The sequence below is a fragment of the Lucilia sericata genome, unplaced genomic scaffold, assembly GCF_015586225.1.
Source record: "Lucilia sericata isolate MDLA Ls3-8-SP2 unplaced genomic scaffold, ASM1558622v1 Contig000929F_arrow, whole genome shotgun sequence".
Classification (NCBI taxonomy): Eukaryota; Metazoa; Arthropoda; class Insecta; order Diptera; family Calliphoridae; genus Lucilia; species Lucilia sericata.
In genome coordinates, this window is record NW_023994916.1 from 560 (window position 1) to 140,988 (window position 140,429).

General features: G+C 31.8%; 5 protein-coding genes across 6 annotated transcripts; 3 read left to right on the forward strand and 2 right to left on the reverse strand.

Moving 5' to 3' along the window:
* The first annotated feature begins 4,760 nt into the window (after window positions 1-4,760).
* LOC119609109 (transient receptor potential cation channel subfamily A member 1) lies at window positions 4,761-25,047 on the forward strand. Its single transcript, XM_037963804.1, has 11 exons — window positions 4,761-4,932; window positions 12,001-12,810; window positions 12,919-13,233; window positions 17,182-17,289; window positions 21,934-22,154; window positions 22,222-22,582; window positions 22,648-22,764; window positions 22,829-22,991; window positions 23,060-23,172; window positions 23,538-23,697; window positions 24,659-25,047. Exons 1-11 carry the CDS (start codon window positions 4,777-4,779, stop codon window positions 24,955-24,957), a joined length of 2,823 nt encoding a protein of 940 aa, XP_037819732.1. The 5' UTR covers window positions 4,761-4,776; the 3' UTR covers window positions 24,958-25,047.
* Window positions 25,048-31,524: 6,477 nt separating this feature from the next.
* On the forward strand, window positions 31,525-45,225 carry LOC119609114 (zinc finger protein on ecdysone puffs-like). Of its 2 annotated transcripts, none has more exons than XM_037963811.1 (4): window positions 31,525-31,832; window positions 35,245-35,608; window positions 39,900-40,114; window positions 43,092-45,225. In XM_037963811.1, exons 2-4 carry the CDS (start codon window positions 35,285-35,287, stop codon window positions 44,596-44,598), a joined length of 2,046 nt encoding a protein of 681 aa, XP_037819739.1. In that variant the 5' UTR covers window positions 31,525-31,832; window positions 35,245-35,284; the 3' UTR covers window positions 44,599-45,225. The 2 variants fall into 2 exon arrangements, with proteins under 2 accessions (XP_037819739.1, XP_037819738.1); XM_037963810.1 differs by lacking the exon at window positions 31,525-31,832 and adding an exon at window positions 35,034-35,140.
* A 7,079-nt stretch (window positions 45,226-52,304) lies between these two features.
* LOC119609112 (prostaglandin E2 receptor EP2 subtype-like) lies at window positions 52,305-78,511 on the reverse strand. The gene is made up of 5 exons (XM_037963808.1): window positions 77,842-78,511; window positions 58,778-58,994; window positions 58,434-58,626; window positions 54,965-55,293; window positions 52,305-54,839 (listed from the first exon to the last, which is right to left on the reverse strand). The coding sequence occupies exons 1-5, from the start codon at window positions 78,126-78,128 to the stop codon at window positions 54,591-54,593; spliced, it is 1,275 nt and encodes a 424-aa protein (XP_037819736.1). The 5' UTR covers window positions 78,129-78,511; the 3' UTR covers window positions 52,305-54,590.
* Window positions 78,512-105,808: 27,297 nt separating this feature from the next.
* LOC119609108 (integral membrane protein GPR155) lies at window positions 105,809-135,255 on the reverse strand. The gene is made up of 14 exons (XM_037963803.1): window positions 134,293-135,255; window positions 109,856-110,145; window positions 109,650-109,789; window positions 109,199-109,530; window positions 108,966-109,131; window positions 108,655-108,894; window positions 108,399-108,590; window positions 108,187-108,340; window positions 107,748-107,840; window positions 107,350-107,686; window positions 107,022-107,226; window positions 106,787-106,962; window positions 106,591-106,716; window positions 105,809-106,529 (listed from the first exon to the last, which is right to left on the reverse strand). Exons 1-14 carry the CDS (start codon window positions 134,556-134,558, stop codon window positions 106,328-106,330), a joined length of 2,919 nt encoding a protein of 972 aa, XP_037819731.1. The 5' UTR covers window positions 134,559-135,255; the 3' UTR covers window positions 105,809-106,327.
* A 1,393-nt stretch (window positions 135,256-136,648) lies between these two features.
* LOC119609113 (charged multivesicular body protein 5) lies at window positions 136,649-137,803 on the forward strand. The gene is made up of 5 exons (XM_037963809.1): window positions 136,649-136,883; window positions 136,959-137,110; window positions 137,169-137,334; window positions 137,401-137,634; window positions 137,739-137,803. The coding sequence occupies exons 1-5, from the start codon at window positions 136,815-136,817 to the stop codon at window positions 137,799-137,801; spliced, it is 684 nt and encodes a 227-aa protein (XP_037819737.1). The 5' UTR covers window positions 136,649-136,814; the 3' UTR covers window positions 137,802-137,803.
* The last annotated feature ends 2,626 nt before the right edge of the window (window positions 137,804-140,429 follow it).

Below are 140,429 nucleotides of genomic sequence, written 5' to 3' on the forward strand. Positions count from 1 at the left end.
TATGAATCGTTCTAAATGAACATTCGATAGATCAGATAGATTGTTGAAGTCGATTCTAGAGTTTCAGAGCAGGACAGTTGCAGAGAATATTGACTACCGTCTCATCTCTATAATCATTCTGACAACTTCTGCGAATGACATTATATGAAATACCAATGCGTCTAGCATGGTTACCAAAATTGCAGGGACAAGTAATAACCGATATCAGATTATGCAGTTGCAGTCTATGTAGATGAAGAAAATAGGTAGTTCTATGTGGGTCCATATAAGACTACAAAGCTTTAGCGATCGTGCAAGTGTAACCACTCGACTAAGCGTCCTGAACATTGGAATTACAGATGTCTATTGCAGGTAGTGGAACTTAACAGAATGGATCAGTTCAAGTTCACTTCGCATGGTTCCAACTATTGTCAATGTCCTTTGAACAATCTTATGTCTTGCCATCTCATTGAGAGACGTCCGGCATTCATGGACAAGTCTAGATGTGGAGAACACACCAATATAGGATTTAATAGCAGCTTGGCTATCGGTATAAATTCTGATATTTATGCTAGAAATCGATTCGGTATATAAATATAAATATAAAGTTTCTATAGGGAATGTTATAGTCGGTCTAAACCAAATATTCATCCAAACATATTTTGTATAAGCTAATCTTTGATGATTTGTTTAAAACTTAAGGAATATGAAAAAATGTCAAAATATTAAGTCTTACAAAATCCAATATTTATATAAGAAAACCACAAGAGATTTTTTAAGAAATGTTATTGAAATATTGTTTCTTGAAAAAAGTCCTTGTAGTGTTTTATTATATTTTATATTTGGGTTACTTAACTTGACATTATTGAAACTGTTTCATAGCATGAGAGGAAAAAAACAAAATGAAAAAGTAAATTTTACAAATTTAACACATTTTTATTAAACCATGTAGAAGTTATTAAAAAAGTAGAACTAGTGCCGTGACTGGTTCCTGGGGTATAGAGATTTGCTTTGCGTTTATAACTTTAATAAGCCGGCGTCTCATTTTTGGACATTATATAAAAATTAAATCTTTGTTTTAACATTTCAAGTAAATTGTATAGATTTTGATTTAAAATATTTATAACAATCTATTGGAATTTACTTTTTCCTTTTTTAATAAATAAAAATATTAATAAATTATGTTATTTTGTTGCCAATATATTTTCTCTTGTCAATTCTTTATTATACTCGTTATACATTAACTTGAAGTACATGTTAAAACATGTACAAATCAACATCCAAAAAAAAAATTCTCAGAAAATTAAATCATACAAGAAATCTTTATACGAAAAGCATGTTCTTTTAGCTAAGAATACAAAAAGAAAATGAAAACCTAATGTAAAGGAAAAGCGTAAAATTTTCCTACATTTGCTCGTTTCAAAACTATTCAAAAAAAGAAAGAAATAGTAAAAAATTCCACCACTGTTAGTAGTGTAAAGCGGAACCAAAAAAGAGACAAATATTTATGTGTTAGCTGCTTTTTAATTTAGCAATCCAATATGTAAAACGCATTTTAATTGTCAACAATTGCAGCACTCAGAGGAAACAATTTCAATAATGTCAAGTTGAGAAACCCAAATATAAAATACAATAAAACAATATGACAAGGACTTTTTCAAGAATCAATATTTAAATAACATTCCTAAAAATCGTTTAGCTTAGTATAGGGACCCTCCACTGAATGCCTGAAAGGTTACTATTTACCACCTCCTAGGACATCACCATGCTCTATCTTTATATAGTGATAGATTCAGTCCCCTTTCCTCCCATAGAACCAATTACAATAGTAGTTTTGCAACAGTTGCCTTCCCAAAATTGCTAGTACTAAGATCCACCAACTTCCCAAACGCTTAAGGAACCATAAAGTTTCACAACCCGAGATCTCATGGTTTTCAGAACTTTATGTCATTTGAAGTCATTAACCCCTTTGGAATATTTGCGATTGATATTTAGTGAGTCGATGTCTAATAGGATGGATACCTGGATGTAGTCGTGAAAGCTTCCGAAGTTTATTATGATATTTTGAACAAGAACATACAGCATTAGAATCTTGAAATTGGGTTTTGACTGTCTGCTAGGATTGTTGGTTTCTTTCATCCACAGGGTAAACTTAAAACGGCTAATCGCCACCGCTAAGTTCTACAATTCAGGTGACATTTTATATAAGCAAATAACTAATCGGACCAAGTACAATGAAGGAAGGAAAATTCAATGGTATCACTTGTATAAGATACCTTTCATCCATCACCATTCAACTCTGCACACGTCTCATTTATCCGACACACTCATAAGAGAACAACATACGACAGACTCACTCTAGGTATACGGGAGAATGAGTTCCGTACAAGATGAATGTAGCATCTTGTATCATATACAACTAACACCAACACTTGGTCCCACAGACACTCCTATGTGGTGTATCTGTTGTCATTCGGCAACAGCACAGAACTTATCCCGATTTCAGCGTACATCAGTCTTTTAACCGCAACTTTGGGTTTAAACCTTAACCAATACGACGATCCCGAAGAAACCTCAACCAACTGATCACCTAGGACAAGTCCTGCGGGCAACTGACCACCAGTAGTACCATATTATGTAGTTCTCTGGTTCGACCCCATGTCAAATCATTCCAAGGAAAGTCCGAGGAATGAATTGACATCACCAGTTTATAGTCCCGGCAGACTAGAGGTACTGGTAGCACCTCTTTACCCCGGGATTGCAATACACCAAGATGAGGGTCTTTCATCAAGGAAACAAGCCCTGGGGGGGAGCTGTCTGACTGACAGTAAGCTGGTAGTCTCATAAAAATTTCCCGCGTCCGAGGTCTTTCATCAAGGGTCTTTCATCGAGGAAACATGCCCTGGGGGGAGCTGTCTGACTGACAGTAAGCTGGTATTCTCATAAAAATTTCCCGCGTTCGAGGACTTGCCAGATTCCGATGCAATATTCTCGCCATTTAGTCGAGATCGCTAAGGATATTGGAGCCGATAAATTGCGAATAGGACGATCAATATCCTAACATGTCGTTAAAATCGTCTCATTATTCATGACTCGGAAAGATCTTTAAGAACCCTGTAGCATATGTTGTAATAATCGTCTCTTTATAAGGAAGATCATACTGGGGAAGGGCCAGGGGCCTGTTTCTGAACTTTTTATGAAGATAATTCGGCCGAAATCTTAAACATCATCCCTGGTACAGAAAAAAGGGAAACCAAAGATTGTGAAGCAGATAACCTTTTGGAAGAAACCTTTAAGGACCTTGTTACTATTTTGAACCAGTTGGTTAATTTTCAGGCTCCTTATTTTCCTGTTCCAAGAGGTGACAAAGATTTTGAAACAGATAACTTGAATAAAGTTCCTAGAGGAGAGTCTGTTATGATAGCCAGATATAGGTAGATTTTGGCAATTATGTTATGTTTTGAATGATAAGTATGAAAGAGTATTGGATAAAGTAAGTTCTTCGCTTATATTTTAGGACATTGTGCCTCTTTTTGATAATTTTTTGGACACAACTCGACCGATAATTAAATTAAAAGCATTCGTTACTTCTTAGTATAAGAAGGAAAACGAAAGGATTTTGAAGCAGATCACTTTCTCGGAAGCAGATTATTTCTTTATAGCCCTTTTAATATTTATGACTTTTTGGTGAATATAGATCGCGTAAAGAAGAAAGTAAAGGAGATTGTCAAATACTATCAACAAAAGCAGATAACTCAAATAAGTGGTATGGAAAAGGAAGAAGGTATGTTATGACATTGATATATATGCCAGATTGAGATATTGAGACCTGTGTGGAGGATGCAGGAAGTTTGGCATGATAAGTATTAAAGAGTTCAGATTACTGGACTCTCAACTCAACAAAAACATATGGGTGATATCGTTACTGTAGTTAATTATCTACTGTAGTAGATAATTGTAGTTACTGATGTCATTGAGCTAAAATAATGAGCTGTGTCCAACGACTTCATTAAATCCTGGGCAGCAACAATGTGGCGTCGACACCCTAACAACTCTCTCGTCATCAGATATTTATCTGTTTAAACACTGATATTATGCAATGACATTCCCTGAAGTCATGTGGCTAATGGTAAGTGCTACTTCAGGGATGGTAGGAGTTGGTGATAAAAAGGATTCAAAGAGATAATCTGGGTAACTTTCTATGCGACTTTAATCACCAATTGGTCAACCAAAACATCCAGCAGTTGACAATAACTTTGTCAACTAAAGTTTAATTTTTTGCTGGGATAACTTAAAATGAACTTAAAGAAAAACTAAATTATTGCCAAAAAAACCAAAGGATATATGTATGAGCATGTGATAAAATTTAAAAATACAAGGACATCAAACATGAACAAACTTAAAGTAAACACTAGAAAAGCTTCTTTTAAAAATAAAACTCTAAAATTTCTAATTTTAAATTTCTTTATATATATAATATGTATTTTTCCCTTGAAAATGTTAAATGTTTAAAAAATATATATATATTTTCTAATAGTATTTCATAATGCCTGTTATATATGTGTGTGTATGTATCTGTATCCCTTTTAAAACTGTTTATGTATTTGACAGGATATTGTTAAAAAAAATGTTTCCCTCTTTTTCAAATATAAAAGCAAAAATTATTTTGACTAGAAATAATATTATTTGTTAAAAAATGTGCTCCTATTATAAAAAAAGTATTTTTTTATGTTTTTTTTTTTCCTCTAACCAACTCTTCATTAGTGGGGTGAACAGCGCAATTGTACACGTGAAGAAATGATCTCATTTTATGATTCAGAGGGTAATGTACCCTTACATTCAGCTGTTCATGGTGGCGATATTAAAGCTGTGGAATTGTGTCTTAAATCTGGAGCAAAAATCTCAAAGCAACAGCATGATTTGTCAACACCCGTACATCTGGCATGTGCACAGGTGAGTGATGTGTGTCTTTACTGGTATTTTTATTTGTTATTTTATCATTATTGTCATTTTATTTAGCTTTAAATTGTTTAACTATTTATATAATAAAATTTTGGAAAAAAAAAAACATCAAGAACCCATATTAAATTCAGGGAAATAAATACAAAGATATGTATTTGTAAGAGTGTATAGGTGTTTTTATGTAAATTATAACATGTATTATCCTGGAGAAAGACATTCTTTTGTTTTCTTTACTTATTTTGTTGAAAATTTACATAAGGGTATGGTTACAATGAAATTTAATATTTACTTAATCAAATTCTTAGAATTTACATACATAAATACATATGTATGTATGTATGTGTATTAACCGATTGTTAACAAGGATATACATAAATTTAAATTTAGGACAAATATTAGGCTGTTACACCTACCACTTAAAGATGTTAAGTGTTAGAAAATTATATCGGAACAATGATTTTCAATTTGATATTATAAATATTGTTACAACATTTTCAACCTTTAAGGACCCTTTGTTTATGCCCAGTTTAGCTGGTTACATACCGATTTCAGATAATCATAGAATATTTAGGAATAATTACCTCACTGGTCCCTACTTGGAAAGGCTATGATTGTTTCGCTCAGCAGTTTGATGGGGACAGTTGTTGAGATAGGAGTGATCGGGAGTTTTGTATTATAACTACTGGAAAGTGTTAGGAAATTGGGTTTCACAGGGCTTCGCTCTAAGACAATCGTCCTGAAGTTATTGGTTTTTGCCTTTTCTGTAATTGTCTCGGTTCTGTTGCTGTCAGTGTTAGGGTAATGCGATAGCTATTAGTCTTTTGACTAATCTATGGAATAATCTATGGAATAGCCTATTGACTAGTCGATGGACTTGTCTATGGAATTGTCGATAGACTAATCTATAGTCTGTTGACCTGTCGATGGACTAGTCTATTGAGTAAGCTATGGACTAGTCTAATGATTAGTCTATTGACTAGTCTATGAAGTAGTCTGTAGAGTAGTCTATGGACTTGTCTATTGACTAGTCTAGTCTATTGTCTTGTCGATGGACTAGTCTATTGAGTAAGCTATGGACAAATTTATAGACTAGTCTATGGAATAGTCTATCGACTAGTCTATGGAGTAGCCTGCCGAGTAGTCTATGGTCTAGCCTATTGACTAGTCTATAAAGTACTTTATGGACCAGTCTATAGACTAATCTATAGACTAGTATATTGAAAAGTCGATGGAATAATCTTTGGAATTGTCGATAGACTAACCTATAGTCTATTGACTTGTCGATGGACTAGTCTATTGAGTAAGTTATGGACAAGTCTAATGATTATTCTATTGACTAGTCTGTGGAGTAGTCTATGGACTTGCCTATTGACTAGTCTATAGTCTATTGACTTGTTGATGGACTAGCCTAGACTAGACTAGACTAGAATAAGCTATGGACTAGTCTAATGATTAGTCTATGGAGTAGTCTTTGGACTTGCCTATTGACTAGTCTATAGTCTATTGACTTGTCGATGGACTAGTCTATTGAGTAAACTATGGACTAATTTATAGACAAGTCTATGGAATAGTCTATTGACTAGTCTATGGAATAGTCTATTGACTAGTCTATGGAGTAGCCTGCGGAGTAGTCTATGGACTAGCCTATTGACTAGTATATAAAGTATATTAAAAAGTCGATGGACTAGACTATTGACTAGTCTATAGACTATTTTATGGACTAGTCTATTGACAAGTCTATGGAATTGTCTATTGCTAAGTCTATTTACTAGTCTATGGACTCGGCTTTTGTCTACTCTATGGACTACTTTATGGAATAGCCTATATATATAGGCTGGGGACTATTTTATACATTATTGCGCTGAAAATGCACTTCACTGTTGGCACACTTGTGCTGAATGTAAGGGTAGTCCAATAGTATCAAGAAGAGAATCTTGAATCGCTGATTTCTTTTAAAATAGAAATCAGCAACTTATTAGGCCAATATAGTAGCCATTGGATTGGCTACTATAACATTTGGTAAATGTCTGTTAATGATCGAAAAGGTCTGTGAAACTATTTTCCACGAAGAACTTTAACACCCATTCGAACATTTGGGGAACAAATAGGCGGACTTCCATTAGAGTTGCTTTGAACCTCCCTTGTGAATCAAATACAAAAATTCGTATATCTAAGAACTATTAGAGCTAGAGCCATCAAATTTTGCACAAAGAACTTTAACATCCATTTAAACATTTTGGGAAAACATCCATTTGAGAACATCCAATTAAACATTTGGGGGAACAAATAGGCGGACTTCCATTAGGGGTTGGACCTTTGAACCTCCCTTGTGAATCAAATACAAAAATTCGTATATCTAAGAAACTATTAGAGCTAGAGCCATCAAATTTTGCACAAAGGACTTTAACATCCATCTGAACATTTTCATTAGGGGGGATTGAAACCTCTCTTATGAATTGTATACAAAAATTCGTATATCTGAGAAACCTTTAGACCTAAAATCAAATTTTGCACGAAAACTCTGACATCTATGGATAATAAATGCTCACATAGATTAATTTAATACAAAAATTCGTAAATCTAGGAAACTGTCACAGCTAGAATCCTCAAATTTCGCATGAAGAACTATGACATTCATGTGAACATTTGAGAGAAAATGGGCGGGCTTTACTTTTTCATATATCTGGAAAACTATTAGATTATTCAAATTATTCATAGGTTACAAATTAGCGTTTGGAAAAATTGTCAAATTTATAATAGTTGGCGTGGAATCTCCCACGTAAATACAAAAAATCGTATATTGTTTTTTGGATAGTAAAGCCCACTGGGTATAGCTAATATTTTTATAAAAAATACAAATATTTTAACATACTTTATTTGACCTTTGACCCTAAAAAATCTTCTAAACATATTACTTGGTTATATGGCAGATTCTGATAGCAACCTCGTCAAAAACAAAACCATGTTGTAAGTATTTCTTTCTGCATGGGTATCTAGACTCTAGATTCTCCTAATTTGTATGTATGTATATTCTAACACTCATAAACAAACGAATACAGACATTTGTCTTTCGTTTTTATTAAGAATCAATATGCATGAGTGATTCTGTACAGGAAGACATGAATGTTTGTAAATAATTTATAGGATGTTTAAGGATAATGTAAACATTAACATGCTATAAACTAAATTCAGCAGTTTTAAAGGAGTCTTAGCATACTTTTTCGATAATATTTATATTGACCACTAGTACGGGAACTACTCCCGGAACTATAGAGTGCCAAATTCCAAGTTGGCTACGATGCAACCATGACCATAGCTAAATAGAACTCCTTTAAAGGGAATCCAAAATTCAACATACACCAAATTTAGGAGCAATTCTTTCCTGGAAAAGAGCATCTCTCATTTCTGAATTAACAGTTTCACAGTGCTCATACTAGAAAAGATCACAAGTACAGCAACTACTCCCCGAATTGCAGAGTACTTTATATACTAGCAAAAACACATAGTTACTCTATATAAACTAATCAGTTTTATTGTCAAGGAAAATGGATGACATTTTTGTTGAATGACTGCACAGTTGAATTTAAACACAATCGTAAATATGCAGACGTCTTGCGATAACTTACACCTACACATACGATACACGCAGCCATAAACAAATATATGCTTGAACATGCACATGAATTCTTTATAGCAGTGATGGGCAACACAAATTTAAGATTAAGTGTATTGAAGACCTTACAATTGTAAAATTTCTTTCGTTTTGCCTTAATTCTCAAGATGTAGCTTTGGGAGTAAGTGTGTAAATGACTTGCAAGAAGTTTTTTGCTTTCCCTTCCCATGTCTGCTTTCTAGAGAGACAAATATTTATCACTCTTGTTAACATCTTTTTGCATACATGCATTTTCCTTTCTGGTTTATTAAGCATGAATATTTCAAAATATATGTAATTGCAATTAAGAAATAACCGACAAAGTTTACGTAGTCCATTTACCACATTGTTGGCTTTCATAATCCAATCTCTATGGCAAAGTAATTAAGCACATTTTTTAGGTTAAAGTTCAGAATTATTTTACAATCGTTTAAAACACACACACTTTAATTCCTTTAGGGTTTTTATTGAGATCAAAAAATAGTTGTTAAAAACTAACTTGTCCAACAGATGGCAAACTGAAAAGTACTTTCAAAATCCTGCAACAAATTCAAGCAGTGGTTCCCATAGTATTTAGCTTTATATATATGTATATGTTTTGATAGAAGAATCTATATTACATCAGATCTGAAGAAGTACTCCTAGGCCACTATCCGGCCTATTGTGTGCTTCTTTACCAAAGACTGACAGAATAGAACACTACGAACTAGTATACAGGAGACACCCTAGGCAATTAGCATGGAGTTGTCTCGCTTGATTCGAGAATTAGTTCCATTAAGGTATCTATGTTTCCATGGCAGGTTACGTAACAAACCAGAAATGAAGAAGACTATCTTTCAAAACAGGGTACCAAGTTAGTACCCTAAACAGTAAAGAGGAGAGAGAAAATCTTTGTTCCCCTATAAATCCCAGTCAAGGAAGTGACTTATTCCCTTGACAAAACCTAGTAGACTGCAAGGGTCAAGACCCGCAATATCCCCATTTCGTCATGGAACCTGTTAGATAACCATTTTAGCCTGGTATATTTCTGTCCCACTTTCTGACAAAGGCCCTAACAGCAATTCGCCGTTAGCATCCCTATCAGAATCGTTAACTACGTTTATCCAGTCCTATGAATACTTTTGTAGCCCCCATTTCAATGCCAATGCCTTTTCAATCCAATCTACTATTCCAGGACTGAATTATTATGTCACATATTCTTTCGAATGTCAGCCTATAATAGTAGCAAACACGTAGTTTTACCATCCTTCCTCTGTCATCTATATCAAGGATCGAACCTAATTTAGACAATTCGTCTGCAACCTCATTACCATTCACATTGCAGTGAATGCCCTTAGGGCAGAAATGCCCTAAGGGCATTTCTACAATCTACAACCAGGCGCGAATGTACATTGTGACAAGCCAATGCTGTAAGAGCAGCTTGACTATCAACATAAATTGTCACAACTGAGCCCGAATCGATATGATTTCGTATCAGTTCCGTCGCTTTTTAGATAGGACTGCATTCGTCACGTAGTGTGAAAGAACGTTTCATTTTGATATCAGAGATACAGACACTGGCACCAGTGCCGGTATCCATCTTGGACCCATCAATGAAAACTGCACAACCACCAAACAGTCTATCGGAACCAGACAATGCAACCATAAGTTAGAATAGGCCTGACATCCGATGTGTAAATACAATTTCTCCAATGCCGGTATCCATATTGGACCCATCAATGAAAACTGCACAACCTCCAAACAGTCTATCGGAACCAGACAATGCAACCATATGTTAGAATATCTGGTTGCAGACCCCAATTCTTTCCTTTAGAATTCTTGCATGTGTAGTAGGCATTGAGTCCCTTTCTAATTCTTTCCTGAGTATTTTCCTTCCATGACAGCTTGCTATCAAGGAAAGTCCCTAAATACTTAGCTCCTCTAGATAAACTTAGTTCGACGCTACTGTCTACCTTTTACATTCTGGTAAATAGTACCAGCTCCGTTTTCCCAGGATTTACGCCTAGTCCAGGACACAGATAAAGAAAGTTTTCAAATGTTCACTAGTGCAACTTCTGCAGAAGCCATCAAATAGAAGATGATCATGCGCTCACACAAACCAGTGACCTGTCATTACTTCTGTCAGTAGTCTTAGTCGCACACGTTAAATTTCCTATCAGTAACAATGACCTAGGGTTATTTTAAAGTAGCCATGTAAGCCTAGCTATCGAACAGTTGGACATTGTTGGATATATGATCTGAGCAGTAACCCGGTACCCAGAAAAGCTCCAGGTTCAAATGTTGCGCAATCTCGTTCAGAGACATACGACATTCACCAAGCAATATAAATGACGTGGACAAAAATCCGATCGCTAGTTTACTGTCAGTACAAATTCGGATATTTCCTTCGTATATCCTATAGTACCTCATCCAATTTACCGCCCGTTTAACGGCTGATATACGAGCCTGGACGACGCAACATTGATTAGACAGCTTTAAGCTGGGGTAAATTCAATTTTTTTTACAAATGGCGACAGTTCTGAGGAACTTGTTGAAATGAACGAATTATTTAACTTTTCACCATCAATCTGGACTTATTTTTTCGGATCTCTTCAATATCCCATGGGATGTTACAGATATCCAGTGCGACTCCGCAGCCTTCATTTGGAAATTGATTATAGTTTCTTTGTAAGTCAATCGTTCAATTTAATCTCATTAAATCAGCTCAACTCAGGTGGTTTAAAGAAATCACACGACAGATCAAAGTTATTTATAAGTTTCCAAAGAGTTGCTCCCTGTTACTGTTACTATCAAGACACTGTTTCATAGGCAACCATATCAGAAAATTAGGTCTCATTATCAATAACTATTACAGAAGTTGACACAATGAAGAGAAGAATGAGAAAGTCTACTGTTGTTCGACAGTTACCGACAATAGATAGCATAACCTTTTTTAAGAACTTTTGCGATTACTCTAATAATCTATATTGCATGCATTCTATATATAAAAAATGTGTATATACTAATGTGCTGGAATTTACACAATTGGCCAGTGTTTATTCTATCACTACTCAGAAGATTAATGGTCGTATTGTTGCCTGGAAGAATAGACAATCAAGATTACAACAGCACAACAAGCAATATGTAGTTGAGAGTAGGTGGTATTGACCGCCTTTCTAAATGTCTGAATGCAATGTCAAATTGTGTTTAAATCCAGAAGTTACAAAACTAAAAATCAAATGCATTTTCTATAAAAAGCATGTCCAATTTAAAGGATGCCCTTTTCCCTTTGTTTGCATATTGGTTGCAAAACTGATGACTTTAGGAATTCAGTAAATGTTCGAAAATTGCAATCAAAATTACAGTCCATGCAAAAATAAAAAACTAAAAATTGTTTCTACTATTTTTCCCCCAAATTTCTTTTGCAGGGTGCCATAGAAATTGTCAAACTTATGTTTGCCATGCAACCTCAGGAGAAGAAAATCTGCTTAAGCTGTACGGATGTTCAAAAAATGACTCCTCTACATTGTGCCTCCATGTTTGATCATCCGGATATTGTTGAGTTTCTAGTGAAAGAGGGAGCCGACATTAATGCCTTAGATAAAGAACATCGCTCACCCCTTCTGTTGGCGGCCTCTCGTTCCGGCTGGAAAACCGTACATTTACTTATACGTTTGGGCGCTAATATTAGCATTAAAGATGGCTGTTCACGCAATGTCTTACATTTGGTCATAATGAATGGTGGTCGTTTGCAGGAATTTGCCGAAGAAGTTAGTAAGACTCAGTCAAAGGAACAATTGGAACAATTACTCAATGAAAAAGACAATAGCGGTTGCTCACCTCTGCACTATGCCAGCAGAGATGGTCATATACGCTCTCTAGAGAATCTTATACAGTTGGGCGCCTGTATAAATTTGAAAAATAACAATAATGAAAGTCCTTTACATTTTGCTGCTCGCTATGGACGTTATAATACTGTTAAACAATTATTGGACTCGGAGAAGGGTTCTTTTATTATCAATGAAAGTGATGGTGAAGGTTTGACGCCATTACACATAGCCTCACAACAGGGTCATACTAGAGTAGTGCAGTTATTGTTGAATCGTGGTGCCCTTTTGCATCGCGATCATAATGGTAGAAATCCTTTACAATTGGCGGCCATGTCAGGCTATACGGAGACCATAGAATTATTGCATTCCGTGCATTCACATTTATTGGATCAAGTCGATAAGGATGGGGTAAGTTCAATTCTTAACTAAGTTTGGAGTCTTTCTTGAGATAATTCCCAAATTAAGGGTATTTCAGTTACACTCCACTACTTAACTTAATGCTCTCTGTCCTTACAGAATACCGCCCTACATTTAGCCACAATGGATAATAAACCACATGCGATTTCCGTCTTACTATCAATGGGCTGTAAATTACTATATAATCACTTGGATCTTAGTGCAATTGATTATGCCATTTACTATAAATATCCTGAAGCTGCTTTAGCCATGGTTACACACGAGGAAAGAGCCAATGAAGTTATGGCCTTAAAATCTGACAAACATCCTTGTGTGACCTTGGCTCTGATTGCCGCCATGCCAAAGGTTTTTGAAGCTGTTCAGGATAAATGTATTACAAAGGCGAATTGTAAAAAAGATTCAAAAAGTTTTTATGTATGTATATACATTACGTATAAGTATGTGTGTGTGTGAGTGTGTGTTAAGAATAGAAAACAAAAACAAAATACATTATGACACACAACAAGGACCAGCTAATACAAAACACACATTCTGGTTGCAAAACATTTACTTGTACAACATACACATGACAAACCTTTAATTGGTTTTAGCAAAACCAACAAAAAAAATAAATAAAAATTGACAGTTATATTTAAACTTTCTTTTATATATTTATATATCTTCAACAACAGTGAAAGCTATTAAGATCATTTTAACAAATTTTGACAGCAACTTGATTTAAAGCCTCCTAAAAGTATGCTTAAAATTTGCAGTTAAGCTGTTGTTAAAATGTATGCTTTAGTTACTATAAGTTAAAACTTATAAAACTTATGTTATAAAGCTTTTATTGTATTTATTTTTTTTATTACTTTTAAAAATATTTTATCTTTAGCTAATAATTTTCCACTTTTTTTCCAACCACCACAACTCAATGCAAAAGTTCCAACTCTAAATTAAAATGTATTTCTAATATTCTTAAAACTTCCTTTAGATTCACTATTCATTCTCATTTCTACAATGTCCTTTTATGTTTGCCAAATTGGATGAGAAAACTGGCGAACCCATACAGCAACAACATAATATTCCCTTACCGGCCTTAAACGTAAGAATACGAAACGTCATTTGCGCGTTTACATTTTTTCCTAAAATTTCTATTTATTTCTTATTTTTTTGTTTTCATTTTATGATTCCTTTAAGTTAATTAGCTTTTTATGTTTATTGCTCGTTTAAGTTTCATTTAAGCAATTTTAATCATGGTCAAGGAAAAAGTAATTAAAATTGTTGGATATACTTATATCGGATTTTTCAGTAGGTGCATTTTGTTTTTGACATTTCTCAAATAGGTTTCTCCATTATTTCACTGCTTGAAATGTCATTAGAAGTGAGCGCTTCAAGGACGTTATCATATAATGATTTTTTCCAAAAATTTCATTTTATAGCTTTTACGTTGCGTACTCTTACGTCAGTTTCTTGGTCGACGAAATCGGATGAAAGCTTCAAATTGCGATGACTATTCGGAAAATGGAAGACACTAATGGATGATGAAACTGGACCCTTTACATCATACTTAAGTATCTGAATATAAATTTGTTACTGAATTGAACTTTACTCCTCTTGGTTTTCCAAATTATAACGCATATTACTGGCATGAGAATTATGTTGTGATGTGGAATCATATCTTCCAATACAGACAACTTACGATTGAACACAATTAGCAAACACGAAAGTCATAAAAATTCACTTTCATTTCACTATCCAATCCCAAAAGTTGGAGAGCATTTTAACTTTTAATTTCTCAGTTGCGCTATCGAAAGTTATGGAAAATATCCCAACTGAAGCAGATCAATTCGCCGCATGAAGAAGACTATATAGCTTTTAGGAGGATTGCGATATACTGAACTGATACATTCAATTGGTATCATGAAGAAGACTATAGAAGCCGATTTCATTTAAGGAAACTCGAAAGCCCTTAGAATTCTTATCGAAAGACACGGGAATTGTTGAAAAAACGACAATCTTTAGATATTTGATACATTTTCTCTGTGGAACCATTAGTTCTGCAATTTCGGATAACAGTATCTTTCACGTCCGCTGTAGAAATTTTCATATCATCCCACACACTATCCGATCTAAAAAATAGGAGAACATTCCATCTTTTAATTTCTCAGTTGCGCTATCGAAACTTGTGGAAAATATCCCAAATGGCGTAAGTCAATTCATCACACGAAGAAGACTATAAAGACTTTAATCCACTAATTTAGAAGCCGATTTCATTTTAGGAAACTCTAACGTTATAATTCTCATCGGAGAACATTCCCGTACATTCACTATGTGGAATCTTTCATATTAGTTCTGCAATTTCGAAAGTTATTCTGTTCAGATAACATCATCTTTCACGTCCGATGTGGAAATTTTCATATCATTCCACACACTTTCATATCACCATCCGATATCAAAAGTTGGAGAACATTTAAATTTTTAATTTCTCAGTTGTGCTATCGAAAGTTGTGGAAAATATCCTAAATGACGTAAATCAATTCAACGTACGAAGAAGACTATAAAGCCTTTAATCCACTAATTTAGAAGCCGATTTCATTTCAGCAAGAATTTTCTCAGAAGACCTGATTAAAAAAGGAATATTTGTGGAATCTTTCATATTAGCTCTGCAATTTCAACAGTTATTCTGTTCGGATGCTTTTAATACATGGATTTGGATGCCGATTTCATTTGAAATATAGTAAAAAACTTTTGATCCATTAATTTGACTAACAATGTTAGGATACATTGCCTTTCCAGCCGATTTTATTTGTGTCGTAGGATAAATGTCCATATTTTAGTTGTTACAATGAACGTTGTTGCGTCTGAGGGTTTACTGAAGCCGATTAAAATATAAAGCTTTTAATTCACTAATTTAGAGATATTTTAATCCGAACTCTTCAGTGAAAATAAGTAACCTTACCACCGGATATTTTCTCTAAACAGACACGGTTACTTCTCATCACCTTTCAACCGATATTTCAATTTGTTTCCCGTTATTGCTAGTTTCTTCCGGAAACGTTCTAGTGTGTAGAACTTAATTGAAAGGAATCTGATAGATCTCTTAGGTAATGCAATTACTCGGGATCTTCAGATTGTCAGAAGCATCGGTAGCAAGCATTGAAGTTGATCTGTTGAAACTTTTATTTCATTTGGACCAGAAGTTCCTGATTGCAGTTCAAAACCATGATTTGTTAAACCACATTACTTTAACAGTACATAAGAATGGATCGTATGTTAAGTCGTTATCTTGTGTTCCATGTTGACCGCAATTCAGTAAATCTTGAGCTGCGGATTGTTTTATAATACAACTGCTCTCGATCTGTAAATTTTCTAAAACAGCAAGCACTACATCAGCGAAATGCAGTCATCGAAATTCACTGAAATTATTTAGTCATATTAGTGAATTTTTGGATCGTGTAAGGTTTCTTCGTGTAAACTATAATACTTTCCAGTGATATCGGAAACATAAGCAAGTATCGTATGTTATATCGGCCATTGATTCCAACACACTTCCACCTACATTAACCGAATTAATGTGGACTTCCTACTAATTTCATTCGAAGTCTTTTAATGTTTTTAACTTGCTCGAGTTTTCCAAAAAATGGAAGTAGCTCCAGGTTTTTCAGGTAACCAAAACTACCTTTCAAGGACGATATTAGTAAAGCCAAAATTCAAAAACTGGTCAACAAATTTTTAAACCAGAGACCAAAGTATACTTTTTCATAGCATTGAGCCAAATTTCACCATCACAATCAGGTTTTCAAGATATGGTGTTCTAAACATTGAAAGAACCCCGTTTTTTACCATACACGATATCTGGAAATCCCAATGTAATAGAGAAATCGTTAATCTATACTTAACTTATACTTTGGTCTCTGAATTTGAACTATTGTCTGCATTTTTTGGTCTTTATAACGGGAATACCCAGGATGATTATAAAAAAAATCAAAATTATATTTGAATTGTGATCACGGAGAGGTTTTCATATCGAAAGAATTAACAATTTCCTTAAGCAATAATAATCCCTTTAGAAACCTAATTTTTAAACCAAACAACTTTACAAACCAATTTTCAATCTAAGGAAATAGATACTTCAAAGGAATTCTCAATAAAGTTGTCATAGTTTTATACAAACAGACACATATACATATAGGAATACATAACACACACACAGATATACTAAAAAATGTACACACACATATACTTTTACTATACATATAACTCACACAAGTAGCATATGATATTTTTAACATAAAATACATGACAACAACTTAGTACAACATGATGATAATATTTAAAAAAAAATCTAAAATCCTTAACTACATCATTCTACTTTATACTTAGATAAAATATTCATTTTATCCACTACAACTATCGCCCGAACAACTTGAAGCAAAACGCATACAAAACAATGATCCAACATGGCGGGAACCACCATTGGCTGTGGTTAATGTGAGTTCAAAAAATAAAATTTAAAACCAAAGAAAAGTGTTGTTTTATAAGAAGATAAACGTTAAATATTTTAATGTATTAAAATTGAAATAAAAAACAAGTGTCTCATTGCTACTGTCTGTCCCTCCATTATCCCATCATAATTTAATTTTTTTTTTTTTTTTTTGTTACGTAATGAAAATTCCTTCAGTGATGTCTTGACCCTCGTTTGTAATTTTGTTATGTTTCCTTCTAGCTTTTGTCATTTTAGTTGTGTATGTAAATATGTATGTATGTGTGAGTTTTTTTTAATTCTGTTTGTATGTGTGTATTTGAATGTTGAAGTGTCAGTTTGATATCCTCTTTTAATTGTCAAGAAGAGTTTATCATTTGTTTTTATTTTATCATTTTAATGTTTTTTTCTCTTGTTCTTTCGTTTGTATGATGTCCGCATTAAATTTATTTATGTATTTTAGTTTTTGTTTAAATTATAGTTCTTTTTAGTTGTGTTTATAATTAAAAATGTTAATTTTTATTTGTAAAATATTATAGAAATAACTCTAGTTTAAATTGGGATCTGAAACAGTGGACTTAATTTGGTTAAATTAAACATGCCAATCTTTCTGTAGATTCGAAAGATTACTTCTCTCTTTTATTCAGGAGAAGAGGACGAATAGCTCCTCTTGTTATGTTTATTCAATTGCTCTTAAGAAAGAAGATTAAATGCCGATTCACACGAGGAAACTTTTCTTGAGAAACTGTTTCTTAATTCCCCTTTAAAGTTTCCCTAATGTCTACATAGAGAAATTTTTGTTTCAACAACTACGTATTAATTGCACTGATTTGTTTTTGTACGAATGTATTTTAAGTACAAGAAACTACGCACCGCTAGAGAGATGATTGATATTTCTTTCTCTCACATACAAAATCAAAAGTTTCCCTGTGTAAACCGACACTAATGAACCATTAGCAAAGGAGGATGAATGTTCCATCAAATCCGAAGTGCACTCCCAATGGCAATGGTAATTGCCTAAGGTGGTAATTGAGCCCACAACCTCCGGTCTATACTACTAGAAAACTAACCACTAACCTACTGGAAGACAAATGTCTTTTAAAATGTTATCATTAAAAAAAAAGATCGCCAGCTAATTTGTAGTGATCTGACACTATCTGGACAACTATTGATTCACCTGAGTTAATGTTCTCAGTACGTTTACTAGACAAAGCAGGTGTTTTGTAATGGGTTGTAAGTCGATCACATGATATTCACTTCAATTAAACACATGGATTGTGCAAGATCGGTGAGTTTATCACGAATCAAAGGTTTCCAATTAGATAGTGGTATGCCGGCAAAAGTATCGGTATCTTCTCATGCTACTCCAGTTCTTTCCACAAAGGAGTCTACAATAGATCTCTAGCTAAGTCACTATCTGTACAACTATTGATTTAACTTTTTTCTCCGGAATTGGACTATGCGATTGACAATGATTCGGTCATTAAATGAATTGTTGATTCTGAAATTAGTTACGACACTGGATCTAGTAGGACCTCAATATTTTTTTCAGATAAAGCAGGTGTTTTATGATCGTAGTGTGTTGTAAATTGGTCACATGATCTTCGCTTCAATTGACCGTCTAGGCAAAATTGTCGGTATCTTTTCTTGCTGCTCCAGTTCTTTCCACAAAAGAGACTATAATTGCACTGCAAGGTCTCTTTTGATGACCTGGTAGAACCTAAGCTGACCGTTTAATGGCTGATAATTCGGCCTGCAGAATGCCACACTGATTAATATAAAAGCTTCATTATCTTAAATTGGAGAAAGAACACACTCTCTCAACATCGTTCGCAAAGGAATTCAGTCCAAAGAATTATTTCTATCCATAGGATGGACCAGAATTCACCAACTCCATGGTTGCAGCATTTATGAGAGGCCCGAAACTTTTCGTTGGCTTATCCAATGATCATCAGAAAGGTGATTTACTTACTACGTATGAGTTTGCCAACCAACTCCACGGTTGCAGCATTTATGAAAGGCCTCGTTGCCTCATCCAATGATCAGCAGAAAGGTAATTCTACTCACTAAGTAGGAGTTTGCCAAATGGCGTCCCTCTGGCTCACTGCTGCCAATGATAGCCACTTATAGTTCAGCTGTAGGCATGTCAAGGTCGAGTGGCAAGAACTTTAGCAATTATCGATGTTCTTCCGGTGACGGAAATCTCAGGCTATACTTGTTAGCAAAGCTTTTATTAATACCCCTCTTTGATCTTGAGATGTCCCCCTTAGATGATGATGACAGGAATCTTGGTGTTAGTGATCTTATCAAATCTGGTAGGCATTAGTAGATTGTTTCAAGCAACTAATCAGAAACAACGCTTTTAATTGTTACCCCTCTCAGATCTTGACGTGTCTTCCTTAGATGAGGATGACAGGAATCTTGATGTTAGTGATCTTAATCAATCTAGTAAACAGTAGTTGATGGTTATTATCGCTTATCCTCAGACGCCTGCGTCTACAAGGTCAGGTTGCAGTATCTTTAGCAACCGTCGATGATTCTCGAGTGGAGGAAATCTCAGGAGAATTGCTACCAAGAATACATAGCAATTCTTTTATTATTATCGCTCTTTGATCATGAAGTAGCCTCCTTAGAAGAGGATCACAGGAATCTTGGTGTTAGTGATCTAAATCAATCTAGAAGACATTAGTTTTAAACGCTTTGTATCTGACACCAGCGTCTACAAGGTCAGGTTGCAGGACCTCCAGCAATCAGCGATGATCCTCAAGTGAGGGAAATCTCATCCTTTATTCTTTCTGTTATATATTGATTCTACTTGATTGCAAGTGATTGGCGAGTAAACATTAGTTGATGGATTTAATCACTTACTTTCAGACATCTGCGTCTACAAGGTGGGGTTTCATGACCTCCAGCAGCCTCTGATGATCCTCGAGTGGTTTGATCTGGTTTCGGTGTTTTAAATTTAGTTGTAAAAAACTGACAAATCCGACACACTTTAACTGACACACAGTGGTATAGGAAAAAAAAGAGGGAAATAATTCGGAAACTTCTAAACTGTTAATCCGATTTTAATGAAATTTGGTATGCACGAGTTTAGGTTTTGAATTTGGACCTTATAGGCCAACCAGGGGCCCGGCGGGGGGTCCTCAAATTAGGACACCTCGGCTATGTTAAATTTTTAAAACGATCCTATTTCTTCATTTGAGTTCCGATTTAAAAATAATTTCGTATATAGAATCTCCTCATCGAGCACTATAAAAAATGTCGTCGTAGCAGTAAATTATCTCTTATAGTTTAGGAGATATTCGCATTTGAAAATTAAAATTTTAAAATTTTTACCGTCCTTACTTTTGTTTTTTTGATAATAGCGGGTCCAAATATTCCCGATTTTCGCCATTTTTTTTATTCGCTTAACAACAAGTTTATATATCAAGCAGTGAAAGAATTATGTAAAAATCATTACTGAGTCCAAAGTTATAGGCATTTTAATTTAAAAAATAAAAAAAGGCGATTTTTTGTCATTTTTTTGGGAAAAAAGTAAATTTTTCTTTTTAAGTTATCTAAAAAGTTTCTAAGAAGATGTATATAGAATTTATACTTTTTGGAAAGCTGACTTTACATAAAGTACGATAAATGAAACAAAACCTAAAAATTTTTGATACCGAGGGGACCAGGTCCATCCAAAAAAACCCTATTTTTTATGGAAAATTCAATTTTGAGCAAAAATTCTCAAATCGCATAGTCGATATCAAATTATAGTGACCTGTTTTATATGACCCAATATGTTCTTAATCATTTTGTAACGGGTTTCGATAACCCTGCCCCTGGTATGGATATAATAGGCAAAAAACCAAAAAATCCCATTTTTGGGATTTTTTAAAACTTTTTGGGAATTCCGGGATTTCTAATAAGAAAATTCGAAATTTTTATTTAATTTTGGATTTTAAGTAAAAAAATCTACCTAACTGTAAAATTTCATCAAAAAATATTCATAAAAAAAATTTTATTGCAATTTGAAAAATTTGTATCTTCGCAAAAACTGAATAAAAAGCATTTTTTAATTTTTTTAAAAAAAGTATTCCGCGAAATTTTTAATTTTCAAAAATTATATATATATATATATCGTTTTAAAAATTTAACATAGCCGAGGTATCCTAATTTGAGGACCCCCCGCCGGGCCCCTGGTTGGCCTATAAAACCTAAACTCGACAACACCTCCTCTTTGTGCATACCAAATTTCATTAAAATCGGATTAACCGTTTAGAAGTTACCGAATTATTTCCCTCTTTTTTTTTTTCCTATACCACTGTGTGACATTGCATTTCTAAAACCATAATTTGACACTTTACCAGTGCGAGATATCTTCGATACTTGGCAATGTATAAGTATTTTGTATTCCTATTGCCAATTTTTCAAATCTTCCTTAATCTTTTTCTATACACTGTTTCAGTTTTTCTTACAAACCACATTTATAATTAACAACTGTTATTGTGGTCAATTTAAACTAGAGTCTTTTATTAGTTCAACTAAACCCCCCTCCGAGATAATTTATACACAATTTAATATATTCTTCTTTATATATTATTCGCATTTCCTTTTTTTCCTTCTCCTCTACATTCCGCCGCGCTGTGGTTGCCACTTTAACAATACAGACAATGGTTAATCATGGTCGTGTTGAATTATTGGCTCATCCTTTAAGTCAGAAATATTTACAAATGAAATGGAATTCTTATGGAAAATATTTTCACCTGGCAAATCTTTTAATCTATTCAATATTCCTGTTATTTGTCACCATTTATTCGTCGCTCATGATGAATGGCATCAAGGTACAGAATCGTTGGCTGACCGCTAATTTAAGTAATATAAGAAATGGGTAAGTAGTGAGAAAGGTCATAAGAAAGTGATCGATTTGTATTTAGAAATTTCCTTTATAATTTTAGCTCCGATTTTATTGATTGCACTTTAAGCTCGAATCTGCGTTTGTTAAACTACACCTCTAGTTTAGAATGTTACGAGAGTATTGAACAGTCTAGGGCCATTATAGTTTGTGCAGTGGCTATTATTATTTATATCACTACGCTTTCACTGCGTGAGCTTATTCAAATGTATCAGCAACGTTTACATTATATTTTGGAAATTGATAATTTCATTTCGTGGGTTCTATACATATCAACATTAATAATGGTTATACCGGTTTTCAAAGCGGACGGTGGTATTACGAATGTTCATTATTCGGCCGCATCCATATCAGTGTTTCTATCATGGTTTCGTTTGTTGTTATTCTTACAGAGATTTGATCAGGTAAGATCTGCTAAAGCTTTAAAATTTTATTAGTATTTTCTATATCTTTCCGTATTCCCTTAAAGGTTGGCATTTATGTGGTCATGTTTTTGGAAATTTTACAAACATTGATCAAAGTCCTGTTGGTATTCTCAATATTAATAATTGCCTTTGGTTTGGCATTTTATATACTCCTTTCAAAGGTATTCTTTTCTTCAAACAACAATTGTAAAGTAAGACTGTTTCTAAATTATTTTTATTAAACAGATCATAGATCCTCAACCAAACCATTTGAGCTTTTCGAATATACCCATGTCTTTGTTGAGAACCTTCTCAATGATGTTGGGTGAATTGGATTTTGTGGGTACTTATGTCAATACCTATTATCGTGATCAATTAAAGGTTCCTATAACATCGTTTTTAATATTAAGTGAGTTTAATTTTTCCTTTGATCCTTTTTGCTGTAGATAATATAATTAATGATTTATTATATTTAAGGTGTATTTATGATTTTCATGCCGATTTTGCTCATGAATCTACTTATCGGTTTGGCGGTTGGTGATATTGAATCGGTGCGTCGTAACGCCCAATTAAAAAGATTGGCAATGCAGGTAAGTTGAAAGGAATCTTTCTCAATATCGTTATTTTATCCAGCAAAAACTTGAATATGCAAAACTACTGCTTACAGACTTTATGACAAAGAAGTAGTACAGTAATGATATAGAATGGAGTTATTTATTAGTCAGCTCTCTCAAAGCTAAGAAATCATATATTTTTCCTACTATTTCTATTTTCTTTTGAGGCGCTTACATGTAAGCGCTTGTTATAAGAACTTACCTCCAATAAAATCATTATATTTTAATAATTTGTTAAATCAAACCACTTAAACCTTGTTATTAATAAGTTTTTGCTGGGTTTAAAATAGTGGAACATTTAAAATTTGATCATTAATATTTACATATTCTTTCCGTTCTAGGTGGTTTTGCATACCGAACTGGAGAGAAAATTACCCCAAATGTGGTTGCAAAAAATTGATAAAATGGAATGGATTGAGTATCCGAATGAAACCAAATCAAAATTGGGCTTTTTCGATTTTATCTTAAGAAAATGGTTTTCAAATCCCTTTAGTGAGGATAGTAAGTTTTGCTCGAATAAATTTATATAAATTATACAAAAAAAACAACTAAGAAATTATAGTCGGGCGAGGCCGACCATATAATACCCTACACCTGTTACAAAATTAAAATGTGATTTAGTTTTCATAATAAAGCATTTAAGTTGAATTGTACCCTGTCTCAGATGTACTTAAGCCATTTATTGTTGAATAAAATTGTGAATATTTAAGTCAAATTTTGAAGGGGGCTTTGTATAGGGGATATGGTCAAATGAGACCCTATAATTATAAAATTCATGAGAATTATTAAGGCTAGCATAGAACTTTGTTTTGCAGCTTTTTGTCGAGATACCAGTATATTAAACATAATTATGAACTTAAGAGCCCTATTCGGGGATTCAGTTGTATGGGGGCTAGGTGAAATAATGGACCGATGTAGACCATTTTCAATAGGCTTCGTCTCCGATACTATAGAAGATCGTGTGCCAAATTTCATTGAATTATCTTAAAAATTGCGACCTGTAGTTTGATTACAAGGTTTACATGGACGGACAGACGGACGGACGGACATAGCTAAATCGACTCAGAAAATTATTCTAAGCCGATTGGTATACTTTAAGGTGGGTATTGGGCCAACGTTATTGTGCGTTATAAACATCAGCACAAACCCAATATACCCTCCCAACTAAAGTGGTGTAGAGTATAACAAGACAAAGGTTTTAGATAAAGCTAATTAAAAGGCTAAGAGTGAACATTAATTTCGAGATATTGAAGGTCAAAGATCACTAAGAACACATAAGAGATTTTTTTGAACTTCGACCTCCACTTTATACTTTATACTTTATATTTTATACTTTATACTTTATATTTTATACTTTATACTTTATTCTTTATATTTTATACTTTATATCTACCAATAATCTTAATCATTCATGTTCTGTAATTCACACTAAAATCAAATTTTTCTTAACCTTTTCTTCCAGCATCCATGGACGTTTTGCAATTCGAAAACAACGATGATTTCATCAACAGCGAGTTGGAGAAACAAAAACGTAAATTACGCGACATTAGTCGCATTCTAGAGCAACAACACCAACTACTGCGCTTAATAGTGCAAAAAATGGAAATTAAAACCGAAGCCGATGACGTAGATGAGGGTGTTTCACCCAATGACCTGCGTAGCACGGGCAGCGGTGGCGGTACTACAAGCGGTTCACGCTGGACCTCACCACGCATACGCAACAAATTGCGAGCGGCCTTAAGTTTTAATAAGGGCATTTAGGAGATAAGAAAGCGGCGGCTAAATACTGCTATTATTATTTAGTTTAGATAGAAAGTTTAAAACTTGATATCTGCTGCAAATACGTGTCGATACGAAGAATGGTATAATAATAAAATACTATTTTTATTAGAAATTTATTAAAAAAACTATGAGTTAGTATTTTAGAAGAAATATTATTAAATATTTTATACATTATATTTGTTTACTACTATTAGGCATATGTATATTATATTAGTATAAAATTGAGGAAGTGACTGAAATAAAACAAAAAAAAATTTGGAAAAGATTTAGAAACGCTAGAAGCAAAACACCAGTTTAGGGTATGTGGCAGATTAGAGTTATTATAGGAATATTAATTATTATTATATGGAACATATTGAATATATAAATTTGAAATTGAAATTGTTTTAAATGGTTCATTAGGTCTGTTAGAGGGAAATTAAGTTTAGTTAGTAATTTAATTAAAATTTTGGAATTATATTAATGTTTAAAAAAAATATTTTTTTTATTAAAAAAAATTTTAACTAAAACGAATTTACAAACATGGATAGGATTTTGGTTTGAAAACATTTTATATGATTTCAGTGAGGAAAGGCTAGTAGTTAAGAAAAATTTATGTAAAATAAATTTAAGGAAGTATTAAGAAGTAAGGTTAAGGCAAGGTCTCTGCTCAGATTTTGTTAGAGTTTGAAAAAGCCTACTAGAAGTTGCTAAAATACATATTTGTGTATTTAGAGAATTAGTTTAGATTTTAGTTAGTTTTAATTAGTTATTTAAAAAAAAGATTTCTTCTAAAAATCTACAACTACATATATGTATGTGTAAACTGTACTTTCTGTGTTAAAATGTGTTAAGAATTTCTTATTTAGTCCCAATATAATTAAGAATTTTGGTATTTTAGTTATTTTCTTTGAACAAAATCATTAAAAGGCATACATACATAACTAACTAAAACACCTTTAAAATGTTATGTTTTAGGTTTTTAAAAGTACTTAGTTAGTTGTTAGGTAGTCAAAAAAGAATCTTAAATCTCAACCCTCTTTAAAAATGTGTGTGACTCTCCCTACAATTGTTTCTTAACTTTTAACAAAACATTTAAAGAATAAACACAGGGATCTAAGTAGTATTAAGACATATTTAAAGCAGCATGTGTGCACAAAAACTGCAAAAACAAAAGCGTATGTAATTATGAAATTGAGAAAAAAAATGTTGTAGGTACCTGAAATTTTATAGAAAATGTTGCAACAACAATTGCAGGACAAGGAATTCGTCTCTTTTTTACCTAAAAACTAAATTGTAACAGAACGCAAGGGATTTTTTTCGTGAAGGTCGTCGTCTGTTTTAAAAATAATAATGTAAAATTTTAAGAAAAAAATAAACAAAGGAAAACATATTTTTTATATTATTGCTGTAGCGAATTTATAAGTAAATAAGAAAAAATTTTAAATTAAAAAAAAAAAACTATAAAAACAACAACTTAAATGTTTATAAGTTTTTGTTAATGTTAAACAGACTATTATACATTTAAAAATAAATAAATAAATTATTTTTAATAAAAAATACTTAAAAGTCTGATTTGGTAAAATGTAATCTCGATTAAAATTCTATTTCGAACCCTAGATGGTCTAGCAAAAGACAATTGTTTTAAAACCCTTTCTTTAAGAATTAAGTAAATGTTAGTTTTTTTTCCTTAAATTTTCCATCCCAAAAACTTTCATTTTATCAAATCCGACTTTTAAATTTTAAATTTCATAACCATATTATTATTATTATTATTATTATATGTTATTGTTGTTGTAATATTGTTATATTTATACACTTTATAAAAGCAAATGTGCATAATTATTTGTATTACAAGAACGGAACCAAAAAAAAACAAACAGAAATTATAAATAAAACTCAATTTTATGATGTGTCAAGAAAAAGGTAAAAAAATTGTTTTATTTGAAAGACTGAGAATAGGTAAAGTATAGTATTACCCAGCAGTTCGACAAAGAGTCAATGCATCCAAAAAAGGCAGCGATTTCCCCTAATATCTAACCACACGCTTGGCTCAAATTCGTCTTTCATCACGGAAGTACTCTTTGTAAAAGACATTGAAGTGTCCCCTTTGTAAGCCAGAGATAGGGAGGATACTTAAAGAACAAACTGTCTGTCTCTAAGTAATCTATGGGATGATGATTGACATCCTCATAGGACAAGTACATGTTGAAATAGCTTAAAACCTGGACAGTCACTGGCTAGGGGTAACCCTAAGTGGTAGTTTAAATAGGCAGTTCGCAGCTGTCCGATCGAACAGATGGGTAATCGCATCGTATTCACGAAATTTAAAACACTGCTCCGAAACAATCCGATTTCAAATTATAAAAGCTCAACTTAGCAACAGCTGTATTCAGTATTTTTAACATTTTGATACCCTACACCATTATATTTAGATGGTATTATAGGTTTGTACTGTTGTAGGTAGCGTATAGAAATATTTGTCATACTTAATACATATAAATCGGCTCAGAATCATTTTCCAAATTAATTCATCTCTTTGTCAATATAAACATTTTAACTATAGATCTCTATTTTAAAGATAATTTGGTAAAATTTGGCACATGCGCCTGGACAATGGACCAGCCTAATAAAAATGCTTGAACTATAAAACAAATACATACATAAATTATGGGTTGTCACTAGATACTAAAACGATGTAGTCATATCCGTCCGTCTGCCGATAGGATAGAATGAGGATATATCCATAAATGACCCTTACCCCCCATATAAGGACGCCATCAGAAAATCACTTTAACGTAAAGTTTGACAAAAATCAGAATTCTCTTTAATAATTATTATGAGGATTGGAGCCTTTCGACAGAAACCAGTTTAATAGAAACAGATATCCCAGATATTGTATAAGGGTCCGTTCATAATTGTCCTTATCAAACATATAAGAAACACTTCCCTCCCTAAATTGTATAATTGATCTTATAAGGACAACTTCAGAAAATCACTTTAACGCTCATAATTAATTCAAAAATATCCGTAAGTTATGAATTTAAACATAAACAAGTTTTATAAAAATTTCATAAAGATCGGTCTCCCGATATAAAGCCCCCTTCAGAGCATTACTTTAAAGCCCATAACTGTCTTTATACCAGTTTAGCGACGCAATTCAACATAAACAAGTTTTGTAGGAATAAAAATCTAGCTTACAAGATATTTTAATCTAATTTCGACCAAAGCCTGATAGGTTCTACACTTATCTGAATCCGTTTTTTAATTCAACCCTCGTTGCATCGAATACTTTTGCATTCATCACTTTAACTTTCCCAAGTTCCCTTCCCCTTCATAGCATGTACGAAAGTATGCAAATACATTCGATCTTTTATTGACGATCTGTTGCCCATATGGGCTCACTTACAGTCCTATTTAATCCAATTCATTTTACACTTTACGTTATAGCACAGACTTTCGCTATCTCGGATTCAGGGTTTTCAATGTAGATACCCAGCCCTGTTTTGTTTGTCCTGTTTAATATCCTGTAACTGACAATTCAATTCGCTTAAATGTAGAAAGCTGCCTCGTATACTACATATGTATGTACGTTTCGATATGAGGCTCAATTAGCAAAAAACTTATAGCCCATTTACGCCCAAGCAACAGGTAGGTACACCGAGGTGGTAAATAAACAACACTTTTTTGTCCACCACATTAAAGAAACGTTAGTAAGAATTAGTCTAATTAGCAGGCTTTTATTAAGCCAATGTGTCACAACTGGTTTAACAAAAGCAGTCAGTGAATTCGTCCTGTTTAGAGACAAATATCAAAATTCCTTTAACAAAAGTAGATTTAAGTTGACAGTGAACGAATTGTTCCGGCGACATTCATCTACACGCTATCTGACTATCATGAAAGTCCTCAAGATAAAAGTTATTCAAATTTGTAGATGCATTTGTTTAAGACCCTATTGCAATGGCAAGACTCCTCTTATCACCTAACTAACACACACACAAACATGTAAATAATTACTTTTTATCTTTTTGTATAAGACCGTCTAACTGCTACCTGCCGAAGCAAGAAATTTTTTGTGCCAGAATATAACAAAAGCTTTTTAAAACAATTACCATTTAAGATATGGTATTATTAATACATTTTAGTTAAGTATTCATAAACTTTATGTCTCCTACTACAAATACAAATTCTTAGCTTTTTTAACAATCATACCTGTTGGATCTTGAGTTGCATATTGTTGTAAATTTCATATTTTTTTAGGTTTACAGCATTTAAGCTTTAACACTAACTTATTTTCACCAATAGCACCGTTTCTAATTGTAATATTTTACACTTTGTATTAATTTTTATCAAATTTTATAAAAGTTCCCGCAATTTTCATTATTTAGCACTAATTTTTGTTTATTTACACCTGGCAATGCCCTATTCGCGTTACCAACTAGTTGCTTACAAAAATTAACTATTTATTAATTCTCCACCTCCAACAATGTGGCCAATATAAAAGTTTTCGTGTGAAATATAACGAATTGCTAGAATTCTAGCGATTTTTTGTAGAGAAAAAGTAAAAAACTCATAATTGAAACTTAAAGTTTTTTTAATATTACATATACAAACATGCAATGTCTTAATTGTGGAACAAATTTACAAACGAAATTTAATCTGTTTAAACCAAATCATCCCTACAAACATTTGGGATTTATCTTGTATAGAAGATAAAAAAGCAATATCTTAATTTAATTATTTAGAAGAAGATCACCAAAACACATGTACATATTCAAGAAGATAAGATAAAAGCTATCCTGTGAACTGAAACATGAGCATTATTTTGAAAAAACTTAGTTAGTTAGTAGTAGTTAGTTAGGTAGTTAGTAGTAGTTAGTTAGTTAGTTAGGTAGTTAGTTAGTTAGTTAGTTAGTTAGTTAGTTAGTTAGTTAGTTAGTAGTTAGTTAGTTAGTTAGTTAGTAGAGTTAGTTAGTTAGTTAGTTAGTTAGTTAGTTAGTTAGTTAGTTAGTTAGTTAGTTAGTTAGTTAGTTAGTTAGTTAGTTAGTTAGTTAGTTAGTTAGTAGTAGTTAGTTAGTTAGTTAGTTAGTAGTAGTTAGTTAGTTAGTTAGTTAGTTAGTTAGTTAGTTAGTAGTAGTTAGTAGTTAGTTAGTTAGTTAGTTAGTTAGTAGTTAGTAGTTAGTAGTTAGTAGTTAGTTAGTTAGTTAGTTAGTAGTTAGTTAGTTAGTTAGTTAGTTAGTTAGTTAGTTAGTTAGTTAGTTAGTTAGTTAGTTAGTTAGTTAGTAGTTAGTTAGTAGTAGTTAGTTAGTTAGTTAGTTAGTTAGTTAGTTAGTTAGTTAGTTAGAGTTAGTCGTTAGTTAGTTAGTTAGTTAGTTAGTAGTTAGTTAGTTAGTAGTAGTTAGTTAGTTAGTAGTTAGTTAGTTAGTTAGAGTTAGTTAGTTAGTTAGTTAGTTAGTTCGTTAGTTAGTTAGTTAGTAGTTGTTAGTTAGTGTTAGTTAGTTAGTTAGTAGTTAGTTAGTTAGGTAGTTAGTTGTTAGTTATTAGTTAGTTAGTTAGTTAGTTATTTAGTAGTAGTTAGTTAGTTAGTTAGTTAGTTAGTTAGTTTAGTTAGTTAGTTAGTTAGTTAAGTTAGTTAGTTAGTTAGTTAGTTAGTTAGTTAGTTAGTTAGGTTAGTTAGTTAGTTAGTTAGTTAGTTAGTTAGTTAGTTAGTTTTAGTTAGTTAGTTAGCTAAGTTAGTTAGTAGTTAGTTAGTTAGTTAGTTAGTTAGTTAGTTTAGTTCGTTAGTTAGTTAGTTAGTTAGTTAGTTAGTTAGGTAGTTAGTAGTTAGTAGTTAGTTAGTTAGTTAGTTAGTTAGGTTAGTTAGTAGTAGTTAGTTAGTAGTTAGTTAGTTAGTTAGTTAGTTAGTTAGTTCGTAGTTTAGTTAGTTAGTTAGTTAGTTAGTTAGTTAGTTAGTTAGTTAGTTAGTTAGTAGTTAGTTAGTAGTTAGTTCGTTAGTTAGTTAGTTAGTTAGTTAGGTTAGTTAGTTAGTTAGTTAGTTATTAGTTAGTTAGTTAGTTAGTTAGTTAGTAGTTAGTTAGTTAGTTAGTTAGTTAGTTAGTTAGTTAGTTAGTTAGTAGTTAGTTAGTTAGTTAGTTAGTTAGCGGAATGGATAGGACCGATTTGAAATTTTCAAAAATTGTATAAAAATTAAAACCCTTTTCCACAGATCGACAGTATTATTGAACAAAATATTTTAAGCGCTTTCCGGACACTTCTTGATATAAAATTTCGAATTTTAATTCCTATACTAAAATATCGCCAAATTTTTTAAACAATTTTATTATTTTTTATGGCTAACACTATTTCTTCCTTATATATATATTTACTTTTTACTACCATCTTTATCGTCTTACTACTTTTTTCCCCTTAAATCTATTGAATTTAGAACAAATTAGAAATATGTATATTTTTTTTGTTTTTAAATTGGAAAATATTTTTTTAGTGATTTTTGCGTGAAATACGCGTTTTTTTTTTCAATTTGGTGTTTTTTGTTTTTTTAAAGTTGACAACGCTGTACTTTTTCTCTACACAAAAGTCGATATACGCAGCGAGCGCCATTCACAGTGCACGAGTAATTGTTTGTCGTTCGTCAAGTGAAGTTGTGTTTTTCTATATCGGCTGCTTCACAAAACTGAATTTTTTCTTTTTCTCAAGTGATACATACAAAAAGTGAGGTGTAGAACAGAAAAGCAGCCATTTTGGTTTTTTTTTACTACACAACCAAGAAAAAAAGTATTTTTACAAATTAATTAATTAAGTGAATTTGTTATAAGAAAAATAAACTGTATTTTAAAGAAACAGTTTATTAGTGGCTGTAAATTTTTAATTAAATAAAGGTAAGTTTGATTTTTAATATATTTTTCTAAAAATTCTTGTCCTTTGTCTATGGGTGAAAAAATGAGTCATGTTTTCTTTTTATATTTAGAAAAAGTGGGGATTTTTTGTGATTTCTGGTGTTTTATTTAGTTAAATTTAAGTAATTTTGTTAAATTATTAGTTAACTTTAGTTATATAATCCTAATTTACTAACTTTTTTTGTTTTATATATAAATTTTCTTTTCACTCGTGTGTCTGGGGTTGTAGTCACATTTTTTTTTCATTGCTTCGTTTTTTGTAGTTGAAAAAAGATCTAGAAATGTGTACCCCTTCATATTTGTTGGTTTGTTAGAAAGAATAAGAAAAAAAAACATGTTCAAGGGGGTACAGTTAGCTAGCGTTTTGTTTATGAATTAAATGTTTTTTTATTTTCTATTTATTTTAAGAATAACTTGTTTTAAAAAGAAAGTTTTTTTGTATTAAAGAAATTGGCTTTTATTTTTTCGAACCGGCCGGCTTTTTTCTGTAGAAAATCTTTAAAATATTTGCACGTCATCGTTTTAAGTTTTTTTTCTATTTCTCCATTCATTATTAAAAATCTATACTCTAGCGCGCCATTTTGTTTGCTTTTGCTTGCTTGTTTTTTTTTGTGTAATTTCTCGCTCTTTAGTTTTGTAGATATTTTTCTCTTTTATTTTGATAGTTCTCTTTTGGTGTATTTGTCAAGTACATGAATTATTCATGGAAAAATGCCGGTGTTAATGATCTTTTGATTGTTGAAATAGGGGGGGATTGAGAAAAAACGTGAATTACATTTATTAAAAAACCTGTTTTTTTATAAAGTTAAAAAGTGGTAGAAGTGTTGTGTTAAGTTTTTAAATTAAAAGAACAAAGAAATTTGGAAAATTTTGCAAAATTTTAATTGTTATTTTGGCTTTTTAGCAACTCGCAATTTATTTTAAAAATATTTAAATTTTAGAAATTTTAAATTTGCTTTTGTAATATTTGATCTTTTTATTTAACTACGTGAGCAAACTTTTTTCAAAAGTATTTGAAATTTATGCGTTTTTTAACCCTGAAACTGACAATTTGGTTATTAAGTTAATATAGTTTTGAAATTATACCTATAAAGTTGTCAAAATTAGCGGAGATTTGTTTACTATTAGTCAAACGAATTTACTTAGCTAGGGTTATCCTAAGTAGGCCGATGAACTAGCCAGAAAGGGGTTGCGTTGGGTTCTATTCAAAAGTAGTATCGTCTGGTTCTTTCTTCAAAATCCTGCAATTAAATGGTTTAATTTGGTCACATGTAGAGGGGCCAAGTTAAGGTCGTTTTTTCAATGAGAAAAACTCCTAAGCCAGAATAGATGGGATATTTTGATCTTGTAGGCAGTAATAACTGGGCGCTAACCTGGCATGCGGGCTGTTCAATGAATACTGTCGCAGTTGCAAAGAAAGGAAAAAAGGAAGATACGGTCTTCCAACTTCTTTGTAAATGCCTTGCTCTAACCGCTAACAGTAGCAGATTATTTGGTAACTACTTCAGTATCCAATATTGATGCATTATTGGATTAAAACTAAATTACCTCCGGAGATTTCTCACAGCAACAGGAAACTAGAAAACAAAACAATTTTTAAAGTTTTGTTAAAATAAACTAACATTCAGTAAAGTAAATGAATACTGTTGCAGTTGCAAGATAAGGAAAAAGAAAGTAACAGCCTTCTTCCATCTTTACAAATGCTCCTCTCTAACCGTTAGATTCTTTGGCAACTATGTGATATCTAATCTTGGTAAGCTATTTGGTTCAAGACTTAATCACCTCCGAAGATTTCTCACTGCTAAAGGAAACTAGAAAACAAAACAATTTTTAAAATTTTGTTAAAATAACTTTTGTATTTTTAGTATTTCAAAGAATCTTTTGGAATAGGTATCTTCTAAAATTCCAAAATTATGTGGAGATTTGTTTAAAATCAGAAAAAGAAAAACAATTTTGTTCAAAGGGTTTAAAGAAAAACTAGGTTTTAAGTACTTTTTTAATGTTTTGCGAAAGACTCTTTAAGAAAGTGTTGTAAAATTGCAAAATTATTTAGAATTTTATTTGGTTTAAGTATTTTTTAAACGTATTTCAAAGAATCTTTTAGAATAACTTCCCAAACAAAACAAATTTGCTAATTTAGTTCAAAAACAATAGGTTTTTCAATGTTTTACCAAAAAGTATTTAAGAAAATTTCGAAAAATTGCAAAAATATTTAGAGAGTTATTCAGAAACTAAAAAAGGAAAACAATGTTTTATATTTTGTTATAGAATCTCTTTGTTTTAAGTAGGTATTTAAACAATACAGTATGTTCTGTAAACTGAAAATCTTAAGTAAATCTTGTAAAAGAGTTTGTTCAAGAATTATGCACCTTGCTTGCTTATTTTGTATTGAAAATAACAAAAAATTTGGGATTTATTTCTTAATTTCAATATAAATATAAAAAAGGCCCTAAATTTGATCTACCTACTTTCTAACTAAGTTTATAAAACTACAAAATTATTTAGAATTTTATTTATATTTCCTGAGATTTAAAAACTAAAAATAGAACTAGAAAACCTTTAGCTATTAACTCAAAACATATGTATATTAGATTAAACCCAGTTCTTAACACAAAACCGGTTTTATTTGTAATATAACTTAACAAACAACAAAAATAACATAAAATTGTGTATCTATCAGTTAAAACATTCTATCTACCTATTATATTTTTCTATACCTGACTACCTAACTACAATTACTTACTTCCCTTTTTTTCATAGACAGCTTCCTTTAGCAATTAAACCACCCCTATATGTATACAAAAACTAACCCTCTTCTTTTTTACTCTTATGGCGCTTCTCTCTCTTTATAAAAACCATTATATTTTCTTCTAATTTCTGTTCACACTCTACTCTTTACATCAGTTTAATTTTAACTCTGCTTTAGTAAACAACTCGTTGTGATTTCTTTTTAATTTCTTCTAATTGCCATTTAATTTAGTGCAATATTTAAAAAAAGTAAAGAAAACCCTAAGTGTACATACTAAATTTTTTAAAAAAAAGTAAGCTGGAGTTGTGTTTAACAAATTTGTATATTTTAGATTAAAATTTTTTGCTTTAAATGATCAGTTTTTTTAATTTATTTCTTTTAAAAATTGTGTGCTTTGTTTTGTGCGCTGTTTTTTGTTTTTTATTTATTTTCAGCTTAAATTTAGTTAAATTGTCCCCTTGTCTTGTCCTCCCTTAATTAGTTAAATTTAGTTTTATTTATTTAAACAAAAAAAAACCTTTTTAACAACCATGTGTCCAAGGTATGCTTTCGTGTTTTTTGTGTTAAATTTATATTAAAATTTAGATTTCCTTAGAAAAAATTAAAATTTTAATCAATTATTTCTTTTATATCTTTTAACTCCAGCGTTAAACAAGTCACCCAAAACAACTCAAATAACAAAACAATGGCTTTCCGCAATCAAAATCGTAATCGCAACTTTGGCGGTAATAATTATGGCGGTGGTCCCATGGGTGGTGGCAATCGTGGCGGCGGCATGGGTGGCAACATGAATATGTCTCCCTGGGAAGGACAAAGCGGTGGTCCCAGTAACTTTGGTGGCAATATGCGCCAAGGTGGTGGCGGTCAAGGTGGTCAAGGCATGAATGCCCAAGCCATCAATTTGGCCAATAATCTTTTGAACAATCTATTCCGTAATCAAAATCCTCCCTCTCTATTGGATATGCCCCGTGGTGGCAATATGGGTAATCGTGGACAACGTGGTGCACCGGTATGTATATGATTTTTATCATTATATTTTAATAAGTCTTGAAAAAATAGGTATTTTTCTATTTAACAAATTAAAAAAAAAGAAAATGCGGTTTTGCTTAAGAAAAACTTTTATGTTTTATAAGGGTTGTTGGAAATTTTGAAAAATATCTTAAATATTATTAAGGGATTTTAATATGAACCCTTATTTTTTTTAACAACAACTGTTATGTTTTGTTTATTTATCCCTTATATTAAAGCACTTTTTTAAAAATAAAACACCACCTTATTAAGGGTTTTTTTGCTTAAGAAACCTGATAACACCATAAATGCATGATAACTTTAAAAAGGAGACTGGAAACTACTCCAAAAGAGAAGAAGAAACTTATTTATACGATTACGTTTGTTATATTCTAATAATTTTTATTATTATCCTTTTATGAGGCAATATTTTTTTAAATAAAAATTATTGAAATGTTAATTTTTATGTTTTAAAAAGTAAATCTGCATGTTTTACTTTAAATTTCACAATATATTTAGAATTTTGCAAAAATTTATTAAAAACATAACACTGAAAATGCTCATAAATTTCGATCTAACTCAAACATACCGTAAAAATTTATTTAAGAGTATTAATTAAGTCCCATATACTAGTACTTCAAACTTGTGAGTTAAAAAGATGATGTTTACAAGAGATTTTTTATAAATTTGATTATAATGTGGACGATAAAGTTGAGTGGGCTTTAAAAATGTTTATATTCCATAATGGGTTCTAAACATGACTTTTTCTTTTATTTTTTAAAATTTTATTACAATTTGAAAGTATTTCCTGCCAAAGTTTGGATTTAAACTTGAGTCTGCAAGTTGCTCTGGATTCTATTTCAACTAGTTGATAAAATAATTTATATTTCGTTCCGACAACGACTGCCTAGCGATCTAAACCTATATTTTCGAAATAAAACTAAAATGTTCTACATATTTAGTTCTACTAAAGGAAATAATATGCTTTATAACGACCACTCATTACCAAGTAATGTATGAAATACCTACTTTTGATAAACAAGAGTTTTTTTTACCGAAATAACACAAAAGGATTGCGATATCGAAATTAAACTAAAAAGTTCCAGAGTTTTGGTTATACTAAACGAAATAATGTGCTTTATAACGATCACTCATTACCAAGTAAAGTATGAAATAACTACTTTTCATAAACAAGAGTTTTTTCATTGAAATAACACAAAATGTTTGTGTCACAAACACATTTCAAAATAGAAATTAAACTAAAAAGTTCTAGAAAAAATGTGTTTCATAACGACCACTCACTACCAAGTAATGTGTGAAATAACTACTTTTCATAAACACGACTTTTTTTCTCCGAAATAACACAAACACATTTCGATATCGAAATTAAACTAAAAAGTTTTAGATCTCTGTTCAATAACGAATATCATCTAACGATTTACATTTTTAATAAACAACCAATTTTTGAGTAAATTTCTTCTCATCTTATTGATATGAGAATCAGATCAGATTGATTACTACAATCCTGGAGCCTGCTTCAGCAAAAGTTTCATATGGCTGTTTCAGTGTATGTTTAACACTGCAAGATTCGTTCAATTCCTTTCTCTTACCAAAGTTTAAAATTTAAGGAGAGTTTTTTAACAAACTTTACGAGTAAATCCTAAACCTGGCAGTAAATTTCTTCTCATATCTAAAGCCCAAAGAATCATATTATTAACTCAAATTGATAAACTAAAGTTTAAGCCATTTCACACTCTCCTTTTGGTTTAAAAACATACTACCCCCTTTAGACTCTTATATTTACATAAAAGTTTTGAAATTTTCTACCGCATTTCTCTTTATAGGAACTTATTTTGAATAGGTTTTACTTTATACCATCTTTTATGTATTTTTTATACTAGATTTAAGTTTAATTTTAAATTTATAATTTTTTTTGTCGTAAGTCTAGTTAATTTAATTTTTTTATTTTCAACGTTTTGCAAGCAAGTTTTCTTTTATTAAGTTCTTTTACTACATTTTAAATATTAGTAAACAAAATATTTGTACAACAACGTTTTCTTCTTTTTTGTTTAAACTAAAGAAAAAAACCTCTTAATTTTTCCTTTTACTTTAAATAGAGATTTAATTTTAAGACCTAAATTCTTTTTTTTTTTAATAATAATAATAATATTTTAAATAAATTTTCTAGTCATATTACATAATAAATAAATAATTTAGTAATTTAATTGCTACAACTTAAGATTCAAATATAATTCTACCATTATTATTATTATTGTTTTTTTTGGATAATTTCCAAAACTTTTCTAATTATAAATTGTTTTTTTATTTTATTCTCTCTTCTCCATGTTCTCTCTCTCAAAAAAACAAACAAACAAATGTTTGAAAAACACGAAATAATATTCAATTTTGACCCTTCAAAATGAAATGTTGAATTGATAACAATTTTGGTGTTCTTTTTTTTGGATAAAAAACACAAACTCCCAACTACTTCTGTGCCACACAACTATTTCGTCATCCAAATCAACCAATTTACAAAAATATATACAAACAAAATGCATCAATATTTTTTAAAACATCAACTGTTGTGATTTCTAAAACTGTGTGATGGTCCTCTCTTGATGATAATGATGATGATGGTTTTGAAAACTATGAAAAAAAAAACATATAAAATCTGATGATGCCTATATAAATATCAAACCTGATATTAAAAAACAATTGCAAATTTTGCCAACACATTGCTGTTGTTGTTTGTTCATTGGTTTGTCTGTTTCAAAAAAACATGGTCGTTGTGTTAACAATTGTTATTGTTGTTATTTGCCCCTTTAAACACCTATTTAACGCATATAAAAAAAAAAAAAAACAAAACTAACACGTATTTTTTATGTGTTGGTGTTTTTTATTTCTGTTAAAATATTTAATAAACTTTATAAAAAAAATTCATAAATAAATTCATAATTATGTGATGGGGGTGTTGGGCAATTTTAAACAACAATCGTTTTTGTATAAACAACTAAACACACGACTTTTGTTGTTCTACGATTTGTTATTTTATTAACAATTAACATACAAACGAAACATTAACAAACTCTATGCAACACAACATTTTGCAAAATAAACTGCAAATAAACCAAAATAAACAAACACAAAATGGACGCGCCTTGAAATGCTATAAAATGATCTTGATATGATTGATATTATGATATGATAATTCTTGTGATGATTCCCATTGTGTGTGCGTGCTTATACAAATATATTATAAATGCAACTGGTGCCATATTCAACTTAATCTCTGCTACACACTTCAACCTACTGCCAACATCCATACTGTACTGTTATGTACTTTAAAACGTATCTATCTCTATATATTTATATATATCTGCCCAACAATTGTGTACAACTTTTATTATATTATTTTGTTTTTATTTTTTTTTGCTTAAAACAAATGTGTGTGATCAAAATATGATGTTGTTTGCAACAAAAAATGTCACTTTTTTATATGAATGATTTTAAATTATTGTTCTTTTTAAACAAAAAAATATGTGTAAAATTGTAAAACTAATAACAATTATTAATTGGGTTTCTCAATTATAATCTATAACAAAAACAAAAAAAATTTGAAAAATCAAACAAATTTTAAAAAATTTTTAAAATATTTTATTATATATTTTAATTTTAAATGAAAAATCATAAAAAAAAATCAACAAAAATGTTATAAAAATCTTAAAATATTTCTGCCACACGCCTAAAAAAACAACAAATATTTATATTCCATATAACATGATATATGATTGCCTTTTTTTTTGAAAAAAAAAAACCAAACCATAAAACCACCACCACTATTTTCCACTTATTTTCAACGTATTGACCATCATTCAAAACAAAATATTGTTTAATATTGTTTAATAACAAAATGCGCCACCAACAACAACGTTCGTTCAAAATAAAATGTATAAAATGTATAAAAATGTAAAAATTTAATATATTTCTAAAACTGCTGCTGTGTTCTATATATATAAAAATATGAATAAAAAAATGTATTATTGTATTTGAAAATATCAACAACAAAACCTTAATTTTTACTACAACTACTTACCACCCACAACACCAAACAATCTCTTTTTTGTTTTCTCTCATCATTTTAAAATGTGTGTTTAAACTATAAAATTTAAAAATTTTCTTAAAAAAAATAAACTATTTTTTACCTTGTTAAAACAAAATGTGTGCGCTTTATAACTTGTTAAAACTCAAAATAATACAAAAATCGAAAAATACTACTTAAAAAACTAAAACAGATGGTCAATCGTGGTGGTCCTGGTGGCAATCGTCCTAATAATCGTCGTGGTCAAGGAGGTTTCCAAAACCGTGCTGGTCCTAAATCAGCTTCTAAGCCCGGCGCTGGTGGCGGCATTCGTAAACAGAATGCCTTTGATCGTGCAAAGAAACTTTTGGCTAAAAATGCCAACAATAAAAAGAAGGATTCCGCTTCTGGCGATAAGAAAACTGAGAGGTAAGCCTTTTTTAAACAAAAAACAAATCTTCAAAACAAAACAAAATTTTTCAAAATAATTTTTCCATTTGAAAACAAAATACAAAAAAATATATATTTAAATGTATTTTTTTTATATAAATAATTCCATAATTTTTTTCAAAATAATTTTATATTATACTTTGACTACTACTACTACTATATATAAGCCATATTATATAATATTCTTATATTTAGGGAGGGAGCAGCAGAGTTTTCTTTTAATTATTCTAAAAGAAACTCTTTGTTTTTTTGGGGGTTTTGGTTATGTTGTCTTAACTAGACCAGCTTTTAAAAGGGGGGAAGAAGGTTATTTTTGCAGTTTTTATAATAAAAAGTTTTTAATTTTTTTTTTTACAATTTATTTTTATGTTAACTTTAAGTTTCTTTTTTTAATTATTATTTTCTTATATGTTTAAAAAAGAGTTTTAGCTAAGAATCTTGTGTTTATATTATTTATATTTTTTACAAAATGTTAATTGTTTTTAAAGGTTTTGTAGTTAATGTATGCATAGTTAAGGATTTTTTGCTAAAACTCTTTTTTTTTAACAAAATAACAAATTGGGGTTTTATATATTTATTACTATTTTATATATATAAAAAATTATTTAACTATTTCAGCTTGAAAAAAAATAATGGTTTAGCATATTCTTGAAAGTGGTTTAACTGATTATTCAGTTGTAAAAGAGTTTGGATTTATTAATTTGAAGTGCAAATTACTATGAATTCTAGAGTTCTTCTGTATTAAGTTCTTTGAGATCTTATAGGTTTATACCTTCTCTTTGTAAGACTTATGTGATTTAAAAATTATACGAAATTCCGTAAGAATATTTGGAAGTGATAAAAAAGGTTTAAATATCAAGTTAATTGCTGGATAAAGTTTCCCTTAAGCCAAGTAACTGTAGCCGAAGTGTCAAACTTGAATTAGTAAGTGAGAACTTGGTTCGATTCCCAAACGCTGCCTATCAACAAGAACATCAGTTTATGATAAATTTTTAGTATCTATCAAAAACAACTATTTTTTACAGCGCCCTCTTTCGGCGGTATACTCCATAGCATTAAATGTCAAAGAAGTAATATAAATTACAGCTTGAAGTAATGCGCTAAGGCGCCTGCAACAGACGCCTTATTTCATGGAATTAAACATATTTATTTACGTCTTGATAGACTCTTATAAGCATTGGTTTCATGTTTAAGCTTGGCAACTCAAATCCTATATAATGAACCTTCATTTCTTGGCCTAAGTGTCCTTAAACCATACATAAAGATAAAGACTCTCGTAAGCAATTCAAAACCAAGTTAATGAACTTGGATTTTGTGGGCTTAGCGCTTCTACAGGCAATTTTTTTTCCTTCAAGTCTTGATAGAACTTATATAAAGTTCTTGCGCGTCTGGTTTCCCTTAAGTCTTGATAAGAAATGTAGCCTCTCGTAAGTCCAGTTTTCATTTCTGGGCTTTACAACTAAAAAACATTGATATTGAAACTTGATTTCTTGAACTTAGCTCGAACTTTTCTTGATCAATCATGAAAATTGAAACAAATTTACGAAAAGAAGGGAATAATTCTAAATTCTCAAGTAAATTGCTAGATAAAGCCTCTCGTAAGTCCAGTTTTCAACTAAAAAACTTTGATATTGAAACTTGATTTCGTTGACTTTTTCATTATTCAATAACTTTTCTTGATCAATCATGAAAATAGAAACAAATCTGTGCAATAAAGAAAAATAACTTTAAATCTTAAGTAAATTGTTCTTTAAAGCCTCTCGGGAAGTCAAGATTAAATTTATGGACTTAACAATTGAAAACCTTGATATTGAATCTTGATTTCGTAGACTTAACTTTTCATACTTCAATAAATTTTCTTGATTAATCATTAAAATAGAAACAAATTTTTTAAATGAAGACAAGAAGTTTAAATCTCAAGTAAATTGCTGGATAAAGCCTCTCGTAAGTTCAGATTTCATTTCTGGACTTAACAATTGAAAATCTTGATATTGAATCTTGATTCGTGGACTTGGCGCACTTAACATAATAGAAATAAATTCTCGAAATGAAGAAAAGAAGTTTAAATCTCAAGTAAATTCATTTCTAAGTTTGACGATGCAAGACTTTGATATCGAACCTTGATTTCGTGGACTTAGCGCCCTAAATATACAACTGTTTTATTTTCGAGTCCTATTAAGAAGTAGATTTTGCAAACCAAGTTTCGTTTTTGAATTGCAAACTAAAGATATTACTCAACTTTATTAAATTGCTAGTTAAAGCCTTCTTTAGCTCTGGTTTTATTACTGCGATAGTAATTCTAACTTCTCTATAAAAAAATGAACTGAAATTAGATTTAGGTTTGGATAAACCTCAAACTCAAACATCGGACAAACAAGTCTATGAATCAGTTTAAAGATTATGCATAGTTTTGTAATTTTCAAACCAAACTGCATCCCATCGATCCTGAGGATTTCATTTTCTATTTCCATAATTATGAAGTCAACAAAAATTTGCCTTAATACAACATAACTCGTTCAGTTCGTCCACTTTTCATTAGCAAACTCGAATGTTTTGTTTGGTTTTTGAAAGACGTATTCTTTGACAACGAAAATACTGTAAAAGGTGCATTCTTCCGCATCGCAACTCCTTGAAAAGCAATAAATTTTTTCCGTAATTTCCCAACCAAACTACTCAAGAATATCTTAAACCATTTAAAATATCATCAAAGAAATTGAAATTTTCTTTTAAACTATAACTCCATATTTAAATTAAAACCTCTCTTTTATAAATACTATTCACAATTCCCTCTTCCTCATCATATCACCATCAAACAACCAAAAAACCATATAAGTTTTATCGACAAACATTTCTAATGAAATTCTTTTCTTTTATCTCTCCTTTATTTTTTCTCCATTAACGTTAATTTTTGGGGATGAATAAAAAAAAAAACAAAAACTCCATTAAAATACAACAGCAAAGAGTCTCCCTATGCCAATGTACCCAACGATATGTTCTACTGTCATCTCTGCAAGAAACACATGTGGGATGCCAACTCATTTGAGAATCACATCAAGGGACGCACTCATTTAATGATGCGCGAAGGTATTGAAGAAAGCTATCGTCTAAAGGCCAATATGATCCGTCAGGAAGCCAAGATTGCTGAGCAATTGAAATCCATTGAATTGGATCGCTTGAAGCGTATGGGCAAGAGCAAGCAACGTCAGTTGGACTACTGCACCATGTGCGATTTGAACTTCCATGGTCATATCTCGGCCCATCGTAAATCCGAGGGACATTTGCAATTGAAGAAATTCTTGCATCCCAAGTGTAATGAATGTAACAAGGAATTCGCCACTCGTATTGATTACGATACCCATTTGTTGGCTGCCGAACATTTGATTAAGGCCGCCGAGAAGAATACCAAGGTTGGAGAACGTAAACGTCAGACCTTGCCTATTCTCACCGAGGAGGATGAATTGAAGGATGTCCGTCCCCCCACCAAGAAGAAGAAGAAGGCTGCTGCCAAGAAGACCACCGAAGCTGGTGAAGGTGCCGAAGTCAAGAAGGAAGGTGAAGAAGAAGCTGAAGGCGAAGAAGCCGAAGGTGAAGATGCTGAAGCCAAGAAAGAAGGTGAAGAGGGTGCCGATGAGACCAAGGAGGGTGAAGAATTGAATGAAACCCAAGAAGGCGAAGAAGAAGTTGCTTTGCCCGTCGATCCTGAAGACTGCATTCTGGATTTCCATGATGGTGATGAGATTCCCACGGAAGTCGACAACCGTTTGCCCAAATACAACTGGACCCGCCCAGTTGGTACCGCTCTCATCACCAAACTCGAATGTTTCGAGTGCTCATTGTGTGGCAAATTCTTCGACAACGAAAAGACTGTCGAAGTGCACTCTCGCACTGTCACCCATCACCGCAACTTCTTGAAATTCATCAACGAGAAGGCCAGCGACACCAAGATCGCTCAAAAGCGCGCTGCCGCCGCCATTGAAGAAAGCGAACGCAAGAAGCGCAAGTTGGAAGAAGCTGAAGCTTCTGCCAACGGTGAAGGTGAAAAGACCGAAGCCGCCGAAGGTGCTGAAGGTGAATTATACGATCCCTCAGAAGCCACCGGTGAAGATGAGGATGTTGAAATGAATGAAAATGGTGAGGGCGCCGAAGAAGGTGGTGAAGGTGCTGAAGCCGAAGAGAATGGCGAAGAAATGGAAACCCAAGAAGAAGCTGAAGAAGAAGCCGAGCCAGAAGCTGAGGCCGAGGCTGAAGCAGAAGCTGAGCCCGAACCCGAGCCAGAGCCAGTCAAAGAAACACCTAAAGCAGAAACACCCGCAAAGACCGCCACCAAGACTGCTGCTGCTCCCTCAACACCCGCTTCCGCTGAAGCCTCACCTGCCAAGAAAGCAGCGACACCTGCTGCCCGTGGTGGTGCCGCCAAGGGAACGCCGCGTAACCGTGGTCGCGGTCGCTACAACCGTTACTAAGCTAGTTTATTTAGCCTTCTCTAAGCAACCTCCTCCCTCCCCTTTTTCTAATCACACTTTCCTTGAATTGTCTTGTGGAAGTAATTGACGCGAATATTTACTATTCAGCAGAAATGATTTCATGACACTTTTCATTACATATATTTTTTTATATAAATTAAAATTTATTATAATTTAACAAAAAAAAAAAAAACCAACAATTTCATTTAATTACTAAAACTTACAAAAAACCAATCACAAACCATAAAACAAAACTTTTTTGCTAATTCCTTATACCTTTAAGTTGTAACTATAGTTGTAACTTAATTCAAACCAATATATTGATTGCATTATAAATGACACAGGAACACGTTTTTAAAATAACAATTACATTAAAGTACACCAACAATTAAATCCGCAAGCTCATTCGGTTTACTGATAAAATACACGGACATCATTTTTTAAAAGTATGAATTACTGAATGAGCTCCATAAAAGAAACCAATAAAAATAAAATATTTTAATTTTAAGCTATTAGTTTAATAAGTATTAATTAAACTTTGATTGATGAACGCTAAACAAAATATTATTCAGAGCCCATTTATTATATACTTATCTAAATAAACTCCTCAAAAAAACATGAAAAAAATTAATTATCTAAAATCTAGAAAATAATTTTATTATAAAAAAACAAAACAAAATTATAAATTAAAAAAAAAACAAAAGAAAAGAAATTTTCTGTAGAAAAAAAAAAAAAAAAACAAGAAATAACATTGGAAATAATGAACAAAAGAAATTTAAAATTTAAATACAAATAAAACATACCAATGTAAGTGTATAAAAAAATAGTAAATAAAATGTGTTTTTATTTTATTAGGAGAACAATTTGAAACTTTAAATCGCTTCAATTGCAAAAATAGTGAAAATCTGTGATCACTCGTATTTTCCTCCAAAAGTTGCTCTTTATATGAGAAAACTAAAATCGGCCGTAGATCCTTAATAAAGCTCCAATTTAAAAATTATTGCAAATCTGTGATCACTCATATTCTCCATAAAAATCGATTTCTATATGAGAAAACCAAAATCGGCCGTAGATCCTTAAATAACGCTCCAATTGCAAATATAGTGAAAATCTGTGATCACTCATATTCTCCATCAGAAGTCGATCTTTATATGGGAAAACTAAAATTGGCCGTAGATCCTTAAATAACGCTCTAATTGCAAAACTAGTGAAAATCTGTGATCACTCATATTTCTTACCAAAAATCGATTTTTATATAAGAAAACTAATAATAAATTGCAAAACTAGTGAAAATCTCGTCACTCATATACTCCATCAAAAGTCAGTCTTTATATGAGAAAACTAAAATAGGACGTAGATCCTTAAATAACACTCTAATTGCAAAACTAGTGATAATCTGTGATCATTCATATTTCTTACCAAAATACGCTTTAATTACAAAATTAGTGAAAATCTGTGATCACTCATATTCTCCATCAAAAGTCAGTCTTTATATGAAAAAACTAAAATCGGCCGTAGATCCTTAAATAACACTCTAATTGCAAAACTAGTGAAAATCTGTTATCATTCATATTTCTTACCAAAAATCGATTTTTATATGAGAAAACTAAAATCGGCCGTAAATCCTTAAATAACGCTCTAATTGCAAAACTAGTGAAAATCTGTGATCACTCATATTTCATACCAAAAATCGATTTTTATATGAGAAAACTAAAATCGGCCGTAGATCCTTAAATAACTCTCCAATTGCAAATCTAGTAAAAATCTGTGATCATTCATATTTCTTGCCAAAAATCGAATTTTATATCAGAAAACTAAAATCGGCCGTAAAACCTTAAATAACGCTCCAATTACAAAACTAGTGAAAATCTGTGATCATTCATATTTCTTACCAAAAATCGATTTTTATATGAGAAAATTAAAATCGGCCGAAAATCCTTAAATAACGCTCTAATTGCAAAACTAGTGAAAATCTTTGATCACTCATATTCTCCATCAAAAGTCAGACTTTATATGAGAAAACTAAAATCGGCCGTAGATCCTTATATAACGCTTCAATTGCAAAACTAGTGAAAATCTGTGATCACTTATATTTCTTACTAAAAATCGATTTTTATATGAGAAAACTAAAATCGGCCGTAGATCCTTAAATAACGCTCCAATTGCAAAACTAGTGAAAATCTGTGATCATTTATATTTCTTACCAAAAATCGTTTTTTATATGAGAAAACTAAAATCGGCCGAAGATCCTTAAATAACGCTCTAATTGCAAAACTAGTGAAAATCTGTGATCACTCATATTTTCCATCAAAAGTCAGTCTTTATATGAGAAAACTAAAATCGGCCGTAGATCCTTAAATAACGCTCCAATTGCAAAACTAGTGAAAATCTGTGATCATTCATATTTCTTACCAAAAATCGATTTTTATATGAGAAAACTAAAATCGGCCGTAGATCCTTAAATAACGCTCCAATTGCAAAACTAGTGAAAATCTGTGATCATTTATATTTCTTACCAAAAATCGATTTTTATATGAGAAAACTAAAATCGGCCGTAGATCCTTAAATAACGCTCCAATTGCAAAACTAGTGAAAATCTGTGATCATTCATATTTCTTACCAAAAATCGATTTTTATATGAGAAAACTAAAATCGGCCGTAGATCCTTAAATAACGCTCCAATTGCAAAACTAGTGAAAATCTGTGATCATTCATATTTCTTACCAAAAATCGATTTTTATATGAGAAAACTAAAATCGGCCGTAGATCCTTAAATAACGCTCCAATTGCAAAACTAGTGAAAATCTGTGATCATTTATATTTCTTACCAAAAATCGATTTTTATATGAGAAAACTAAAAGCGGCCGTAGATCCTTAAATAACGCTCCAATTGCAAAACTGGTGAAAATCTGTGATCACTCATATTTCTTGCCACAAATCGATTTTTATATGAGAAAACTTAAATCTGTGATCACTCATATTCTCCATCAAAAGTCAGTCTTTATATGAGAAAACTTAAATCGGCGGTAGATCCTTAAATAACGCTCCAATTGCAAAACTAGTGAAAATCTGTGATCACTCATATTCTCCATCAAAAGTCAGTCTTTATATGAGAAAACTAAAATCGGCCGTAGATCCATAAATAACGCTCCAATTGCAAAACTAGTGAAAATCTGTGATCACTCATATTTCTTGCCAAAAATCGATTTTTATATGAGAAAACTTAAATCGGCGGTAGATCCTTAAATAACACTCTAATTGTAAAACTAGTGAAAATCTGTGATCACTCATTCTCCATCAAAAGTCAGTCTTTATATGAGAAAACTAAAATCGGCCGTAGATCCTTAAATAACCCTCCAATTGCAAAACTAGTGAAAATCTGTGATATTTCTTACCAAAAATCGATTTTTATATGAGAAAACTAGAATCGGCCGTAGATCCTTAAATAACGCTCCAATTGCAAAACTAGTGAAAATCTGTGATCACTCATATTTTCCAAACTAAAATCAGTCTTTATATGAGAAAACTAAAATCGGCCGTAGATCCTTAAATAACGCTCCAAATGCAAAACTAGTGAAAATCTGTGATCACTCATATTTCTTACCAAAAATCGATTTTTATATGAGAAAACTAAAATCGGCCGTAGATCCTTAAATTACGCTCTAATTGCAAAACTAGTGAAAATCTGTGATCACTCATATTTCTTGCCAAAATCGATTTTTATATGAGAAAACTAAAATCGGCCGTAGATCCTTAAATAACGCTCCAATTGCAAAACTAGTGAAAATCTGTGACCACTCATATTTCTTGCCAAAAATCGATTTTTATATGAGAAAACTAAAATCGGCCGTAGATCCTTAAATAACGCTCTAATTGCAAAACTAGTGAAAATCTGTGATCACTCATATTTTCCAAACTAGAATCGGCCGTAGATCCTTAAATAACGCTCCAATTGCAAAACTAGTGAAAATCTGTGTTCACTCATATTCTCCATCAAAAGTCAGTCTTTATATGCGAAAACTAAAATCGGCCGTAGATCCTTAAATAACGCTTCAATTGCAAAACTAGTGAAAATCAGTGATCACGCATATTTCTTACCAAAAATCGCTTTTTACATGAGAAAACTAAAATCGGCCGTAGATCATTAAATAACGCTCCAAATGCAAAACTAGTGAATATCTGTGATCACTCATATTTTCCAAACTAGAATCGGCCGTAGATCCTTAAATAACGCTCCAATTGCAAAACTAGTGAAAATCTGTGTTCACTCATATTTTCCATCAAAAGTCAGTCTTTATATGAGAAATCTAAAATCGGCCGTAGATCCTTAAATAACGCTCTAATTGCAAAACTAGTGAGAATCTGTGATCACACAAATTTCTTACCAAAAATCGCTTTTTACATGAGAAAACTAAAATCGGCCGTAGATCATTAAATAACGCTCCAAATGCAAAACTAGTGAAAATCTGTGATCTCTCATCTTCTCCATCAAAAGTCAGTCTTTATATGAGAAAACTAAAATCGGCCGTAGATCCTTAAATAACGCTCCAATTGCAAAACTAGTGAAAATCTGTGATCACTCATATTTCTTACCAAAAATCGATTTTTATATGAGAAAACTAAAATCGGCTGTAGATCCTTAAATAACGCTCTAATTGCAAAACTAGTGAAAATCTGTGATCACTCATATTTTCCAAACTAAAATCGGCCGTAGATCCTTAAATAACGCTCTAATTGCAAAACTAGTGAAAATCTTTGATCACTCATATTTCTTGCCAAAATCGATTTTTATATGAGAAAACTAAAATCGGCCGTAGATCCTTAAATAACGCTCCAATTGCAAAACTAGTGAAAATCTGTGATCACTCATTATTTCTTACCAAAAATCGATTTTTATATGAGAAAACTAAAATCGGTCGTAGATCCTTAAATAACGCTTCAATTGCAAAACTAGTGAAAATCAGTGATCACGCATATTTCTTACCAAAAATCGATTTTTACATGAGAAAACTAAAATCGGCCGTAGGTCCTTAAATAACGCTCCTAATGCAAAACAAGTGAAAATCTGTGATCACTCATATTTTCCAAACTAAAATCGGCTGTAGATCCTTAAATAACGCTCTAATTGCAAAACTAGTGAAAATTTGTGATCACTCATATTTTCCAAACTAAAATCGGCCGTAGATCCTTAAATAACGCTCCAATTGCAAAACTAGTGAAAATCTGTGATCACTCATATTTCTTGCCAAAAATCGATTTTTATATAAGAAAACTAGAATCGGCCGTAGATCCTTAAATAACGTTCCAATTGCAAAACTAGTGAAAATCTGTGATGACTCATATTCTCCATCAAAAGTCAGTCTTTATATGAGAAAACTAAAATCGGCCGTAGATCCATAAATAACGCTCCAATTGCAAAACTGGTGAAAATCTGTGATCACACATATTTCTTACCAAAAATCGATTTTTATATGAGAAAACTAAAATCGGCCGTAGATCCTTAAATAACGCTCCAATTGCAAAACTAATGAAAATCTGTGATCACTCGATTAAAAATCGATTTTTATGTGAGAAATCGGCCGTAGATCCTTAAATAACGTTCCAATTGCAAAACTAGTGAAAATCTGTGATCACTCATATTTCTTGCCAAAAATCGATTTTTATATAAGAAAACTAGAATCGGCCGTAGATCCTTAAATAACGCTCCAATTGCAAAACTAGTGAAAATCTGTGATCACTCATATTCTCCATCAAAAGTCAGTCTTTATATGCGAAAACTAAAATCGGCCGTAGATCCTTAAATAACGCTTCAATTGCAAAACTAGAATCTGTGATCACTCATATTCTTCATCAAAAGTCAGTCTTTATATGCGAAAACTAAAATCGGCCGTAGATCCTTAAATAACGCTTCAATTGCAAAACTAGTGAAAATCTGTGATCACTCATATTTCTTACCAAAAATCGATTTTTATATTAGAAAACTAAAATTAGCCGTAGATCCTTAAATAATGCTCCAATTGCAAAAATAGTGAAAATCTGTGACCACTTACATATATTTCTTGCCAAAAATCGATTTTTATATAAGAAAACTAGAATCGGCCGTAGATCCTTAAATAACGCTCCAATTGCAAAACTAGTGAAAATCTGTGATCACTCATATTTTTTGCCAAGAATCGATTTTTTTTGAGAAAACTAAAATCTGCCGTAGATCCTTAAATAACGCTCTAATTGCAAAACTAGTGAAAATCTGTGATCACTCATATTTTCCAAACTAAAATCGGCCGTAGATCCTTAAATAACGCTCCAATTGCAAAACTAGTGAAAATCTGTGATCACTCATATTTTCCATCAAAAGTCAGTCTTTATATGAGAAATCTAAAATCGGCCGTAGATCCTTAAATAACGCTCCAATTGCAAAACTAGTGAAAATCTGTGATCACTCATATTTCTTGCCATAAATCGAATTTTATATCAGAAAACTAAAATCGGCCGTAGATCCTTAAATAACGCTCTAATTGCAAAACTAGTGAAAATCTGTGATCACTCATATTTTCCATCAAAAGTCAGTCTTTATATGAGAAAACTAAAATCGGCCGTAGGTAGATCCTTAAATAACGCTCCAAGTGCAAAACTAATGAAAATCTGTGATGAATCATATTTCTTACCAAAAATCGATTTTTATATGAGTATAATCGGCCGTAGATCCTTAAATAACGCTCCAATTGCAAAACTAGTGAAAATCTGTGATCACTCATATTCTCCATCTAAAGTCAGTCTTTATATGAGAAAACTTAAATCGGCCGTAGATCCTTAAATAACGCTCCAATTGCAAAACTTGTGAAAGCTGTGATCATTCATATTTCTTACCAAAAATCGATTTTTATATAAGAAAACTAAAATCGGCCGTAGATCCTTAAATAACGCTTTAATTGCAAAACTAGTGAAAATCTGTGATCACTCATATTCTCAATCAAAAGTCAGTCTTTATATGAGAAAACTAAAATCGGCCGTAGATCCTTAAATAACGCTCCAATTGCAAAACTAGTGAAAATCTGTGATCACTCATATATTTCTTGCCAAAAATCGATTTTTATATTAGAAAACTAAAATTGGCCGTAGATCCTTAAATAACGCTCCAATTGCAAAACTAGTGAAAATCTGTGATCACTCATATTTCTTGCCAAGAATTGATTTTTATTGAGAAAACTAAAATCGGCCGTAGATCCTTAAATAACGCTCCAATTGCAAAACTAGTGAAAATCTGTGATCACTCATATTTCTTACCAAAAATCGATTTTTTATATGAGAAAACTAAAATCGGCCGTATATCCTTAAATAACGCTCCGATTGCAAAACTAGTGAAAATCTGTGATCACTTATATTCTCCATCAAAAGTCGCTCTTTATATGAGAAATTAAAAATCGGCCGTAGATCCTCCAATTGCAAAAATAGTGAAAATCTGTGATCACTCATTTTCTCCATCAAAAATATATATTTATATGAGAAATCTGAAATCGACCGTAGATCCTTAAATAACGCTCCAAATTGCAAAAATGGTGGAAATCTATGATAACCCATATTTTTAATAAAAAAATCGATCGAATCGAGATGAAGTAGTTCCATTAATAACGTGTTAATTCAGAAGAATTATTTAATCCTGTGATCATTCTTATTTTAAATTAATATTTTAAAATACAGTTTATGATTTATTTCAATTATTTTGTTTATTATTAAAACACGTACTTAAATAATAACATACAACTTAATTTAAACAACATATCGTCTAACGAATCGTTCGTACACTTTATTTCTTTTTGTTTTTGTATTTTGCACTTTCAAACAAGTGATACCAGCCTTTGACATTCATAATTAATTTACTTAAAATCTAATTTAAACAATTATTACATTAATATTAAATTTTGCAATAGACAAAAATATATTCTTATATTTCCTTATAAATCGTGAAATTTAATAATGAAGTGAAAAGCAAATGAAAATAAATATTAATTTATGTACATAGCAAAGTTTCAAATCAAAAATGAAAATATTGAATTTTTATTTTATAATGCACTGCTATATTGTACGATTTATCAATTATGGTTAAATACATTTAATAATTTGTATACTTAATTAGTAATGGAATTATTCACATACAACAAATTATGGGTTCATATGTAGCTTAAAATATAATTAATTAAAACTTAATACTAAAAATTTATTATTTACAACAGTTATAGTAAAAACTAATTTGGATTGGATGTTTGACATAAAACTTGTTGACATTTTTGTTTTTAACATTTTTTACTTAAAGTTAATCATTGGGGTATTAAAGAAAAACAAAATAATTAGGTTAATAACCAACTACAACTATAATCAATCGGATAATAAGTACAAATGTGATGCTGTCTGGTGCACAGTGGGGTGTTTTACAATATTTCTTTAAACATATTTTATTAATTAGTAATCAATATTTGCCCTCAATAAACAAGAAAAGTATGCGGAACGATCAGTTTGGCATTTGCATTTTGCAGCTTTAAAAAGCTACAGATTTGCATAAAAAAATTTCAATGTAAAATGTAATTTAAGAGTTACATAAAGTAGAAACGCAGAACACTCCCGTAGAGTCATGCAATTTCCAATCAATGTTTGTTCTCAATAAATTCAATACAACCACATGGTTAGTTTCCCATCAACGACTGTGGTAAAGGATTGCAAAATATCTGGAAGTAAAATGTTTTGTCTTATTTTCAAAGAAATCAATATTTGCTCTCAATAAATAAGAAAAACATGCGGTACGGTCAACGTAATGAATGTTTGATATTCGCAGCTTTGAAAAGCACAGGTTTACATAAAAAGTGTTACATGACATAAAGTCGGATTGCAAAAAGCTCTCGCAATGTCATGCATTTTCCAATCAATGTTTGTTCTCAATAATTTTAATAAAACCACAAGGTTCGTTTCCCATCAGCGACTGTGGTAAAGGAGCGCAAAGTATGCTCGAATTTGGATTTTTGACCTACTTGAGTCAGCTGAAAGTAAAACCATTTAATTTTGTCTTATTTGTAAAGAAATCAATATTTGCCCTCAATAAACAAGAAACATATGCGGAACGATCAGCATAATGAAAGTTTGGCATTTGCAGCTTTAAAAAGCTGCAGCTTTGCATAACGCTCTCCTAGAATCATGCAATTTCCATTCAATGTTTGTTCTCAATAATTTCAATACAAAGGATCGCCAAATATATGGAAGTAAAATGGTTGGTCTTATATCCAAAGAAATCAATATTTATTCTCAATAAATAAAAAAACACGCGAAACGATCAGCAGTTCGATGAAAGTTTCGGCATTTGTAGTTTTCAATGTAAATTCTAACAATTAAAATTTTGTTCTCAATAATTTCAATAAGACGTACGATTGCATTATATGTATTTATATTTAGAAAACTAATTAGATTTCTATACTTTACACCACTAAAGTGAGGAGGGTTTGTGCTGATGTTTTAAGGAACAGAAATATTGGTGTTATATAAAATATTCCAATCGGTTAGAAATCATTTTCGGAGTTGATAAAGCCACGTCTTTCCATAGAAAAGTTTCGCTTAATGCTTCGTATACAGTTTTCGTTCGGGCCACTAAATTAGTCTTATTTTAATTACTCTTAAGGTTAATTGTTAATAAACCTTGTTCCCTTACTTGTTTTGTGTTAAACTGTGCCAAACTGAATAACTAATAAGTTACCAATATTTGGAATAAGAAAATATTGCCAATTTCAGATTTGTTTTCAATGAGATCAATAACTTTTCTGATAAATTATAATAACATTTAAGTTATTTTTTTATAAACTATAACCCACTGTGCCTTAAAAAAGATAATGTCTTTACGTCACAAAGGAAGCATGTAATTATCCCAGGAAAAAGAAAAAAATATTAAAAGTATCCAGAAGCAACATACGAAAAAGAAGATCAGAAAATTAAAACCAAAAAGCAATGTCAACTTAATTGAGACCACAATCTAAAGTATGTTGTTCGATGGTTGTGCGTAAACGACTTTGATCGCTTTGTGAACGTTTTAAACCGGTACGCCAGCGCTTGAGGCATCCCAAAATGTACGAGTGTTTCGTGCGACTCAAGACATAAACATAAGGGTCCGATGTAAAATGTAAAGCCATCAACATATCGGCTACTAAAAAGAAAGGATGAGCTTTGGGAACACGATTCGGTACTATGGCCATGGGTATGGCAATCTACAAAAATAAGCAAAAAAAGAAAAGGAAATAAATTAAATACGCATTTGAAATAATTTTCTTCAATTAAAAATCAATTTACAGTTATTTCTGTCTGTCTGCTGTCTATACTATACAGCACTTACCATTTGTGGCATCCAGCAGATAACAAATGAAATGCTCAAGAACAACATTAATTTGGCGAATTTAATTTCATCGGGCGATGCGGCTGCTGTCAAATTCACGCTGTTAGTGTGATGATATTGTGGTATGTGTGTCGTACTGCTTTGATGATGCTGATACAGTGTCGTGCCGCTAGAGCTCTCACCATCAATTTGTGCGGTCGAACCCTTTTCACAACGATTTACCATGTCGTAAGTCATGTGACGTTGAGTGGTACGTGTACGTCCAATGAAGCATAGAACGCGTGTAACAAATAAGTTGCAGGCGACTATAACCACACACAATAGAGTGCCTGGAAAGTAGGAAAAAAATAGAAGAAACAATACATAGTATAATGCTGACAAATGACATTCAATGAAGTAGCAAGAAATAGAAAAAATCAATGATCAAATTTACTTTACTTTACTTAAATTACATTACATTAAATTATGTTTAAGAAAACATTAAGGACATTGGAGCTGAACAACTTGAAAGGAATTTCAAATCAATTTGTATCCAAGGATGTCTTTTTTTACAACATTTGGGGGTGAGTTTTTTTATTTTTTGTATTTTATTTAGAAGATTTAAAGAGCTTAGAAAAAATCTTTGTGTAAAAAAATGTATGGAAATTATTCATGTAGAACAATTTTCCTCTAAATAAATTTTAAAGTACTTTCACAGATTTTGTCGGAGTTTAAGTTATGTTAGGTTAGAATGGGTAACTTTTAATTGATTATATTAAGTGGGGGGTCTATTAAGTCCATTGAAAAGTTCAATAATTAATTAAATTAATTCCATGGAGTGCTGTGGAACCACTTGTCTGCTTCTGAGAAACCCATTTGCAAAATATCATAAAATTAAAAGATGATGCATTTATAGAGCTTATTCACAGTCTCTACACTTTTTTGTAGTATTTACATGCCTTCAACATATAGTTATTATGCCCTCATAAGTCCTAGATTCTTTCTCTTTTGTCGACTCTTATTCGTCAATCACGTTCGAAGTTGCGAGCTGCATAATAATAATATCAAATTGCTCTTCAGTTGATTTGGGTCCAGTTAAAGACCCAAATTGCACAACAGCTTGAGTTCTCTTTTATTTCCTCTTATTTGCCAATCAAGTTCTAAATTGCAAGCAGAATAATTGCATTACCTTTTCGGTCAAATGCATCGTATAAGTTCCAATTCAACCCGTGAATCGCGGAAAGATTTTGATGTTAATAAATGGATTAATCATTGGCTCTTCATTGAAATGAAACAAAGTGTGTTTTATTATTTATTTCGCAGTTTGCCCGCATTATTCTTTTCCTGTGGGATTTTTCATAGGTCACATATCACGAGGTCAAGATCATTATTGAAAATCGGCTTTTCAGCTGGAGAACAGATGGCAATATTTGATTCTGCCGGATCACGCGCAAAAATACTGCGATCAAGTACATGACCTATTAAAGTTGATGCGTTGTGGAGTCGCAGGCATCATGAGCAAAACATAATAAATATCCCGACTAGGAGGAGTGATTGTTTCCCAGTTATATTCATAGAGAAGAATTTCATTCCCATGCATGCATTTCACTATGCATCTGCCTAACCGCTGAGCTGAACTTACAAGATCAATGATGTCATGAGCGATACCGAAGCATTCGTATCCTCCTGAGTGTCACTTAAGAGCATTCTTCAAATTTAAAGATCGTGCAATCACGCTAATATAAATGAGGATCATACTTCAAGGTCACGAGGCGAAGTGATCACCACCGATAAGTATTATCATATAGTTAACCGAGCTTAATAATTGTCCATCAGGAAGAGATAACCTCACTCACATTTATGGAAATAACGAGGCATACACGATCAGTTCTAATGGGTGCTTTGCAACGCTAATTGGTAGTGTTCTTATCAGTCAAGGGGTTGTGGGTTCAATGCCCACCAACTTTACTACAACGGACATAGGTCAGTACTAAAGAAGGAGGTTGGGATAACAAACTGCATTTCTCAACATTAGTCGCGCAGCCAAATCATTCATTGGCATTTGTTGATACGGCAACAGCATCGAAGGATTTATCGATGCTGTTGCCGTATCAACAATTGGATCTTCGTTCTAGAACATTGTAAACTAAAGAACATATGTATCAACCGAAAGTTTTTGTTCCCAGAAATGAACTATCGGCCACAGTCGAACTGTTGTAACAAAACAACGTATACCCAGAAGAGACTACACCAATATCTAGTACAGGATAAGTCCTGCAGGCCGCTTCTTCTTCCCTAATTTTCTATAACAATTATCCACGAAATGAAATATAACTACCAATTGTTAACCTGACAATTCCCCGACTTTGGAAAAGGCAATCATATGCTAAAGAAGGAGGATGGGATAGCCAATTGCATTTCTTAACATTATCGAAAGATTTATCTCGATGTTCATAACAGTATATCAGGGTTTTAACGGACTCTCCCCCCGTAATTGGCTTCAACCAATAGCCACCAAGTGTACCATATTCCCTCTAGAATTAGATCTTCGTTCTAAAGCGACGTCAGTCATACTCGCCCAAAGATTGTTAACTCAAGGACTCATGTTTCCGAAAGTTTGTTACAGTCGAACAACAACACATATCCTGAGGGTTCCCTACCAATATCCAGTACAGGACAAGTCTTGCGTGCTAGCCAAGCCCTGAGGCAATTGACTCTTCAATTTTGATATCTTCGCTGACCCGACGTATTGGTAATACCTCTCTTCATATGGATTCTAACATGCTCCGGGGCGATTTATAGGATGGAAGGTAGGACATTTCTGATGCCGATTTACCAGAGATTAAATTAATAAAGATATCAGGTACATCTGGTCTGCAGACTAATTTTACACCTCAGATTAAATTCATTAAGAAATCACTCAAAAAAGAACTCATAGACTTAGGTGATTGCTAATTTTGAAGGCTATTGGGAAATATAAACACGAGCTGAAATTTTGATAAAATGTACTTCCGATACTATGAACAATAACTGGTTCTATAAAGCAAATGACAAAAAACTTTGAAAAAACCTGTCATGCAAAAATGAGCTGGCCTATTGTTTAGATAAGAAACCATAAAAATCATATTTCAATGTTATCTCATATTGCGTAAAAAAGGGTATTAGAAACATATACATTCCTAAATTCCATGAATGTTATAAATGTTTAATCTAAACATATGTTCACAATAAGATTTATTAAACTGTACATGAATATATTTTGAAGTTAAAAGTCCTTAAACAAATATACATTATTTACTCTGCTGGGAACATTGAACTTTTGAAATGACATGTATGGAATCATATTATTATATAGGCATACAACCAACACCCACCCACACATGTCAATAAAAATCTCTGTTTGTACAATATGTTACAATAGTTTTGGTCTGTAATTTTCCACTTATTATTGTTAGTTTTGTTTGAAAAGTTTTATTATAATTAAACTTACCAAATAACATAAACAATACTGAATAGGTTTTATTTAAGAAACCCTCAGCATCACGATAACGTAAACATTTCACTTTATTTGGATCACTATCATCCATATAGGCACCGAAACCAAAGAATGGCAAAAACGTTATGACCACTGCTATTAATATTAAGGATTTAATAGTTTTACGCACCAATTCATATGTAATGTGCTAAATGACAGAATAAAGTGAAAAGAAAAAGAATAGAAAAATATTACAATATGTTTCAAAGAAAAAACACCAAAAAAAAAACTTCTATTGTGTATAAGAACATTATTACTTTGAAATGCTTTGTGCTTATTTTTCCCCTCAAATTACTTACTTTGTGATATATAAATGGTCTTGCCAAAGCCATCCAACGTTCTATGGCCATAACGGCTGCTATGCAACCGGAACTTAAGCCGAAAAATCTCCAAATGACTTTTCCCACACAATCCCATTTGGTGTATTGTTCAAAGATTTCACGTGGTACATAGAATTTCAACAGCAGAGTGGTTAACATGCCCAATAAACCTATAAAATTGTTAGTGGATAAACAACTGAAAAATGTAAGAAAGAGAAAAGTATGCATAAGATTGATTTGTCATTAGGGCTTTTGCGATAATAAATATGTATGAATAAAAAGTATAGTTAATAGATTTTATTTAGCTGGAAAATCAACGTCAAAATTCATAAATACATAGTAAAAATCATTTTATTTCTTTAAGGTATTTCTAAAGAAATAAAAACTTTCTGCTTAATGAGCTCAATCAGTTTATTGCGTTCTGATACTTTACTGGTTTTGTAACCAATATAACCTGTCACTAAAAAATTATTATAAATTACTAGAATGTGTATTTTATTTCCCAGCAGTTCGATAAAGAGTCAATGTATCCGAATATGGCACTGTAAACACTTAAAAAAAAACTTAAGCAAAAACGTTCATTGCCAAGTCTACTTTGCAGAAGCTTTCCTCCTTGTAATTTATGCAGTGACGACTGACTTCCCTTTAGGACAAGCACATGTTAAAATAAGTAGCTGGTCACCTGGGTAGTCGGTGGATAGGGGTAACTCCAAGTGGTGTGTTAAATAGCTAGTTCAAGATGTCCACCCGAACATCCTGACATCTAAAGCAATATTTCTTGATGTAACTTTGGACTCTAAGTTTTCGTGGAAATGTAATGTTGAGAGTCGAGAAAACTTTTGGTAAGAAATGAGCACTTAAACCCTATTTTGACCTATATTACACTAGTCTGGTGAAAGGGCGTCTGTCCATTTTCAATAAAGTACAAAGGTTGGCTTGTCTTGATATTACAAGTCATTTAGTTAAACGCCTTAGGCCGATCTGGGAGGTATTACCCCTGACACCTGACGTATTTGTGCTAAATCATATCATAGGCTCGATCTAGAGTCAAGAGTAATCAAATATTAATCATAACTTCGAGACACTGCGTTCGATGTTTTGATCATGCTGGAATTTACCCTATCGATGTGGGCACGAGAAACATCCAAAAACTAAATCTTGTGACGTCGATCATAAACATCTACATAGACCGTCTTGCATCTTTAATGACTCTCACTTTGAACATGATATGGATGCATTATCAACTGAATTCAATCCCTATCGCTACTTAAATGACACTTGTCGAATTGATTTGGATTTCAGGACATTATTAGAGGTAATGAAATTGCCAACAAATGGGCCATTAAGGATATTCATACTCTTCTGGCTGTGGTATCGACCATGAAAAGCTCTGGACGGATGTCGAAACTTTAATAATACTTTCCAAATCAAGTTACCAACTAGAGAAGACTTTGGGACGACGGATCACAGTCTACATTGACAATATTGTATCTCTAAAGGGTCTCTCCACGAAAGTGATAAGGTCGAAATGTATGGAAATCTCCAACGAATGAGCTATGAACTTCTCTGACTTCTTTTCTCTTTTGGTCTTTGAAAGAAATTAATGATTCTTAAGGGCATACCCAATGAGCACTGTATGATTGGACTAATGTCAGATCGTATGGTCTTTCCAGGTAACAGTTTTTGCAGAAGTTTTGACACGAATGTCGAAGTGCTTTACGTGAGTACCTGGTGTGTAGCCCTATCTCACGGTGGTCTTTTTCATCCACTGGGTGAGCTAAAATATAACGACTCACCACCACCCCTTTGTGTATCTTAGACGCAGGTGGCAATTTCCTCCCGTTGATGAAGAACAGGTGTCATGAGCAAGCTCAATCTAACCCCGACAAAGGAAAAACCTTATATGTCGCTCAACCACAATACTGAGATGGATCTGTTGATTCGGCAACAGCACCGGGACGTAATTGGTAGTCCGAAACACGGATCATTTTAATTGGCAAGCTTTATTTCAGTGGCCACAAAGACCCACTGTGATAAGTTGAGCATGTTTTAGAGTAAACTCTAACACACTCAACCATGAAGGAAAATCGACGATAAATTAAAGAAATGGCAATGACGACCTTGCTCCACAATTCCGTCCAGCCAAAGCATTATTCAGCACATCATAAACCACCAAATCACTCCATCCGCTCTATAGAATCGGAGTACATACACATCAGAAAGCACCGGAAAAACTCCACTTCGTATACCCAATCTTTGCATTATCAGCTGAAATCCAACATTTTATTAATCCACAGTCATGCTCTGTAGCATCTAGGAACGATAACAGAAATTCATTATGAAAATTATATTTCACCGTGTATCAGTCTTTTAAACAAGCACCCTCTTCCTGCGATTTAGGTTTCAACCACAGCCACTACGTGGATCCCGAAGGAACCTCAACCTAATGTCCAGAAGTTTTGACAGTAACATTTGCTGTTCTGGGGCTCTTAAAATGTACGTTTCACTTATCAAGAGTCAAAATCCAATCAAAGTCTACGACATGGATAGCTAGATTTTACTATTAAGTGAAAAGCTATACAAAATTATCAGTGATTCCAACACAGCGGTGTTACTATTGATATTTTTAAGTTGGATTTCTGAAGTACACAAATCTTTCAAAAGGATCTATTTTGCATTAAGAAATTAAAATGACAATCGACAAAAACTTTGTAATTATTGACGTCGCGAAAAAATCTACATACTGATGGTTTTAAACCCATTTATTCTTAAAAGACAATTTCTATTCATATTACATTTATTTTTGTCTTTCTATTTATATATTCAGTCTGCACAAAAGTACCCACTCCTTTCAGTAAAATTTGGTTTATTTGGTCTTTGAAAATATAATTTCCCTTTCTACTCCAATCTGTCACAAACATAATGATAAAATAAAATGTATTGACTTTATTTCCCCACATTTAAGGCAATGGACACCCAGCAGTTCGACAAAGAGTCAATGTATCCGAAAAAGACAGTGATTACCATTAACGTCTAACCACCTGGTTGGCTCTAGTTCTTCTATCGTCACGGTTGTACTCTTTGTAATCGATGGTGAAGATAATCGTCACTTTAGTGTCTCCTTTATAAGCAAGAGAGCGGTCACTTAAAAAACAAACTTAAGCTTTTCTCTATCTGTCTGTCTAAATCTTCGAAATCTATGAATAAACGATCTGGCCAGTCGTTGGCTAGGGGTAACCCTAAGTGGTAGGTAAAATAGGTAGTTTGGAACTGTCCGACCGAACTGCTGGGCTTAAGCTCCCTACAAACACTATGACAAACGTTGATTCTATATTTACAGATTTTTAATGTTAAATAAAGCTTTTTGTAGAGAATATTTGTGGAAAATAATGTCCCCATATCTCTTCTGGTTTAGACCCTTCCAGTTCCAGAAATCGAGAGATATATGTACAATGTACATCGTGCATAGCTAAAAGGACTTTGAACCTTAGAGGCGGGGCAATGGCAGAGAATTTTTTTTCATTCTCCTCTTCCTGACAGCTCCTGGTTAAGTCTTCTAGTACAAAAGGCCACTATAGTCAAGTTCCGTAGATTTGCTTTCGGAATCTTTGTGGATTATACGACCGCCACATAAGTATTTTAATTGAATTAGGTAAAAAAAGGCTTAAATCAATATATTATAATACTTAGCTATAATTTTGTTAAATATTTTCCTAATGTGTCCAAAGCTGTAATAAGTAAATTATATTCTAGATTATATTACCAATTAAATTGATTTGTTAACACCAACAGAAATAACACACCATATAGCCCAAATGACACATCGACCTACTCAAGTGTCACTTTTGGTTTGATTTAAGTATGTATGAATTCTTGTCAATAATATTTTACTTATCTTTTACTTATTTCTGCAACTGAGGGATTTATTTGTAATAAATAATAATAGTAATAAGTTTTAATCTAAATTGCTTTACAAGTAAAGTAGTTTTCTATAGGTTTCATTTCTCCAGAAATGTTCAATTGTTTTGGGGTATTGAAGTAAACAAGGCAAAAATCTAGATATTGTGGTAAATATGTATGTATATGTTTTCTGCGAATTCGATTGAATTAAACAAACAAATAAATTAGATAAAGCTAAATAACTAAGGGGATGATTGGCCATTTCAAATGGTCTAAAAAAGCTATTTATTTAAACAACAGCTAAGGATTCCTGAGAAAAAGATTTGCAGATATGAATATAATGAAGAAAAAACTTATTTGAATTTGTAATTCTCTAAGTCAATGAACTCATATTTGATCTGGTAAAGTAACCAGGTCTCCTTTCAAAAAAAATTTTGAACTGAAACAAAAAAATATCAAAATGAAAAATAAATTTATGCACATTTGTGTTAAAATATTTAATAAATATTATTCATAAACAGTTAAAACATTGGTGGTTTCCGTTATATCCGCCGTCGAGATTTGGTGAGATCGTATAACAATTTTACCGAACTATCACATTGGTTTCAAGGTACCATTTGACGGATCTCGATAACTTCCCATAGGGACGCTGCCATATTTTACAAATTTAACACCTGAAAACACCTGATATATCTCAAACTAGAACTGAACAAAAACTGAACTACAACTGAACTAGAACTGAACTAGAACTGAACTAGAACTGAACTAGAACTGAACTAGAACTGAACTAGAACTGAACTAGAACTGAACTAGAACTGAACTAGAACTGAACTAGAACTGAACTAGAACTGAACTAGAACTGAACTAGAACTGAACTAGAACTGAACTAGAACTGAACTAGAACTGAACTAGAACTGAACTAGAACTGAACTAGAACTAAACTAGAACTGAACTAGAACTGAACTAGAACTGAACTAGAACTGAACTAGAACTGAACTAGAACTGAACTAGAACTGAACTAGAACTGAATCTAGAACTGAACTAGAACTGAACTAGAACTGAACTAGAACTGAACTAGAACTGAACTAGAACTGAACTAGAACTGAACTAGAACTGAACTAGAACTGAACTAGAACTGAACTAGAACTGAACTAGAACTGAACTAGAACTGAACTAGAACTGAACTAGAACTGAACTAGAACTGAACTAGAACTGAACTAGAACTGAACTAGAACTGAACTAGAACTGAACTAGAACTGAACTAGAACTGAACTAGAACTGAACTAGAACTGAACTAGAACTGAACTAGAACTGAACTAGAACTAACTGAACTAGAACTGAACTAGAACTGAACTAGAACTGAACTAGAACTGAACTAGAACTGAACTAGAACTGAACTAGAACTGAACTAGAACTGAACTAGAACTGAACTAGAACTGAACTAGAACTGAACTAGAACTGAACTAGAACTGAACTAGAACTGAACTAGAACTGAACTAGAACTGAACTAGAACTGAACTAGAACTGAACTAGAACTGAACTAGAACTGAACTAGAACTGAACTAGAACTGAACTAGAACTGAACTAGAACTGAACTAGAACTGAACTAGAACTGAACTAGAACTGAACTAGAACTGAACTAGAACCGAACTAGAACCGAACTAGAACTGAACTAGAACTGAACTAGAACTGAACTAGAACTGAACTAGAACTGAACTAGAACTGAACTAGAACTGAACTAGAACTGAACTAGAACTGAACTAGAACTGAACTAGAACTGAAGTAGAACTGAACTAGAACTGAACTAGAACTGAACTAGAACTGAACTAGAACTGAACTAGAACTGAACTAGAACTGAACTAGAACTGAACTAGAACTGAACTAGAACTGAACTAGAACTGAACTAGAACTGAACTAGAACTGAACTAGAACTGAACTAGAACTGAACTAGAACTGAACTAGAACTGAACTAGAACTGAACTAGAACTGAACTAGAACTGAACTAGAACTGAACTAGAACTGAACTAGAACTGAACTAGAACTGAACTAGAACTGAACTAGAACTGAACTAGGACTGAACTAGAACTGAAATAGAATAAAAACAGAATTAAATGCATATTCGATCATGAATAAATAAAGTCCCCGATTTTGCAAAGTGTAATTTAAAAGTGATAATATTAATTAATTGAAAATTAAAATATTTAAATTAAAAGCGAAACAGTTTGTGTGTATTTCCTGTTTTTTTTAATAATTTTCATAATTTTTTCTTAAGAAGTAATGAAATTAATGAGAATTTAAATTTCTAATTTAAATGGATCTAAAAAAATTTATATTAATTTCCTCTTTTTTTGCATTTTATTAGGAAATAAATTGAAAGCATTTATTTCTTATGAAATACAATGAAAATTACATAATAAATTTATTAATGATTTTTAATGAAATTTAATAATTTCATTAATTCTAAATTAAAAAAAAAAATAATTTTAATAATTAAAATCTTTAAAAAAAACAATAATTAATCATGTGTGCGTTATGGGTGTAGTAATTTATTTATTTGTTTTTTCCTCAAATGCATTTAAAATATTAAATCGTGTTTCTTAACGTTGATATAGACTGTTTTGCATATAAATTATTTAATTTGTAGAATTACAATATATTTTATTTCTTCTACATTTAATAGCGGAAGCTTTTAATGGGATCTCTATAAAGATGATTGAAAATTTATTGCAATTCAAAGGCATCATTGTATTAGTACATTACAAATTTTGAACACAAAGTTGATTGATTTTTGAGCGCCTATATAGTGAATGGTGAAAAGTGTATCAGTGGTGGGCAGTCATAGTCACAAGGGGCCGAGAGGATTTAAAAATTCCGTTTTACAAATTGTTATTAGTAATTTTGTTTTTTTGCTCTCACTCTGTCGAGCATTTTTTAATTTTAAATAAACATGATCATGTTACTAATTTTTAACCTTTTTGTTTAGGGTTAAACATAAATATTTGATTTTGTAATTTGTTTGTCAACAACATTTTAGGTTCTTTTTCTAACCCTCATGTTTTTTTTGTTTTTTGGTTAATTCTAAAGGTTTTTTCTTTCAAGGACTTAAATTACAAAACAGAAAATGTGACCTATCGAACCGTATACTAATGTTAAAAGATATTTGCAAATAGGAAAACTTTTCATATTATTAATTCTATTTTAAAATCTATCAGCAAAAAATATATAACAAATATAATTATTAAAAATCTTTTAAAAGCTGCAGATGTTTTTTAATCAAAAATTCCTTTTTATTTATAAAAATGTTTTTATATTTTTAAATTTAAACTTTATTATATGCAGCGCAATTAAAAATCCTCCAAATTCGTTTCATCAATTACCGAAATGTGAACACTTGAATTCTTTTGGCCTTTTAATTATTCCAAATAATTCATTTTATTTATAACTTTTATCAGATTTAAGTAAAAACCTCAAAAACGCGGAAATTATGTATTTTTGTAAATATGAAATATGCTCTTTTGAACTCTTACTCGTAGGGGTTATTTTTGTTGGTAACACGCACTTTTCTCTCATCTCTGTTACCACACATCTTAATATGTTAAATTATCTAATTACATAGTAATTTAATTAAACTTCAGACAAGTGAAATAATTTTAACAAAAAATAGTAATGAACCCTATGGGAGTAAAAAAAAATCACATATGAATGGTTGTAAATAATGGTGTAAACATCATTATCATTGCTAAACAATTACTCTGATATTTATGTTATTTTCTCTTTGATACAGTTTATATACTTTTTTATTTATAAACTTAGACGCATACATACATATGTATTTACGTATGTTATTAGGATGTTCCAAGAAAAATATTGTTTTGTATTGTCTGTTTTTAGGGCGTTTCACAAAAATAAAAAATGAACTAGAACTGAACTAGAACTGAACTGGAACTGAACTAGAATTGAACTAGAACTGAACTAGAACTGAACTAGAACTGAACTAGAACTGAACTAGAACTGAACTAGAACTGAACTAGAACTGAACTAGAACTGAACTAGAACTGAACTAGAACTGAACTAGAACTGAACTAGAACTGAACTAGAACTGAACTAGAACTGAACTAGAACTGAACTAGAACTGAACTAGAACTGAACTAGAACTGAACTAGAACTGAACTAGAACTGAACTAGAACTGAACTAGAACTGAACTAGAACTGAACTAGAACTGAACTAGAACTGAACTAGAACTGAACTAGAACTGAACTAGAACTGAACTAGAACTGAACTAGAACTGAACTAGAACTGAACTAGAACTGAACTAGAACTGAACTAGAACTGAACTAGAACTGAACTAGAACTGAACTAGAACTGAACTAGAACTGAACTAGAACTGAACTAGAACTGAACTAGAACTGAACTAGAACTGAACTAGAACTGAACTAGAACTGAACTAGAACTGAACTAGAACTGAACTAGAACTGAACTAGAACTGAACTAGAACTAGAACTGAACTAGAACTGAACTAGAACTGAACTAGAACTGAACTAGAACTGAACTAGAACTGAACTAGAACTGAACTAGAACTGAACTAGAACTGAACTAGAACTGAACTAGAACTGAACTAGAACTGAACTAGAACTGAACTAGAACTGAACTAGAACTGAACTAGAACTGAACTAGAACTGAACTAGAACTGAACTGAACTAGAACTGAACTAGACTGTACTAGAACTGAACTAGAACTGAACTAGAACTGAACTAGAACTGAACTAGAACTGACTAGAACTGAACTAACTGACTGAACTGAACTAGAACTGAACTAGAACTGAACTAGAACTGAACTAGAACTGAACTAGAACTGAACTAGAACTGAACTAGAACTGAACTAGAACTGAACTAGAACTGAACTAGAACTGAACTAGAACGAACTAGAACTGAACGAACTGAACTAGAACTGAACTAGAACAGAACTAGAACTGAACTAGAACTGAACTAGAACTGAACTAGAACTGAACTAGAACTGATTTAGAACTGAACTAGAAATGAACTAGAACTGAACTAGAACTGAACTAGACTGAACTAGAACTGAACTAGAACTGAACTAGAACTGACTAGAACTGAACAGACTGAACTAGAACTGAACTAGAACTGAACTAGAACTGAACTAGAACTGAATAGAACTAGAACTGAACTAGAACTAGAACTGAACTAGAACTGAACTAGAACTGACTGAACTAGAACTGAACTAGAACTGAACTAGAACTGAACTAGAACTGAACTAGAACTGAACTAGAACTGAACTAGAACTGAACTAGAACTGAACTAGAACTGAACTGAACTGAACTGAACTAGAACTGAACTGAACTGACTAGAACTGAACTAGAACTGAAGCTAGAACTGAACTAGAACTGAACTAGAACTGAACTAAACTGAACTAGAACCTGAACTAGAACTGAACTAGAACTGAACTAGAACTAGAACTGAACTAGAACTGAACAGAACTGAACTAGAACTGAACTAGAACTGAACTAGAACTGAACTAGAACTGAACTAGACTAGAACTGAACTAGAACTGAACTAGAACTGAACTAGAACTGAACTAGAACTAAACTAGAACAGAACTAGAACTGAGTTAGAATAAACTAGAACTAAACTAGAATTGAACTAGAACTAAACTAGAACTGAATTAGAACTGAAGAAATAGTCACTCTAGCAAGAAAAATAGGAATTATATACATAATTACTACATTAATTACATTGATTTTCCAAAGGCGCACTCTACATTTACAATTAAAGTAAATGTGTAGATATGTATACATATGTTCTTATAAATAACCTAAACAGAGTAAAATAACAAGTAAGAAAGTATAATTTGGCAAACTCGACCTTATAGTAACCTAAACTAGTCTATAGCACAATGATATCCGCCATTATTGGATTTCTTAATATGTATAATATACAAAATAGTGATATACATTGTATATCAATATTTTGAAACAGATTTTTAAATATGAAAATAATTTTTGAGGGATTGTACTCATTTGGTTAAATCTAAATAAAAGTTGCAATGGTTGTACCCAGTATGTACTCATTTGGCTAGTTAAAGTAATTTTCAGAATTGGGTTCTTTTGTGGGTGTTTAATTGTGATTATACCATGTAGTTTGATTAAAAGTTTCTCATTGTCAAACAGACATACGAATGGACGAACTGACATGACTTAATATAGAATGGGAAAGTGATTCTTATTAGGTTGATTGTATTGTTAAACTAAATAGTAATATTACTTTTGGATGTTACAAATATCGGCAAAATACTATTATAGTTATAGAGGGATAGGGTATGCAAAATGGCAAACACACTCTTTTTATAGACCAGATTATTTTGAACTTGAAAACAAATAAATATGTACCAACCTCTAACTATTAAATACATGAATGAGAATAATAGTAAATAAATGCCTGAATGACTGTGTGACAATGTCTTGACGTTTTTGTTTTTTTTTTTTTATTTCTTCCTCCAGAGGTGGTGCTTTACTTTCACACCCATTCATGAATATAACATTCATTCATACATACAAATTGTTGTTCTACGTGCGAATGTGTGATTTACAATTGTTATCTGTTTCTAACGAGTATAAATTATATTTACAATAATATATCATTTTATTTTATTACACATAGCACTCGAGTACAAGTGATTTTGCTGCAAAAATTTTTCGAAATTTGTCATTAAATAAATGTTATTAAGGAAATAAATAATTTATATTTATACTAGTCTACTTAACCATAAAACATTTAAGATGAATAAATAAAAAAATACTATTTAAAATTAATGATTATCTATCATTCATTATTCTTTTGAATTTATCAATGATTAAGTTTTCTTAATTAAGTCTGGTGCCTTAAAAATTAAACTTGCTTTATATTTAATTACTTTTCGTGCATAATTAAGTAGTTTTAAGTCTTGTAACTTAGATATAATTATGTTTACTTTTAATTTGTTGAATTAATTATTTTTGCATTAAATGTATTATCAAGAACCTTGGAGGAAATTTATGCCAATTGTTTGGACTTTGACCTTTGGACATGCCATTTAAATTGTAAAGATATGAAGAACAAGTAAGAGAGTTATATTCGGCTGTGCCGAATCTCATATACCCACCATCAAACCGTATGCCGTAAAAGGAATGCTCCCCTATAAACATCAGGGTGATATTTGGAATATGCAATTATGGACCGAGCTCTTTTAAACTAACAAAATATTAATTTTTAAAAACCAAATATTTTAGTTAAATTTTTATACCGTGAGCGTATGAGTAATTTTCTGAAGAGGACTTTTATATGCGTCAATTATGAACCGATACTCATAAAATTTTGTACATAGATTTCGTTTGTATAGAAATTGTTTATGCCAAATTTCAGCGCAATACTCGTATTTTAAATAAAATTGGTAGAGCGATTTTGGTTCGTAATAAACTTACTTATACCGAATTTCATCGCTATACCCGCATTTTTGGGACAGTAATGAGTGTTAAAGCCATTTTCAGAAGGGGACCTTATATGGGGGGTAGGCTCATTTATTTGCCGATCCTAAAAAAAATTGATTAAAAGGTTTTGGTTCGTAAGAAACTTACTTATACCGAATTTCATCGCTATACTCGAATTTTTGGGCCAGTAATGAGTGTTAAAGTCATTTTCTAAAGGAAACCTTATATGGAGGGTAGGGTCATTTATGGGCCGACCTAAAAAAAATTGGTAGAGAGGTTTTGGTTCGTAAGAAACTTACTTATATCGAATTTCATCGCTATACTCGCATTTTTGGGCCAGTAATGAGTGTTAAAGTAATTTTATAAAGGGGACCTTATATGGGGGGTAGGGTCAATTTTGGACCGATCCTCAAAAAATTTGGTAGAAAGATTTTGGATCATATGAAACTTATTTATGTCGAATTTCATCGCTATACTCGTACTTCTAAAGCAGTTATGCCCGTTAAAGCTGTTTTTTGGAGGTCCATTTGTATGGGGGCTATCCGAAAAAGTGGACCGATATTGTCCATTTTCAATACCAAACAAACCTTAGCAATAGAGAATATTTATGCAAAATTTCAACTGTCTAGATCCTCTCGTGTAGTCCCTATCGTGATTTCAACAGACGGACGGACAGACGGACAGACGGACGGACATGGCTAGATCGTCTTAGAATTTAATAAGGACCCGGAATATATATACTTTTATGGGTCTATGACCAATATTTCGATGTGTTACAAACGGAATGACAAAATCAATATACCCCCCATCTTTTTTGATGGTGGGTGATACAGCTTTACCCTTATCGTCACTATATTTATATATATATATATATATATATATATATATATATATATATATATATATATATATATATATATATATATATATATATATATATATATATATAGAATCGAACTCTACCTTTCATGGAAAAAGATTTGTCAGTAGGTTGGAATTGGGAATCTCATTCTCTTATCCAAACAAATTAAACATAAGTAACGCTAAAGCTGATCATAATTAAGAATCTGCTGCTAAGGATACTGGGCCAGCTTTTGGATCACTCTTCATTTCACACACTCTATGGGAATAATCGTTATAACCTACAAAAGTTCAACCAATAGTTTAACTAATTAAAAGTCCCCAGTCAAAATTTGTGTAAATAATCATCGAACTTAGTCTTCATTGACTACTGCTTAAGAAATTGATCGGTACAAAAGTTTAAAAAAGAATTTTTTTCAAATAACATTCAAAAGTTTTTGATTTTCCGGACAAAATTATCATTTATGATTCAACTATGATCAGAGACATATATGTAAGACTATTTTAATCTTCTTAAAAGATCATAAATGACTCGAATATGATCGAAAATATTATAAAATGTTGACTGCCTTTGTTCTATGTAAAAAGTCATTTTATGCTCGTACCTCCATTCCACATCCAAGTTTTAGTTCCTCCCTCTGTTATTCCACTACCTCACTTGTAAGGTTAAGGTTTTTGGTAGCAGTGCCGAGAACCGGAATAGCAAATTATTGATAAAAGATTTGTAGCTAAACGCTCCCCTCCGCGGTGCTATTACACGGGCTAGTTTACTGATTATTCTAAGTACGCTGTCACTTCATGGATCGTTCTTTCCTTTACGTCTCTACTCGTGCGACTAAGATAATGGAGAACAAACAACGAGAACCAAAATGGCGAATTAGTGGTAAAATATATGTCGCTAAAAGCTCCCCTTCTCGATGCCACGACACAGTCCAGTTGAAATGTCTAGTCTATGTACGCTGCCACTTCATGGATCGTCCTTTCCTTTATGTTCCTCCTCGTGCGATCAAGATTATGGAAAACCAACAATAAAAACGTACAAATAAGGATGAGAACGGTTAGTCATCCGAGGACGACATCCTGGCATCTAGTCGGCCTATAAGGTATTGAGTTCGATAGACATAGTGCACTTTCACCCTCAAAAACAGACAATAACAAATACCAGTCTTGGTGACCAATTGAGAAGGAAAAGAACAGTCAGAGAAATTCAGGTTTTTTATACCCTACACCACTATAGTGGGAAGGGTATTATGCGTTTATGCTGATGTTTGTAACACCCAAAAGTATACTACCTTAAAGTATACCAGTCGGTTTAGAATCACTTTCTGAGTCGGTTGTCCGTTCGTCCGTCTGCGTGTCCATGTAAACCTTGTTCGCACTCTACAGGTTGCAATTTTCAAGATCATTTGATGAAATTTGGCACATACTCTTCTTTTGACACAAGGAAAATGGTTAATGGTTAATCGGTCCATAATTTCCTATAGCTCCCACTCAACCGTACGCCCTGAATAGGGCTTTTGAACTCATAAATATGTTAAATGTTCTGTATCACTCCAAAAATTGGTAAAACTTAGTTTTATATACATAAGTCTTAACGATATTGCTGATTTTGGTAATGATCGGGCCTTATTTGATCCTATCACCCATATAGTCGGACATGCCTTTTTAAATGTAAAAAAGTTATGCAGAATAACTTTGGCATTAGTTACAGTAGAATCTTATTACAAATAAGTAGCTTTTTGAAGGGGAATCGCTGACAGACAGAAAACCTAATATTTTGGAATCCATTATCTTCAATATGTTCGTAATTATCAGGGAGTTACTTTCAGTTATAATTTCAACTCTGATATAACTTATCAGTTAAAAATATTTTATCTAATAAATATTTTGATTGTTTGTAAACAATTACTTTGATAAATAACCAACTAGGTACATATTGCAAAAATCTGGGAGTTTGTTTTTACAATTTCAAAGACAACAAGCATTTTATAGGGAATTCCCCTAAAATAATAGACAAAATCACCTTAATCATTACAGCGATTACAATACAATTAACTATTTTTATTGTAAATTTTATTTATTTTATATTATAAATTATTGTTTTTAACTTAATTAGCCTTTCAAGGTGTTAATGCATAAAAATACATAAATGCAATTATGTATATGGTGTGCCAATGAACTCTATAGATCTCTTATGGCATGATCAGTATATTTAGGAATATTGCATCATTCTTTTTAACCACTTTTAAAATTCTAATTTAAAGCAATATTATTTTTAAACTGATTTTGACTTTTGTAATTCAAGAAATATTTTATTTTATCTATAAAATATTTTTCTGTTTGCAAATAGTTCTTTAATTTTATTATTTTTATAACTAAAAAACTATTTTCTGCAACATCCTTTTTTTATATTTTCAAAGCTAACTGCATTTTATTGTTAATTCCCTAAAATAATGAACTTAAACATATAAATCATTAATTAACATCGATATTTTTTTGTAGATTGTAATAGTTAAAATTTATTTTTTAATTTAATATTTTTGTTATTTCAAAGGAATCTAGTTCTAACGGTTTCCCAGATATACGCATTTTCGTAGTTAACTCATATGGGAGGTGCCACGCCCCTATATTGCTTATCCGCCAGTTTTGGTTTCCCAGATATCTCAATTCATAAGGGAGGAATCATTCTACTATTGCTAGTGCATATTCATATTGAAAGATTTAGGAACATGGCTGTTACATTTCCTCAAATATACCAATTTAATAATTATACCCTACACTACCCTACTACTATAGAGGGGGGAGGGTGTACTATGCGTTTGTGCTGATGTTTGGTAACACCCAAAAATATTAGTCCTACACCCACCCTAAAGTATTTTTTACATACTCACTGGTGTAGGGTATCATATGGTCGGCCATGTCGATGGAAGGTGCCACGCCCACTATAGCCAGCACGCCCATTTTTTCCACAAACGTTCATATGGATGTCTAAGTTGCCCATACAAAATTTGAGGACTCTATTTATGTTTTCCTACAATATAGGCAGTTACTTTGATCTCAATATATAATGATGGTTCAAACACAGAAGAGGCATGGTCCCGAGAATTTTCTCCGGAAAACTGGATTTACTTCGACTACCTAACACCTTCCCGGTCTTTCAGTCATATATACATATATGCCATCGATGCAGTCGTGAGAAGAATCCGGGAACTGAAATTCGAAAATTCTACTATACGTATCCACTTGAACAGCCTTGCATCAATCAAGACTCTTAACTCTAAAGTTATTAAGTCTTAATGTCTTCTCAATTGTATCCGATCACTGGCACAGGTATACTGGGCACAATGTGCATGGACATTGTCGGGCTACTTACGTTATAGCTATTGTAAAAGTTGTTTGGAGTGAGGAAGACGAAGAATCGGTACAACATCTTTTATGTGACTGTCCAGCCTACGAGAGTACAGAATACTTTGTCTTGGTAGAGCATTTTTCCATGATCTGGACTGTCTCTGAGATGTGTTACTAGTAAATATGATCGGATTTATTATAAGTACCGGCTGGTTCTTAGGAGTATCACATTCTCCCTTAAGTATAAACTCTCAACATAAGGGAATGTTAATTCTAAGTGTACCACAATGGGCCACAAACCTCCTAGTGAACTCGCTAACTAGCGAGCAACCCACCTAACCTTATTCTTTAAAACATAATGTATAAAGGGGACCATGTGCCACTGGGGCAATTAAGATTTAAAAAACTATTTTCATATAAAAAAGAAATACAAAAATGTTAATAGCTAAAACTAAAGCCAACATATCTGAAAGGAAATATATTTCCGAATATTTCTTTAAAATCGATCATGCTTAAAAAGAGCTTTTTGCTCCCCTTCACTGCTATGTTGGGTTTCCCTGGTTATAAACTACTTTAATAAGTATATAAAAATAGTTTGTTTTAAGGGGATTATTTTAAAAAAGTGTTTTATATATAATAATTAAAAAACGCAATTAATTTTTTTAATTATTCACCCCTGATGATGTATATTTAATACATACATGACTTTTAAAAATTTCATTTTAAATATTTGTCCACTTTTTTTTGTTTTGTATAAACTTTAGGAAAATAAAATTAAATAAATACACATAAGATTGTGTTACTAAAATATTAAACTAATTCATCATCACTTAAGTGAGAAAAAATACGTTTATTTTAAACTTAAAACAGCAAACAAAATTATACACAGTGTGTAGGTATAGTGAATTTTGAAATCAACGTTTAGAATTTAAATGACACTAAAAAAAGAACAAAATCATTTTTTATTTATTTATACAAACATACATTTTTTTTTAAATTCTATTAGACTTTAAACATTTAGTTAATATTAAGCAATAAACATAAATAAATGAGACTCTAAGGAGTCGTATAGATACAAATAAAGTGGTCACACTTAAATCATTTAAATACTAAGTGTTCGACGACACACATCATTAGTTATATAAGTTATTATTATCATCATAATGCTGTTCATACAAATGCATATTATTATAATAAGTATATCTATAATGTATTTGAATGAAATTATACACATCTAATTAAATTAAATCTTGATTTACTTACAATATGTAAATATACAACTAAAAATAAACCCGATTTATTGGTTTAGAAAATTTTATAAAAAACATTAAAACCAGCAATAAAAATGTCAAAACTTTCAAAACAAATATTACAATTATTTTGTTTGGCATGTTTAAAAAAAAAGATAACACAATTTTTAAACCAAACATTGTTCACATAATAAGTTCAATAAACTAATGCCTTGAACTCTATTTTATTTAATAGTAAATAATTGTAATTTATATAATAAAATGCCACTTTATAGCAAAAATTCATACACTAGAGAAAATATGTTGGTGAATTAAGTAGATTCGTTTATTCTTAAATAATTATTGAATAAATTATTATAGTAATTGGCAAGGTTTTTAGACAATTATGTATTTATTTTTTGGATTTATTGACTTTTGTTATTTATACCCTACACCACTGTAGTGAGGAGGGTATTATGCGTGTGTGCTGATGTTTGTAACACCCAAAAATATTGGTCCTACTCCCACCTTAAAGTAAAAATCACTTCTGAATCGAAATAACTACTAACTAACTAACTAACTAAGCAACTAACTAAAAAACTAACTAAATAACTAACTAACTAACTAAACTAACTAACTAACTAACTAACTAACTAACTAACTAACTAACTAACTAACTACTAACTAACTAACTAACTAACTAACTAACTAACTAACTAACTAACTAACTAACTAACTAACTAACTAACTAACTAACTAACTAACTAACTAACTAACTAACTAACTAACTAACTAACTAACTAACTAACTAACTAACTAACTAACTAACTAACTACTAACTAACTAACTAACTAACTAACTAACTAACTAACTAACTAACTAACTAACTAACTAACTAACTAACTAACTAACTAACTAACTAACTAACTAACTAACTAACTAACTAACTAACTAACTAACTAACTAACTAACTAACTAACTAACTAACTAACTAACTAACTAACTAACTAACTAACTAACTAACTAACTACTAACTAACTAACTAACTAACTAACTAACTAACTAACTAACTAACTAACTAACTAACTAACTAACTAACTAACTAACTAACTAACTAACTAACTACTAACTAACACTAACTAACTAACTAACTAACTTGTTGAGGATTGAGAAAACTAGTTTTTGGTCATATTCAAAATGTATAACTTATAAGGTGTGCGTTGCTAACCTAAAATCAATATAAAGCCACTTTACGATTTTTTAAGATTTTCTAATAGTTTCCCAGATATATGAATTTTTTTATTTAATTTATATGAGAGGTGCCAAGCCCACTATTGAAAGTCTGCCAATTTATTACCCAAAAATGTGACTCTAGCTCTACTAGTTTCCTAGGTAAACGAATTTTAGTATTTAATTCTTATGGGAGAGAAAATCAAGTTCGCCAATTTATTACCCAAATGTTTACATGGATGTCAAAGATTTGACTCAAATTTCCCACTTAATTTCTATGGGCTGCCCACTAAAGCTATGCTTCCTATTTTATCCTCACGTAAAATAAAGGAAATATTGGACTTTATTTTAACTTTAAAGTCAACATATTCAACATTCAGATGACGTAATAAACTTTATAAATAAAACTGTTTCGTGTTTTTATAATGTTTAAATTAGGCTTTTCAAACATTGGGATATGATATCTCGATAGATTAGAAATAGGATTCACATTTTTGAAATTTCTAATAATATATTTGATTTTTCATTTATTTAAATTGGGCTTAGATAACTTTTGAGAATATGCCACTATTGTGACTCTAATCCCAATAGTTTTTGCTATATTTTTTTGTGAATAAACTTCTGAAATGAGTTTTTTCTATTTCATACTAGGAAAAAACTTGGACTTTACATGTCTATAGAATCAAATTAAGAAATAATCTTTAATTGATTTCAGTAAAGTAAAAAGTCTTGCCGCGCTTTATATGGACTGATTGTTCCAGTAAGATATCCTATAATCTATCATTTGATATACAAAGTGTCTAGAAAAAGTACTATGTGTTCAAGATATAAGAGTTTTTGATAAAAAAGGAAAATGTTCGACAATTAAATTAAAACCTTACTTTCCCTAAATTTAACTAACATTTTCTTATGAGTGTATAAACAAAGTTTTTTTTCTACAAACTATTTGTTTTTTGTTTATTTTTGCTATAAACAAACCAAACTTAGAACTTACCGCAACATAAACGTATATTTACTATGTTTGGTGGCCTTTTTGCGCGCCAAAATCACTAAAGCCAAAAAATTACCAATCACTCCAAGAACTATAACGATAGCGCTCAATAGTAAACGACGTTTATTCTGGTACAACTGTTTGGGCAGTGATGAAGTAGAGGATTCTGTACTAGTAAAATTATCGTACAAATCACTAGAAGTTTCTGTAGACTCCGTATTAAAGCCATGGCAAAGGCTTACCAAAGGTAGAGTAATATAAATTAATTTTAAAATTAATTTAATTAACATTTTTGTGTTGTTTTTATAAGTTTGTAAACAAGTGTTCTTTGGCAAAAGAAAAACCACTTAAAACCAACTTTCAAATTTTTTAGACAGTTACAATAAAATTCTTTGATTTATTTACTAGTTAAATAAATTTCTTGTAAATTTTTAACACTTAAATATTTTTCTTCAATTAAATGATTAATAAATTTACAGCCATAAAAACTAGTTTTTTTTTGTCACAAAACAAGTGCAGTTAATTATTTTATTTAGTTTTTTTTAATATTTAAAATTTTTATTATTTATATTTTTCTTGAATAAAAATTTAACTGAAATAAATAACGTCCACTCTCACTTGTTGTTTGCGGAAAAACGTGTCCATTCGTATGCGCGGCTCTTGAGAAACTGTGCGATTGTGATGCGTTGTTAACGATAGACTTTAATTACAACACTTTTGCTTGTGCTTATGCCGGCAATAGCAACAGCCGCAGCAGCAGTAACAGCAACAGCTGCCAGCAGCTGCTGCTGTTTGTTGTTACCCCCAAACGAAGTGCGTTCGTTTTTCCGACAATTGTGTAAAAAAAAGTGTGTATATGGGAATTTTTGTATATTTATTATTGGATGTGTTTGTGTCATTTTATTTACTTGTACTTGTTCTTTTCTGTCATATAAACTCTACTTATAGAAGCACTTTTCTAGAAGCAGACATTTGCAAAAAAACCTCCACAGTTTTACAAGGAGTTAATGTATCCTTTTTAATTTAGTTTGCGGGACATGCTGATTCTTTCAAGTTTTCCAATCTGTTTTCGTGAAGGATGTTATATCTGCTACAACACGGCTTCCAAGATAATTGGAATAGGGTCTAATTTCGACGAAAAACTGGTAATCACAAAGGAAATGTTCCAGAGTTTTACGGTCCTCTCCGTATGCTCTACATTTGTCTGAAGGCGCTCGTTCAATTCCTGTGTATTCACTCAGAATATATAGCATCAAACTAAAGTCAGATTTGCTCATTCTGAGGAAGCCTTTCGTCTTCTTCTCGTTACGTTTAAAAACTATGATCATTGCTCCACCAAATGTTTCATTATTCCATGTGACCGCAAGGAATTCTCTCGCCTCGTGTTTAATACAGCACTTGTTGTTTTGGATGGGTTTGCATTTGTTAGGTTAACATTCTCGAGCTCCCTTAACTGCCTCTAAGTAGTGCAGACAAAGTGTCTTTGAAGTCTCTATGAAATCTAGAGAGAAGAAATTTTCTATTTGAAGAAAATAATTTCGACAGGACCCAAATTACGACATGCTTATAGATGGAAATCTCTACTTAAATTATATTGGGAATATACTAGGACCCAACTATCTTACATATTCTCCCTTGGTGTTATTCCGAAAAGGTACTACCAATACCTCTGATGAGACGAGATCACAAACTGAAAGAGTTACATTTATCTGAAGGCGCTCGTTCAATTCCTGTGTATTCACTCAGAATATGTAGCATCAAACTAACGTCACATTTGCTCATTCTGCGGAAGTCCTCTTCTCGTTTGGTTTAAACCATATGATCATTGATCCACCAAATGTTTCATTATTCCATGTGACCGCAAGGGATTCTCTCGCCTTGTGTTTAATACAGCCCTTGTTGTATCGGACCGCAAGGGATTCTCTTGCCTCGTGATTAATACAGCCCTTGTTATGTCAGACGGGTTTGCATTTGTTAGGTTAACATTATCGAGCTCCCACTTTTTTCTATATCATCACTTAACTGTCTCTAAGTAGTGCAGTGAAAGTGTCTTTGAAGTCTCTATGAAATCTAGAGAGAAGACATTTCCTATTTGTTTACAAGAAGAAAACAATTTCGACAGGACCCAAATTATGACATACTTATCGATTGAAATCTCTATTAAATTATATTGGGAATATACTAGGACCCTAATTTGGCCCTAGTTTATACCCAACTATCTTACAAGTTTCCCCTTGGTGTTTTTGAGAAAAGGTACTACCAATACCTCGGGTCAGCCAAGACCATAAACTGGAAGTGTCAATTGACTTCTCGAAATCTATTGCCAGTAAGATTTGTCCTGTACTACATATTCGCGACAATAGAATGTTGAGTGCCCCTGCCAGTCTTCTGTAGTAGGTGATTGCCTCTTTCAATGTCGGGGTTAACACATAGTAGTTGCCGGTCATTCCTTGGATAATCTTTATACAAGAAGAAGGAACTAATATAACTTTGGTGATATTTCGGAGAAATATAATTGGTATTTGTCCAACTATGGTGAATTGGAACTGATGAAGTATGCCTTGTTATTTCGTGAAAATTTTCGGTGATGTTGCCATCTCATATTTTGGCTGTGGTTGAGGTTTTCCTTCTCCTGTCGGGGCAATTATTGGGTTCAGTTCACTTAATATATGATAATTTCACCCGATTTATTTTACCTCTTTTTTTTCCGTTCTACCAAATATGTCAATAAGTGCTGTTGTCGAAATTATAACGCTATCTCAGTAATGTAGATGCGCAGCCTTTAAATAGGATAAGTTTGATTCGGCATCACTCATTATAATGAACTTGGTAGTCCTCCTCCTCTCTCTCAATTGAGTGATTGCATGCTCTTCAGAATCATGTTTAAAATTTACTCCCGTCATAGCGTGAAAAAGGCCACCGTGAGGCCTGGTTGTCACATTAACCCTTTAACACTTAAGATCGTTCAAAAATTCGATTTAATTAAAGATCTGAACCAAGACGTTCGGGCATTTATCGATTAAGTATATTAACCTCATTTCCTACCAATCGTCCGCACGGGGCGTCTTGGTATATATATCCTAACTTTGTTGTTATTGAAGTCCCAGGGAATAGATATAGATAGATAAGGAGTTATTGGTGAGGTACCTTCGGATTTCACGTGCTCGCTGTGGTTGTGACCCAATTGCTGGAACAAAATGTTGTTTAAAAGACTGATAACGACACCACCATAGCAGAGTGACTGTGGGACTGGTTGGGATGGATAGGTTAATGCTAAGAAGGTGCATAACCATAAAGATGTAACTCCACTCGAAGACCATAATGTCCATTGTGATTTCCTTCGTAGAGTGTCAAGAGCTAAAGATAGAGCAACAAACACTAAAAAGAACAAAGCTTATATAAGTTAAATGGTAAGAGGAATAAAGGCAGATCGATTCCTAAGGTTTTTCAACCTGAAAATTTTACAGAATCAATTCACTAAATAGCGAGTTGTGAGAAAATCAGAATTCCCCCTATAAAATCTAGTCGAATACATGAGTAAATGTTTCTCATTAGAGTTTTTGAAGATAAATGTTTGGAGTTATGGTATCGGTTTCTGATAAATATCGGTTGTCATTTTAACTTAATATTTGTTTTATCGAATACTTCCTCTTTTTTGTTCAGGTATGTATCGGTGTTTACTACATTCGTTCCTTGACCCCTATGTCTTTTCGGACTACCAAATATTGCCTAATCAACAGTTCATCTCAGTATATAACTTGAATAATACACTGGAGCGGATTTTTAGCGTATACTGTTCCGCTTCTTATTAATATTATGATACTCTTTAATTCGAGAGAGCTGTCCTCTCTATTAGCTCAGACTCACTATTGTATTTTCTTTTTCCGGATATATGATTCCGCTGCGGGGCAACTATTGAAAAGATAAGATCTCCAAGTATTCTAAACACTAATAGTTATTTAAGAAATAATATATTGTTCATTTTGTATGCAGACAAACACCACACTGATCTGCAGGACATTTCATCTATGTTTCCATATACATGTCTGTTTGAACATGTGTGTATATGTTTCCCAGTGGGTTTTAATGTGTAATTATAAATTAAGGAGTCGTTCATTTTTTGCTGTATTAAAAAAGACAAAAAAATAAAAACAAAATAATGTTTCCATATAAAATTTAATATTAATAATTTTTCATATTGATTGCGCTTAAATGTAAATTGTGTTGGTATTGTTGCATAAAAAAAAAACTCATTGCCTTTTGAGAAAAGATGACAATGTGTCCTTGTTCTGAAAGTGGAAACTTTACGACAACAATAAATACCTTTCTGCTTGTTATATATCCTTTCAAAACCATTGTTGTTAAAACGTTGCTCAATATCTATATAAAAGTAGCAACAGCAATAAGTATATTGTCATAAAGTTTCCAATTTCCAAATACAAGGACATCTTGTTTAACATATGCAAGATTTTGGGCCAAGATAAGATATCGCTAATAAACTTTATTTCGTTAGAGTAGAGTTAGAGCATTTGGTTTAAACATAATTTACATCTTCATCTCATTTCATTATTCTAAAGAAAATAGAAAAATATACAATATTTTGGAAAATACCAAAGCAATATTTATATATAAATATAAAATATTTTGATTTCTAGTTCAATAAAATAAAGTATTTTTGTCGCAATATAAGATAATCAATGCTTAAACTTGCTGACAGAAGATTTAATAGAAAATTTTACCAACTTCAAATCACTAATATTTTTATACCCTACACTTGTAAGAAGGGTATATATAAGTTTGTCATTTCGTTTGTAATTTCCACAATATAATTTTCGATCCTATAAAGTATATATATTCCGGATCCTTATGGATAGCGGAGTCGATTAATGTCCGTCTGTCTGTCTGTTGAAATCATTTTTTTAAGACCCCAGTTATTTTCCGGGTCCAAATCTGCAATATTTCCGGCAGACATACTTTCGAAAAGTTTCCTATTTAAAATCAGCAAAATCCATCCATAAATAACAGAGATATGAGCAAAAATCCGAGACAACCTCTGAAAATTTCATAAAAAAGAACATTTTTTTGCATGCTTTGATAAAAAGCTTATTGAAAAAAAAACGTATGTTTGAATGTGATGGATTCATTGCTTTAGAAAAGTATAGCTTGCTCTCAGGGTCGACTTTTTTAAAATTTTGTAATTATGTTCTCCCAGAAAAATTTGCTGTTTAAATTTGAATGAAATGTTCTAAATGTTAGTTCGTAAGATCGTAAGTTCCGTAGTTAGTTAGTTAGTAGTTAGTTAGTTAGTTAGTTAGTTAGTTAGTTAGTTAGTTAGTTAGTTAGTTAGTTAGTTAGTTAGTTAGTTAGTTAGTTAGTTAGTTAGTTAGTTAGTTAGTTAGTTAGTTAGTTAGTTAGTTAGTTAGTTAGTTAGTTAGTTAGTTAGTTAGTTAGTTAGTTAGTTAGTTAGTTAGTTAGTAGTTAGTTAGTTAGTTAGTTAGTTAGTTAGTTAGTTAGTTAGTTAGTTAGTTAGTTAGTTAGTTAGTTAGTTAGTAGTTAGTTAGTTAGTTAGTTAGTTAGTTAGTTAGTAGTTAGTTAGTTAGTAGTTAGTTAGTTAGTTAGTTAGTTAGTTAGTTAGTTAGTTAGTTAGTAGTTAGTTAGTTAGTTAGTTAGTTAGTTAGTTAGTTAGTTAGTTAGTTAGTTAGTTAGTTAGTAGTTAGTTAGTTAGTTAGTTAGTTAGTTAGTTAGTAGTTAGTTAGTTAGTTAGTTAGTTAGTTAGTTAGTTAGTTAGTTAGTTAGTTAGTTAGTTAGTTAGTTAGTTAGTTAGTTAGTTAGTTAGTTAGTAGTTAGTTAGTTAGTTAGTTAGTTAGTTAGTTAGTTAGTTAGTTAGTTAGTAGTTAGTTAGTTAGTTAGTTAGTTAGTTAGTTAGTTAGTTAGTTAGTTAGTTAGTAGTTAGTTAGTTAGTTAGTAGTTAGTTAGTTAGTTAGTTAGTTAGTTAGTTAGTTAGTTAGTTAGTAGTTAGTTAGTTAGTTAGTTAGTTAGTTAGTTAGTTAGTTAGTTAGTTAGTTAGTTAGTTAGTTAGTTAGTAGTTAGTTAGTTAGTTAGTTAGTTAGTTAGTTAGTTAGTTAGTTAGTTAGTTAGTTAGTTAGTTAGTTAGTTAGTTAGTTAGTTAGTTAGTTAGTTAGTTAGTTAGTTAGTTAGTTAGTTAGTTAGTTAGTTAGTTAGTTAGTTAGTTAGTTAGTTAGTTAGTTAGTTAGTTAGTTAGTTAGTTAGTTAGTTAGTTAGTTAGTTAGTTAGTTAGTTAGTTAGTTAGTTAGTTAGTTAGTTAGTTAGTTAGTTAGTTAGTTAGTTAGTTAGTTAGTTAGTTAGTTAGTTAGTAGTTAGTTAGTTAGTTAGTTAGTTAGTTAGTTAGTTAGTTAGTTAGTTAGTTAGTTAGTTAGTTAGTTAGTTAGTTAGTTAGTTAGTTAGTTAGTTAGTTAGTTAGTTAGTTAGTTAGTTAGTTAGTTAGTTAGTTAGTTAGTTAGTTAGTTAGTTAGTTAGTTAGTTAGTTAGTTAGTTAGTAGTTAGTTAGTTAGTTAGTTAGTTAGTTAGTTAGTTAGTTAGTTAGTTAGTTAGTTAGTTAGTTAGTTAGTTAGTTAGTTAGTTAGTAGTTAGTTAGTTAGTTAGTTAGTTAGTTAGTTAGTTAGTTAGTTAGTTAGTTAGTTAGTTAGTTAGTTAGTTAGTTAGTTAGTTAGTTAGTTAGTTAGTTAGTAGTTAGTTAGTTAGTTAGTTAGTTAGTTAGTTAGTTAGTTAGTTAGTTAGTAGTTAGTTAGTTAGTTAGTTAGTTAGTTAGTTAGTAGTTAGTTAGTTAGTTAGTTAGTTAGTTAGTTAGTTAGTTAGTTAGTTAGTTAGTTAGTTAGTTAGTTAGTAGTTAGTTAGTTAGTTAGTTAGTTAGTTAGTTAGTTAGTTAGTTAGTTAGTTAGTAGTTAGTTAGTTAGTTAGTTAGTTAGTTAGTTAGTTAGTTAGTTAGTAGTTAGTTAGTTAGTTAGTTAGTTAGTTAGTTAGTTAGTTAGTTAGTTAGTTAGTTAGTTAGTTAGTTAGTTAGTTAGTTAGTTAGTTAGTTAGTTAGTTAGTTAGTTAGTTAGTTAGTTAGTTAGTTAGTTAGTTAGTTAGTTAGTTAGTTAGTTAGTTAGTTAGTTAGTTAGTTAGTTAGTTAGTTAGTTAGTTAGTTAGTTAGTTAGTTAGTTAGTTAGTTAGTTAGTTAGTTAGTTAGTTAGTTAGTTAGTTAGTTAGTTAGTTAGTTAGTTAGTTAGTTAGTTAGTTAGTAGTTAGTTAGTTAGTTAGTTAGTTAGTTAGTTAGTTAGTTAGTTAGTTAGTTAGTTAGTTAGTTAGTTAGTTAGTTAGTTAGTTAGTTAGTAGTTAGTTAGTTAGTTAGTTAGTTAGTTAGTTAGTTAGTTAGTTAGTTAGTTAGTTAGTTAGTTAGTTAGTTAGTTAGTTAGTTAGTTAGTTAGTTAGTTAGTTAGTTAGTTAGTTAGTAGTTAGTTAGTTAGTTAGTTAGTTAGTTAGTTAGTTAGTTAGTTAGTTAGTTAGTTAGTTAGTTAGTTAGTTAGTTAGTTAGTTATCCCATTAGTAAATTTTTGAGGATTTTAAATTTGTTAACCTAAAAATTCATATTCACTCTTTCCCGTCCCCTTCACGTTTTCTGGCAACTTCAAGTTTATTTTTATTCATTCCAAATGGGATTTTAAATGCATTTTTAAAATACCAACCTCTTCCTCTTTAATATTTACATATAGTACATACAAATAAAACATTTTTCCAGTACATTTAAATAAGAATGAAATAATTGAACATTTTATGTGCATACCAGAAATCCAAAAAAATAACAAAATATTTAAATATAAATAATTTTTATTAAAAATGTTCACAAATGAAACGAACAAACAAACTACGGATCCACAATAAAATCTGCATTGTAAACATTTTGGTATTTCTCATGTAATGCAATGCATTCTTAATGCTAAATTATGCAAAATAGCAGAAAACAATTACAGATTTAATATTTTGTATCCAAAGTGTCGATAACTTTTAAGCAATTTATGGAATGGTTATTTGTTTGTTCACTCGTTTGCCTGCTTTTATGGATTTATGGATGTTTGGGATGTGGAGCCAACAGTAACAATAAAAGAGCAACAGCAAATCAGCAACTATACAAAATAACATAAAGCACGTGCACTGACTGCTTATTGAAATCGGAAATAAATCTTATATTAATTAAAAGTTCTCTTAAAAAGGGCGAGTGTTTTTTTCTGGTGATTCCAAAAGTACAGTGGTATTCGAAGTTTTAGGAATATATGTATATCTAATCTAGAAATAAATGTAGGCTCTATACTAGGCACTAGTCTAGAATCTTCTCTTGACTCTATTCCTCTAAGCCAGTATTCTAGATTCCATTATGGATCCTGGTCTACCCTCTAGCCTTTACTAGCCTCTAGTCTAGATTCTATTATAGATTATAGACAAGTCTATATTCTAGACTCAAGTCGAGATTCTATTATAAACTCTACTCTAGGCTCTATTCTAGGCTCTAGTCGAGATTCTATTCCAGACTCTCTTCGAGACTCCATGCTAGACCCTATTCTACACTTTTCCAGACTCATGTCTAAGCTATATTTTAGACTCTAGTTTTACTCGATTCTATACTCTATTCTAGACTTATATATACTCTATTTTAGACTTTGGTCTGCAAGATCAGTAAGGAATTTTTAGTTTTAATGTAGATATTCTGTCCAGTCCTTAACCTCCAGATTAAAGGCTATATATGATATATCAAGAATACAAAATGTAGTTTGTGATAGAAATATGTTCCTTGCGACTGAACTTAATAGTTTGCTCATACTAAACAACCAAGTTAGTTAATCAGCTCACTGTTTCTGATTATCTATAACCATAAGAGCTTAATAAGAGAAAAAACACTTTATTCAGTTATAGAAAAGTTTAATTAAAAAATATAATTTAAATAGTAAAATCCCCATGGCGTATAAGTAATGTTTATTTACATCCTTTAAAAAACAATAACATTCATACATGATTGTCGTCTATTCGTAAAAGTGTGTTTAATTCCTAAAATAGGAATTAAAATTACTTATACGTCATTATGGAAAACAATATCATCAACAATGTTCCAAGAACGCTTTCATTGTATTATCATTATTATTATTATAAAATATCATTGTTTATTGTCTTTAAGAGCCTTAAACAATACAAAACAATACGTTCATATACAGTAGCAGAAAAAAAAGTATTTGACCTAAATTTCATAATATATTATTAATAATATGTAAACATTTAATTACCAATAGGATCATATTCTATACTTTCTTCTATTAGATACTTTCACAGTATTTTTATTTTGTACGCTAATCTTCATACCTTTAACCTTTTTTGATGATATTGTTTCTTAGAAAATTTAATTGCATTAGGATATTTATGGCAAATTTATATCAAAATTTATTGTTTATCATTTAAAGTAGGGTCTTGGTTTAGGGAATTGTTTCAAACATTTTGCTTGTAAAGCCTCTTAAACCGTTGTGTATATAATTTTATTGCGTATTATTGGTATAAATATTGTATTTTGTTTATTTTATTATTGTTTTTGTAAATTTAGTATTCGCTGCTCATCATATTATTGTTTAGTTTCATGAATGTGTATTTTTGTTTTATTTTTTGTATTTCTGATCCTTTAACACTGATTCCAAATACATATATTCCTTTATTTTACCTACCTTTTGGTCTAATATAGACTCCAGTCTATACTTTAGTCTAGACTCCATTCTAGAGTATATTCTAGACTCCAGTCTAATGTCTATTCAAGACTTCAATTTAGACTCTATTCTAGACTCTATTCAAGACTCTATTATAGACTCTATTCTAGACTCTACTCTGTTCTCTAGTGTAGACTCTATTCAAGACTCTAGTCTAGACTCTTTTCAAGAATCTATTCTAGAGTCTATTCTAGACCCTATTCTAGACTCTAGTCTAGACTATATTCTAGACTATAGTCTAGACTATATTCTAGACTATATGACTCTAGTCTAGACTCTATTCAAGACTCTCTTTTAGACACTAGTCTAGACTCTCTTCTAGACTCTAGTCTATACTCTCTTCTAGACTCTAGTCTAGACTCTCTTTTAGACTCTAGTCTAGACTCTATTCTAGACTCTAGTCTAGACTCTATTCTAGACTCTAGTCTAGACTCTATTCTAGACTCTAGTCTAGACTCTATTCTAGACTCTAGTCTAGACTCTATTCTAGACTCTAGTCTATATTCTATTCTAAACTCTATTGTAGACTCCAGTGTAGACTCTATTCTAGACTCCAGTGTAGACTCTATTCTAGATTCCAGTGTAGACTGTATTCTAGACTCTAGTATAGACTCTATTCTAGACTCTAGTCTAGACTCTATTCTAGACTCTTGTCTAGACTCTAGTCAAGACTCTATTCTAGACTCTAGTCTAGACTCTATTCTAGACTCTATTCTAGACTCTAGTCTAGACTCTATTCTAGACTCTAGTCTAGACTCTATTCTAGACTCTATTCTAGACTCTATTCTAGACTCTATTCTAGACTCTAGTCTAGACTCTATTCTAGACTCTAGTCTAGACTCTATTCTAGACTCTAGTCTAGACTCTAGTCTAGACTCTAGTCTAGACTCTAGTCTAGACTCTAGTCTAGACTCTATTCTAGACTCTAGTCTAGACTCTAGTCTAGACGCTATTCTAGACGCTATTCTAGACTCTAGTCTAGACTCTATTCTAGACTCTAGTCTAGACTCTATTCTAGACTCTAGTCTAGACTCTATTCTAGACTCTAGTCTAGACTCTATTCTAGACTCTAGTCTAGACTCTATTCTAGACTCTAGTCTAGACTCTATTCTAGACTCTAGTCTAGACTCTATTCTAGACTCTAGTCTAGACTCTATTCTAGACTCTAGTCTAGACTCTATTCTAGACTCTAGTCTAGACTCTATTCTAGACTCTAGTCTAGACTCTATTCTAGACTCTAGTCTAGACTCTATTCTAGTCTAGACTCTATTCTAGACTCTAGTCTAGACTCTATTCTAGACTCTAGTCTAGACTCTATTCTAGACTCTAGTCTAGACTCTATTCTAGACTCTAGTCTAGACTCTATTCTAGACTCTAGTCTAGACTCTATTCTAGACTCTAGTCTAGACTCTATTCTAGACTCTAGTCTAGACTCTATTCTAGACTCTAGTCTAGACTCTATTCTAGACTCTAGTCTAGACTCTATTCTAGACTCTAGTCTATACTCTATTCTAGACTCTAGTCTAGACTCTGTTCTAGACTCTAGTCTAGACTCTATTTCTAGACTCTAGTCTAGACTCTATTCTAGACTCTAGTCTAGACTCTATTCTAGGCTCTTGTCTAGACTCTTGTCTAGACTCTATTCTAGACTCTAGTCTAGACTCTATTCTAGACTCTAGTCTAGACTCTATTCTAGACTCTAGTCTAGACTCTATTCTAGACTCTAGTCTAGACTCTGTTCTAGACTCTAGTCTAGACTCTGTTCTAGACTCTAGTCTAGACTCTAGTCTAGACTCTGTTCTAGACTCTAGTCTAGACTCTAGTCTAGACTCTAGTCTAGACTCTAGTCTAGACTCTAGTCTAGACTCTAGTCTAGACTCTAGTCTAGACTCTATTCTAGACTCTAGTCTAGACTCTATTCTAGACTCTAGTCTAGACTCTATTCTAAACTCCAGTCTAGACTCTATTCAAGACTCTCTTCTAGACTCTAGTCTAGACTCTATTCTAGACTCTAGTCTAGACTCTATTCTAAACTCCAGTCTAGACTCTATTCAAGACTCTCTTCTAGACTCTAGTCTAGACTCTATTCTAGACTCCAGTCTAGACTCTATTCAAGACTCTAGTCGAAACTCTATTCTAGATTCTAGTCTATACTCTATTCTAGACTCCAGTGTCGACTCTATTTTAGACTCTATTCTAGACTCTATTCTAGACTCTAGTCTAGACCCTATTCTAGACTCTATTCTAGACTCTATTCTAGACTCTATTCTCAACTCTAGTCTAGATTCAAGTCTAGATTTTAGCATAAACTCCAGTCTAGACTCCATTCTAGGCTCTATTCTAGGCTCTATTCTAGACTCTATTCTAGACTCTATTCAAGTCTCTATTCTAGATTCTATTCTAGACTCTATTCTAGACTCTATTCGAGACTCTATTCTAGACTCTATTCTTGACTCTATTCTAGACTATATTCTAGACACTAGTCTAGACTATATTCTAGACACTAGTCTAGACCAGCGGTTCCCACCGATTTTTACTTCGCGGACCCCTTGAAGAACTTATTTAATTTCGCGGACCCCCATACATATTTTGATATCTTATTGTTCTAAATAATTGTCCATCCGAAAATTGACCTAGTCCATTAATCCCTAGGTCTAATAAATGTAGAGATGTCATGTCTATAAAATATTCCCGTACATTGAGAATATATAATATTTCAGATAGGTTTTCAATTGCATGTTTTGAAGATAGAATGACTTCATTGTTGATATGTTAACATGATGTTTAATTTTATGATCGTGAGATCTTTCATATTCATTTTTCTTCAAGGTAGCGAAAAGGTTTCTTTATCAAATATTGTCACATGTGCTTAAGGAGTCACGTTTCAAAAATTTGTTGCGATTGCAAAGGGTGAACTGAGTAAGTGAGCTAAGTTTTCGGGAAAATAATATAAGAAAGTTGGAATTCTTCTATGTTGTTGCGGAATGCGTTATCCGCATAATATATGATTTTAACTCTTTGTTAAAGTACTGTGAATTTGGAACTTAAATTTGAATTTTAAAATACCAACGAATTATTTTACTTCATGGTTTTTGGCTACATATTTACGCGAAACGCTATGGATTTTCTGATGTTAATTTAATAATATGTATTGGTCGACAAAATCAAGTTAAAATCTGTGTATCACGTCGGATTGGAATATTTATAAAGAGATACATAAAGAGTCACCTCTGTTTTGAAAATATATAATTTTAGTCCTTTTAAACAAGAACACATTTGCTTACAATTTGATAAACTTAAATCTGTAATAAGCTTGTCTTTGAATTGAACTTCATACTCCGGAATACCAGTATCCCTAATTTAATTGTAAGGCAGAGTATTATTTGTCTGAAATAAAAACCATTATTTCAGTACATATACAGGAAATAAAAATTACAAAACACGCAATACTTTACTTCATAAAAGTTATACAATAAATTTGTAGGGCCTAGCTTCTTCCTGATAAACAACCGAAAAAATAAAATTCAAAAAGTCACCAAAAAATTTGGGATTATTGCACAACAATTGGAGATATTTGTACATACATATAAAATAATATTGTTTATTCATGTTTTTTTCGTTCGTCTTCGCGGACCCCCTAGGATTTTACTACGGACCACTAGGGGTCCGCGGACCCCCATTTGGGAAACGTTGGTCTAGACTATATTCTAGACACTAGTCTAGACTATGTTCTAGACACTAGTCTAGATTCTATTCTAGACATTAGTCTAGACTCTATTGTAAACTCTAGTCTATACTCTATTCTATATCCTAGACTTGACTCTATTCCAGACTTTAGTCTAGAGTTTATTCTAGACTCTATTCTAGACTGTAGTCTAGACTCTAGTCAAGGCTCTTGAGTCCAGACTTTATTCTATACTGTAGTCTAGACTCTATTCTTAACTCTATTCTTGACTCTATTCTAGACTCTGGTCTATACCCCATTCTTTGCTATAGTCTAAACTCTTAATCTGGTCTTAAGTCTAGAGTTTAATCAAGTATATAATTTAAACACTAGTTTATTGTATACTTTAGTCTATAATTCTTATCTAGAATGTAGTAAGAACACTAGCATAGACTCTTGCCTCCTGTCCTGAAACATAAGGAAACAGTGCCTCAACATTTGTATATATTTTTGTTTTCCAAATTTAATGTGTTTTTTTTTTTTCATTGTTTTATTTTGGGCATTTTTATTCATTTCTGTAGGCTCCACTCTTTGTTTTTTGTTTGAATGTCAGGCATAATAAACATAAAAAAGCAGGCATTTTCATTCAACAAGTAAAGACCATAAATTCATTTTCCTCTTTACTCATCATTCTCCCTACATTTTCTTCTCATTTTAATTTTATTTCTTTCCATTTACTGCATGGCTTCATAGCATTATATAAAAATAACCTTTATATTTAGTGATGGACGTCGGTAATTTGGTGACTGACGTCTGTTTGTTAGTTGTGTGTGAAGGAACCGAAAATAATTTTAGGGTTTGATGGCAAATGAAGTGGCAAACGTGTAAAATATATGTTCTTTTCTCTTTGTTTTTTTTTCTTTTTTGACTCAAACCCTATGATTTGTAATAAGAAAAACAAAGAAAATTACAAACATAAACATTATTATTCTTCTTCTTCAAAGTGAAAAAGACTTTAATTTATTAGAAAAATTCTAAGGAAAAAATTTTATGAAGGAAAAAAGGATAATATATGATTGTTGGATTTAAAATGAATAATATTTTTTATCTTTATGTTTGTATTTACTCAAGGCCATTCACAAGTCTGGTGGGTATAGTGTGACTTAAGAAGTCACATGTAACCTGCGGAATTGGGGTGCGTGGGTTCTCATGCAGACTTAGTTGGAAGGTTATTGTATAATGAGAAGGAGTTTATTTATTAATTAATAATTTGCTCTTTTGACATGATGTTATTTGTTGCATAATTGTGAATGTATTTAGCTTCTTTCAAAGAAAAATACTGCGAATGTAGATGTTGTATTTATTAATTACATATTATTAAAAAAACGGGTTTTATTTTACTTTAAAAATGTTTATAGATTTTTTAAATTCTGATCAGATTTTCTAGTGATGCGTTTATGAGTCTTAAAAAGTCAATGAAGTATTGATCAAGCAAGTTAAGAATAGACTCTAGAATACAGTCTAGAGTATAGAATGGAGTCTGGATAACAGACTAGAATCTAGAATAGCGTTTAGAATAGAGTCCAGAATAGTGTCTAGAAAAGAGTCAAGAATAGAGTCTAGAATTGAGTCTAGTATAGAGTCTAGAATAGAGTCTAGACTAGAGTCTAGAATAGAGTATAGACTAGAGTGTAGCATATAGTCTAGACTAGAGTCTAGCATAGTGTCTAGACTAGAGTCTAGTATAGAGTCTAGATTAGAGTCTAACATAGAGTCTAGACTAGAGTCTAGCATAGAGTCTAGACTAGAGTCTAGAATAGAGTCTAGAATAGAGTCTTGAATAGAGTCTAGGATAGAGTCTCGAATAGAGTCTAGGATAGAGTCTCGAATAGAGTCTAGGATAGAGTCTCGAATAGAGTCTAGCATAGAGTCTAGCATAGAGTCTAGAATAGAGTCCAGACTAGATTCTAGCATAGAGTATAAAATAGAGTCTAGAATATAGTCTAGAATATAGTCTAGACTAGAGTTTAGAATAGAGTTTAGAATAGACTCTAGACTATAGTCTAGAATAGAGTTTAGGCTAGAGTCTAGAATAGAATATAGACTAGAGTTTAATATAGAGTCTAAACTAGAGTCTAGAATAGAGTCTAGAGTCTAGACTAGATTCTAGAATAGAGTCTAGAATAGAGTCTAGACTAGAGTCTAGACTAGAGTCTAGACTAGAGTCTAGACTAGAGTCTAGAATAGAGTTTAGACTAGAGTCTAGAATAGAGTCTAGACTAGAGTCTAGAATAGAGTCTAGACTAGAGTCTAGAATAGAGTCTAGCCTAGAGTCTAGAATAGAGTCTAGCCTAGAGTCTAGAATAGAGTCTAGACTAGAGTCTAAAATAGAGTCTAGAATAGAGTCTAGAATAGAGTCTAGAATAGAGTCTAGAATAGAGTCTAGAATAGAGTCTAGACTAGAGTCTAGAATAGAGTCTAGACTAGAGTCTAGAATAGAGTCTAGAATAGAGTCTAGACTAGAGTCTAGAATAGAGTCTAGACTAGAGTCTAGAATAGAGTCTAGACTAGAGTCTAGAATAGAGTCTAGACTAGAGTCTAGACTAGAGTCTGACTAGCGTCTAGCATAGAGTCATAGACTAGAGGCTAAGAATAGAGTCTTCGAATAGAGTCTAGAAGTCTTAGACTATAGTCTAGAATAAAGTCTAGACTAGAGTCTAGAATAGAGTCTAGACTAGAGCCTAGAATAAAGTCTAGACTAGAGTCTAGAATAGAGGTCTAGACTAGAGTCTAGAATAGAGTCTAGACTAGAGTCTAGAATAGAGTCTAGACTAGAGTCTAGACTAGAGTCTAGATAGAGTCTAGACTAGAGTCTAAAATAGAGTCTAGATTAGAGTCTAGAGTCTAGAGTAGAGGTCTAGACTAGAGTCTAGAATAGAGTCTAGAATAAAGTCTAGACTAGAGTCTAGAATAGAGTCTAGACTAGAGTCTAGAATAGAGTCTAGACTAGAGTCTAGAATAGAGTCTAGAATAGGTCTAGACTAGAGTCTAGAATAGAGTCTAGACTAGAGTCTAGAATAGAGTCTAGACTAGAGTCTAGAATAGAGTCTAGACTAGAGTCTAGAATAGAGTCTAGACTAGAGTCTAGAATAGAGTCTAGACTAGAGTCTAGACTAGAGTCTAGAATAGAGTCTAGACTAGAGTCTAGACTAGAGTCTAGAATAGAGTCTAGACTAGAGTCTAGACTAGAGTCTAGACTAGAGTCTAGACTAGAGTCTAGAATAGAGTCTGGACTAGAGTCTAGAATAGAGTCTAGACTAGAGTCTAGACTAGAGTCTAGAATAGAGTCTAGACTAGAGTCTAGAATAGAGTCTAGACTAGAGTCTAGAATAGAGTCTAGACTAGAGTCTAGAATAGAGTCTAGACTAGAGTCTAGAATAGAGTCTAGACTAGAGTCTAGAATAGAGTCTAGACTAGAGTCTAGAATAGAGTCTAGACTAGAGTCTAGAATAGAGTCTAGACTAGAGTCAAGAATAGAGTTTAGAATAGAGTCTAGAATAGAGTCTAGAATAGAGTCTAGATTAGAGTCTAGAATAGAGTCTAGACTAGAGTCTAGAATAGAGTGTAGACTAGAGTCTAGAATAGAGTCTAGAATAGAGTCTAGACTAGAGTCTAGAATAGAGTCTAGACTAGAGTCTAGAATTGAGTCTAGACTAGAGTCTAGAATAGAGTCTAGACTAGAGTCTAGACTAGAGTCTAGAATAGAGTCTAGAATAGAGTCTAGAATAGAGTCTAGAATAGAGTCTAGACTAGAGTCTAGACTAGAGTCAAGAATAGAGTTTAGAATAGAGTCTAGAATAGAGTCTAGACTAGAGTCTAGAATGGAGTCTAGACTAGAGTCTAGAATAAAGTCTAGACTAGAGTCTAGAATAGAGTCTAGACTAGAGTCTAGAATAGAGTCTAGAATAGAGTCTAGACTAGAGTCTAGAATAGAGTCTAGATTAGAGTCTAGAGTCTAGAGTAGAGTCTAGACTAGAGTCTAGAATAGAGTCTAGAATAAAGTCTAGAATAGAGTCTAGACTAGAGTCTAGAGTAGAGTCTAGACTAGAGTCTAGAGTAGAGTCTAGACTAGAGTCTAGACTAGAGTCTAGAGTAGAGTCAGAGTCCAGACTAGAATCAGGAATATAGTCTAGAGTACAGTTTAGAAAAAGCGTATTATCTTAAGTGTGTTCCGACGAAAGTAAAAATGTGTGTATATTTTATTTCTATTTTTAAAATCAGCATGATAAGTTTACCTAATGCTTAAACAATTCATCTCTCCTCCCATAACATTCATCATCTGTGGGTCATTAAAACCCGTCCACATGTAATTTTCTACAGAGATACTCTTACACCATTTTCTAAATTAAATTCTTAAACAAACACTCGTGTCAAGAGTTGTCTTTAAACATCATTAGTTAAAAAAAAGTAATTCCAATAAAAAAAAGTATAAACAGTAAATTAAGTTCATTAACCTCAATAAAAAGTGTCAGGAATTTTTCCAGCAATATTAATACTAAAACGAATTAAATATTTATTTATGTATTAGTTAAGAATAGAATACTTAATATAATGATTAAAATGAAGTAAAGTAATTTATGAAAAATATGTAGTTAAATAAATTCTGCAGACAAAATGAACGCATGAGTATTATTGTAATTTAACTGCCAGATAAAGCATACGTCCTGTTGTACAAAGTTCAATTTAAATTTTTCAATTTATATGCGTATGAGTGATTTAAATATTTGCACCCTATGAGCATTTATTATACGCCATTAAAGTAATAAGTAGAAAAAAACATATAAATATTTTGTTTTATGAATAAAAAGTACAATAAAGAAATTCATTAATTCGTTTAATTACATTTATTCCACGAGAAACAATTACTCGTGCGCACATATTTAACAAAATATATTGCATTAATAAAATATTTATAAAAATTTCGATGTAATAAGTATGAATTCTTGTTAAATTTAAATAAATTATTTTAATATTCTTAAGATATGTATTGAATCTTAAGAAAATTAAAATAATGTATTTAAATTGGTTAATTTTTTCCTATGAACAAAAAATTACAAAGAAATATTGGCTTATAAATTAAATATTTTGAGACATTTACCAGTTTTTATACATAATTTTCTATTTATTCTTATAAAATCTTATTTTAATAAAAAAAAATTTGAATAATTTTTGTTTAATCTCTAGATTAGAGATTTGATTATATTCTAAACTGGAATAAAGACTAGAGTCTAGAAAAGTGCTTAGAGTAGAGAGGCGTTGATGAGGTTATAGACAGAGTATAGATTATATTATAGAATGTATTTAGTATAAACAGAAGTCTTGGCCAGAGTACAAACTAGAGTCAAGACTAGAATCTAGATAAATAGTGAGAAAGTGAAATTTACAAAAATGATTTACAAAGTGTAGATAAGAGTCCATAATATAGTCTATATTAGAGTATAGACTAATGGCCTTTTATAAGGTCTAGACTAGACTCGAGAATAGAGTATGAAATATACAGGCCTGTCACAGAATTTCATTCCGATCGAAAGTGGAATTATTTCCGTATTTTTGCTTCTTCTAAAAAAGAAAACGAAAAATTCTTTCGGAATGAAACCACTTTCAGTTTTTGAAGTGGAATTGATATTTGTATGTAATTAACGCTTTTCTTAGTTTTAATAATAAGAAGAACCTTTACTAAAAACATGGTTCTTGTTTTGATTAGCCAAACAGGAACAATTTTAAATGAAATCTATATAATTTTATTCATTTTTTGTCAATTTACGAAATAATTCGGAATTTGGAGAAGCTAAAACAAAAATGATCGGAATAATAATACGGAATTGAAACCATTCCGATCGGAATGTGTGACAGACCTGATAATAAAAACTTGAATCTATAACATAATCTATACAGGAGTCTAGAAATTAGAGTAAATCTAGAATTGAAACAAGAATAGAGTTTAGACTAGATTATATAATAGATTCTATCCTAGAATATAGTTTAGAATAGGGTCTATACTAGATTGTAGAATAGAGTCCAAACTAGAGTCTAGAATAAAGCCTAGACTAGAGTCATCGATTCTACACTAGATTCTACACTGGAGTCTAGAATAGAGTTTAGACTAGAGTCTAGAATAGAGTCTAGACTAGAGTCTAGAATAGAGTCTAGAATATAGTCTAGAATAGAGTCTAGAGTAGATTCTGGAACAGAGTCTAGAATAGATTCTAGAACAGAGTCCAGAATAGAGTCTAGAATAGAGTCTAGAAAAGAGTCTAGAATAGAGTCTAGAAAAGAGTCTAGAATAGAGACTAGAATAGAGTCTAGAATAGAGTCTAGAATAGAGTCTAGACTAGAGTCCAGAATAGAGTCTAGACTAGAGTCCAGAATAGAGTCTAGACTTGAGTCCAGAATAGAGTCTAGACTGGAGTCTAGAATAGAGTCTAGACTAGAGTCTAGAATAGAGTCTAGACTAGAGTCTAGAATAGAGTCTAGACTAGAGTCTAGAATAGAGTCTAGACTAGAGTCTAGAATAGAGTCTAGGCTAGAGTCTAGAATAGAGTCTAGGCTAGAGTCTAGAATAGAGTCTAGGCTAGAGTCTAGAATAGAGTCTAGGCTAGAGTCTAGAATAGAGTCTAGGCTAGAGTCTAGAATAGAGTCTAGGCTAGAGTCTAGAATAGAGTCTAGGCTAGAGTCTAGAATAGAGTCTAGGCTAGAGTCTAGAATAGAGTCTAGACTAGAGTCTAGAATAGAGTCTAGACTAGAGTCTAGAATAGAGTCTAGAATAGAGTCTAGAATAGAGTCTAGAATAGAGTCTAGGCTAGAGTCTAGAATAGAGTCTAGAATAGAGTCTAGAGTAGATTCTAGAACAGAGTCTAGAATAGATTCTAGAACAGAGTCTAGAATAGATTCTAGAACAGAGTCCAGAATAGAGTCTAGAATAGAGTCTAGAATAGAGTCTAGAATAGAGTCTAGAATATAGTCTAGAAAAGAGTCTAGAATAGAGTCTAGAATAGAGTCTAGAATAGAGTCTAGAATAGAGTCTAGAATAGAGTCTAGAATAGAGTCTAGAATAGAGTCTAGAATAGAGTCTAGAATAGAGTCTAGACTAGAGTCTAGAATAGAGTCTAGACTATAGTCTAGAATAGAGTCTAGACTAGAGTCTAGAATAGAGTCTAGAATAGATTCTAGAATAGAGTCTAGAATAGATTCTAGAATAGAGTCTAGAATAGATTCTAGAATAGAGTCTAGAATGGAGTCTAGAATAGAGACTAGAATAGAGTCTAGAATGGAGTCTAGAATAGAGTCTAGAATAGCGTCTAGAATAGAGTCTAGAGTAGGGTCTAGACTAGAGTCTAGAGTAGAGTATAGAATAGAGTCTAGAATAGCGTCTAGAATAGAGTCTAGAATAGAGTCTAGAATAGAGTCTGGAATAGAGTCTAGAATAGAGTCTAGAAGAGAGTCTAGAATAGAGTCTAGAATAGAGTCTAGAATAGAGTCTAGAATAGAGTCTAGAATAGAGTCTAGAATAGAGTCTAGAATAGAGTCTAGACTACAGTTTAGAAAAAAGTCTAGACTACAGTCTAGAAAAGAGTCTAGGTTAGAGTCTAGAATAGAGTCTAGGATAGAGTCTATAACAGAGTCTAGATTACAGTCTAGAATAGAGTCTAGGATAGAGTCTATTACAGAGTCTAGAATAGAGTCTAGAATAGAGTCTCGAATAGAGTCTAGCCTCGAATAGAGACGCGACTAGAGTCTAGCCTAGAATAGAGTCTAGATTAGAGCCTAGAATAGAGCCTAGAATAGAGTCTAGAATAGAGCCTAGAATTGAGACTACACTAGAGTCTAGAATATAGTTCAGAATTTGGTCTATAATAGGGTCTAGAATCGAGTCCGGATAAGAGTCTAGACCAGAGTCTAGAATAGAGTGTAGAATAGAGTTTAGAATGGAGTGTATAATAGAATTTAGACTAGAGTCTAGAAAAGAGTCTAGAATAGAGTCTAGAATAGAGTCTAGAATCGAGTCTAGAATAGAGTGTAGAATGGAGTCTAGACTAGAGTCTAGAACGGAGTCTAGAATAGAGTCTAGAAATGAGTCCGGATTAAAGTCTAGACCAGGGTCTAGAACAGAGAGTAGAATCGAGTGTAGAATAGAATTCAGACTAGAGTGTAGACTAAATTCTAGAATTAGTTAATACTACAGTCAAGAATGGAGTTTGATTAGAATACAGTATGGATTAGAGAGTAGAATAGTGTTAAATGCTAGAGTCTGCAAGTAGAATATAGACTAGAACAAAGTCTAGACTAGTGTCTATAACAGAATCTAAAATGAAAACTATTTTCTAGTATATAGTCTAGAAGTTAATATTCTAGACTAGAGTGAACTTTAGACTGCATAGAATGCATACCAGAGTCTAGAGTAGAATATATCTTGAGAGTAGATTATATATTGTGTTAAAATTTTCAATATTTTTAGAAACAGAAATAATACAATTTTTTAAATAATTTTCAAATCTTTAGATGTTTTAAATCTGTATCCCCAAAAGTATTTATTTTTGTTACTTTTGCGCCAAATTCTATTTTCTTTAAACACGTACTAATTATTTTCGCATTATTTTAAACAACGAAATTATAAAAATAAATCGTCGTCAAAGAATAATTTATTTATTGTTGAGTAGTACCCCCAAAACAATAAACAATTATTAAACAAAAACAATTTAAATTATTTTTGTAATTGTTGTTGCTGCTATTGCTGTTTTTGTTTGTTTTGTTTTGATAGACATTTTTAGCAAATAATAACAATACACAGAAGTATAATAAAAACGTGATTAAACTATAAACAATTTTGTTGAAGTGCGAAAAAAGATTTTTTTAGTCAATAAAATAAATTTGAAAAAAAAAAATACAAATAACAAGAAATTTTTAAATAAAAATGCGTTTGTTTTGTGACGGAATACTTACCGACAATTAATGGTAGCGACACCCAATTTGTTTGGTGGGTGGGTGTCTTTAAATTTGTTATAATGTTTGTAACACCTGTTAGAATTTGGCGGAAGTGTGAAAATAATTTTTATAAGGAAATTATTAATTGATGGCTACAGGTTGATATCTCCTAACTAATATTGTTTTTTTAAGTCAAAATTTTACTCTATATTAGTCAGTTTAACTTAGTTTTAAAAAAAGTTCATTACGTTTAATGTAGGGTATCATATGAACTGACATGAAGTCGTTTATTGTTTTCTACAAATTTTAATTTGCATCTTATGACTTTCTCGATTTTTTAACAGTAATTCAAAGAATTAATTTGTATTTTTATAGACATTTTAAAAATAGAATTTGTTGTGTTCTAGGAATTAGTATCCATATTTAAACATAAACCGCAAGTGGAAGAATATATAACTTTCTAACTCACTTAGTAACTAAATTTGTTTTAAACACAATCCCCTTCTTTTAAACTTCTGCTAAAAGAAGATATTTATATAATTGTTTTGATTTCATAAGAGTGTGTGTGTCTTACTTACATTAATTGAATTTTAAATTTATCTTATTAATCGAGTGCAAATGGAAGTTATTTGAAGCAGAAATAAAACAAAAACAATAAAATGCAAATGCATTTATTTGACTTGGCTACTGGCTATACAAATATTCTTTACAATGGACTCTAGCTATTGTATATTTACGTACAGACATGGATATGAGAACTCTTATACAATACAAACGAGTGTACTTATGTATCTACAGCAGCCAAATTAAATGCAAAAATTAACTTTACAGTACCTTATCTATAAAATTCTACTTATTGATCATAGAACAAAAAAAGGCAAAGCGATTTCAAAAAAAGTATTTTAAGGAATTATAAAGATTTCTTTACAAAAGAAAAATTTTCATTGCAAAAATGAAAAAAATGCATTTATCAAAGTAAACAAATTACATAAAATGATTGATAGAATAAATGTTATTGCGTACCATACATATATTAAGGGTACAGTGGGCAAATATTATATATTTTCGAAGAAAATATGTTTTTCCTTTAGTTAAAAGAAACGCTCATTTTGTAACCTAGGTTCTAACCAAGACTTTAATCTAGACGCTTATCTAGACTTTATTCTCGTTCAGATCTATTTCGGTTCTAGTTAAGTTCTAGTTCAGTTCTAGTTCACTTCTAGTTCAGTTCTAGTTCAGTTCTAGTTCAGTTCTAGTTCAGTTCTAGTTCAGTTCTAGTTCAGTTCTAGCTCAGTTCTAGTTTAGTTCTAGTTCCGTTCTAGTTCAGTTCTAGTTCAGTTCTAGTTCAGTTCTAGTTCAGTTCTAGTTCAGTTCTAGTTCTGATCTAGTTCAGTTCTAGTTCAGTTCTAGTTCTGATCTAGTTCAGTTCTAGTTCAGTTCTAGTTCAGTTCTCGTTCAGTTCTAGTTCAGTTCAAGTTCAGTTCTAGTTCAGTTCTAGTTCAGTTCCAGTTCAGTTTCAGTTCAGTTCCAGTTCAGTTCTAGTTCAGTTCTAGTTCAGTTCTAGTTCAGTTCTAGTTCAGTTCTAGTTCAGTTCTAGTTCAGTTCTAGTTCAGTTCTAGTTCAGTTCTAGTTCAGTTCTAGTTCAGTTCTAGTTCAGTTCTAGTTCAGTTCTAGTTCAGTTCTAGTTCAGTTCTAGTTCAGTTCTAGTTCAGTTCTAGTTCAGTTCTAGTTCAGTTCTAGTTCAGTTCTAGTTCAGTTCTAGTTCAGTTCTAGTTCAGTTCTAGTTCAGTTCTAGTTCAGTTCTAGTTCAGTTCTAGTTCAGTTCTAGTTCAGTTCTAGTTCAGTTCTAGTTCAGTTCTAGTTCAGTTCTAGTTCAGTTCTAGTTCAGTTCTAGTTCTGTTCTAGTTCAGTTCTAGTTCAGTTCTAGTTCAGTTCTAGTTCAGTTCTAGTTCAGTTCTAGTTCATTTCTAGTTCAGTTCTAGCTCAGTTCTAGTTTAGTTCTAGTTCAGTTCTAGTTCTAGTTTAGTTCTAGGTCTGTTCTAGTTCTGTTCTAGTTCAGTTCTAGTTCAGTTCTAGTTCAGTTCTAGTTCAGTTCTAGTTCAGTTCTAGTTCAGTTCCAGTTCAGTTTCAGTTCAGTTCCACTTCAGTTCTAGTTCAGTTCTAGTTCAGTTCTAGTTCAGTTCCAGTTCAGTTTCAGTTCAGTTCCAGTTCAGTTCTAGTTCAGTTCTAGTTCAGTTCTAGTTCAGTTCTAGTTCAGTTCTAGTTCAGTTCTAGTTCAGTTCTAGTTCAGTTCTAGTTCAGTTCTAGTTCAGTTCTAGTTCAGTTCTAGTTCAGTTCTAGTTCAGTTCTAGTTCAGTTCTAGTTCAGTTCTAGTTCAATTCTAGTTCTGTTCTAGTTCCGTTCTAGTTCAGTTCTAGTTCAGTTCTAGTTCAGTTCTAGATCAGTTCTAATTCAGCTATAGTTCAGCTCTAGTTCAGTTCTAGTTCAGTTCTAGTTCAGCTCAAGTTCAAGTTCAATTCTAGTTCAGTTCTAGTTCTAGTTCCGTTCTAGTTCAGTTCTAGTTCAGTTCTAGTTCAGTTCTAGTTCAGTTCTAGTTCAGTTCTAGTTCAGTTCTAGTTCAGTTCTAGTTCAGTTCTAGTTCAGTTCTAGTTCAGTTCTAGTTCAGTTCTAGTTCAGTTCTAGTTCAGTTCTAGTTCAGTTCTAGTTCAGTTCTAGTTCAGTTCTAGTTCAGTTCTAGTTCAGTTCTAGTTCAGTTCTAGTTCAGTTCTAGTTCAGTTCTAGTTCAGTTCTAGTTCAGTTCTAGTTCAGTTCTAGTTCAGTTCTAGTTCAGTTCTAGTTCAGTTCTAGTTCAGTTCTAGTTCAGTTCTAGTTCAGTTCTAGTTCAGTTCTAGTTCATTTCTAGTTCAGTTCTAGCTCAGTTCTAGTTTAGTTCTAGTTCCGTTCTAGTTCTAGTTTAGTTCTAGGTCTGTTCTAGTTCTGTTCTAGTTCAGTTCTAGTTCTGTTCTAGTTCAGTTCTAGTTCAGTTCTAGTTCAATTCTAGTTCAGTTCCAGTTCAGTTTCAGTTCAGTTCAGTTCCACTTCAGTTCTAGTTCAGTTCTAGTTCAGTTCTAGTTCAGTTCTAGTTCAGTTCTAGTTCAGTTCTAGTTCAGTTCTAGTTCAGTTCTAGTTCAGTTCTAGTTCAGTTCTAGTTCAGTTCTAGTTCAGTTCTAGTTCAGTTCTAGTTCAGTTCTAGTTCAGTTCTAGTTCAGTTCTAGTTCAGTTCTAGTTCAGTTCCAGTTCAGTTTCAGTTCAGTTCCACTTCAGTTCTAGTTCAGTTCTAGTTCATTTCTAGTTCAGTTCTAGTTCAGTTCTAGTTCAGTTCTAGTTCAGTTTTAGTTCAGTTCTAGTTCAGTTCTAGTTCAGTTCTAGTTCAGTTCTAGTTCAGTTCTAGTTCAGTTCCAGTTTAATTCTAGTTCAGTTCTAGTTCCGTTCTAGTTCAGTTCTAGTTCAGTTCTAATTCAGTTCTAGTTCAGTTTTAGTTCAGTTATAGTTCAGTTCTAATTCAGTTCTAGTTCAGTTTTAGTTCAGTTCTGTTCTAGTTCAGTTCTAGTTCAGTTCTAGTTCAGTCCTAGTTCAGTTCTAGTTCAGTTCTAGTTCATTTCTAGTTCATTTCTAGTTCAGTTCTAGTTCAGTTCTAGGTCAGTTCTAGGTCAGTTCTAGCTCAGTTCTAGTTCAGTTCTAGTTCAGTTCTAGTTTAGTTCTAGTTCAGTTCTAGTTCAGTTCCAGTTTAGTTCTAGTTCAGTTCTAGTTCAGTTCTAGTTCAGTTCTAGTTCAGTTCTAGTTCAGTTCTAGTTCAGTTCTAGTTCAGTTCTAGTTCAGTTCTAGTTCAGTTCTAGTTCAGTTCTAGTTCAGTTCTAATTCAGTTCTAGTTCAGTTTTAGTTCAGTTATAGTTCAGTTCAGTTCTAGTTCAGTTCTAGTTCAGTTCTAGTTCAGTTCTAGTTCAGTTCTAGTTCAGTTCTAGTTCAGTTCTAGTTCATTTCTAGTTCAGTTCTAGTTCAGTTCTAGTTCAGTTCTAGGTCAGTTCTAGGTCAGTTCTAGCTCAGTTCTATTTCAGTTCTAGTTCAGTTCTAGTTCATTTCTAGTTCAGTTCTAGTTCAGTTCTAGGTCAGTTCTAGGTCAGTTCTAGCTCAGTTCTAGTTCAGTTCTAGTTCAGTTCTAGTTTAGTTCTAGTTCAGTTCTAGTTCAGTTCTAGCTCAGTTCTAGTTTAGTTCTAGTTCAGTTCTAGTTCAGTTCTAATTCAGTTCTAGTTCAGTTTTAGTTCAGTTCTAGTTCAGTTCTAGATCAGTTCTAGTTCAGTTCTAGTTCAGTTCTAGTTCAGTTCTAGTTCAGTTTTAGTTCAGTTCTATTTCAGTTCTAGTTCAGTTCTAGTTCAGTTCTAGTTAAGTTCTAGTTCAGTTCTAGTTCAGTTCTAGTTCAGTTCTAGTTCAGTTCTAGTTCAGTTTTAGTTCAGTTCTAGTTCAGTTCTAGTTCAGTTCTAGTTCAGTTCTTGGTCAGTTCTAGGTCAGTTCTAGCTCAGTTCTAGTTCAGTTCTAGTTCAGTTTTAGTTCATTTCTAGTTCAGTTCTAGTTCAGTTCTTGGTCAGTTCTAGGTCAGTTCTAGCTCAGTTCTAGTTCAGTTCTAGTTCAGTTCTAGTTCATTTCTAGTTCAGTTCTAGTTCAGTTCTAGGTCAGTTCTAGGTCAGTTCTAGCTCAGTTCTAGTTCAGTTCTAGTTCAGTTCTAGTTCAGTTCTAGTTCATTTCTAGTTCAGTTCTAGTTCAGTTCTAGGTCAGTTCTAGGTCAGTTCAGTACTAGTTCAGTTCTAGTTCTTGTAGTTCATAGATATAGAACATTTTCGAAAAATTGCGTTTTTTTATAAAAAATTTTCGAAAATGGCTCTTTTTATTGAAAATTTTCTTCTCTATAGATAACTTTTGAAAATGTCTCCTTTTTCATGGAAAATTTTCTGTTTATTACAGAAAATATTAAAAAATTTGTTGTTATTGAAAATTTTAAATTTTTTAGTTTTTTAAATTTTAAAAAAAATTATTAAAAAAACTCTTCTATTTATGTTTCCTGGAAACCACTGTATATGTATATGGTAATATTGAAAGTTCAATAACTTTTCACTCTAATTGAATTTATTTCTATTAACCCACTTTCCAGCATTGATATGAAAAAAAAAACACAAGGTCAATAAAAAGTCATTTGTATAAGTAGTTTTTTAAGCATCTTTGTGACCATATAATAATTTTTTTTTATTTTTATCAATTAAATTAATACATTATTTGTAAATTATATTCAATATATATTTTTTTTTTACTAAATTTATAAGCATAATTTGGTATATAGTTGATATTTTTATAATATAAATAGGATTTTCCCGTTTGATAAATTATTATTTTTTTAGAAAAATCTAATTTTTTTAGTATATTTGTAAATTAATTTTAAAAAATATTCCCTAATTTGTTTAAAAGCCACAGCATTTTTATATTGATACAAATTCCATTTGGTATTGTTGCTTTTATTTTGTGACAAAAAATTTCTTTTATTATACAATTTCAAAATTTATATGAGTTTCTTAAACATATGGTATACAATAACAATAAAGAAATAACAATAAAAATTAAGAATAAATTGCACTTTTTTTTAACTATAAATTTGAGAGAAACGGGATTAGTTTCTCTGCTTGAGCTAAATATGGTTGCATTTACACACTATACACTACTTAAAAGGATTTTGTGAAAAAGAAATTTGTAACATTTTGTTGAATTTGAGAAGAAAGAAAAACTTAAAAACTAAAATAAAAGTAAACAAAATGAAGAGTTTGTTTTTCATTTTGTTTAGGGTTTTTAAAGAAATAAAAAGGAATTGTTGTTATAATAATTAAAATTAAAATGAACTAACAAAAATCACAGCTGATTGAAGAAAACAAACATAAAAATTATATATGTATGTATAACTAAATAAAAATAAATTTGCAGAATGCATGTGTGTTGTTGTCATTTAGTTTCTACACTTTGTTGTTTACATGCGACTGCAGAAATTGTAAAGCAATTGTTTATCTTCGAAATGATAGACATTATTGATATGACGCAAGACACGACCATTAACTAAATGTTTAGCATAGTGTACGGCCTCCAAACGATCCTTAGATAAACCAACTTCTATTAACCAATCAACAAATTCACAGCCGTAAAACACTTTACGATAAGTTCGTATGCGCCATCTGTTAAATGAAATGATGAACATTAATTGCTATAGAAAAGTAAAGCCAGATTTTTTCTTACCTTCTGTCTTTAGCAATATCCTTTTTGCAATTTTCCAAATGATGATTACGGAACTGTTCGCATATATGTTTAGTTTCTTGACTAACATGAGACCAATGTGGCAAAGTGACAACATTCGCTCCGTACCTTTAATTAGATAGGAAAATGGAAAAACTTACAAATAAAGTTTTCTTAATTAACAATTTCAACTTCTTACCATATTTTACGCCAAATTTTAATCACAGGCATTAACAATTCACCAGTATCAGTTATAAACACAGCCATTACTATTAAACTTTGTCCGAAATTTAAGAAAGCATCGAGAAAACTTAATTCCAAATAAATACCCGACATGCCTTCCATCACCAAGGTCCAAATGGAAACCGCTAGACCCTTTAGATTTGCAAATTCTTATAGAAAATGATTTAGTATTGATTGAAAAACAAACTTACCACAAACATTGAACAGAGTAATATGATTAATAATACTATGTGTTTTAGAGTCTGATGATCATCTTCATCATTGGCTTTTTCCAAAGGTTCTAAGCCGCGTCTTGTATGTTCCTCATAACGTTCTATAATAGACTGACAATTTTGTGATGTACTGGCTCCACAATTGAAAGCGGGGCCACATAAATTGGGGCGACCATTAATGTGTCTATAATAAAAAAACAAAAAAAAATCTATATTAAAACCGAATCTAAACAGAAATCGTTTCAAAACTTCTTTAATACAAAATGTTTTTCCTTTAAACTTTCTTTAATTTGCTCTTTCTACTCACGTTTCATTTTCCGTTGTCGGTGTTATATCCGAATCCTTAGAATCCTTTTTATTCTGTTCTAAGTTACGTTTATTCAAAAGATCTTCAATGTCCACTACCACAGTAGTGGTAGAGGGACTTGTTGTTGTGCTGGAAGAGCAACAATTACCACTGCCATTACCACAACCACCACCACCTCCCACTGCACCATTACTAGCAGGATTAACGGTATTGGGTAACATATCATCATCATCCGATGATGAATAAGAAGTATAACGACGTCTTTGATGAATATTACTATTTGCGGAGGAGGTAATAAGATTTGCCGTTGATATAGTAGACTGTAAATCAGAAGTTTCTGAAAAAGGAAAATAATTTTAATGAAAATTTAATATAAAATTTCTTTAAATTTAAATTACCTGATTCAGGATTAGATAATTCGCGTGAGAATGTTAGATATTTTTCATAGCGTTTCTTATAACGTTGATGCATAACCAAACAGCCCACGGTAACTGGAAAAAGAGGTCAATAATTATTACTCAAATATAAAATAAACTTGTAATTACAGTTTGTTGGTATTATAAACTATCAGATTGAAAACTTTATTTAGACATCACTGTAGAATCTTAAACTATTAATTCATATGCAACAAAACTTTATCACTGTTTTTGCCATTTTGATTTTAAAAACATAACTTGTTTTAAAATTTAAGGTAAAAACCAGTTGGTTAGTTTTTTATAACATACTTTTTTGCCATAGTTTAAGATTAATAACTGATCAATAAATAATTATTTCTCATCATTAAAAAGTGAGTTTGAAAATTTCAAAAAAGTCTCGAGGAATAATTAAGAAAATTACCTATAAAACACATGACCAGCATAAACACCGATATGGCAGCTTGAGCATTACCATATTGAAAACTGGGATTATGTTTTTCCCCTGACATAACATTACTATCAAATGCTAGCAATAAGCCCGATATAATGGCCGGTACGCCCCAAGCAAAAGCAATCTTTAAGAAACATTTATCATTATTAATAAAGATTGATTAAAGAGAAAGACAAACTTACCATATAAGGCCACAATTTCAAGACAAAACAAAGACTTCGACATTGCAAGAACAATAAAGAAATAGCCAATATGCCAGTCCATAATCTGCTGCTGTAGGTGCCAACATTGAATAACAGGAATTGTATAATCAAAGGCCATTTTTGTACATGCTCCAGTTTAGACCATAAAATAACACCAACACAGCACATTAACTAAAGTAAAGTAAAAAAATTCATTGAAAATGAATTAACTTAATATTTGAGAAGTTTCAAATACCTGTGACAATACCAAACAAAAGGTAATACGATGAGGCATGCGCCTAAAACGTTTAGTGGTTATTAGCAACAAAAGCATCCATATACAGGCGGCTACTCCAGCCACACTGATGTCAAAAGAAAAGGCATCTAGTTCATGTATATAATCAATAGGATTGAGATTCGTTAGAGAAATCATTTTGGCAGAGATAAACATTAAAGGAGCCGATATAAAGGTACACAAAACCATGCTTTTGGCAATCTACATTAAAAAAATATATAAAAGTAATTAATTATATATAAAGAACTATTATTTTCCCCCCATTAACTTACCAATTCCACATCCATATTATATTGTGTAGCTATAACAAAAGCCCCGGGAGCAGCTGGGAATGTACCATATAGAAAACCAAAAGTGCTTAATTCAGTAGTATCATTAAAGTCAGCACCAGCTTGCATGATATTAACAGTTTGTCGACAAACCAAAGGCAAAACTAAGCTGTAATATTAGGTGAATAAGTAAATAAATAAAACACCTTAAAGTATGCTAAAGTAAATAAACTTACATTTTAACTAAAATCAATATACCAGGTAATAAAAACTCTGAACCTTTTAAAGAACTATTACCTTGGCCCACAATTTTCAAACCCAATAAGAAGAGGGCAGTGGCAGAAAACGATTGACCAAATACACGCAAAACACTGGCTGCCATTTCTGGCAAACCATTGGGAAATATAAAGGAACCAGCGACACCCAAGACAGTCATCAATAGCAAAGGATTGAAGAATAAAGATTTGATGGTGGTTAAAATAATTAAAGATCTTTCATTTAAACAGCGACTACGTTTGGCCATTTGTTCGGCCGGGCAGGTTTCGGGACATAAAGGAGGATTTTGAGCCTAAAAAAAGAAAACAAATTAATACATGACAGAAATGAAATTTGTAATAAATGAAAGAATTTCCATTAAAAGTTCATAAATAGTATGGAAATTTACATAGTATTTATGTAACAACTTACCTGCTCAGTTTTATTTTGTGATATCTTGGCAATTTCCATTAATATTAAACCTATAGGATTTAGAATGGCCAACGAAATAGGTGCCATTAAATATAAATATGAAGCATACTCCGGATGTATATCCTTATATAAAGCCATTACTAAAATCAAAAAATTATGGTAAAAATTCTATTCAAATTTTAATTTATCAAATAACAAACTCTTACCTATGGGATAACCAATAGCAAAATCATTTGATTGTGTACAAAATATACCCAGCAGACCAGCTCTGGCTACATTTAAAGGTCTTGCTATAAACAGCGATATTATGAGGACAGCAAAGAATACCACAGCTTTTGATATTAACATGGCCAACAGAAAGGTCCAATTGACTTTACTCCAATTTAATTCCACCAACGATAGAAAGATTAATGAAGGCAAAGCAAATGTACCCACAAATGTGCCCAGACCTTTGGTTTCTGCATTTGAGATAATTTTAAAGCGTCCAGCTATATAACTGTAAGGAAATAAATATAAAAAAAGGAATATTGTTACAAAAAAAGAAAAACGAATTCATCATCAATATAAATAAGTACATTATTTAATAAATTACGCAATACTTCAATATTATTTAAAATTTATTGTGTGTAACAGTGCCCAATACTTAAATCTCAATTTGAATGTGAATTTTATTTGACAACAGGTATCGGAATTCGGAATTTCAAGTTAAATACAAAAAAAGAAAGAAATCACCAGGAATTTGTAGGAATGCGTCATATTAAACTTTGGATATTATAAAAAATTGGATATTTTCTAAGTGTGACGCATATGTTAAACCAGAAACTTTTTTTAAATATTTCAATATCCTATAGCTTCTCAAAAAACCTTATATATTGATCTAGGGATGGAATAATCGTTCAATGTTCATATACTAAGTTTCCTGGATGGATCTAAATTTATTTTTCAACGTTTCGTTGTCATCTGTGTACAGAAGTCGAAGTTCTTTACGTGAAGACCTGCCATGACTGCCTAATTTCACGATGGTACTTTTACAACCACTGGGCGATCTTGTTTAACGACTCACCACCGTCTTTTTGTGTTTTATACATACAATTTGTGTACATGGTTTCGCCGATCCAAGAGCACCAAGAGACAAAGACTTATTTCATTGGTCACAAAGGCCTACTGTTTTGTGTCAAGCATGATTAGAGTAAACTCCAAATATATCCCAACCATGAAGGAAATCACAGATAAAACAAAGATTAATGTATCATCTACTCAAAATCCAACTTCCAACATCAATCAACTACATCATTTCAATCATTGGATATTGGATATTTTCTAAGTGTGACGCATATGTTAAACCAGAAACTTTTTTTAAATATTTCAATATCCTATAGCTTCTCAAAAAATCTTATATATTGATCCAGGAATGGAATTATCGTGCAATGTTCATATACTAAGTTTCCTGGATGGATCTAAATTTTTTTTCACCGTTTCGTTGTCATGTGTGTACAGAAGTCGAAGTTCTTTACGTGAAGACCTGCCATGACTGCCTAATTTCACGATGGTACTTTTACAACCACTGGACGATCTTGTTTAACGACTCACCACCGTCTTTTTGTGTTTTATACATACAGAGGTGGCAATTTGTGTACATGGTTTCGCCGATCCAAGTAGAATCTCTTTCCTTATTTAATATCTTGACCATTGCTGCCCCGTTGCGTAACTTCCGAAATGCAAAACATAACTTCCATTTACAACTAAGCAAATGAGATGGCCTCAGTTGATTCGGCAACAGCACCGAGAGACAAAGACTTATTTCATTGGTCACAAACGCCTACTGTTTTGTGTCAAGCATGATTAGAGTAAACTCCAAATATACCCCAATCATGAAGGAAATCTACATCATTTCAATCATTATTACATCATCACCCATCTCCTTTAATTATATACAACACATGTATGTATATCCAACAGTCAAACAATGTCTTATCATTACCCATCTCCTCCATCATCACCCATTTCTTCCATCAGAAGCACATATATTCAAGAGTCAAACAACATCTTTTCATAACCATCTCGTCTTATACCCGAGTGGACTCTACGTATTTCTTAAAAACACATTCTTTTGCCTCAAAGCCAGTGTTATGGTTAATTAGTCGATAGTATATTCGGCTTTCTGGATTTTCAATTTAGACTCCAGGGCTTTCCCTTTCAGCCGTTCGCGTAATAACAGATGACAATAGCAGCAATTTGCTCTAACTTTGAGCTTGACCACGATCTTTCTATCTGGGAGTATAACCTTCCAACATAGCCAATATACATTGATGATCTATACGGTAACCGTTTTTGGTCAATTCGCCTAAAGATATCTGTCTCTTGGCTATGAATTCTGCCGAATAGAGAGATATAGTGAAATGTTTCCTGAGCTTTGATTGAGGTAATATAGGTGGCACTACTTTCATATAACCAAGGCACTTAAGAAGATGTGATATAGTATTTGTTAGTATGTTCCGCTTTCTGAGTTTTCAATGTTGATACTCAGACCCATTTTGTCTCCCAGTTTAGAAACATTCGAGTGACACAATAGACTGTAGCAGAGGTTTGCTCTATTGTTGCGTTGGTTTACGATATCTTATCTGTGATCAATATAATACAGTTCCCGACTATTTCTGTTACCGTTAAGCGATTGCGCATGTCTGGCGATTGTGTATAATCGTTCAATACATTAGTGGCGTATACGGTAACCAGCTTTGGTTAAATCGCCTAGAGATAAGAGGCTATAATTACCGCCAATTAAAGCATGAATCTGTAGTGTTTCCGAGTAATACCCATTGATGTATCCTGAACTTGGATTGATGTAGTGTTCGTGGCACCACTTAGTAATGTATGGTTGTTAGTTTTCTGGCTTTTCAGTGTTGACATTCGGACCCCGTCAAACAACAGATTGCTGCAGAGTTTTGCACAATGTTGCACTTGACCACGATCTCTTATATGGGATTAATGTCATACAGTTGCCGACTACCGTCCAATACAATGATGGCGTATGATTCCAGGTTTGGGCAACAGATGAGTTGAATCTAATTCCTTCTCCCATGATGCCAAAATCTTGATTGCACCCTAGTTGTAACAACTTGTCTTGATACACTCCCCTTTCTTCTATGATACCCTTTAAACAAAGTGGTAAATGAAAGTCTATATCTACAAGGTAGGTAGGTTGATAGGAGGATGTATACCACATCAAATCCTAAGAAATACACCTACGTCACTATCGGGCCTGCTGTGCGCTCCTTATCATGAAATAAAAGGGAACTGAATGAATTATTTTTCAGTGTTCAGAAACGTAATTCCTAATAATCTTCCAAATAGTGTTAGTCAGGAATGTTATTTCTGGAATAACATCACTTCCAAGATACTTGGATCTAACTTCGACGAATGCCTGGCAGTGGCAAAGAAAGTGCTCCAGAGTTTCACTGTCCTCACCACATGCTCTACATTCGTCTGAATCCGCACGTCCAATTTTGCAGAGATGTGCTCGTAATCCTGTGTGTCCACTTGCTCATTTTGAGGAGATTTTTCGTCTTGCTCTCATCAGGGTCACCCCATAAGATCTTCGTGGTTCTACCCACTGTTTCATTATTCCAAGAGGCCTTATGGAATTCTCTCACCCATATTTTTAGTTCAGCTTTTGTTGCTTCGAATGGTTTTGCGTTTGTCAGGTTAAATGCCTCGAGCTCCCTTCCCTTTAAAGCTATTACATTCACCCTTTCGTTACCGACTACTTCCGAGTGGGCTGGTACCCATATAATGTAAACCTTACCTCTGGGAGAGTATTCAGTTAAAGCTTTCTTACAATCCCATATGGTCTTAAACTTAGTTCTATCACCTGATATTGCCCTAATTGCCTTCTGGCTGTCGGTAAATATATATTAAGCGCTGTGGGCGCCTTATTTATTCTAATCCAATTTACGCATACCGTTATTGCTCGTACTTCTGCCTGGAAGCTTGTGTTATGATTTGGTAAACGGTGTATTAATACAAGATTGGCCGGAAAATATCATCCGATTCTGAAGCCATAAATAATGTAAAACTTTAGTCTTCCTATATCAGTTCCTCTATAGTACGAGTACCAGTTGGAAATGAGAGTCATTCAGAAGTTTGATGGTATCTTCCATATTCTGCAACCTCCTACCGTTGATTCTAATTGGGCATGGATTTTTGATCTTCGACACTAAAAAGTTTCCAGAAATATAATTTCGCTGTGATATGTTTAGGTCATGCCTGGCTAAAGAGTTATAAAATCTCGCAAAATGGAGCCCTTAGTAACTTTGTTAAATGACGGATTCATTATTAATTCAAAATCAGACAGATAGAAAGATTTTGAATCATTCTGAGCCGATTAAATATATAAAATACCTACATGACAGGTATCATAACAAATCCATAATATCCAACTGCAGTAGTGTAGGGTATTATATTAACTTAAAGCTAATTAAAGAGTTTACAAGACTAGTTTATTAAACAAAGTACATCAATTCGCATCAATGATTTCATAAAGAGTTTTTAGACCAAGTATTAAAACTTGTTTTCAAAATTTTGTACATTTCTGTCATATTAACAAGAACAAGTAATTTAATTCAATAAAAATCCAGACTATTTAATATTTATTCTTTCATTTCGCAGAGGAAAACATAAATCAATTTCTATTTTTAATTCATAATCTCAGCAAAATTCATCTTCAATAAATGCAACAGCAACTATTGAAGATATTTCAAATTAAATAATAATAAATAGCAAAATAATAAAACAAAAAAAAAATCAAAATAAAATCACCTCTCAAAGGTTAATGAACAGCAGCTGTCTATGTATAAAATAACTATAAAAAGAAAAAATTTGTCTACAACTGACGACTGTAACTCATTGTCTTAATCAACGTGACTTATCTGTAATTTAGATTTTTTTTTTTCAAATGAAACACACTTTTTGTACATTCATTATTTGAAACAAAATAAATGTTAAAACATTATTATGTATAGAATATTAAAGAAATTAAAAAAAACACAATAAATATGATTTTTTTTTTTATTGTTGACAAATTGAAATATGGACTATTAAGCACGTCTCTATATGTATACGAAAATCAATCGGTGTGAGTTGAGAAATTTCGATAAGTATGCGTTGGATATTCCAACCACAAATTAGCATATTGAATTAATTAATAATTCATTTGAAAATACTTACTTTTAGAATATTTTACAAAAATTGTATATAAATAATTTTGATTAAAAACAATTTAATTTCTGTTAATCGTTTAACTGGCAGTAATAAATTTTTTTTTTGAGAGAAACAAAAAAAAATTGAAAAATATGCAATTCATTCACTTTCACTGTAATTGTATTGATTGTAATAATTTTTTTGTTGTTGTGGTTTTGTTATACATTAAAGGTCAGACAAATTAAGAAAAAAAAAAAAATAGTCGAAAATTACATATTTTGAAAAGTGTGTATTGAATTGCGAGATATGTTGCAGGGATGGGAAGAATTGGGTACATTGTTATTGCAATAGTTATGCTCTCTATTTGGAGATAATTACCTGCTCAAATTTCCTTAAAGTAACAAATATCGATTGGTTGTTTATTAGGAAAGTATCCCTTTAATGTTCAAGTCAAAATTGTACGATTTTTAATGAATCTGTCAGTTAATAAGGGTACTGAGATCTTTTTGCAAGATTTTATACCTTTTTATATTATATTTTGGGTAGATTCTTTACAAAATCTTCATCGGGACACAAAAGTATGTTGGAATGGAAAATGGTAGATGACACGGTCTAGAGGTTATGAGCCAGCCAAACGAAATGCCGATTCACTTGAGTCCATGATACTACTCGACTCACCCACAGGACATTGCAAGTCCATGTTTAATATGAATGAAAGAACGACTCTATCTTGTTGATGTTCTACTACATAGAAGTGTTATATTGTACAAAGTTGAACTGCTCCTAATATCTGACAGAGCAGGACAAACATAAAAAAGCTCTATGTCCTTTTCTTGACAACTTCTGCAGTAGTCGTTAAATAGATGATTTAGTAACTTAGCATGCGCCCATAAAGTCTGAAGGATATGGAAAAGATCATTAAACCTCTAATAGATTCTCATTTCCCACTTGGTGTAATGGGTACCATAGATGAAAGGGGAGGCTATCGAGAAATAGTCATTACAACTACCAAGGTTACAATGAAGGGTTTTGCACCATGCCTACCTGACAAAGAACTGAAATATATGAATAAAGAATAGACCGTAATGCATGGAGTTTTATACTACTTAGATAAATTCTTCGATTCCAAATTGTTTATATTCGCACGTGGGCTCAAAAAAGAACGCTAAATGTCAACCCGATGAAAAAGAAAATCTGTCTTTTCATAAGAAAGCAAAATTTCTGCATATACTGAAACCCGGTTCTTCAACAGGACCATATAGATGGAGTTAAATAACTTAGAGTGTAAAATTCAAATCGAAATACCACATAGAGGATACGTCATCAAACAAACACCAAACGTAACCGATCTCATTCCAGTAACAGAAGTTGTCGGAAACTGTGAGGCATTGATCCAAGATGAAATATTATGGTAAGTGAAACATTAGAGCAAAACCCTGCGGATGCCTGTAAACTGGGAGACAATACTATACTGGGGATCTACATTGAAAACCCCGGAAACTGGAATTTATACTACATAACCACAATGGTCTGTCTGTCAATAAATGTCTAAAATTATTATTGGATTAAATATGTTGCCAACAAAGATTAACAAATTTTCCGGCAGCCAGAAGGAAATTAGGACGATATTTGTTCATTAGCTGTATTAGACAGTAAGAGAGAACCAGAGAATCACATAATCTGGTACCACGAGAATAAGTTGTACGCAGGGCAGAGTTTCGGACTTTGCCTTGTCCTAGTTGTTGGAGAGGTCCTTTCGAAGCACGGTTTAAATACAAATTCGGGGAAAAAGAATGTCGGTTAAAAGACTGATGCACAGTAAAGTCTATAATTTGGGATAAGTTCGGTGCTGTTACGAGACAACAGATAACCAGATTAGTAACTGTGGGACTAAGCGTTGGAAATAAGTTGGTGTTATACGGAACTTGGATGTTGTTCTCTATGAGTGTCGGAAGTTGTTCTCAATGAGTGCGTCGAATGAATGAGAAGTGTGCTGGTTTGAACTGTGATACCATTGAACTTTCCTTCCTTGTGCAAGTTTGTTCAGGGTTCACTCTGTTCATACAAGATTTACCACAGTTAGTTCTCAGTGAGTAAGAACAAGTCCTCGGCTAATTTGATGGATTCGTGTTTTGGTTTACCGAATACGTCTCTTCGACACAGCAGAGGCCATTTCATCTGCGTGGTTGTAAATGGAATTGATGATTTTGGATCTCGGAAGTTAAACCACGAGACAGCAATAGTCAGAGAATATATAGCTTGAGTACTTAAGCAAAGTGCTGGTACATGGACCGGCAGAACCATGTACAAAAATTGCCACCGGCGAGTAAGAAGCACAGAGGGGCGGGGGGAAAGCCGTCTAGTCAGCTCACCCAGTGGCTGAAAAAGTACCACTGTGAAATAAGGCCAACATGGCAGGTGTTCATGTAAAGCACTTCGACATCCCTCGGGAACACTGAATTGAAAATTTTACAGTACTTCGGCTAAAAAAATGAGACGTTAAAAGATAATTTCTTTCTTACATCAATATATATTACAACATTTTCCATGTAAAGGAGCATAAAACTTGACCAATAGCAGCCTAGGTGTATTTTTTCCGATCTAATGTAATATACATCCTTCTTTTAACCTAATCTATTCTCTTTCCTTTATTTAACAAATACTTTTATTATATGCCTTACCTTTTACCCACCTCTGTGTAATTGCAATTTCATTTTATATTATTGTGTGTTAAAACGCTTGTAAACTTCTAATTACAACAATAATACAAAATAATACCTATAATACACTCTCTCTCTCGATAAAAAATAATTTATTAAATTCAACCAACGACAGCAAAATTTTCCAATAAATTTAATAATAGAGATTTTAGAAAATTGAAATTTGATTATTTATGTTCAACGTCCGCCCACATACAACTCACTCAAAAAAAACATATTATTAAATTAAACTGGTAGCGCAGGCTTTATTTCCTTAAGAAGTTGTATGTATATGTTTAAAAAGAGATAAATGAGTCTTAAATGATTAACTGGATTTTAAATCATGTTATTTACAACTTACGCGTGTTTTGTTTATAAATAGTTTCAATTATGCTTAAGGTGCTGAGAATAAAACGATTATTATTAGTATTCGGTGGGTTCTTTTTAAGTTTAAAATTTGTATTCGGTTTTGAGAAAAACTTCTCAAATGGAAAAAAAAGCTTTAAAGTCGTTAAAATTTATAAACATATTTCTTATTTATCAGGGTACATTTAACAATAGGCCATTACTATGAAGATTTTCTGGACTCTTGCACCATAAGAAAAAGGGACTAGGATTGGAAGGAAAAGGAACTTATAGCAATATAAGAACCAAATACAATAGTTAAGTGCTTTGTTAAATCTTTGATTTAACATCAGATGACTTCGTAATATTCCAAGAAACTACCCTCTGATCCTATAAGAGAACCTACAGCAGATTTACTCAGCCCATATCCCCAACACTACAGCAGCTAGAGCACTATTGGTTACGTACTGGAAGTGATATCTTGTCACTGTTTGATATGATCGTTTTTACTTTTACCTTTAACAAAAATCAATTATTTATCTTTTCGTATTAAACCTGACATTGTTCGGTTTTTCACGAATTCGGTGTGTGGCTGGCTAACTATTTAAATTCACCTAAAACTGGTTTAAGTATGCCAACAGTTGCTGAATGAAATTGTGCGTAATTTATACCTTTATGAAAACACAAACACATTGTAATTATTTCCGTATTAAATAGAATACAATACGTTCTTAAATTTCAAAATAATAAAAAAAATATGCAAAAAGAAGGAAACTGAGGTAGTTAATTAAAATTGTGCTGTACAATTTAACGAAAGTAAAGAAGGAACTTATTATATTTATTTATTAACATATTGACGATATTTTGTATAAAAAACAGTAGCAATATAATAACGTTATAAAAATAATTTGAACATTATTAATTACTATAATTAAGAAATGTTAAACGTTAGATTATATTTGATAAATTGATTATGAGTGAGATGTATAACCCAGCAAACATATAAACGGGGTATATATGTTGTCATAAAACACGCATGGAATTGTTGTGAAAAGTGAGAGCTCACTTCACCAGCGAAGTCGTCAGCAACACTTTTTATCACCTGCACGATGGAAGTAAACTTAACCCTTGTCATCGTAGTAGATGGAGTCAAAATTCCCACCGTGCACCATCCAAAAATCTTGGGGGCACATTTGATAGCCTCATTACTTTCTCACCCCATGCTACTGCAATCACGCACAAATTGCGAAGTAGGAACAAGGCCATCAAAGCGTTAGCCAGCAGCACTTGGGAGATGGATAAAGAAACCTTGTTAGCTACATATAAAACGATTGGTCGGTCAGTGGTTAATTATGCTGCTTCATTGTGGTCACCATCGCACTGTGATACCCAGTGGAGAAACATTCAAAGCTACCAAAATGCTACACTAATGACTGTAACGGGTTGCCTACAAATTAACTCGGAACACGAGGAAACAAAGGTCCTACCAGTCAAGGAACAAAATGTCATCCCAGCTTTAACATTACTCAGTTAAATACTCCCCGGAGGTATGTCAGGAAAGAGCTTCGTATATACGAGTAGATCATACGCAGATATGTGCGGGATCCATTAGATCAGTCCTCGTATATAGCACGGCATTCAAAGCTGTACTTCGTACTTGGAGGTCGCCTAGCGCGCATATCAGACACAGAAGAAAATCTGCCGCGAAAAGCAAGAGTAGTTCTGCCACAACTAAGATCGAGATGGAGCAACAAGCGTAATGCCTACTACACACATACACCGTGCCGTCCCCTACGAATATCCCACATGTGGTCAAGGTCCTCATGAAAGTCACCACATATTCCACTGTTCAGCCAACCCTACTTCACTTTGTCCAATTTAAGTATGGACAGATCCAGTGGAAGTAGCACAATTTTTAAGCCAAGACATTGATGTGGAACTCCCCAACTAGATTATAGTTTTAGCTGTTACAACAACAACAACAATTTCACTTTTCTATCAATATTTCAATGGAATTTGTTTTTCTAAAATTAGAGATATTATTCCCAATATCGTTTCTGTAACCTGCGATTTAAGCAGATTTGAACCGAATGTTCAAAAAAGTTACTCCGACTATTTGACCTCCCATAACATATTTTTCTACTTAGTTGACAATGTACCGTTTGAGTAGGGATCTTTAGCGCTGGTCCAAAATAATAAAAAAATACACCTAGGGTACTACAGGGTCTATTGTGTGCACCTTTACCATAATCTTTGCTGGGAATAGAACCCACGACCTCCATACTGACGGTTTAGAACACAACTAAACTTGTTCACAAATTATTCTATATCTAGTCCATAGACTAAGTCAATAGAAGGCCATTCAATAGCTATGTGTGTGGAAATAGAACTTACGATCTCCACACTGACAGACTAGAAAACAACAATACTTGTGGTCAATAGATTAGGCACTAGACTAAGCAATATATCGTAGTGCTTTACGTGAACTTATTTCACGGTGATAAGCTAGAAATAAATTATCGCTGACCGCATTGGACCATTTACAAGTACTTTTCTCAAGTATTTGAGATATTTAATCTCTAACCATCGCTGCTCCGTTGCGAAACTTCCGAAATTCAAAAGCATTACGTTCGGCTACAACCACCCTAATGGATTCGGCAATAGCACCTAGAGACATAACCATTTGACCGACGTCTTGGAGAACATACTGTGAGCAGAATAACTCCTGAACATAACTTCACAAAATTGGTATTTTAATGATCACATCCGATCGAAGAGGAAACAGTGGAAACATTCATACGAGTGTACAGTAGTGGCGAGATCTCACATATTTTATGCTGACCGCATTGGACCATTTACAAGTACTTTGCTCAAGTACTTGAGATATTTAATCTCTAACCATCGCTGCTCCGTTGCGAAACTTCCGAAATTCAAAAGTATTACGTTCGGCTACAACCACCCTAATGGATTCGGCAATAGCACCTAGAGACATAACCATTTGACCGACGTCTTGGAGAACATACTGTGAGCAGAATAACTCCTGAACATAACTTCACAAAAATTGGTATTTTAATGATCACATCCGATCGAAGAGGAAACAGTGGAAACATTCATACGAGTGTACAGTAGTGGCGAGATCTCACATATTTGACATTAACTCACTGCCATCATTTAGCACCACAGTCACTTCTCTGTGGATTATTTCATGTGTTCAGTTTTTAAACCTACATTATCTTCCCGCGATTTGGTTCGCTAATAACTGGCACTGAATAAAATAAGATAGGTTCCTTGGTTCGACCGCGAGTCATATGATTCCGAGGAGTCAAATGACAAAACCATCAATTGTTAGTACCGACAAAGAGGTACTGGTAGCAACTGTTTTATCCCGGAATTGCAATAACAACAAGATAAGAGAATATTCATCAAGATAACATGCCCTGGGGGAATAGACTATTCAATATGATAAGTCAATAATATACTTTAACATGAGTGAGTTCCTGTACTTGTGTAAGCTGCCGTCTTTTGGTACGCTTTTAGTTTTGGGAAGGATTTCACATATGAAGGAGAATCCAGCAGAATACATTCTTGAAATCAAGAACATTGAAAGCCAACGAAAATATCGGTAACTAGTGCTACAGAGGTGCTTTTATTAACTGATGAATATCTGGATATCGTAACAGATTCCAAAGAGAATCAAAATTTTAACCGTAATAACCACTTTATATGGTTTTTTGTCAATTTCCGGTTGGTGAGATCATTTTAATAAACCATTTTAAACATACTTCAATAAACTTCACATTCTTCCAATTTTCCAATCTTTTTATTGATTAATTTCATCAAATTAAACAAGAATTGACTTTCACTTAAAATTAGCCTTTAAACGAATGAAACGCCTAACTTGATTAAAGGATTTCCTGGTCTGAACTGAAATAACCGCTGTGAATCATTGAAATTGATGTAATTTTTTTTTGTTGTTCCCAGAATTTAAGGTGTGATCTTGTCATTTTATTGAAAAAACAAAAATACATACATTTTTATTATGTTTTTTTTTTTTTTAATTTAAACAATTGATAACAAGTTTTTTTTGCTGTTTTCTTAATAAATAAAGATGTGCTCTACGCTAAAATAAACATCTGTCTAGAAGAACGTGAACATTATACCCATCGTTTTGATCACGTTTTTTTACACAAATTTATAAGTATTTTAATAAAAAACCAATATTTACCATAAAGACAAAAAAAAAAACAAAATAACATTATGTTAAAACTGCGGCTTGACTTTGTATTCATTTAAACAAATTAAAAACAATCAATTTTAAAAATTTACATATATTCTTTAATTTATTAAGTAATTTTTAAAGACAGCGATAAGTAAAAGAATATATCTATTGATTTATTATATAAAAATATCAATTGTTCAATTCACAATCAAGTTGTATATTGTACCTACTAAAGTGTAGTAACAGTGATTGTGAACAGATCTTTGCAACAAGTCATAAGTTTATGTTCTCAATGAAAAAAAAAAAAAAAACAATCAAAACAAATATACATAACAATGTCAAAAGATAAAAAAAATCAAAAAATATTTAACTAATTAAACATGCGAAATCAACCAAATTAATTTCTTTGAATTTTCAATTCTTTTATTTTCTTTATTCCACATTTTAAACTAATAAATAAACAGTTTTTAATTAAATGTTTGCTCTTTTGTTTTGGTAAACAGGTGCTTGTTTTTGATTTCAGTGTTACCACTTTATCGTTTTTTATGCTAAAATCGTTTGAATTTTTTGTTTATATGTTGAAATAAACATTTGGCAACACTGAACTTTCTTACAACATTCGAAAAACATATGAAAAATTGTCGTAGGAGTTGTATAGAGCTTTTGCATAGAAAATACCAACAACATTGTTATGACTATTGTAGCAGCTGCTGACATACAACGCATACAACGCTACAACATCGATTGTGAATTGAACAAATATAATTTTTTTTTAAATGCAATTTACTAAATTATTATTGCATGCAAAAATGTATTTGAATAACATTCACTGCGCCTAATAATTAAATAAACAATTCTATAAATATGTAGTATGTTATCTAGATAATACCGTTATATTCGTACATTGACATATAGAGTTACGATAAATAAATATTCAAAAGTGTAATTGGGTATGAAGTGGCGTCACAATTTAGTTTTTTTGTAAGTACATACATATGTAGCTTATTACTAGTATAATTATTATAGCTCGTGTGTAATTTATTTTAAATTTACTTTTTAGTCACAGGTTTAGGTTTTTTTCTGTTTGTTTACAATTAGGGTGCAATGACAATTTGTTGTGAAAAAAAAAACTAAGCTTAATATTTAGTTACAGTTTGTGATGAAATACAATTTATAGTTATATAACATTTTTAGCAACTTATTAGAACTTTTTATACCCACCATCAAAAAAGATGGGGGGTATATTGATTTTGTCATTCCGTTTGTAACACATCGAAATATTGCTCATAGACCCATAAAAGTATATATATTCCGGATCCTTATTAAATTCTAAGACGATCTAGCCATGTCCGTCCGTCTGTCCGTCCGTCCGTCTGTCCGTCTGTCTGTTGAAATCACGATAGGGACCACACGAGAGGAGCTAGACAGTTGAAATTTTGCATAAATATTCTCTATTGTTAAGGTTTGTTTGGTATTGAAAATGGGCAATATCGGTCCACTTTTTCGGATAGCCCCCATACAAGTGGACCTCCAAAAAACAGTTTCAACGGGCATAACTGCTTCAGAAGTACAAGTATAGCGATGAAATTCGACATAAATAAGTTCCATATGAGCCAAAATCTTTCTACCAAATTTTTTCAGGATCGGCCCATAAATAACCCTCCCCCCCATATAAGGTCCCTTTCAGAAAATGACTAACACTCATTACTGCCCAAAAATTCGGGTATAGCGATAAAATTCAGTATAAGTCAGTTTCTTCCGAACCAAAGCCTTTTAAACAATTTTTTTAGGATCGGCCCATAAATGACCCTACCCCCCATATAAGGTCCCCTTCTGAAAATGACTTTAACACTCATTACTGGCCCCAAAATGCAAGTATAGCGATGAAATTCGACATAAATAAGTTTCATGTGAGCCAAAATCTTTTTACCAAATTTTTTGAGGATCGGTCCATAATTGACCCTACCCCTCATATAAGGTCCCCTTTAGAAAATTACTTTAACACTCATTACTGGTCCAAAAATGCGAGTATAGCGATGAAATTCGGTATAAGTAAGTTTCTTACGAACCGAAATCGCTCTACGAATTTTACACAATTAAAATTTCTTAAACGATCATTACTGTCTTAAAAATATGAGTTATGAAATACGGTTATGAAATTCGCTCCGAATTTCATGCGGAATGTCTTGGTAATTCACCCTACCCCCCCATATAAGCCCCTTTATAAAATTACATGAATGTAAACAAGTTTTATATGAACCAAAATCAGTCTACAAAAAGTTATGAGGATAGGTCAACAATTGACCATACACCACATATGAGATCCTCTTTAGAAAATTTGATGAAGAAAACTCTGATAATTACAAGTACAGTACAAAATATTAAAAATTAATATTTTGTTAGTTCAAAAGAGCTCAGTCCATAATTGTCTTAAGCCATATTCCAAACATCACCCTGATGTTTATATGGGAGCATTCCTTTTACGGCATACGGTTTGATGGTGGGTATATGAGATTCGGCACAGCCGAATATAACACTCTTACTTGTTTTAGATAATATGATCAGTAATCGTGCAACTAGATCTTTCCGATATGTGAGCAGTGATCTTGCAACTGCTGTTATATCCCTTTAAGGGCGAGTTTTTCAGATAAAGATAATCTACATTCTTTGTTTAAACCTAGTTTAATATACATATGTTTTGTGTTTTTCAGTAAACAGTAACGTTACTTATTATGTCAGTTTAACTGAGTGTTATTGGCCAATTAAACTTAAGTTATAAGTGAGAAGACACAATTAACAAAAACAATAAAACAATGATTTCGGAAGAACAAAAACTTAATATTTTAAGTAAATTGCAATTTTCTGATTTGTTTTGTTTATTTATTATTGTTTTAAATGTTTATTTAACATTTTTCCAAAATTTTTCATTTTTCAAAAGTATTATTTGCAAAAAACAGCTGTTCATTGTTTATGTTTCTGAGAGAAAAGTTGGCAATACTAACAAAGTTAAATGAACGAAAATCCATAACTGAAAAACACAATCATCGGTTAAAGTCCGCCTAAATTTGTTCCGAGTTTAATCCAACAGCAAGTTAAGCCTAGTTTAACTGAGAAGTAAGAAGAGGGCGGGAGAGATGACAAAAATAAAGAGATGACATTTCTTTAGTTAGAAATATTAAAAGTTTAATTTATATATATGTATATATTTTTTTTGGGGCTTTTAATTAGGTTGGCGGTACATCAAGCACTCATATTGCTAGGTTATCACACGTTTGTCCGGAGAAACCTCGCCAAACGAGCTATACCTTCATATAGGAAGTAGGAGCACCGAACTTAATTATATCAAAAGTATTATTGGTCTCCACCAGAAATAAGTTTTAGAGTTTTATTGGTCTACACCATTATATATTCGAGTTTAAATGGTCTCCACCAGGTTATATCGTGAGTATTTTATGGTCTCCACCAGTTAAAAACATAACCTCACTTTGAGGTAAAACGAAAGCACTCCTTTAAGAAGCCAACGCATAACTGAAGTTTTATTTAAATAAATTAAATTTCTGGTTGTTCTTGTGGCCAATAAACTCTGCACCTCCACAGGTATTAAAACTGATGCAGACAAATGTTCCATAATGAATTGCCTATCCAGTGTTTTACGTCAACCCCTGCCGTGTTAGCCTTATGTCACTTTAGCACTTTTACAACTACAGAGTGAGCTTATTTGACGACTCACCACCGCCCTTTGTGCTTCTTACACGCCGGTGGCAATGTTTGTGCAAGATTCGCCAGTCCTATGTACAAGCACTTTACTCAAGTACTCGAGCTATCTAATCAATAACCATTGCTGTCCCTTTGCTTAACTTCCGAGAAGGAAAAACATCACTTCCGCAACAGCACCTAATCGGTATACCGAAATACGAAACTATCAAATAAGACGAGGACTTGTTCTTACTCACATAACTTTCGAGATGGAAAAACATCACTTCCGCAACAGCACCTACAGACGTAATCGGTATACCGAAATACGAATCCATCAAATAAGACGATCATAGAACACACTGTGGTAAATCTGTTATAAACAGAGTAAATCCTGAACGTACAAGGAAGGAAAATTAAATGGTATCACTTGTATTAGATACCTTACATTCATCATCATTCAACCCTCATTCCTTATTCTCATCCATTCGACAAACGCATTGAGAAAAACATCCGACACATTCACTTTTGGCACACGGATGGGTAAGGCTCTCATACCTCTACATTCATTCCGTATTATATATACTTGACACCAACTCATTTCCAATGCTTAGGCCCACAGTTACTCCTTTGCGGGGTATCTGTTGTCTCGGTAACATCATCAAACTTATCCAGAATTATCTGTGTTTTAAATAACATTCTCTTCCCGCGAGTTTGGATTTAAACCACAACCACCACATGCACCCGAAAGAACTTCTCTAATAACCGGAACATGACAAAGTCCGAAACTCTGCTCTGTGAACTACCGGTTTTCGTAGTACCAGATTATAAGGCTCCCTGGTTGGAACTCAGGTCAAATCATTTCAAGGAAAGGTCGAGGATACATTTGACTCCATCAGTTTATAGTAACGTCCCGTGTTGAATAGCACCTCTTTTTCCCCGGCTTGCAATAACACCAAAATGGGGAAGACCATCAAGCTAACATGCTCCTAGATAGGGCTTGATAAAAGAATAATCTATCATGGCGTATTGAGAAATGAACAAGCAGATGTACTAGCCAGAAAGGGATCTGCTTTGGATATTTCAACGGCGTTTCAGTTGCAACTCCATTGGGATTTTTCAAAGTAGTATGCTCAGTTTCTTTCTTCAAAAGGCCGAAAATATCGAGATTGCTGGCCGTAAGAATTGGACACTAGGTCCTAGGCAGACATGCAAGTCGTGGTCGTGTGGTCTTATCAAAACGGGGACCTTATGACTCTACTTGACAATAAGCTCCTAGTAAACTACCACGTTAACCAACTTTGTCCTCAGTTACTTAATTACATCAGGCTGACTGATATTTCTTTTGACTTCCAAATCACCTTGAAATCACTGAAAGCAAACTGAAAGACGACATCAAGAAAATTTAAGCCTTTTAGCTTGAGCTCTTTTGCTTTCTCTGATTGGAATCTCATTTGACAATCCCTGGCGACTCCTGGTTTAGATCATTTATAAGCAAAGAGCTTAACCATGAACGCAAATGTACGCAAACTTACACTCTATACTTTAAAAAGGATGAAAATGAAACCTGAGTCCTTGAAAATGAAGGAGTCCGCAAGAAGATGAACATATTTCTGATGTAAATGAGCAAACAATTTTGTATTAGTTTATGGCCGTTGTTGTTGTAACAGTTAAAACTAATCAGTGGGTCTTCGTCGATTTTCAAGCCAAAAACTCTGCTACTTCAACGGCATAAATTCATTGCTCTATCTCAAACTTCTCTAGTTTTCTGCGGCAGATTTTCTTCAATATTTGCTATACACTTTGAGCGACCTCCATGTTCGATATTCACGCTGTATCCTGGAATGTCTGTAAAACTGCCGTATACGAGGATCGACATAACTACATACTCATAACTCGTAAATAATAACATAACTCGTTCTTCCTTCCTCGTTAAAGTTGGAATGACTCCTGCGGTGACATCCCATGAGGAACACTTAACATGAGGTTGAATTTATTGCCAGAACCATCGTTACCTCGTATACGTTTATCCATTAGGTAAGCTCAGCGAAAGTGACCATACTGGAGCAGCATTGTTAGCCACGGACCGGACAACTATTTTATATATAGATAAGAAGTTTTATTTATCCAAGCTCAAGTGCAGTTGACTGCGAGGTTATGAGCGTTTGTCTTTCTTCGTACAATTCTTGGTCACTAACATAACTTACCATCTTCTCATGTTGTTGGACATTGTGCATTGTAGGATATCCCGAAAAGCATGTATAAATGCGGCGGGTAATGCTATGGTGGTGCAGTGAATTTTTCAGAAACCATGCTGGTTAGTGGCAGGACAGTTGATGGAGGTGAAGGTCCACCAGAGAAAGATGCGAATAGCTCAGAAGGAGCTATTGAATATTATCAGATAACTATTAATGAATCTAATAGAACAAGAAGAGTTAGGCGTATACTTATTCACCCCCATCGCCAAGAAAAGGGACATTTCTATTTCCCTTTTCGTTCATCAAATGGTACTTTTCTATTTTGATACTTTTATATATTCTGGACTCTTATTAGATTCTAAGACAATCTAATGAAATCCGTGTGTGTGTTTAAAAACCAGAGGGCCTAAAAATGAGGATCTAGAGATATGTTATGAAACTGGGTAAAATCGGTCAACATGTGGGTCTAACCCCTATATGATATGAATGGGATTCGAAAAACTCAGAACTATTGAATATTATTAGATAACTACTAATGAATCCAATAGAATTTCATAACAATCGGTTCACAACTGATCTAACATAACCCTTTTAAAGAAGTCCACTTCGGTTCATTGACCACGCCTCCAAATAAGGGCTTCTTAAGAAGTTCTCCATGATGCTTATAAATATATTAAAGTTATTGCTATCAAACTTCTAAAATATTTAATTTGCTACAAGTACTTTCTCTTTCTCTAAATTCTAAAATATTTATTTATTATAGAAACAAAATTTTTGAAATAATTTGAGATTGGGCCGTCTACACAAAATAGAATATTCGTGTTCAAGTCATTAACTGTCGTACGTTTTACTATTTCAAATTTAATTTGTTCTAAGATTATTTGTTGTTAGCATGCAATGTAAATAAAACTGTTATAAAATCAATATTTATAAGATAAATATTGATTTATAATTGATAAATCAAAAAGAATTTCCGAAAAAATTAAATAAAATTATATGTGGAATTAGAGAAACAAAACAAAATTCTTAGAATAAAATTTGATAAAATTGGCTACATAAATAATTAGAGAAAAATTTTCCGTTTCCCAAATGCTGTGGATCTAATTAATTGTTTTGTTTTATTTATTATTTGTATTATTTTTGTATCAAGATTAGATTGTTGTAGTTGTTGTTTAAAAAAGAATACACCATTTTAAATTTTTTAATTGTAAGTAACTGACAACACACATGCTATTAGTAGTTGGTTGGTTACTTAAGTTAACTTTATATAAATTATAGAAATTAAATATTTTCTTAATGCATTATTGTGTGATGCATTTCATACAGTTTTCACATTTCATTTTTAATTCAACTAATTATAATTAGAATACAGTTACAGTACAAAATATTTACTTAGTTTTGCTATTTTGTGTTGAGAACAACGCAATACTTTTTTTTTATAAATACGTTAGCAGGTGTAATTGTGTCAAATATTTATTTTCAAAAGAAATAACAACAAAAATTTGATTGACTCGAAAAAAAAAGTGCTGCACTTTACTTAAATGCAACGACGTGTTTGTAATTGGATAAATTAAAAATTATATATTACAAAAAAAAAAAATCACTGATTAAATTGCATTTTAACTTCATATTATTCATATTCAATTTAAAGTTAAACACTAACTACATCCATATATAGTTAATGTTACTTTGATCATTTTTTTTAATGACTAATAACGGGGGGAATTTTTTAAATAACTTTAATTTTTAAACTTTACTTTGTATGTTTAAATAAACGTCATATTTAAACATAGCAGTTAGAGAGTGATGAAAAGCAAATTGTAATGCTAATAGGGAGTTATGGAGCAAAAAAAAAAAACTAATTAAAAAAATCATGCATTTAAATAAATTGTTGCATTGTTCTTATGTTTTTGTTTTATTCAGTGGTCACAAGTTTGATTAACAAGATATTTCTATAGAATTTAATTGCAATTATTTACTTGGAATTTTTCCATAATTAAGTACATAATTAACTGTTATTTTATAAAGAATTCAACTAAACTTCTATAAATTTGTAGAACTTTGTTATATTTTAGTTTAAAATAAAAGTGATGGTAAATTTTTCTTATTAGAAGAAGAAAGACAGTTTTCATATAGAAAAGTGTCTTGTCAAGACAGTTTTCATATAGAAAAGTGTCTTGTCAAGACCCTTTTCATATAGAAAAGTGTCTTATCAAGACCGTTTTCATATAGAAAAGTCTCTTATCAAGAAAATTTTCATATAGAACAGTGTCTTGTCAAGACAGTTTTCTTATAGAAAAGATGTCTTGTTAAGACAGTTTTCTTATAGAAAAGTGTCTTGTTAAGACAGTTTTCTTATAGAAAAGTGCTTTATTAAGACCGTTTTCATATAGAAAAGTGTCTTATCAAGAAAATTTTCATATAGAACAGTGTCTTGTCAAGACAGTTTTCATATAGAAAAGAGTTTTGTTAAGACAGTCTTCATATAGAAAAGAGTCTTTTTAAGACAGTTTTCTTATAGAAAAGTGTCTTGTTAAGACAGTTTTCTTATAGAAAAGTGTCTTGTTAAGACAGTTTTCTTATAGAAAAGTATCTTGTTAAGGCAGTTTTCATATAGAAAAGTGTCTTGTTAAGACAGTTTTCATATAGAAAAGTGTCTTGTTAAGACAGTTTTCATATAGAAAGGTGTCTTGTTAAGACAGTTTTCTTATAGAAAAGTGTCTTGTTAAGAAAGTTTTCTTATAGAAAAGTGTCTTGTTAAGACAGTTTTCTTATAGAAAAGTGTCTTGTTAAGACAGTTTTCTTATAGAAAAGTGTCTTGTTAAGACAGTTTTCTTATAGAAAAGTGTCTTGTTAAGACAGTTTTTTTTATAGAAAAGTGTCTTGTTAAGACAGTTTTCTTATAGAAAAGTGTCTTGTTAAGACAGTTTTCTTATAGAAAAGTGTCTTGTTAAGACAGTTTTCTTATAGAAAAGTGTCTTGTTAAGACAGTTTTCTTATAGAAAAGTGTCTTGTTAAGACAGTTTACTTATAGAAAAGTGTCTTGTTAAGACAGTTTTCTTATAGAAAAGTGTCTTGTTAAGACAGTTTTCTTATAGAAAAGTGTCTTGTTAAGACAGTTTTCTTATAGAAAAGTGTCTTGGTAAGGCAGTTTTTATATAGAAAAGAGTCTTTTTAAGACAGTTTTTATATTGAAAAGTGTCTTGCCAAGATAGTTTTCATATAGAAAAGTGTCTTGTCAAGACAGTTTTCATATAGAAAAGTGTCTTGTTAAGACAGTTTTCATATAGAAAGGTGTCTTGTTAAGACAGTTTTCATATAGAAAAGTGTCTTGTTAAGACAGTTTTCTTATAGAAAAGTGTCTTGTTAAGACAGTTTTCTTATAGAAAAGTGTCTTGTTAAGACAGTTTTTATATTGAAAAGTGCCTTGCCAAGATAGTTTTCATACAGAAAAGTGTCTTGTCAAGACAGTTTTCATATAGAAAAGTGTCTTGTCAAGACAGTTTTCATATAGAAAAGTGTCTTGTTAAGACAGTTTTCATATAGAAAGGTGTCTTGTTAAGACAGTTTTCTTATAGAAAAGTGTCTTGTTAAGACAGTTTTCTTATAGAACAGTATCTTGTTAAGACAGTTTTTATATAGAAAAGTGTCTTGTTAAGACAGTTTTTATATAGAAAAGTGTCTTGTTAAGACAGTATTCTTATAGAAAAGTGTCTTGTCAAGTCAGTTTTCATATAGAAAAGTGTCTTGTTAAGACAGTTTTTATATAGAAAAGTGTCTTGTCAAGACAGTTTTCTTATAGAAAAGTGTCTTGTTAAGACAGTTTTCTTATAGAAAAGTGTCTTGTTAAGACAGTTTTCTTATAGAAAAGTGTCTTGTTAAGACAGTTTTCTTATAGAAAAGTGTCTTGTTAAGACAGTTTTCTTATAGAAAAGTGTCTTGTTAAGACAGTTTTCTTATAGAAAAGTGTCTTGTTAAGACAGTTTTCTTATAGAACAGTATCTTGTTAAGACAGTTTTTATATAGAAAAGTGTCTTGTTAAGACAGTTTTTATATAGAAAAGTGTCTTGTTAAGACAGTTTTCTTATAGAAAAGTGTCTTGTCAAGTCAGTTTTCATATAGAAAAGTGTCTTGTTAAGACAGTTTTTATATAGAAAAGTGTCTTGTCAAGACAGTTTTCTTATAGAAAAGTGTCTTGTTAAGACAGTTTTTTATAGAAAAGTGTCTTGTTAAGACAGTTTTCTTATAGAAAAGTGTCTTGTTAAGACAGTTTTCTTATAGAAAAGTGTCTTGTTAAGACAGTTTTCTTATAGAAAAGTGTCTTGTTAAGACAGTTTTTCTTATAGAAAAGTGTCTTGTTAAGACAGTTTTCTTATAGAAAAGTGTCTTGTCTTGTTAAGACAGTTTTCTTATAGAAAAGTGTCTTGTTAAGACAGTTTTCTTATAGAAAAGTGTCTTGTTAAGACAGTTTTCTTATAGAAAAGTGTCTTGTCAGGACAGTTTTCATATAGAAAAGTGTCTTGTTAAGACAGTTTTCATATAGAAAAGAGTCTTGTTAAGACAGTTTTTATATATAAAAGTGTATTGTTAAGACAGTTTTCATATACTAACAAAAGTGTCTTGTTAAGACAGTTTTCATGTAGAAAAGTGTCTCGTTAAGAAAGATTTCATATAGAAAATGTCTTGTTAAGACAGTTTTCATATCGAAAAAGTGTCTTGTCATATAGAGAAAATATCTTGTTAAGACACTTTTTATATAGAAAACTGTCTTCTTAAGACAGATTTCATATAGAAAAGTGTCTTGTTTAGACAGTTTTTATATACTTTTCTTGACGGTTAAGAAGTTATTTCGTCTTATGAAATTGTGATTCATCTGATTTTAAACTCCTGTTATTGTTAAATAATTAATCTATAATTAATGGCAATTGTATTGAATCTAAATTTTACGTCTAACATAAAAAACTAACTATAATTCCGTTACTAAAAATTGGGAATTACCTAACATGAGCTCATTTAAATAGATTTACACGTGATTAAAGCCTAGTTGCTATTATAGTAATAAAGAGTTGCAAAAAATTAAAATGTGGAGTTACGTTAGAGTAAAGGGAAATTACCCGAAAACTTTTTCAAACTAGGCCATCAAATTTTAATTAAGAAAAATATCAAACAAATTATTTTATGAGTATTAAATTGGTTTAAGCTTTATTTTAAACAAGTAAAGATAAATTACTTTTTTTGGTTTGAAATTGTTTGTCTGCAGTGTAACGTTAAAAAAGGGGAATTACTTGAAAAAGTCTAGATACCGGTATTTCTTTATAAATATTTTAAAACAATTTATAAAGTTGTATGTAGCTGTTTTAAGGAGTCATAGCAGTTCAATCAAACACAAAATAAATCTTTTCAAATTTTGAAAGTAGGTTTTTGGTATAGTGTAGTTTTCAAGGTCAAAATCACACATTTATTATATTGTTAAATTATAGGATGGCTGAATAATTTGCAAAAAAAAAAAACAAACACGCTAAAATGTAGCAAATTAAAAAAAAAAAAACACAACAAACAAATCAATGAACCATAAATGATAGTGTCTGCCTAACTTAAATTTTGGGGTAAAAAATAAACATTATAATTGTTGTTCTCACGAGTGAATAATTTGATTGTCTGCAAATATTATACATATGTTGCTTTCCGTATGTGTTTTTAACATTTTTAAACAATTGTTATTTAAAGAAGTGCAAAAAATATGGAAATATACAATATAAATATGTATTGTTTAATCAATATCAGTATTGTTCATAATATACACTTTTTGTACTTTTTTTGTTTAACAGCTGCTCTAAACTTCTTTGTGTTTTAATTTTCATATAAGGTAAAGATATCAGTGAACGATAACATTTGTATAGACAAACTTAACTTAAACAATATTGAGCTGCTATCTGGGTTATTATATATTAAAGATCTACAGTTGAGAGATTTTTATTTATATGTGTTGAAGTTTTTAACATCCAACTTATCAAATAATCATCAATACAGAACGAATTAACGATTAAGGAGAAATTCGTTTATTTGTGAGGATTTTAAGCAACATGACCACATTTAACTGCAACCTTATTTAGGAATTCACTTTAATACCCAAAAATCTCTCAACATCAATCCCTATTCTATGCAAAAGCTTATAAATTATATTTTTCCCATAATTATTTTATTATTCATAGTTGATGTAGGGTTAACATATGGTCGACTTTGCACATTTTTAATTTCTTACCTGTATGTGTTAAAAAATGCTTGCAACTTACCCACAAATTATAATGCCAAAGCACTGTACCAAGGCTGGATAAAAATTATTCATTGAAATATTAGAATCATGATCAGGAGCTGCTGTTGTACTAGCGCTGACTGTGCTGGTAGCAGCCATTGTAGTTGAGGTAATAGCCTTCACTAAGCCATCTGTTAAGGAAGTTATGGTGGTAGCATCATAATCATCCAAATTTTCTGCATTAGCTACATGAGCATATACGGCTGAATCACCGTGTAAAGCTGCCAACATCATAGAACTATCCATATTGTTGAAATAAAGCGAGTACTACACGTTAAACGTGTTTGTTGTACCAAAAATAAAGGGTGGTTTTCTAAAGGAAGTCTCCTTCCTAAGCCAGGTGTGTGTTGTATTGTTGTTATATTACTAAAATGTTGGTATTTTTGTGGAATTTTTAATTTTATATTATTTAGGCAAAAACTACGTCATTATGCGGGTTTATTTATTTATTTAGCTGCTTTGTCTGTATTTTTGTTCTTTATTAAATCTATAACAAGTGGGTGAAAAATACGTCAAAGGTTGTCCCTCAATATTTAAAGGGCGCAGGTCGAGCTAGCATACACTAGCAATTTTTTTGTTTTTAACAAAATTTGCTCTATAAGTTATTAGGCAATAATTTTATTTTTTAATAATTTAAATTAATTTAATTTCACATGAAAAATTGTTTACGTTTTGTTTTCTTTATTTTCACACATTTTACCAAAGTTTTCTGCTATTTTTAAATATTTTTCTATTCTATTTGTTATTTATAACTTTTCTTCTTTTTTTCACTTTTATTTTTAAAATTTGTTGTATGTACATATATACAAAATTTCTTTGTTTTGTGTTTCAATTATACTAATTAATTTATTTAATTATAATTTCTTTTCTTTTTTATTCACACCGCAAATACAATTTTATTTTTCTTTTCAGACATACGCTCACGTTGACATTTCGTTAGTAAATGTCAAATAAAAGAGAATTACTTGCTTATATCAGCTGAGAGCCAGAGATGCCAGTTGGTTTTATTTTTTGTTTATTTTCAAGAAAAGTGTTAGTAAACGAACAAAAATTTTATGTTTACAAATAGATTTTGAATTTTTTAATAGATTTCTGTTACATTTTCTGTGCAACAAAAAATAAAATGTCTATAATTATAGAAAACTTATTAAAAAATCTTTACCAGTTGTAATTCAGGTCTGAGTTGGGGAACAACTCTCGCGTCATCGTTTTTATTTCTTAAGGACGGTCAGGCTTGTGCTTGTTGCTGGGCTTTCGACAGAATTACTTCTCACCCCGCACTAATTTAATGCACTACTTCGTATAACTGTTCTAAGTTATGCGTTGTCTTCATTAAACGCGTGCTTTCGTTTTACCTCAGAGTGAGGTTATGTATTTAACTGGTGGAGACCATAAAATACTCACGATATAACCTGGTGGAGACCATTTAAACTCAAATATTTACTGGTGGAGACCATTAAAACTCTAAAACTTTTTTCTGGTGGAGACCATTAATACTTTTGATGAAATTAAGTCCGGATGCTCCAACTTCCTATATGAAGGTATAGGTCGGTTGGTGGGGTTTTCTCTGGACAAACGTGTGATAACCTGGCAATATGAGTGCTTAATGTACCGCCATCCTAATTAAAACCCGGAAAAAAAGAAAGAAAAAAAAAATCTTTACAGAATATAGGAGTTACTTTACCACTCTAATCGGCATACGTTTTTTTTTTTAATTTAAAATATGAATTACAAAAAATGGGTGTTTTAGTAATTTTTATTTTCAAGTAGAAATTATGTATAGATCTCATTTTAAATAGACGCCTTTTTCAGAAATATAATTTACAAGTGTAAAATATCAAAAACCGTGTTGCACTGAAAAGACAAAATTTTAAATTTGTTAGAAATCAGAATAAAATATGTATAACACATGTTCGAGTTGTGGCTCATTGGGGTAATGCCGGGGGTTATTTAAAAACTCAATGGGTTAATAAATGGGGCCATCTTATATATAGTTGAAAAGATATTGAATGTACATATATATAAAACTTAAAAGGTCTAGAACTCCAAAACTAAAACTTTCTTGGACAAATAACAATATATTGAATATATGTATATATAAAACTTAAGATGTCTATAACTCCAAAACTTAAAAATTATTGGCCAAATAACAAAGATCACAAATCATAGAATTAAAAGGTCTATTAGTGGTACAATTTTTTTCAAAATTCGAGAGTTTTTCCTAATATAGTAATTTCTTTTTATACAAATAAAATGCTTCAGTAAGTTAGGTGATTTTTATTTAATTATAAATTTATAGATTTTGTAAACATTGTTTTCCTAAACAGCTGTTTAAAAGAGTTGCCATATTGTTTCTTTGTTTGTGTCAAAACAAATACATAAAATTAGTCATCATTCAATAAGAATCGACCAAAATTCTTAAATTATCATCTAAAAACTCGAATTTAGCAAGTTAAATAAACCTTTTCTTTTAAAACCCAATAAATTCTATAAGACCACAATATGAATCGCTTATTTGGCAAAGGAAAACCTAAGGAACCGGCGCCCAATCTAAACGATTGCATCAAAGGAGTAAGTAAAATTTTTTTATTGAAAATAAAAACTTCCCAGAAACTGTTTATAATGTAATCATCTTCTGCATAAAAGGTGGATGAACGGGCTAGCAATATAGAGGAGAAAATAACAAAATTGGAAAATGAACTGCGTAAATATCGGGAGCAAATGTCGAAAATGCGTGAAGGTCCGGCAAAGAATTCGGTTAAACAAAAGGCCATGAGAGTGTTGAAACAAAAGAAAGCGTAAGTTTATGAAATTAAAACTATAATAGATAAAGAATTTATATGTTGTACACCTTAGTTATGAGCAGCAAGCTGATGCTTTGCGCAATCAATCGTTTAATATGGAACAAGCCAATTATGCAGCTCAATCCTTGAAGGATACTCAGGCCACAGTGGCGGCCATGAAAGATGGCGTTAAACAAATGCAAAAAGAATTTAAGAAAATCAATATTGATCACATTGAGGTAAGGAGGGGAGGAAATCTGTTATGTAGTAAATATGTTTATAGTTTTAACATGTTTTAATTTTAGGACATACAAGATGACATGGCCGATATGCTGGAACAGGCCGATGAAGTTCAAGAGGCTTTGGGTCGCACTTATGGTATGCCTGAGGTTGATGATGATGAACTAGAAGCAGAATTAGATGCCTTGGGCGATGAAATCGCTTTAGATGATGATGCTAGTTATTTGGATGATGTTGTTAAGGCACCTTCGGCTCCAGATAAGGAACCTGGTGCTGATAGTTTTATACCCGGCAATAAGGTAAGCTGATTTCATAGAATTTGTTTTGTATTTTGAAATTAGTTTCGTATTGTTGAACAATCTTAAAAAATTCTGTTTTAAACAAACTCTATTATCTTTTACAGAATTCCATTGAAACTGATGAATTTGGCTTACCCAAGGTACCCACATCGGTAAAGACCTCATAAATTAAAACAACTCACATTGTAATTTTTTAGTATTTTTAACTACATTATCAAATTCTATGCTTTATTATTATTAAAAAAACTATATATTTTTTCTAAACTCAATTTTTTTTTATTATTTGTTTGCTTTAAAAATTAGTTGCTAACTGAAACAACAACAATTCACAAGAATATTTTTGAATAATTTCATCTTAGTTATACTAAAGTTTGTATTCACTTTATTTTTATAATATTATTTGTGTGTTAAAAGAATTTGTTTATTTTTATATAGAAAAAAAAAACAAACATTTGAATGAATGAATAAATAAATTAATTATAAAAAAAATTGTTTTTGTTTTAATAATAATGTAGCAAAATAGTAATTTTTATTACTTAAATATTAACAAAATTGGACAATAAGTATTTTGATTTCACATATTTTTCGATTTCTTTTCAATTTCCTTTTTTAGATTTTAGAGTTAAGAGAAAAAGAGATATTTGTTATTTAAACATTTTTTACAATTTATTTTTTTTTTAATATTTGTGTTTAATTTAGTTAAGGAAGACTTTTTTGGTTTAATAGGTTTTTTTATTTTACTTAATTTGTGTTTGCAAGTTGTTGAACAAAGTTTGTGTGTAATACACATATCAGATTAAATTATAAATTTATGCTTTATTTATAAATTGTACGTTTAATTATTTGGTGAAAAAGAAAATTGTAATAATGAGGCTGGCTACTGTATACATTAGTATACAGTGTTAAAAAAAAGCTTAACAAAAACTTTTTAAGCTCAAAAATAAATTTAGATAACTTCTTATTATAGTTTTATAATAAATTACTTTTTCTCTTCCCTTTTTTTATAACACTCTGTATGTTAATGAAATTTTAACTTATTTTAATTGTATATAAAAATAGAAAAGTCTTGTATTCGTATGTGGCCTATAAAATAATAAAAAGGAACTACACAAAAAATAATAATAATAAGAAATAAATGTATAATAGTACAATTTTAACTTAAAGCAGTCTAACGAATTTTAACTTTAAACAAAATATTTTGTATAAATCACAACTATAAACGTGGGTGCAAATAAAATATATTATAAATTTCCTGAATTTATTTTAACTTAAAATACTTAATCAAGGGTATTTGTTAAGAGGGAGTGCTTAAGATTAGAGAAATTTGAAACAATTTAGTTTGAGCGAAATTATTTTTTTTTTTAATTTTTGCATATTTTTTTTTCCAAAATCTTCTATTTTTTAAATAATAGTTTTGTTAATTATTCTCGAATTTCCACCAAATTTTTGCTTAATAATTTCATTAAAAAACTGACTTTTTATTAAAAATTAAGACTAGACTATAGTGAAGATTATATACCAGACTATAGTCTAGACCATAGACTAGATTAGACTGTAGTCAATACTATAGGCTAGACTATAGTCCAGACTATAGACTAGACTAAAGACTAGATTAACTATAGACTAGAATATAGTCAATACTATAGACTAGGTTATAGTCAACACTATGAACTAGACTATAGTCCAGACTATAAACTAGACAACAGTCTAGACTCTAGAATATAAACCTCCAGACAATAGACTAGACTATAGACTAGACTAGACTAGACTATAGACTAGACTATAGACTAGACTATAGACTAGACTATAGACTAGACTATAGACTAGACTACAGACTAGACTATAGACTAGACTATAGACTAGACAATAGACTAGACTATAGACTAGACTATAGACTAGACTATAGACTAGACTATAGACTAGACTATAGACTAGACTATAGACTGACTATAGACTAGACTATAGGACCAGACTATAGACTAGACTACAGACCACGAATAGGCTAGACTATAGGCTAGACTATAGACTAGATTATAGACTAGACTATAGCTAGACTATAGACTAGACTATAGGACTAGACTATAGACTAGACTATAGACTAACTATAGACTAGACTAGGACAGACTAATAGACTAGACTTAGACTAGACTAGACTAGACTATAGGACTAGACCTATAGACTAGACTATAGACTAGACTCGACGATAGACTAGACTATAGACTAGACTAAGATAGACTAAACTATAGACTAGACTATAGACTAGACTATAGACTAGACATGACTAGACTATAGACTAGACTATGACTAGACTATAGACTAGACTATAGACTAGACTATAGACTAGACTAGACTAGACTATAGACTACTATAGACTAGACTATAGACTAGACTATAGACTAGACTATAGACTAGACTATAGACTAGACTATAGACTAGACTATAGACTAGACTATAGACTAGACTATAGACTAGACTATAGACTAGACTATAGACTAGACTATAGACTAGACTATAGACTAGACTATAGACTAGACTATAGTAGACTATAGACTAGACTATAGACTAGACTATAGACTAGACTATAGACTAGACTATAGACTAGACTATAGACTAGACTATAGACTAGACTATGGACTAGACTATAGACTAGACTATAGACTAGACTATAGACTAGACTATAGACTAGACTATAGACTAGACTATAGACTAGACTATAGACTAGACTATAGACTAGACTATAGACTAGACTATAGACTAGACTATAGACTAGACTATAGACTAGACTATAGACTAGA

Bases quoted from the DNA above. Each gene is read 5' to 3' on its own strand.
- LOC119609109 (XM_037963804.1), top strand. From the start codon at position 4,777: ATGATCTCATTTTATGATTCAGAGGGTAATGTACCCTTACATTCAGCT. The intron at 13,234-17,181 runs GTATGTATATAC...CTTTATACTTAG, and splicing joins AAGATTCAAAAAGTTTTTAT to ATAAAATATTCATTTTATCC. The intron at 22,992-23,059 runs GTGAGTTTAATT...ATTATATTTAAG, and splicing joins AACATCGTTTTTAATATTAA to GTGTATTTATGATTTTCATG.
- LOC119609114 (XM_037963810.1), top strand. The intron at 35,609-39,899 runs GTATGTATATGA...AAACTAAAACAG, and splicing joins GTGGACAACGTGGTGCACCG to ATGGTCAATCGTGGTGGTCC. The intron at 40,115-43,091 runs GTAAGCCTTTTT...AAAATACAACAG, and splicing joins GGCGATAAGAAAACTGAGAG to CAAAGAGTCTCCCTATGCCA.
- LOC119609112 (XM_037963808.1), bottom strand. From the start codon at position 78,128: ATGTTAATTAAATTAATTTTAAAATTAATTTATATTACTCTACCTTTG. The intron at 58,627-58,777 runs GTAAGTAATTTG...TCTGTCATTTAG, and splicing joins GACCATTTATATATCACAAA to CACATTACATATGAATTGGT. The intron at 54,840-54,964 runs GTAAGTGCTGTA...TTATTTTTGTAG, and splicing joins TCTGCTGGATGCCACAAATG to ATTGCCATACCCATGGCCAT.
- LOC119609108 (XM_037963803.1), bottom strand. From the start codon at position 134,558: ATGGATAGTTCTATGATGTTGGCAGCTTTACACGGTGATTCAGCCGTA. The intron at 107,227-107,349 runs GTGAGTAGAAAG...TTTTTATTATAG, and splicing joins CCGACAACGGAAAATGAAAC to ACACATTAATGGTCGCCCCA. The intron at 106,530-106,590 runs GTAAGAAAAAAT...TTCATTTAACAG, and splicing joins GATATTGCTAAAGACAGAAG to ATGGCGCATACGAACTTATC.
- LOC119609113 (XM_037963809.1), top strand. From the start codon at position 136,815: ATGAATCGCTTATTTGGCAAAGGAAAACCTAAGGAACCGGCGCCCAAT. The intron at 136,884-136,958 runs GTAAGTAAAATT...TCTGCATAAAAG, and splicing joins TAAACGATTGCATCAAAGGA to GTGGATGAACGGGCTAGCAA. The intron at 137,111-137,168 runs GTAAGTTTATGA...TGTACACCTTAG, and splicing joins GTGTTGAAACAAAAGAAAGC to TTATGAGCAGCAAGCTGATG.